General features: G+C 39.6%; 8 protein-coding genes across 13 annotated transcripts; 4 read left to right on the top strand and 4 right to left on the bottom strand.

Moving 5' to 3' along the window:
* Positions 1-1,705: 1,705 nt before the first annotated feature.
* LOC141808661 (olfactory receptor 51L1-like) lies at positions 1,706-2,638 on the bottom strand. The gene has a single exon (XM_074695334.1). The coding sequence runs from the start codon at positions 2,636-2,638 to the stop codon at positions 1,706-1,708; it is 933 nt and encodes a 310-aa protein (XP_074551435.1).
* A 6,479-nt stretch (positions 2,639-9,117) lies between these two features.
* On the bottom strand, positions 9,118-10,059 carry LOC141808685 (olfactory receptor 6N2-like). Its single transcript, XM_074695360.1, has one exon. The coding sequence runs from the start codon at positions 10,057-10,059 to the stop codon at positions 9,118-9,120; it is 942 nt and encodes a 313-aa protein (XP_074551461.1).
* Positions 10,060-17,397: 7,338 nt separating this feature from the next.
* On the top strand, positions 17,398-18,336 carry LOC141807962 (olfactory receptor 2K2-like). The gene has a single exon (XM_074694173.1). The coding sequence runs from the start codon at positions 17,398-17,400 to the stop codon at positions 18,334-18,336; it is 939 nt and encodes a 312-aa protein (XP_074550274.1).
* Positions 18,337-25,971: 7,635 nt separating this feature from the next.
* Positions 25,972-26,916, top strand: LOC141808684 (olfactory receptor 6M1-like). Its single transcript, XM_074695359.1, has one exon. The coding sequence runs from the start codon at positions 25,972-25,974 to the stop codon at positions 26,914-26,916; it is 945 nt and encodes a 314-aa protein (XP_074551460.1).
* Positions 26,917-29,604: 2,688 nt separating this feature from the next.
* On the bottom strand, positions 29,605-33,765 carry LOC141808484 (frizzled-7-like). The gene has a single exon (XM_074695110.1). The coding sequence runs from the start codon at positions 33,297-33,299 to the stop codon at positions 31,593-31,595; it is 1,707 nt and encodes a 568-aa protein (XP_074551211.1). The 5' UTR covers positions 33,300-33,765; the 3' UTR covers positions 29,605-31,592.
* Positions 33,766-47,056: 13,291 nt separating this feature from the next.
* LOC141808158 (alsin-like) lies at positions 47,057-82,080 on the top strand. Of its 5 annotated transcripts, none has more exons than XM_074694559.1 (40): positions 47,057-47,247; positions 47,880-48,053; positions 48,541-48,692; positions 48,995-49,219; positions 49,436-49,626; positions 49,711-49,743; positions 49,821-50,018; positions 51,540-51,789; positions 51,930-52,017; positions 52,261-52,439; positions 53,967-54,126; positions 54,238-54,334; positions 54,407-54,484; positions 55,536-55,763; positions 56,433-56,604; positions 56,830-57,025; positions 59,177-59,242; positions 59,515-59,674; positions 62,170-62,301; positions 62,558-62,686; positions 63,241-63,264; positions 64,730-64,800; positions 65,395-65,461; positions 65,923-66,101; positions 66,701-66,766; positions 66,907-67,005; positions 69,415-69,579; positions 70,004-70,115; positions 70,785-70,862; positions 70,980-71,116; positions 71,349-71,504; positions 71,602-71,716; positions 71,877-72,034; positions 74,560-74,658; positions 74,758-74,937; positions 75,049-75,094; positions 75,234-75,295; positions 77,445-77,594; positions 77,822-77,918; positions 79,598-82,080. In XM_074694559.1, the coding sequence occupies exons 2-40, from the start codon at positions 48,034-48,036 to the stop codon at positions 79,634-79,636; spliced, it is 4,854 nt and encodes a 1,617-aa protein (XP_074550660.1). In that variant the 5' UTR covers positions 47,057-47,247; positions 47,880-48,033; the 3' UTR covers positions 79,637-82,080. The 5 variants fall into 5 exon arrangements, with proteins under 5 accessions (XP_074550660.1, XP_074550661.1, XP_074550664.1 ...); XM_074694560.1 differs by having other exon boundaries at positions 47,869-48,053; XM_074694561.1 differs by lacking the exon at positions 47,057-47,247 and adding an exon at positions 47,248-47,366.
* A 16,170-nt stretch (positions 82,081-98,250) lies between these two features.
* Positions 98,251-103,326, top strand: serp2 (stress-associated endoplasmic reticulum protein family member 2). The gene is made up of 3 exons (XM_074695168.1): positions 98,251-98,459; positions 101,613-101,685; positions 101,807-103,326. The coding sequence occupies exons 1-3, from the start codon at positions 98,376-98,378 to the stop codon at positions 101,845-101,847; spliced, it is 198 nt and encodes a 65-aa protein (XP_074551269.1). The 5' UTR covers positions 98,251-98,375; the 3' UTR covers positions 101,848-103,326.
* Positions 103,327-104,766: 1,440 nt separating this feature from the next.
* Positions 104,767-141,283, bottom strand: tsc22d1 (TSC22 domain family, member 1). 2 transcript variants are annotated; one of them, XM_074695611.1, is made up of 3 exons: positions 137,871-141,283; positions 108,068-108,119; positions 104,767-106,433 (listed from the first exon to the last, which is right to left on the bottom strand). In XM_074695611.1, exons 1-3 carry the CDS (start codon positions 140,537-140,539, stop codon positions 106,164-106,166), a joined length of 2,991 nt encoding a protein of 996 aa, XP_074551712.1. In that variant the 5' UTR covers positions 140,540-141,283; the 3' UTR covers positions 104,767-106,163. The 2 variants fall into 2 exon arrangements, with proteins under 2 accessions (XP_074551712.1, XP_074551713.1); XM_074695612.1 differs by lacking the exon at positions 137,871-141,283 and adding an exon at positions 108,507-108,838.
* Between the last annotated feature and the right edge of the window lie 544 nt (positions 141,284-141,827).

Raw genomic sequence — 141,827 nt, 5'->3', positions numbered from 1 at the left:
ATATTTTCTTAATACAAAATTAAATGGCATTAACGCTCCACCCTCATACAAATTATCAAAAGTTCTTATTCCACAATTGTGCCAGCTCTTCCAATGAATTGGTCTTTTACCAACACAAATCACAGGAGTTTGCCACAGGGAACAATATGACTGCTTAAAGTGAGACAATTAAAGCATTTTGTGTATCTTTATCCAAACTTCTCTAGAATGAAGCATAATTGGGTTAGTAGTCTTACATGAGCCATTCCTTTTATTTTTGCAGACATGGCTTAGTGATGCACGTTTTCCCAACATCACATCTTTCCCTTGGTGTTACAGTCTTCAGAAAGCTGACTTCATTTCTGTGATTTTTTTCATGAAAGCTTTAAGACCCTTTGGTACATATTGAACTTGCTTCATAATGTCAGTGTCTGAGCAGGTTAGATTTCACTACCATTTTGGTGTTGCCTAGGTTATTTTGCCAATGCTTGTGTTACAGACACAGCAAATGTTGGGGGTTAAGCAAAAAAAGAGTGAAAGAGTTAAATATCTGGAGTTTATATAAACACTCCATCTCTAGCTTGTGTAGGGGTTAGATTTTGTGGGTGTTAAAAAAAAAAGTTTATTCACAAAGTACTGAGGGCAGTCATTCAACACTTCTCTGAAGTTCACTCATAACGATCTGAAATGTCACATGACCTGCAGTGGGGAAGAGTAAAGGCCCAGACCATGTGCTGCAGAGAGTAGAATCCAACACCATCAGTTTATCATTCTTTGCCCTGGAGAGCACTGTGGGTACGTTAAGTTAAGAAATCATCTTTCTTTATAAACACTTATTTTCTGGGGAAATGTTTTTATTGGAAAATAGATGAAAGTGATTACTGTTTGAAGAAAGCACACAGTGGAAAGTATGGATTTGATCATTAACTAAATGCACTGAGGTTTATTTGGTGTTTTTAGTCTTCATTTTTTATTAGACTCATTTTTGTTTTGAATACATCATAAGAGAGTAAAGTTACACAAAAGTTACAGAATTTAAGTGTTGATTTTTAAGATTGAGAAAAAGTTGAGATGAGCTTTGACTAAAGACAAGAGTTAATTTATATATAATAAATAAACAAATAAAGTAATCAATAAAGTATATCAATAAAGTATATCTTATCTTATCTTATCTTATCTTAATTTTACAGTAAAGGGAGAAGCATTTTAACACCAAAAAGACTAACTACTGTTAATAGTTGAAAGATCAACTCCTGGGAAAGAGAATCTTTAACCAAAGCTTAGAGTTCATTCAATGGTCTCACATGTGCACTCAAACTGAGCTGAATTTGACTCTCAGGGAGTTTATTCACAAGGCCTGAATTTGCTGTGAATGTACTGTGTACTCCAACTCCAACTTATGACCAGAACACAATCTTAAATTTGCAATTTAGAAATTTATTTCATTCAACACATATCCCTTAAAAAAAAGTAGAAAGGAAAGGAAGAAAAAAATCAGAAAAAAAAAAGTTTTCAACAAGAATCCACAGTTTGTTTTTTACAGCACATTGCACTTTTGTTTTAATGACTTACTGTACTTGAAATTTTGCATGATCTATTCAAATGTTGTGGGAGCCTGTTGCAAGACACAATATCTGTAGACTTCAGTGTTCCAGTAGTTTCTGTTTAGACAATCATGGTAAAAGCACATCCTGTGATGCAGCTATGTGGAAATGATCCTCATCTTTCAAAGTCTTTTCTGGAGTGATACCATCTGTACAATGTGCTTCCTAATTCCAGGTAATTTAAGACCATATATGAGGGGGTTCAGTACTGGTGGAATTACAACAAACTCAAGTGAAAGAATAATAGCCACAAATGGATTTATCTCTTTAATGTCATATCTACTAATGGCAATATCACAAAATCCAGTGATGGCATAAATCACAAATGAGACTATGTGTGGCAGACAGCTGTGCAATACTTTCACTTTGAATTCATCAGAGCTTTTCACGCAAACTGCTAGGATATTGGCGTAGGTAAACAGAACAAAAGAAAGGGGAAGGAAAACTGTTGCTGAAGTCCACATAAATCCATAAGCATTGTTGACATCAGTGTTAACACATGACAATTTTACAACATTCCAGTTGGCACAAAACACTTTATGTATCTTGTTACCACACAGAGGAAGCCTGGTTGATAATAAAAGTAATACTATGATACCAGAGGCTGGATAAAGCCAAGCAAACAGTGCTAACTTCAAAACAGTTTTAGGGGTCATCCATCTGTGGTAATGTAGAGGTTTGCACACAGCAACATACCTGTCATAGGCCATGACGCCGAGAGTAGTCATTTCATTACAAGCATATGAGTAAATCATATAGATCTGAGTGAAACAAGCAGCACGGGAGATTAGATGACTAACAGACAGGAGGTCTATTAGGAGTCTTGGAAACAAACCAGTGGAGCCGTACAAGGAATTCACTGATAATAAAGCAACAAACATAAACATGGGCTCATGTAGTGTTCTTTCACGATATATCACAATTATTATAACAAGATTAGCATAGACAATGAAGACATACAGGAAAAAACAAAAAGCAAAAGCTAGGTAGCGATACTGTCCAATGTCTGTGAACATGGTGAGGTTAAAGTAAAAGACATCAGTGCTGTTCTCCATCCCAACATTAAACAAGCCAGTGCCAAGAAAATCTTTTCCTTTGGTCTAACCGTGAGGCAAACTGCTAACATTAACACTATCTGATATAACAAAGCTTTCAGTGTCATAGAGAAAAAACATAAAGTGGTCTAGGATACTTACCAAACTTGACTGAAATGATTCTAAGGTGTGTTCTTATTTTACTCTCAGCTAAAAACACTAGGAGAGCTGAAACAGGGAGGAGTTAAAGCCTCATGATGCCTGACTCTAAGCATGTCATCACACTGTTTTTACTCTGGAGATTTACGACACCTCTGTCATTACCACAACAGGAAACTTAGCTAATCTAAAAAGCTAACACTGGAAATCTTCAACGACTCCATTTGTTAAAACTGTTGTTAAATAAAAATATTGTGTTGGAAAGTCAATGTACTGTTTTCATATAGTGGCTTGGCACTTCCTGATCATTCACAGCTGGGGCATGTACAGACTTGTTGAAGGGCAGAGGTGTACAGAGATAAAGGCATATACAGCACGTTGTTTCCACTGAAGCAGGTGCTGAGCTGTGTTAACCGGCCAAGAGGGCCCTATAGTTTATGTTTTGGCTCCCAAGCAGGCACCTCAGAATTTGTTTAACAATTTGGTCACAGGTCTCCAACCCTCGCACCACTGAAATGGAAATAAAAATATTGGGTGAAATTTTCAGACTGTTACTTTCCCACAAAAAGAATCTTAATAATACCCATTCAAATGTACTCAAATATTTTTTTTATTACTGATATAACTGCAAGGTAAATGTAATCTTTGATTTGTGTTTGTTTAAAAGACAGATTCAGCCACAGTACAATAACATATTTATAGCTTAGACAAATGACAATTGCATGAATTGGTAAAGGAACAGGCACCTGCAAAAGTATAATACTCATTTAAACTGAGCCTTCCTTTTACCAAAACAAATTAAATCAAGCTGCCAGCTTCAATAATGTAAGGGAGCAGAAAAATCATCTTTTAAAAAAGCTTTGAGAACAAATGTTTGAAAAACAAAAGGCTATTTGTATCATAAGCAAAAAACCTTATCTAGAGCCCACTAACTCACTATCTATTAAACATAACATTCTTAAATTTAATAACTTAGTAGATAATAAAATAAAGATAAAAAATACTTTATTAATCCCAGAAAGGAAATTCATTTGGTTTGTAGCTCATCTTCCAAATATTAAAGAATTGAAGACTCTGGTGGCTGCAGGGAGGAACGATCTTATGTATCTCTCCGTCCTGCAGCGCACAGACGTGTTTCGTCCACTAGATTATATGTTCAAATGATGTATAAAGTTAGAAATGGGGATCTACCGTATAGGGCTCTAATTTCGTGGCACACAGGGGGGCGCAAGCCTGGCGCACCCTGCGCAGTGCTAATTTCGTGCTGCGCACCACCGTACACTGCCAATTTGACAATTTGGAAGACCGTCTGCACAGAGATGGGTGTGACTGCGCACCAGGGGGAGGTGTCAGCAGATTCATGTTGGCGCAGTGACAATTTCATGCCAAAAAAGTGCGCTGAAAGCTCGCCAGCTCCAACCTGGTCTATCCTCAGCGCAAAGCGGAGCGCACCCTCCACAGCTGTAATTTGGTGACAGGCGCACATGTGCGCACATGTCAACAAAGCCTCAGAGGCAGGTTTCCAGAGTGTCAGGCACATTTTAATGCAGTAAACAATCACAGCAATCACTATTTAATGTAACTGTCTGAACCAGCATATACATTTATATCTATATTAACTGTCCCGTCACATCTGATGTCAGATTAAAGCCGTTTGTCATAATGGAAAGTTAACCTGACGGCAGCTGGAAGTTTGATGCACATCTTACAATTAAACAATAAACAGCCTTAACATCTGATATACTGAGTATATCTGGTTCTCTCATTTCATTTAATTCAAAGAAAAGAGGGAGAGAAAAGACGAAGAAAAAAGAGACAAAATAAATGTATGTCACTCAGGATTTACCCGTGATTTTCCATATTTCTCTGTTTTAGTCTTTATTTTTAACGTGATCTAAAAAGATGGAGTACATTATTATAAGGAGGATGAGGTGGAGACACTGGGAGAGTATACAGTATATCACCAAAGGTTCTGCGATTTGGCGATGACAAACCAGGAGTGCAGGTGGATCAAAAGTATTCTGAATGGATAAGCCAGCTGTGTAACTGTCTCTTCATTTTGTTCTCCTATTAATGACAAAGGAACAGATTAAATCTGTCCCGGGAGCTGGCCCACACGATGATGCGCGTCGTGTCCTCCGATGCGCCCCGCTGTCCATTGTCCTGCTGCAGGCACAGAGGCTCTGACCGTCTCCGCTACCAGCACTCTCCGTGGTGCTGTAGATCAGTCAGACCAATCAGTCGCTGCGCCTCAGCCGCAGGGCATTTAAAGGCGAGGAGAGGCTCTCAATTGATTGGTGAAAACAGCGCTCGGCTGTGTTAAACCCACTCATGGCTTTTCTCCTCCCTCTCTGCCATTTGCGCGGAGGGAGGCGTGGACGCACAGCTCTGCGCTCCTCTGCGCCTTGACTGCGCCTCTCACGGCACTGCAGGAATCTTGCAAAGTGCGACGGTCACGCCCTGTCCGCACAGCGAAGGCCTGGTCTATGAAATCAGAGCCCATAGTGTTCAGAGGCAGTTTAAAATGAGGGACAGCTGCTATAACCTAAGGGGAACAATTTTTTTCAAGTTAGAAAAACTAGCAAAAGTCACTGTCCATCTGTCAAGGGAGTGAATTTGTGGAATAGTCGTGCTGCAAATATAAAAACCTCTACAACATTAGCCAGTGTAAAAAAACTTTATAAAAATACCTTGATGATGCAATACTCCCTTATGAATTAGATTTGAAGGGTGCATATGTATTAATACTGTTTAGCCCATAGTGAGTGTATATAAAAAGATAAAAGTACACAGTGATACATTTAATTATTTATTATATACATATATGCTTACATGTCTACCTGTATATATAACGTGAATGTATTTTCATAGAAATGTATGTATTTATTCATATATATATATATATATATATATATATATATATATATATATATATATATATATATATATATATGTAAGAACTGAACTATGAACACTATACTGATATATTAATATATTTAATCTATATACTTAATCTATACAGTAATATGTTTCATAATTACAAAAATATTCCACTATTCATCTAAATCATATAAATAGCACTAAAGTGGTTGTAACTTTGTCTAGCTCATATTAAGCGTATATATCTATTTATTCCTAATATCTAATTGCCTTCAAATAATTATACTTATCTCATACTGATTGTCTGAGTATAGAGTATATATCTGGGAATACAAGAGTGTATATGTATAGATTCATATGTATGTTTGTATATATGTTTGTTTATATGTTTGTATAGATGTATATATGTGTATATAGATGTTATCGATGTAATCGAAAATTATATATTTATAGCATGTCCAGCTCACACTGAATGTATTACATTGACCTTGTGTACATATTTATGCATAAGTCTAATTTTAATATTTTTATATATAAATATGTATATTATATAGATGTATGTATGTGTATATAGATGTAAACTAAACTAATCTATTTAGGTACTCATATTGAACGTATTATATTGTTTCTGTGTACAAATGAAAAAGATAGTATATATATATATATATATATATATATATATATATATATATATATATATATATATATATATATATATATATATAATTTTTTTTTTTTTTTTTTTTTTTTTTTTTTTTTTTACTTTTACGAGATAAGGGTAGGCGACATAAGCTCTGCTTCAGCTTAGTCAGTCCCTGTTTTGATGATTCGATTATTTCTGTTTGCTTTGCTTTTGTGTTTTTCTTTCTTCCGTATTTATTTTAATTTCTCTATTGTCAAATTGACCGAAATAAATAAGTTAATTAATTAATTAAAAAAATAATAACAATTCACATATATACTAAAGCTTGAACTCAAGCTTTTTCCTCCTCAATGAGTTCCCTACACTTTTCCATGTTGAACAGGACTAAGGAATAAATCCAGAGTATCAGCTGAAGTGGTGCCTGAATATGATCAAAATGGTGCAGGAACCCTTATAATGCAGTTTTGGGGCACAAGTACAGCTTAAGACTTACTGTCATTTTTATAATGTGGCTCAGTGGTAGAGTAGTAGCCTCTCAATCACAAGGTTGAGGGTTCAATTCCAGCTCCTGTAGTCACATGCCTAAATGTCCTTGAGAAACACACTGAATTTCTCAAACAGTTGGTCAGTGATGTGTGGATTGGTGATATATATATAAACACTGAAAATTGTTATTGTTTGGCAATCATTTCCAAACACTTCAGCCACATAAATGTTCACTAGTTGACAGTAATTAGAATAAATTTGTATGTCGTTCATGATACAATTCATAAACATTTTACAATATATGCAAACAATAGAACCAGTTGCAAAACTGTTAACCTAAGGCTTAACTTAATATATTTTTTTTAAAAGAAACACAAATCAAGTGCATAATTTTTGGAGAAGTTTGCATTTATTTAGCTTAATTGAGTCCATTTTTACACACATTAGACCAAGTCTTATCAGTCATAAATATTCCCTGAAATAACCCTCATGCAAATGAATGCTCAAAGCAAATGAGACATCTGCCCTGTATGTACTCATTACATAAATATTAAACTTCAAAAATAGTAAAGTGGAAAATCTTCTATTGGAATTCACTTTTAACAGCTTTAAAAGCTTGGTTATAAAACTATTAAATAATAATATGTGTTGGTGAGGAGAAGTTTTGAGACAAACAAATGAGTAAATACAAATCAATAATAATAATAACAATGTTAAAATGTAAGTATAAGTGTGATTAAACAAGACTTTTGAGCCAAGAACCGTTTTGCTCATAAGGAAGTGTCCATCGTGGAGTTTCAGCCAATTAGTGGGTTTTCTGACAGACAGGGCAGTGTCGGATCCTCAGATTCAGAACCTCAAAGCACAGTGAAAAGCATCCAGTGAACATAAACATGTGAGTAGTGCATGCATCTACAGCACATCACCATAATCACATAATGGAAGACAGGTTGCTGGCACAAGGTGTTTCCTGGCTCCATGAGAGGAGCACAATAATTTGAAAGCACAGTAGCCCTGGAAAACAGCCTGACCCTCGTTTTACTTGTGTTCAAAACCAGCTTCAGCCTTTGCAGTCAGGCCTGAACAAAGAAGGTTGAATGTAAAAGATTTAAGCTTGCACAGTAGGTAATGCAAAACAATAAATTCCTGTGTTAGCTGCATAAAAATGATAGAAAGCATCTAACAAATTATTGCAAAGATCATTCATATTAAGGTCAAAATGGGCTCCAACACCCATTCTATTATCTTTATGTGTGAATGATCTTAGCAATTTTTTTTTATTTAACTTTCCCTTGATATAAAAAAAATGATATCATAAATTGCTGACATTATTATTATTTTTAGTGATTATAAATGTGTAAATGTTATTTGAGTAAATTTCCAATAGTAACAGGAATTACAGTTTTACTATTAACCTCATTAGTGAAAATGAGGAATTAACATTGAAATACCTCTTAACTGCTGAGCTGCACTACTTATTCATGCTTTTTTAGCTCTACCAAACACAAATGCACAGACGTGCTGATGAACACTGAAGAGCATACACTGTAAAAAATAAAATAAAATAAAATAAAATAAAAAAATAGATCGAAAAAAAAAAGTTCTATAATTGTAGTTTAGAACTAAGATGAATAGATCTGTCCTATGGATCCGCTATTATCACCAATCTGATCTTACTGTTTGAGTTGGTATCAGAAACAATGCCAGATATAAGAATCAGATTTATATCTATAAACTGCACCATTTCTGTACACGCATGTCTCACTGAAGAAAGCCCTTAAACTGCTTCTGGTCTCTTACAAATGAAGACAACAACACCATACGCCTATTATCATTATCTTAAATACAAGAAAGTGCCTTGAAACAAAGTAAAGAGTATTGGCAAGAAAAGGTATTAAAACTAACATCTTTGGCAGTAAGGTATTTACAATTTGCAATGAACATAAAAAGAATCAAGACTTCAGTGGAACAGATTTAAAGCTTGTTTGGAAGCAGAATCAGTTCTGTTGAAACATTTTTTTTTCCTTTAAGGAAAAAAAAAATCAACAGTGCTAGTTTGGCTTGTGTACCTTTCTGCATTTCTCTGTTTGTTACCCCCCCCAGGCATCTCACTGAATCAATCCATTAAACTTACATGCATCAAAGCTCTCAGAAGAGGATGAAATCATGTTTTGCCTTATGCATTTAACTGTATGACTTCAGTAATCACTGTAAACCCTAATGTTTCATATTGAAATTTTCAGGTTTGATCACAGAAACTGTTGTATCACACTTAATAATGTCAGTAAAGTATTTCTTGATTAGAAAACACACTGATGATATCAACCACACATTAAGCCCGTAACTTAAGATTCTTTCCTGCCATCACACACAAGGTTGCCATTCTGTGTCGAATTTTTGTAAGGATTAGTCCATAAATAATGGGGTTCAGAACAGGGGGCATCATGATGAACTGTACAGCCATGAAGTTTTTCACACTCTGAGGGACAGAAGCTGATCCGTACCTGGAGTACATCACGTCAAAAAGTAAAGCAGCTGCGACATTGAGCAAACACAGTAAATGTGGTACACATGTTTGTGAAAACTTCTTCCTGCTCTCTTTAGATTTCAGAGCTGATTTTACCACCGGAACATACGAACACACAATGAATACAACATGACCACAGTAAAATGCAATGATAATTAATCCCACTATGCTGTTTCCTGTTGTTGAACCACAAGCAAGTTTAACAACTGACCAGTTCTCACAGTAGACTTTCTGTATGTGGGAGCCACATAATTTCAGCTGGGCTGTTAAACCCAGCACCATGATCTCACAGAGCAGAGGAACAAACCAGGCCACACCTACCAGCATCGCAGTCCGTCTCACAGACATTACCAAGTGATACTCCAGTGGTCGACATATGGCCACATATCTGTCATAGGACATCAGAGCTAAAACAGAGAAATCAATTGTTGCATACGTGTATATTACATATATTTGCAAAAAGCATCCAACATATGAAATCACCTGAGTATCAGACAGGAGATCAAAACTGAATTTAGGATAAAAAGCTGCAGTACCATATAGTGCATTGATGCACAAATTACACACTAAAATGTACATGGGCTCATGAAGGTTTGGATCTAAAACTATGGTTAAAATAAGACACACATTTACCACTAAAATGGTTCCATAACACAGTATAGAGAAAAAGAAAAGTATGCCTCTGTAGTTGGCAGTGGCACTGAAGGCAGACAGTGTAAACAGAACTACATTGGATTCATTAGTCATTTTTGCTCAGCTTTTCAAACATGAATATCAAAAGTCCAAACAGTGCTGAAAAGACAGAATGTAAAAGAAAAGTGTGCGTGGAAAGTCAAAAACATGTCCTGTTTGTTTCCCACTGATGATCAGAGGCTGTTTGCAATGCACATAAGATTTATAGCACATCCCCTCCCCATGACAATTGCATCACTCAGAGGCAGACCAAAGAAGAGGATGCATTGGTGTGTCCTATCTTTATCATAATACATGGCATATTGCTGATCACAAAAGAGTCAACAGGTGTGACAGATGCCTTTAATTCACTGTAGAAAAAACTTTACATTGAGTAAAAGAATCAAGACTACTTGAACTGTTCCAGTGTGAAAGATTCTCTCTAACTGAGGAGGGTCTATACCAAGGGTCTCAAATCCAGGTTATCTGAGAGTTGCTGAGCTTCCAATCTTATCATAAAGGAGCCACTTCTGGTGGTCCCCAATAAAAAAGAAGGAAATGAAGGAACAACTGCTCCTCTCATCATGAACTCTTTTACAGACATATCTGTCTTTTCTTTTCTAATGCTTGCAAGGCTGCCAGACATCTGAGAGCACTCCTTTCAAAAATAGCTGGGCCATATTTGTTCTGTAGGGGGGGGGCAATTGAAACCCTCAGTATAACCTGAAGATCTGACTGTTCAGCGGGGGACCATACTCCACTGTTGATACACAGTCAGGAAATCAAGCAGGTTACGTCCTGTAGGTTTTGGGGTATTTACCTGAATGTTTTTGCACTGTAAACTTTCTTACTCTCCTTTTCTTAAAAGCTGCTGTGACTCCTGAATTTCCCTTTGGGATAATAAAGTATTTTCTGTTCTTTTCCATAACCTTTTGGTTGGAATGTGTATGTGTGTTCTCATTTACAGCAAAGACTAACGCTGACCAAGACTGTTTGGTGTGAGCTAAAAAATGTTTGTACTTTATCAGGCGGTTCTTGGAGACCCTTATCTGGTATGGGATGTTGGCATGGTTTAGTACTCTCTCTGCACAGTCAAAATTCAAAGCCCTGTGTCCACCAAGTGGTTCAGTTCTGTTCACACATTTTGTGGAGTTTCCACTGACTAGTCCCGGGACATATCCCCAAATTACAGAGACCCACTTTTTGGGACCCTTCTGTTGGGGTGCCAGACTAAACGGATCTGATCCCAGAAGGAACACTGCAGACCATTGATTGGTAGAAAGAATGGTCACTTACCATGTGACTGTGGCTGCTGCACACAGCCTTCTTTGGAACAAAGCTTGATTGTTCTTTGCAACAAAGACCCACATGCCAATCACAAATAAGATGAGTTGCTAGATGTCTTCCATTGTTGTTCTTTGTTTACTACGTCGCATTTTCTTCTTTGTTGAATTCATTAGTGAGGTACACTGTGTCGCGCTGCTATGACGTCACTCTGTTACAGTACTGACGCAGCTATCAGCATATGGCCAAACGTCGCCCACCATGAAATAAACTGGACTGCTTTGGGAAATGGGGCCTAAGCTCCAGCTAACGCCTGTACCAGACGTACAGTCTGCCATGAAGGTGATGATGGGGAGGACTGGTAAACTCTCCCTCCAGACCATCTATGAGCAGACTGTACTCAGACAGGTAGAGAGGGTCTCCTGGACCCATCACACATCCTGTACGCTGAGTACCACTTCCTGCTTTCTGCCAGGAGGTCCAGAGTCCCCAAATGTAAATTCAAAAACTCTTCTTATACCCACTTCAATGAAATTACCAAATATTTCTCAGTGTTAACCAGGAAAGGGACACTTCATCTGGGGCAGGAGGCTGTAGGGAGTGTGCAGTGGTATCCTTGTGTGTGGACTTGTTTTACCTTTTTCTTCTTTTACGCCAGCGGGTTCGTGCAATATGGGAATCATGCAATGTGTGGAAGTGTAATTGTGCAGGGGCCATTGTGTGGATATATTGATGTGTTCTTTATTTATTACTATCTACAAAGGCAGTATGGTGCCAACACTGAGTCCGCAACAAATTTTCCCAAGGGGACAAGATGGATAAAGTCCGGACCTGTCCTTTCATTTGTGTCCTCTCCTGAAACACTCTGGGGTTGATGAAACGACATTTTGAGGACTTTGGCCAAATGTCTATTTTTTGCTTCGTTTCAGATGCTGGTTATGAAGTTTGAGACCCTTGATATAAGGTGTAACTGCTGTTTCTCGTGTTGCTTCAGGTGGGGCTCTTGGACTTCATGGGTATGGATGGGCAAAAACAGTGGATGAAGAAAAGATGAATCAAGTAGAAAAGTCTTCACATCAGAGGTTTCTCCAATGCAAGTTCAAAGGTATATTACCACAAGTCAAATGTCAGGCTGTTGCCCTTCATCAGACATTCAGAGAGTTGTAGAGGGGAGTTTGTTTTGCAAGGATGTGTACTCAACAAGTAAGTTTTACCAGTGTTATGTTTGTTATTTTCTTGGACCTCTCAGTTCCTCTTGGTGAAGTGACCACCAGACAGAAGGGCCAGTCAGCAAAACTTACAATTTTCACAACTTTAGAAATAACAGGATATATAAATAATCACGCCTGGCACTGTGTGTGCAGACAGAAATGATCTTTTTCTTTTTTATTATTTTCTTCTTTTTTTATTGAACCAGGCTGTTTCACAATTGATATCATCTGTGTCCCTGATTTTCTTTGATTTCCAGTCTTTCTGCAGCCAACCACATGCAGAATTTGGAAGAACTGCAACTTTTCACTTTTTTTACATTTCTTAATGACCAGTCATTTTGAAGTAAAGCAAAATTGAGAAATCCAAAGTAGATTATTTGATCCTCAAAGGTCTGTATTCTGTTTTTCCTTGGCCTGTACTTTAGTGGCTCCTTAATGAAGTGAGAGTTGCCATGAGTCCCAGAGCGTTACATCACCGAATGATTTTTGTCCTGGGGATACAGACCAACTGGACCAAGGACCCAGAGGCTTAATCATCATGTTTACTTTCTACTTTAGTAACTCTGTGACATTGCATCATGGAAGGGACTTACATCAGTGAATGTTTTCTTCTTCAACAACAAGGTGATCATTTCTGTACCAACGGGATACATTAGATAGCCTCCTAAACCCCCAGATAAATACACACTTTGCCTATGGTTGCACAACAACATTAATGTACCCCCAAAAATACCAAGTTTAATTTCCTCTATAAGTATGCTTTATATTTTCTAAAACTTTTTACAACAGTGATGTATACAAAGAGACAATGGTTTGATTTTACAAATCCAGTTCAGTCTGCTTACGAGAATTACTCATACTTTTTCCAGTTGTTTAAGACTTTTTTAGGCTCTGGGGGTTGGAGATTTGCAAGTCTAAAAAAAGCCCTAAAGAGTTCGTTTTGAAAAGAGAAATGAAAGGTACTGTCATGTTACATTAACCCCTTTCTTTAGACCAAATCTCGGCTCAATAGTGTGTGGAACTTTGATTCTGGTAATATTTCAAAGAGGCAGTGTTGTGCTTTACCCAAGGGGCAACATCTAGTTTAGAAAAATGAAGTCTTATGTAGAAGCACTAAAAGTTGCTGTTCATCGAGGATCAGCTTGAGGCTGGCTGCAGAAAGACCAGAAACCACATACACACCCAGCCAAGGAACAGACTTTTACTGTTTTAGAACATATTTACTTCCTGGTTCATAAAAACAGCTTCAGTCTGAAACTAGTCGGCTGATCTAATTTTGCGAATCAGCACAGAAAGTACAAAGTGGATTCTTTTTCAAGTTATCAGTTCAGAAATATATTAGGATCATGAGGTTGTCCAATCAGAGACACAGCTCAGCTCACGTGACTGGCGCTCTGTAGCTGTTGGAGAGGAAGCTCAAAGCCCACGTCATATCCAATATGGATGTATGTGACAATTGGCTTCATTTCACTGTAACAGGAACGGACATGTGATGTCACGGAGACTACCTCCATATTTTTGACAGTCTCTGAAAAAACTTAGATGTTAAGAGTTGACACTTAAATCAGGACAGAAAAGTTGGAAGGTGAGGGTTTGTCCAGAAGCAGGGGGATGTGAAGAGATGGTGTCACAATCATCTATTGCACTGCTGGATGAACAGGGAGAGTGAGGACAGAATTTACTAAGGACAGTAAAGGAAAGGTCAAACACAGCAGTTTAGGCAAGTCAGCTAACCTGCATACAAAAAAAATTCAGGTCCAGAACAAAAAAATATATAAAAGAAGACATAACATCTGTCTGCCTATTTGTTCCAGGATCAGTATTCTTCTTACTATTATGAGTTCTAGCCCAGACCGGCCTTTTGCTCTTGATCTGCCCCTTGTCTTCTTCTAGTACCCTACTACAGACTCTGCATCATTTTCTTTTACATCAGGAAGTGGCTGAGGGACATGTGGTAGGGTTGTTAGTACCAGTGCTGTCACATGGAATTTTACCATGTACAGTTTTTTAAACCATTTAGAGACTAACAGAGCCTGGAGGAATCTCTAAACAACAGGGACAAGGCACAAAACTGGTGGGCTGGAGGGTCCTCGGGGAGCCCTGCTCTGAAAACAGACAAGACTCCGTGGTGTAAATCACAGTATGGGCTCAGAATCACTTAAAAAGCATTGCCTGTGAATCCATTTGCAGTATCCCCATTTGATGTCAAATCTGTCTTATGCAAAGAGGACGCACTGCAACATGATGCAGAAATAACTTCACTGGGCCTGAGCCATTTGAGGTGGACAAGTTCAAAGCACAAAAACTTTTGTGTGCTCTGTCAAAAGGAAATTTGACATACTTTTTGGAAACCATAGAAGCACAGTCCTGTTTATAATCAGCATACAGTTCTGACTCTACAATGCACTGACTTGGAGCTTGTCTTGTGAATGGGTCTGTAGCTCATTGGCAGAACATATGATAGCCCACTTGGCTAAGGACACTGCCCCAAAGTGCATTATAAATAAAATTCATTATTATTATTATTATTATTATTATTATCATTATTGTTATTATTATAATGAACAGCAACTTTCAGTGTGCAATCTTGTGCCCTCTAATGCCAGTGTGTCCCACTAACCCCTTGGGGCTCTAATTTCGTAGACCAGGCGCAAGCGCAGGCGCACCTGCCCTGCGCCGGCCTTCGCCGTGCGGACAGGGCGTGACCAGCGCACTTTGCAAGTTTCCTGCAGTGCCAAGAGAGGCGCAGTCCAGGTGCAGAGGAGCGCAGAGCTGTGTGTCCATGCCTCCCTCCGCACAAATGGCAGAGAGGGAGGAGAAAAGCCGTGAGTGGGTTTAACACAGCCGAGCGCTGTTTTCACCAATCAAATGAGCGCCTCTTCTCTCCTTTAAATGCCCTGCGGCATGCAGCGTCTGGTTGGTCTGAGTGATCCCCAGCACCGCGGGAACAGTGTCTGGAAAGACCTGATAGCGGAGACGGTGAGAGCCGCTGTCCCTGCAGCAAGAGAATGGACAGGGGGGCGCATCAGAGGACACAAAGCGCCGTGTGGGCCAGCTCCCGGGACAGATTTAATCTGTTCCTTTGTCATTAATAGGAGCCAAATAGCAGAACCTTTGGTGATATACTGTATATCCTCCCGGTGTCTCCGTCTCATCCTCCTTACAATAATGTACTCCATCTTTTTAGATCACGTTAAAAATAAAGACTAAAACAGAGAAATATGGGAAATCACGGGTAAATCCTGAGTGACACACATTTATTTTGTCTCTTTTTTCTTTGTCTTTTCTCTCCCTCTTTTCTTTGAATTAAATGAAATGAGAGAACCAGATATATACTCAGTATCAGATGTTAAGGCTGTTAATTGTTTAATTGTAAGATGTGCATCAAACTTCCAGCTGCCGTCAGGTTAACTTTCCATTATGACAAACGGCTTTAATCTGACATCAGATGTGACGGGACAGTTAATATAGATACAAATGTATATGCTGGTTCAGACGGTTACATTAAATAGTGATTACTGTGATTGTTTATTGCATTAAAATGTGCCTGACACTCTGGAAACCTGCCTCTGAGGCTTTGGTGACATGTGCGCACATGTGCGCCTGTCACCAAATTACAGCTGTGGAGGGTGCGCTCTGCTTTGCGCCGAGGATAGACCAGGTTGGAGCCGGCGAGCTTTCAGCGCACTTTTTTGGCACGAAATTGTCACTGCGCCAACATGAATCTGCTGACACCTCCCCCTGGCGTGCAGTCACACCCATCTCTGCGCAGACGGTCTACCAAATTGTCAAATTGGCAGCGTACGGCAGTGCGCAGCACGAAATTAACACTGCGCAGGGTGCGCCAGGCTTGCACCCCCTGTGCTGCACCACAAAATTAGAGCCCTTAGTGTTACGACTTTGTTATTGTAGTGACCTTCACACCCAGCAAACTTGAGAGGGGCCTCAGGACCACCTGTCTTCTTACCAACAGGTTTTTAGATTTAATATTGATTATTTTATTTATAGATAAACTAAATAATCCTTTGAAAATGTATAATTGGGGTCAAGTTGAATCACTTGAGCGCAGACTAAATTGACGTCACTATCACAGTTCACATGAACATTAATAAAGCAGTAAGTGTTGTTAAGTAACACACTTCCTATCCATTCTCCTCCCTAATGTAATTTTTACTCAGAAGGAGTAACAGAAACCAAAATGTAAAGATATAAGATAATAATCTTTAAGGTTTCAAGAGGGCCTTCGCCCTGATTCTTGGGCTCAGGCTCTAATTATGTATGCAACCTTAACTCATAGTTGTGAGCATAAAATAAAATAAAAAAAAAAAAAAAAAAAACATTAAAACTGAAACACTGAACAGCTGAAGTGCCATGAGACAACTTTGGTAACCTAGCAACAGGAAATGCTAGTGAGATGTACTCTATAATTAAGGTCTTGGGTGCCTTAATGGACATGACCACTTAGTAACAGCAGCCTTCTACGGACTTTCATATTGGTCCTGTCAGGTTCAATCTATGATACATTAATTTTGATTCTTGATTATGTATTGTTCGTGATTGTTGGTCTTTACATTTGAGCATTTGAAACTGAATTCAGTGGGGTAGGGTGAAATGTGTGTACTGTTCCACTCTTAATTGTAGGATCTAATGATGGCTGCAAAGTTGCTTGAATTCATCAAATTCATCACATTTTTGAAAATAGATTGAAAACAAATGTGTTGCCTTTGTCCTTTATATGTTGTGTCCCCAGCTCTTTCTTTATTTTTAACCAGCCAAGACAGAAGAAGTAGTTTGTCTGCTAAAGATTCAGACATTATCAAACTGTAGGTAAGGAATCAGTCTGAGGGAAGACAACGCTTACAGTGAGTATGTGTGCTAACTAACCGCTTTGCTTGACATCAAATCACACAGGGAAGAAATGGAGAACACAACTAAGGACTTTTCATTTGTGCTGACTGCTTATGGCAACATTGGCGAGATAAAATATCTGTACTTCAGCATAACATTGCTGTGGTACCTTTCAATATGTGCAGCCAACACAGTTCTTATTATTGTTATCTACGTTGACAGAAAGTTGCATGAACCAATGTATATATTATTATGTAATTTATCTGTGAATGAGATAGTTGGAAGCACATCACTGTATCCTCTGCTGCTCTCACAAATGTTGTTAGATACCCATGAAGTGAGCCTGTCGTGGTGTTTCCTTCAGATGTGTTGTATCTACACATCTGCATCTGTTGAGTTTTGCAGTTTAGCAGCCATGGCCTACGACAGGCATGTTTCAATCTGTTATCCTTTGTGCTACAATGTTATAATGAACACAGGCAGATTGATAATGATCATTCTGGTCATATGGATGTATTCAGTTATTTGTTTTATGATCTCATTTTCATTCATTATTGATTTGAAATTTTGTGGCAATGCCATCAACAAAGTGTTTTGTGACCACCACTTAGTGATAAAACTTGCATGTTCATTTTCAGTTCTTCATAACTTATCTGACCTGTTTTTTGCTTTCGTGACTATCTTTATTCCATTTTGTCTCATTTCGGTGTCTTACATGAAGATTCTGTCAGTTTGTCTAAACACCTCTAAGGAAAACAAGAAGAAGGCGATAAACACCTGTACTCCTCAAATCGTCTCTGTGTCAAACCTGTTCGTTGGCTGTATGTTCCATTTCACTGATTCCAGGCTCCAAATTGCTCAGGTACCAGATAAAGTGCGTATTATCTTATCCGTGTATATCCTTGTTTGCCAGCCAATCATGACCCCCTTCATGTATGGATTTAAGCTTCCAAAAATAAGGCAATCTTGCAAGAAAATTCTTTTTCATAGAAAACATTTACTTTTTTAGTTTTGCAAGTGTTCAGGGTAAGATGGGTTAGCTCAACTTAATGAAGACAACATTTATGGTTTCAGTTACTCCGAACTAACACTTTTAATTGATCCTTAGATTCACCAAGAGAAGAAACAGTCATATGTGTAAATGGTGGCACAAAATAATGCTGAAGGCTTCTAATAAGTTTGGCACAATGTTCAGAGACAGTGACCATGCCGTGTCTTTTATTTTCATTGATATGATACAGAGTATTAATACCCAAAATCTCAGAAACACTCCATGTGATATTGACATGAAGTTAACAGTTATATTATTTATCATTTTCAAGAAAGCACCCACCTGTTTCCTTCTACCTTACTGTGTTCAGCACTCTGCCAGGGCCTGCAACATCTGCCCTGACAACAGATTCAACGCTTGGAAGAATGTGGTTCTACTGGGTTTTTCAATAAACTTTATAACTGAACTTGTTCTGGAGTCAATGAGTTGTATGTTTGACTGTATAGTTGTATGGTTATGTTGAAACTAATGGTGCATAGAGAGAAGGATCCTGAGTTCCTGAGAAGTTAATAAAAAGAGAAGAGATAAACATATCTAAGTTTAATACCCCAGAACATAAATGTGTATGTAAAGCACGGTGCTGTCTCTAGTTTTCTGACCACTGAATTTGCTCTTATATGACACATCACATTCACTCCAGATCAATCCACTGATGACAGAGGTTGCAACCATCTGTAAAAAGTATATATCATGTAAAGCAGTGGTCCTCAAACTATGGCCCTCCACATTTTGCCTGGCCCCCTGAACAATACCAGAGGCAAATTATGATTTTTTTTCAGCCTGGTCACGTGATCGAGACTTACACATTCATAGAACGTAACTTTCTTTCCCACCCTTCTGCAGTTTGTGGCCTATCTGAAACCCCTCCCTTTAAAAAAAAAAATCCTGTTATACAACCATACTGTTAGTCAAATGTATTGTGTATTTCTTAGCCTGCTGCTTTCTGGTTTTCACAGTGAAGTTAATGAGAGAGAGCTGCAAACAGTGGTGTCTATAAGAAAGTTCATATTTCATTTGCTTTGTTTCTGTGAAAAACCTGAAAAGAGTTATTTAGTTATTATTTATTTCACAAATAGTGTCATATATTTCATTAACAGTGTTATTATTTATTTTCTGATTTTTTTTCCTGTCAAGATCCCAGAAAGGGTTATTAATATTTGGTTATGTGTGGCTTTCTGGGAAACAATAAATATTTACGTTTGGACGCCTCTGTGATCGTCACACCTTTTTTTTTACAAACTGACCCTGGCCCCCCATCAGAGAAGGGAAAAGTTGTTTGGCCCTGACAGGAAAAAGTTTGGGGACCCCTTATGTAAAGCATCCATCTGTAAAAATTAATTCCATTATTGAATTATTCAGATGAGGCGTCTTGCCTAAGAACATTTTAATGTGTGAACTGTGGGACCTTGGTCAGCCAAGTGACGAGCCACACATAAAAACAGTGTAGGTGCAGGGGTCTTCCCGGTGACAGCCAGGTGAGGAGTAGGTGTTAGCCTGGTAGCTGAGCAAGGAGCTTGGGAACAGCCTGAAAGACGTGGTAGTAAAAAAAAAAAAAAAAAAAAACTCTTACAAAATTAAAAACTCTGATATGTGATGGAAACCAAGATAGGATGAAACACGAGGAAATAGCAACACAAGAAGGGCAACAACAAATAATGAACTCTATCTATGTGGGCAATTGTACAATTTTTAGGCCTGTCGTCCACACAAAACTGCAGTTTGACATCACTATAAAACTATAAGAGTTTTTCTGAAGACTGCGGACAAAGTGATGATTTTAGAAAACTCCAGTTCTTGGTCTTGTGCAAACCTCGGGAAACTGACTTTTGGGTTCTCAAACAACACAGCTGAATGATGGGCGTTCATTCTGATTGGCTTGCACGAGTTTCACGTCGGCAAAACACTGCCAAAAATAGATTTGCCATGCTCTAAGACATACTTAATTGCGGATTTCCCCAATGTGTGTGGACAAAAGTATTTTTAAAAACGAATGAGAGGGAATATTCTTTTAAAAAATGCCGGGCTATCTGTGTACAAGGCCTAACAACATCACAGGGAGTACCAAAGGAAACAGTAAAAAGGAAAAACATACAACAAGAACAACTAAGATTAACTCAAGAAACACAAAACAAGAAACCAAGAATGACCAAGAAACTTGAGATACACAAGACAAAACCTAAACCCAAACCATGACTTCCTCTCCAAACTGATCTCTGCCACTCACCTCACGAGAACTGCCACCTGCAGTAGCCAGGGTGGCAGTTACTGCAAGGTTAGTGCTGACAGCAGGAACAAACCATAGCTGTCAAGTCTCCCGTTTTGGAAACTACCATATTTTACCCCTTTTTTGTGGAAACACAAACAGGATAAGGCTTATTCGAACCGACCCGTACCAAACCGACTGATCCACGCTGGAAATGGGGCTTATAGTCAAGGCCACTAAGTTCAGCCAGATGAGTTTGTAGGATGACGACAGAGATTTGTTAAACTATACATTTTTGGAAACCTTATAACGTAACAAATCAGAAAACCAATGTTGCCATTTTTTCCGAGGTCGTTATAGCAGCCATCTTGGAGCTTTAAAAATGGCTTCCTTCAAAAAAGAGTTTCTCTATATCTTACCTCCTAGATGACCTAAATTCATAATTTCATTGGTTGAATCTACATTTTTGGGGGCAAGGAGTTCAATGAAGCTGACTACACTGTAAATAAGACATATGGGTTCTCCAATATTCAGTCTCTGTTGGCACCTGTATTGCTCATAATTCTTCCTTGCTTCAGCCGTTTCCTTGAAACGTTTTTCGTTTTCTTCCCTTCCCTGTGAAGGGTAACAGTAACAGCTTCCTGGTTTTAGTCTTCTCTGGCTCCATGATGCTTCGGTAGCTGAGCAGCTAACTGACGTGAGAGGGGTAGTGGGAAAGGATGAGGTGGGACCATGAGAATGACCGTGCGGAGCAAGGGAGACGGATTGGATGGACTCACGGACCAATCCGAACCACGCATGCCATGTGCGGTTCAGATTGGTCAACTAGTATGCAGCATTGCAGCGGATATACTGAATGGATTTTTTTCATTCTTTTTGGTCTTTATATTGTGTAGATTGGACCACAGGACCATAACAGCCCTAAGAACACTATTATTAAGATGTACAAAGCTTCCAAATCGTACACCATAGCTTTAAGGGACCCTCAAAGTTGATGAATGGGTAGGTTGTCTTTTAAGAGTTGTCCTTTGTGAGATGTGATAAAGAGTGTTAATGAAATATCACATTGTTTCGACAACATACATATCCAAATGACCATAAAATACCATTTTATCATGTTAAGATGCAAAATACACAACCATACATGCCTCAATTAGAAGGAAGGTCAACTCCATTGGATTCCTTGACCCCAAAAATGTAGATTTAACCATTGAAACCATGAATTTAGGTCATATAGGACACGAGATATGGAGAAATTTGTTTTTGAAAGAGGCCATATTTAAAGATCCAAGAAGGCTGCCATAACAATCTCAGAAAAAATGGCAACATTGGTTTTCTGATTTGTTACGTTATAAGGTTTCCAAAAATGTATAGTTTTACAAATCTCCGTCTTCATCCTACATATTGACCAGAGCAACCTGACTATTAAGTCTGTGTGCAAATGGGCTTGAAAATCCACTGACAAAAGAATGGTCATTAAAAAAGGAATTTCCTTCTTGTGTGACATTAAACACTGTTGTTCTGACTTAATCATTTCTGTCAGACTTTTGTTTAATCAAAAATTGTTGTGCAACACATTATCCTTAGCCAAACGTACTTCTTAAGATACTTAGGGACTCCTCTTGGTCTCTGCAGATTTGTGTTGTCCTAAGTCTTCCCTTTTTTTTTTATTAGTTCCCACAGCTACATCCAGAAACCAACAACAGCAGCTACTCATAAATGCACCAGGGGTTATGCTAGTCCCATAGCATTTAACAGAGTCCAGGGGGTGTGGGGATGAAGTGGTCTAATGATTGTCCTGAGGCTTTTCGTTGTGTTTACTTTGTATCCCTGAGTCTCCAGGAGCAACCTAATGCATAGAAGTTGCATCAGTGAGTTTGCTTTATCTGTAAAAGTTGATACAGTTCTGTTGTTGTTTTTTTTCTCATGAGCTCTGTGCTGACCTTGGCCAAAATTAAAAAAAGATACGTTAAGGGCTGTATTGACTTTTTATAAGTTAACTTTATATCACAAGCCTAAAGAATATAGTATGGTTACACTTCTGTATGAGTATGAGTGTACATGCATATGTGTATGCACAGCTACCATAACTAAATGTTTGCAGATTAAGGGGGGGGGGGGGGGGGGGGGGTCATTTTTCAACATACTTGAGGTTGTTTTCTATAAACCGGGCCTCTATAATCATTCCTATACCCAGTTCACAACACTGAAAAGAGATGCTTTGAGGACTTTGTAAGTGATACTGAAATAAACTCGCTTTTATATATTTGACTGATCATAATCCATGATTTTTAAAAAGACTACAGGCCAGGGCCATCACTAGGTTTTATGGACAGGGGCTTAGTCCCTTTGCACAAGATGTAAGCAAACAAAAACTTTGAAGTTTCACAGATTACATTTTGGGCCCATATGTGACTTAGATTGTTAAAGAAAATTACTATTCAATTACTTTTGAATTAAATAATTGAGTAATATTAACCATATATTGGATAATGAAACATATCATGTTTGATAAATGAGCTTTAAGGAGTTTTATCTCATCAAGGTGGGGATTTCAACCCGTGACCTTCTTACTGTGTCGCTGTAACACTAACCATTGCACCACCATGCAGCACATTTGGAAAACTCAAAAAAGTTAAAAAGATTTCTCTCCCTCTGCAGATTATACTTGTACTACTGGCAGCTTAAATTGTATTCTGAGCCTTTTCAGAATGGCTGCTCTGATAAAATTTTGAAACACTTTTTTTCCAGGAAAATCATTGATCATTTTCAAGAAGTTGCAGCAAGAATAACATCAAAATACTCACTTTTTAACACAAGTTTCTCCTGCACTGAAAGAATGCATATTTAAAAAAAAAAAACTTTATCAAAAGAAAGTTGCTAGAACTGCCCAATGAGTCAAAATGATACAAAAAAATGTCATTTACATAATGAGATAGCATTATTTCGTATTTTGTCAAAAGGGTTAAAAAAACTAGGGCTGGGCAACGATAAAAACTTTTAATTGTAATTAATCACATGATTTCCTTGATTAATCATAATTAATCGCATTGTGAAAGTGCCATAACATCTGTCATGCAAACACTAAATGAGTACTTGTTATACAGTAATAGTTAAATCACATATTTAGTGCAAATCAAATTTAGAAAATGTAAATACAAAATTAAAGCTTATTGCCACTGTCAGGGCATTAAAGTGATACTCTGGGATGGAACAAGTTGGGTCCTATCACAAGGTTTAGGGCAGAAATTACCCCTACAGCAGTGTTTTTGTGCAGCAGAAGCCCAGGGCGCTCGCACCAAACACCCCCTCCCTGCTCCTCTGCCGGTTTCCTCTGCACTCAGACAGGGCCATATTTTACTTGACCAAAAACACAAATAAACGGACTCCCACCAAAAAACTCTGATATCAGTCTGCATTCACGCTTTATTTAGAGAATTTTCAGCGCGTTACTTTCACACAAAAACACAGATAAACAAGGCTCTAGTTGTCATCGTGTCTCTTCGTCCTGGCAGACTACCTGCGTTTGTTTATATCTGGCACGCCGTGTGCGCGGACTTATACACTAAGCGGCGAGCGCCTTTAAGTTTCGTGGCGTTGCCCCTCTTCTCCATGCTTGTTTTGGTTGCTCATCATGTTTTTCCGCCAATTTCTCTTCCGGTTCCACCGCGGTCAGCAACAGACATTTACAAAATAAAAGCATGTGAGCAACATGCACTAATGTGCGATAAAATATTCAACGACGTTAATAGATTGACGGGTTAACGCGAAAATAACGCGTTAACTTTCCCAGCACTAAAAAAAACATCTCAGTTCAAAAAGTAGAATTTTCTGGAAGTTTTTGATGGGTTTGGCTTTTAAGGATTAAAACACTCTTGAAAATATTTGTCAGGCCAATTTGGCTCATGTCTTGACCTGACTTAGTACTCATTGCTCTTCTCTTCTTAATAAAAGCTCAAGTCAAACATTCTGTGAGGTGGATCTGTTTAGATTGGACCACCTTTTGGCCTGGAGTCTCACACACACTGTTGTGAAGATGTCACTTTTAAAAAGGCGTATTTTTTTCGCAAGACGTCGCGCTCCACTTTGCGCATTATACTTTCTTTGTGTCAACTTAAATTGCCTTGCACGAACTGGACAACAACAGTGACAATGGCGGACTACAGTTATGTGTTTGTGCTGATTCCACTAATAAACAGAACAGAAGAAGTGTATCTGTTGCACCTCTTCTGCCCTTCTCCTGCTTTATCAGCATCCAGATAGACTTCTTCTGGCCTGAGGAAGGGTGTGTCTCTAAAGTTATATCCCCAACCTCAGGCATGACATGCATACTACAGCGTTTTCTGTCCCTCAGCATTTACGTATAATTGCAGATATTTTTCACTCAGCATTCTTGGGTGAAACATTGTTGTGTACACGGGCCTCACTAACATCTCCATATCACTACAACCCTCCAGGTGACCTGACTCTGGCCTTTTCTACAACCTGCCTGTTCCCCATTTCCTGACAAGTTGAATTTCAGCGCTCTTTCCCTGATAACATCCTGAATTCATCTGTCATCTCCTACTTTTGATCCCTGTCACTGAGCTTTTCAGCACCTGGTCATGTTTCCAAATTGTCTCCTTTGTCAAAAGACAAGACTATGAATGGCTTTGTTGTTTTGTTTTGTTTTTTTCGACTGTGATTCTGTTTCAAAGCAACCCTTGGAGCATCCGTGGGGTTTCACGTTCCACTTTTTTCTATATAAGGCCTTCACTCCAGCACAGCATGCATAATGTAGGGAAGGTGCACAATGATTATGGATTAACCTAAGGGTTAATAAGGGTGGAGACTGATACCTAAGGGTGGACTCAGATATTAAGTTGAGTGAAGGCTTTTGCTTTTTGTTTTTAGTTAGGGGACAGAAGAGGCCACCTGGAGGCTTGCATATCTGTAGGTACCAGCACTAATGGGTCACGCATACAAATGAGATTTTCAACTTGTATTCAGGCCCACTGATATTTACATCTTAACTAAAAGCTAATCAGATTTGATAGTCTTGCTACTGCAGTGAATCAAACTATTCGTTGTCATGTTACAGTGGTTTGCAGTGACCAGTATCTCTGATGCTTTGCTTGTTTTGATAATACCAGAGACAACTTTATACAACTTGTGAAGTTAAAATCACAGAAATCCTGTTTTTATTCAGATTGTTTTCTACAATCTGGATTTTTTTTTTTTTTTTTTTTTTGATAAAAAATAAGAAATAACTTCCCAATAGTTCTGCTGATCTGTTGTCAATATTTAAAAACTCTTGGTTCAGGGCTCAAAAAGGATCATGTTCTAACTGAACTGTTTCAATAACTAATCTGTTTGTCCCACCTTGTGGCAGCTGGATGGCAGAGGAAGAAATGGAAAACTCCTCTGAGATATGGTCTTTCGTGCTGGCTGCCTATGGTAACATTGGGGAGTCAAAATATGTGTATTTTATCATTATGCTGTTTTGGTACCTCTTCATATGCATAGCCAACATAGTTCTTATTGTGGTTATTTATGCAGACAGAAAGTTGCATGAGCCTATGTATATACTGTTGTGTAATTTGTTTGTGAATGAAATTGCTGGCAGCACATCACTCTACCCTCTCATGCTTTCACAGATGTTTTCAGACACACATGAAGTGGCGTTGCCTTGGTGTTTTCTGCAGATGTCTTACATCTACATATGTGCATCTGTTGAGTTTTGCAATTTGGCAGCAATGGCCTACGACAGATATGTTGCTATCTGTCATCCTTTGCACTACCACGTCATTCTGAACACTGAGAGAGTCTTTGTGATTATTCTGGTCATATGGATCTATTCATTCCTGAATCTAGTTCTCTCATTTTCATTCACCTTCCGTATGAAATTTTGTGGAAATGTCATCAACAAGGTGTATTGTGACTTCCATTTGGTAATCAAACATGCTTGTTCAGTTTCATTGTTTAACAGCTTGTCTGACATGCTCTTTGCCTTTATGACCATTGTCATACCGTCTGCTTTCATTACAGTCTCATACATGAAGATTTTGGCTGTTTGTCTGCACACCTCCAAAGAAAACAAGCAGAAAGCTGTAACCACCTGCACACCACAGATTGTCTCACTGTCAAACATGTTTGTTGGAAGCTTATTTACCTTTGCTGAGTCCCGCTTTCCTGTGATACCTATACCAGATAAAGTGCGCATCATTTTATCGATATATCTGCTTATTTGCCAACCAATAATCACCCCTTTTATATATGGGTTTAAGTTAACCAAGATAAAAGACTCATGCAAAGAATTTGTGTTTGACAGAAATTATAAATGTATGAACATATAAAAGATACCACTAATATTGTGAATGCTGTGTCTTTTTTTAACCTTTCAGGTCTCTTGTCGAATTACTAATTAATTAATTTCCATGAATTAGTAGTAATTGTATGGGATTGTTCACTTCTTCAAACTCCTCAACTGGCAGTCTTAATATACACTGTAACAAATTTCACTGTAAAACAACAGTAAAGTACTTGCAGCAAAAAATGGCCAGCAATTTCCAGTTATTGTACAGTGCATGTACTGTTATTTATTTTTACAGTATAATACTGGATATAAGATATTGGATAACAGTTTATGAATGTAAAATAATGGTAAAATGTTAGCAACCCTGCTGCCAGTATTTTACTGTTATTTAACAGAACATTAAGTTTTGTTGTGATGGTGTTTGGTAACTGTGAGTGGGGAGGGAACACAGTGGGTATGAGACCCTGCTATACATTCAGATGTTGTGTGGATGTTTTTTTTTTTTTTTTTTAACTTGATTAAGATGTCTGAACCTGTCTCTGTTGTCTGTACATCCATGCGTTTAAGCAGTGTGCTCACTGATTGGGGATGCAAGACATAATTAAAGTGTGCCTTTGGTGCTTATCACACTGTACTGTAATGAGTGTTAGTTTTCATTTATACAGTCATAAAAAAAAAAAATCAATATAAAGATAGTTAAAAAAAATCTCATGAATGAAGAGTAGCAGAAGGAAGAAAACATCTTATATTTGCTCCTTCTCTCACAAAAAATTAAATAAACGCATAAAACAAAATCAGAAGAACACTAGTGGCCAGCATGCCTTTTGACATTCCAAAATCACTTTTCCTACAGGAAGAAAACAAAACAAATGCCACAAACATGAGTCTGTTAACTTGTGTTAACTTTCATTTTGCGAGATTCAGATTATACTGTTTCCCTGTAATTGTTTAATATACTTTTTTTTATGATTTCTACTGTTTTTTTTTTTTGTTTTTTTTACTATTTCATCCCTCTTATGTAAATTAGCATGTTTGCCAACTCTAACACATTTTCTGGACAGTTGATTAAGGTGCACCATTCTTTAAAAAAATGAATCAAAATAGATAAGAGTTAGTAAGTTCTAAATTTTATTTTCTGAAGATGCTGACATCAAAGGCTAAAGTTAAATATTCAGGAATTATGACCAAAAGTTTGTTTTAATGTGTTGTTTTGGTTTATCATTCTCAGTGCTTATCTATGCAGTGTGATCTTTTGACCTGACAAATATCCCCAGAGATGTTGCTCATTAAAATATTCTGTTAACCTGCTTGATAATAGTATTTATTTCCAAAAACCATAACAACCTATCAATCATTCATGTGAGCCATTATGATCAGTACATGCTTTAGCCAGGAAACAGTGTGCTTATTGCAAGCTTTCACCACAAGAGGTCAGTATCAGACTTCAGGATGTGGTGTTTTCATCCACTCACTCTTGCTCCTCAGTCAAATCTGCTCTGAAACTGAACAATAAAATAGTGAACCAGAGGATTGGCAAAGTCACATCAACTTAAATGTTATTAATAATACAATATTATTCTGAGATCATTTAAACAAATTACTTCCTAGAATTTGAGTAACTGACTGAATAACTGTTTGATAATTAAAGGTGGAGATTACCACAGTAAGAATACAAGTGTTTAAGAGAGTAAAATCAATTACAAACTTCCAACTTTTTCAACATTTTTTTTTCATGAGTTGCAAATTAGTGCCAGTAGCAGGTGGAGACTGTGCACTCCCATTAAAAATGTGACAAGGACAAAAACTGGTGCAAGCAAGGTATTTCAAGATGATCTAGGTGCAATCTGATCATATGTTCTTTTTTCTTGAATAATGCGGTTGTTGGAGAAAATGATTTAACTACTTCAAAAATTATCACTGGTGTCTGTAAAATGTATAATTCTACATTCACCTTTACCACTATACATTTAACCCTGTAGCCCATAGAGGATGAAGGAGTCAGGCGGGTCCACTGCTTCATTTCATGTTAACATTAGCAGGGACATCTCAATACCCCGGGATAAACAATCTGTGTACTTTTATATCCCTATCTGCAGAGGGCAGTGCAATCTAAATAAACTGTTACAACTTATTCTCAAGTTAACTTTGGTATAACAATATGTTGATTTATGTCACCTTCTCTATGTTCACAAACAATTGAGGCCTGAAAACAGCATTAACTCAGTTTTAACTTGTAAGACAGTGATGTTGCACTTTTCAGAACAAACATGTGCCTGATGAGCTTTTCTAAATCTGATAAACACAGAATTAAAAAAGGCAATAAGGGGTTTCAAATGACTTATTAACATTTGATGCTGATAAGACTCATGTTGGTCAGTTATTTCATATCCTGTTGTCTGTGCCCCACAGCATTCCCAACATCATGTGTCAGAAATGACGCAGAGCAGCAGCATTAGGCAGGAAGTGAAAGCGTTGATCAAATTTGTATGAGGGAGTTTTGCAAACACCTCTATGAAGAATGTAATGCACAACAAACCCTGCTTAGCTAATGCTATTTTACAATAAACATTGAACATATGTTGCCAAAACAGTCTAACTTCTTGGCTCATGTAGAGTTCGCATCATTTTGTCAACTACTGGATCTTAAGTCAACAGTTTACTGTGAAACTCAACAAGACATCACAGAAACAAACCACAGAGCCCAACTGTAACAAATTGTATTGCTTTTATTCAAACTGTACACATAAAACAGACTTATCTTATTCATGATAAAAGTAAAACAAGAAGAGACAGACATAAATGAGAATACTCTTAAATACAATATGTCTTAAAACAGAGATTGTGTATACTTGGTGGGTTGCATATGTTCTGTCATAAAAACACGCTCAAATTACTTCTAAAACCTTAATACAAGTCAGACATGTCAGTCCGGGACCTTTGGGACTAGCAGGTCTTAGCTCCTGAAAATCCATTTACAGAACTTTTCTGCCTTGTATTTATGTCATGAACAAAAGACAACACACGGGGAATCTTGTATCAGGAAAAAGCCAAGGTTTGAGGTATTCAGGACATCTACCACTGAAAATGTCACTCCTTGGTAATACACTTTCAAGATTACAGAACTTCACTGTCAGGTTTGAAATGGTCAGTTTGTTATCAGCCTTCCATTTTAGGTTGTGTGAAGAGTAAATGGGACACATCAAATCATGTGGTGCTTTGCAGCTATTTAAAGACGTCTTCTGCTTGGTTCTCTTGTTCTTAAATATATGCGTGCAATGCAGAAGAGAATTTACAAAATAAATCACTTTCTTAAATAGTGATTTTTACTTGAAATGATTGGTTTACAGTCCTGTGATACCCAGTACTACTCCATGCTACTAGTGTCAAATAATAACAAGCAAAAGTGTTGATGAAAACTTCAGATAGTGTAACAACAGAATCTTTAAGAGATTTTTTTTACTTGTGTAACATTTTGTTGTATGAATAAAATTGTGTAAAAGGTTGATTTAACCAAAGTAAAAGGGGTGTTCAATTTTACAAACATAGCAATGGGAAAACTAACTGCACAACGATGCAGAACATTAAACTTCAACCTCCTTCTTATATTCTATAATTTTAGAACATAGAACAAAATTATTTTCCCAGTCACACAAAAAACCCTCTTTTTTAGTCTTAGAAAAGTTTGACAGATTGACAGAGAAAATTTAAGTAAGGCAGATTGGGTTATGAACAGAATACATGCATCAATGTGTACAGTCTTCTTTCTACCAAAGGAATGAACATGAAACGCTTCCATCCCATAAGGATTAAATCAAGACCCTTCAAACAGTGCACTGGATATCTTTAAGCTTTGAGTCTGTAATAGGGGGCCGATCTTCTCTCACAGCCTGTGTGTGGGACCACACACAGAGACAAACAATGAGCTGTTGTGTTTTCCTGGTGAGAGGACCTGTGTGCGCACGTGTGTGCGTGTTCTTACTAATTCTAAAAAGACACTTAAAGGTGAATCTGATTTTTTACTTTTTTAACTTTTGGTTTAGCCATGCAAATCAACACTTGTATGTGGATCACCTTTGAAGTGTAAATTGATCCGACAGAAAGTATCCAAAGGTCTGAAAGCTTAGAAAAGGCAATATAGAAACAAGAAAAGATTCAATTTCTGGTTGTCATCTTGACAAGGTTGGCAGAAGCACAAAGAGTCCTTGTATTAAGATACAGCACATTTACTGACGACAGTGATATCTAAGCTGGGAGTTAGGTAAAATTAAAAATGTAGGCTCACACACTGTCAGACTGTGGCTGGTGTATGGATTGACCTTTGACCTTTTGTGCTGCAGCTTTTACCCGAACACTGCATAATCATCCCACCCACAAAAGTTTTTAAAAGAAAAGACAAGAAGTACATTCAAAGTGTAACATTTAAGATTACATGTAGGCAGTTTCATATCAAAAGTAACAAATTAACTTCACCAGCCTGGCATTAGTCCAAAGACCAGCATGGCTATTCACACCATGTCATAACTCAAAGATGGAAAAGAGGCAGTCCAAAGATTTAAAAAAAAAAAACTTAAAAAAAAAGAAAAGAAATAAAATTAAGTGTTAGTCCAATGTCTGAATTGCGGTCACAACCGGAAAAAAATGATGTCCGTTTTAAAAAAAAAAAAAGGCTGGACTCAGAGGTTCTCCACGTCTTCGTACCTTTCTATCCCTGGAACATTAGACAGTTGTCTCTCCGTGATTACCATTGCTGAGACGTTTGTAGAACCTCCGCCACGACTGAAGAGTTTTCCCTGACCAGACCCAGAAACCCGACGTGATTCCGACTATCATGGTCATTAGGTATTTGATCATAAAAACCGTGAAGTCCGGGGTCATGGGGGCGAAGTTGTGAACCGGACAGGGTACTGCAAACCTCTTGCAGGTCTGCATGTGCCAGGTCCGCTCCCAGTGCTCCCTGAAAGCCTGCTCGTAGAAGTAGCAGGCGATCACGATGGTGGCTGGTACCGTGTAGAGCACACTGAACACGCCGATCCGCACCATCAGCTTCTCCAGCTTCTCTGTTTTGGTGCCGTCGTGTTTCATGATGGTTCGGATACGGAAGAGAGAGACAAAGCCAGCGAGGAGAAAGGACGTGCCGATGAACAGGTAGACAAACAGCGGTGCGAGGACAAACCCACGCAGAGAGTCCACGTTGAATATCCCAACAAAACATACCCCGGTCAGCACGTCACCATCAACTTGGCCCATGGCAAGGATAGTGATGGTTTTAATGGCCGGGACAGCCCACGCAGCCAGGTGGAAGTACTGGGAGTTTGCTTCAATTGCCTCATGCCCCCACTTCATCCCAGCTGAGAGGAACCAAGTCAGAGACAGAATCACCCACCAGATGGAGCTAGCCATACCAAAAAAGTACAGAACCATGAAGAGAATCGTGCAGCCCTCCTTCTTGGTACCCTGTGCCACGGTTCTGTAGCCCTCATCCTTGAATTTATCTACGCAAACAACTTTATCTTCCAGGAAAAAGCCTGCGGCATACGCTACAGCAACCATAAAGTAACACCCTGACAAGAATATGATGGGTCTCTCTGGGTACCTGAACCGCCTCATGTCCACTAAATATGTAAGAACTGTGAATAATGTGCTCACACAGCACAGGATGGACCAGATCCCAACCCACAGCCGGCCGAACTTAACCTCATCCTCCCTGAAATACATAATCCCGGTGGGTTTGGTGGGCTCGCACGGGGCACCGCAGTCCTTGACCCCCATGAAGCGGTAACCTAAATAAGAAGGGACCTCCAGCTGTAAGGGGCAAGAGAACTGGTGGTACTGGTTGTGTTGGGGCGGGCGTTGGTTGGGTCGTCCTATGTTTGGGGGAAGGGTCATCGGCTCCGGTACATACGGGGAAGACGAGGAGACTGGACTGCTGGGTTCGGATGTGTTCTGACCGACGCAGATCTCTCCAGCACCATGAACAGGGAAAGCCTCGCAGCGGAGCCGCTCCGGCCACTGGAAGCCGAATTTATTCATCAGGGCTTCGCATCCCTGCCTGGCACGCTCACACAACGACCTACAGGGGGGTATGGCCTGCTCCAGGACCGTACAGACCGGCGCATACATTGAGCAGAGGAAGAACTTTAGATCAGCAGAGCATTGGACTTTTACCAGAGGGTAGAACTGATGCACCTCAAGTCCGGCGTCCTCCTGGTTCGTGTGGCCCAAAAGGTTCGGCATGATGGTCTGGTTGTAGGCGATGTCGGTACATAGCGGGATGGAGATGGGTTGGCAGAATCCATGTTCCGGAACGGATATCCCACTCTCACTGTTGTAATGCTGAGCATAAGTGGGTGACGAAATCAACCCGCACACCAGCCACATGATCCGTAGTAACACTGAGCCAGCGTTGGACCTGGCCGACGCCATAGTTGAGGAGGAGGGGGAGGGAGAGGAAAAAACTTTGATCCAAGTAGGGCGAGTAGAAAAAAGTCGAAAAAACAACAAAGAAACACACACGGACTGGAGCAACTTAACTTTTTTAACTAAATGTCGAAGGTACTGAACTCTACTTTCGTCTCTTACGAGGAGAGTTTAAAGTCAAACGTTCGCTGTGTCATGACTTCTTCATGGTCTTTGTAAGTGACTCCGCCAGCAGTCCACTCTCAGTCCCAATCCAGTGAAAACACTTTGATTCCCATTTTGTCCTCAGAATAAAACTCCGATTGTCCTGTGCGCCGAGGTTCAACGTGTCGCTACTTTGGAGCGAGGCTGCGCATTTTCCAAACGTGCAGATTCTCACAGTTTCATCGCTTTTTTTGCTTAAATTCTCGTGGAGCGTCGATTCACATGCTGAGCAGCTGGAAGTCCAGAGGCTCGCTCTTCTTACTCAGTGCAGATTCCACCGGTTTCCAGGCACCCCCTCCATTCACAAGACCCTTCGACGGAACGCAGGGCGCCTTGAAACCGGGCTGCGTCTCAGCCAATCCTAGCATTTGTTTTCCTAAAGGGATCGTTCTTGATTGGTCTTAACTTCCAATGGAAGAAAACTGTCCGTTCTTAAACCAAAAAGAGGAAAAACTTCATTATTGGGGTCATATTTTACATTAAACACACATGATCAGAGTTCATCAAATGAACTTTGAATCTCATCTTCGTTTTCTATTACAGTAAAAGGATAAATCGCATTGTTCCTTTTTTACTACCGTGCTTTGTCCTCCATATGAGCACACCACCCCCTTTATGTTTTACCTCACAACAGAAAGTTTAATTGAAGCCACACTATTTTATTTCATGTGTAAGCTCTGTCTGCCTCTTTCACTGGAAGTCCCTTACTGTGTAAAACATGTTTTACCACTTTGCTGGAGTCTGAACAGCCATAAAACCTAAACACACTCCATCATCCTGGCCACTCAACTACAGAAGGTAGGCTACCTGTTCCTCACTTATGAGGGTTCTGTTTAATTTAAAAAAAAAAAAAAAAAAAAAATACATTTTTCGGACAGCCTCTGAACTCATTACAGTATGCAATAAATGCATTGAAAGACAAGGCAGAGGTAACATGTATTGACCACATGATCAATCTGCCTCGACATCCTCTTGTGGGGGTGTAGGAGGTTTCTTTGGTGGCCCTGCTGCTGCATTTGGTGTGTTTCCACCCTGGGTGGGATAAAAGAAGGGTGGGGGAAGGGACATGCTGAACAGAGAAGTTGAAGAGGGCAGGGGGGAAGAGAGGTAGAGAGAGCAGGAAGAGGAGGCGAACCAAAAGGGAAAAGTCAGAAGAGTCCCTAGCTGTGAACAGCCCTGCAAAGGGAGGAACAAGGAAGATCCAAATGGGCTGGTGGGCACCGACGCAGTGGTTAAGAAAGTACAAGTTAGAAGTCTTTTCTGTTTCTAAAGAGTCAGTTGGCTTTAGTTCTAATAGATAGACTAAAAGTTTGGGCGTAACTATTTCTCTGAGACAGTGAACACCATTTCCTCATTTTGTCATTAGGCAAACTTGTATATCAGTGTGACTTTCTCAAATGCCTCAGATTAAGACTTAGTTTCATGTGATCTGTGTTATGTCAGATTTAGCAAAATAACATTATCTTTTTGTGCACTTCTCTCAAGAAGTGTTGTCCCTCCCCAGATCACAACAGGCTGATACAAAAGAACTGTTAAAAATCTGAAAAGGAGGTATTTTTTGAATCAGTTGTAGGTTTTATTCACACCATCTCCAAGTACAAGAAGAAGTTATAAAAAAAACAACAACAACAACAAAATCACAATTCAAACCATGCAGAACTTGTCATGTTTTATTTCTGGTACACTATAAAAACTTTTTTTCCCTTTTTTTTTCTTTTTCTGACAGAGATAAAGATAAAGAAACTGAAACTTTGTAGTAAAACATTTTGCTTCTACCTTGCCTGTTCAGTCACCAGTCAATGTATGACTGTTAGCTTGTGTGAAATATCTGTTTTGTGAAAATGATTTTATTGTGTAAGATTGTTTCCCCTTTGTTTAACTAGGTAGTCCCATTTAGATTAAAAATCTCTACAAGAGAGGCCCGGCCAAGGTAGCAGCCAATCACAATACACTGTTATTTTAAGACGGAACCATTGCCTTCAGAACAAGGACGTAGACGTGCCCTTCTTAGGTATTTCGCATTATGCCCTTGTAATTTTGGGTTTACTTGTCAATGTATCTATTTTTTCTCATTCTGTCATTGGTTTTGTTCAGGTTTTTTTTTTTTGTTTGTTTGTTTTGTTTTGTTTTTGCTTCATGACTGAATTGCATTGCAGATATCATGCATTTTGGTTGGTATAAAAGATAATTCGTTTGAGAGATAATAAAAAATTAAGAGTACAAGTTATATTCTATGTGACTTTATCTTTTGTAGTCCTTGGTGGACTGCATGCTAGATATTTGGAATGTCTGCATGGTCTTCAGTTTGAATCTTGTACATGGTAAAATGTTATCCTCTCAAGTACCTATGCTTCGAATGCATAGTTTTTGTAGGTATTGTGCTCACCCAGAAAAAAAGGGAAAACTAAAAAGAGATGAAACTCCCAGATGACAGTCAATCAAATAGAGATACAGGGAGTTTTAACAGAGAGCTTGAAAAAAGTACTGAATCTGTCTAAACTCTTACTGAATCTGTGCTCACTGTTAGATCACTCATGTTTTCCACACAGGCAGTCTTAAAGTTTATTTAGAAAAATACAAATTATCGCCAACAACACAATGGCCTCTAAAAATGGACTAAAGGGATTCGAAAGACATTGAGGTTGGACGACTCTGTGCTTCAGATACAAAAATAGAATAAAGATGAGAGATGATGATACGATATAAAGAGATGATAAGATTATACACACACACACACACACACACACACACACACACACACACACACACACACACACACACAGAGTTTAAAAGTGGTTTTAAATGATTTGGATCTCCCTCCGCCTTGTTTTCCCCTGTGGTTTATTGCACAGCAGTTAGTGACCAGACAAGGCCAAATGGTTGCACTTTGTTATGTTAACGATCGCTGTTTGTTTGTGTCTCTGTTTGTATTTATGTAAATAAAGTCCACAGTGGTCAGGCAGATGTGGGCAGTCCAGCTGGTTTTCAGACAGACAGTCAGTCACTGTTTTGACAAGAGGCTGTTGCATCTGGACATTTACTGTACAAAATGAAATCTACCAGAAAGTTTATTTACAGAGGACCAAGGTTAAGAAACAAAAAAACATTGGTTTGGGCAGTGCTTACTCAGTTCAAGTACAGCCAGAGGTGTTACCACCAAGTATTTGAGCTATCATGTGAAAAAACAGTTCTGAACAAAAGTGCTGTAGAGGTTAAAAACACATGCCTTTTGGGTCGGCCTGGGACTGGGGATCTGAGGACTGCTTATAGGGGATGCTGGCGTCATTAACTACTTTTAGCGCGTAAGCTAAATGACTATATGAACCATGTAAGAAAGGGGGTCATGCGCATGTTCGGTAAACATAAGATATTTATTTCTGGCAGCTTTTTTATTTCTTGTTAATTTAATGGAACTATTTGAATGTATTTTTTTAATATGTATCACTACACCCAAACCCTGAATCAGAGCAATGTGGTACCCAGGTATAAAGTTGCATCTGGACATTGACTCTTCTTATCGTACCATTGCATTTAGAAATTACTGTTGCTGTTCCAAATTGCAGAGATCAGCTAAGCTTCCATCTGAGTCAAGGATTATTTCCAGTTCTTAATACCAAATACATGAGTGAATATGTCCAACAAAAATACACCACCAATTGTTTAACATTGTTTCTGTACTAGTTAAAGAGGCTGTTTGAGTGACAATTGTTTTGATGCGTTTTGGCCTCTCATTTACATGGTGTTTTAGCTGACTTCAATCAGAAAGTTTTGAAAACGGCCTCCAGAGTCAGACTTTTCTGAAACTCTGCCGCCACCTTTGTCATGTAATCAGCAAGCCAGAGTTTTCAGTGTAAAAGCTGACCTCACGCTCTGCTCTGCGCATACAAAAGTACAGTAATACTGCTGTTTATGATCTTCGCTTCACATCTGTTACATCACCTCTGCAATTGGCATTCACCAGTACACTGGGTGATCAGCCCAACTCTGCTTTGGTGGAGATCTACCAAAAGCCGCTTCTGGACAAGTTAGACAGACAGTTATAGCCCCAACAGACCTGGCCTTTTCCGTGTAAACGCAGATGTTTTTTCTCTGCTTTTTTGCATGTAAGGGTGAAACGTAGTAAAAACAGGGCCTTTCTGTTCCTTTTTTTCTTATTTTCTTTTTTTTTCTTGTTTGTTTATTTTCTTTTAGATTTGTTTTTATTTTCTAATTTATTTTCCTCTGCATAAATTTATAAAAACATGAAATCAAGAATCACTCTGTAGTAAAATTACAACTTAATAATATGTATAAATGATTGTTAATATGTGATTCTAAATAAATAAATTTTTTAAAAAAAGAAAGAAAATGGGGCCTAAAAGTTGTGAATTGTCAGCGCTTCAGTTTGTCCGAGACAAAACTCTGTTATTGCAAGTGTGAACCCAATTTATAGTTAAACCCAATCTGAAATTCGTAGATATTAAGGAGAGATAGGGAGCAGAAGTGGTCTTAGCTACAAAAAGAAGGAAAACAGAAAAATACTGACTGGAGCTTGAAGCAGTAGAGAGCTGTGATTTACAGTATTTTACAAAAAAGAAAGATATCATCCCATACTCAGGGTGTAGAACATTGGACCAGAACTTGTGATCATCGTAGCGTCCTGTCGGGCATATACACTTTAAAATCTGCTCCAAAAGATTCACCTAAAACTACACATGGAAACAAAACTTCCTCTGCCCTGTTTATGTAGCGTGTTGTCGTAAGGCATCTCCCTGTTCTCTTCTTACATCTTTCAAACTCTGCCTTGGTTTTTATATACAGCACTGCAAACAGTATGTGTGGGATACGTAAGAGAAGGGGGAGGGGGGATCAATCTGATCAATCTGTGTGTGTGTGTGTGTGTGTGTGTGTGTGTGTGTGTGTGTGTGTGTGTGTGTGTGTGTGTGTGTGTGTGTGTGTGTGTGTGTGTGTGTGTGTGTGTGTGTGTGTGTTTGAGAGAGAGGAATGCTGGCAGCTGGTTTGTGTCTGTCAGTGCAGCACAGAGGGCCCACAGTTCTGGACAACTCTGGAGCTCACACAGACACACAACCATACATACATACAGCAATGAAAGAACGGTTTTATGGACCCACAAAGTTTAGTCCTCAGGCAGGCAAGAGGAAGCTCGCTTGCAGACATCTCAACTGCAAAGACAAAAACTATATCCATGAGTGTCAGGCCTGAAGAATTCAGTGCTTTAAACTTTGGGTAAGATTTGGGACAACATACAAAATCCAAACAGTCAGCGTTAGCATGATGAGAGTTAGGAGCGTTTTACTGCAGGCCTACTCCAGATGGGTGGCCCATCAGTCAAAGTGTGTATATAGTCTATGCTTTATCCATCTGAGCTGATGTGTGAACTGAGAAGTAAGTTGTTCACACAAAGCAAAAAGAAGTCGCTAAAAATGCTGATCATTCAGCCATGAATGAGTTCAACTTGAAACCCTGTTCTGCTGACACAAGTTATTGTCATTTTCACTTTTTGTGGACACACCCTTGTGTTGTACAGATAGCAACAAGAAAGGGACCCATGGACTGAAGAGTTCTTCTTGTCAACTTCAAGTCATACCCTCAAGATAATCCTAACAGACCCTTTCCTCTCAAATTGATCAAAATGTATTTCACACAAGTCCTGGTTATTGGATCTAATTGTTGGGTTATCAATTCCTCACCGTGACGACAACAGTAGTCGTGCATATGTAAATTTGTGGATTGCATAAATTTGTGTTTCTGCAGTTCTGCCATGTGTAACAAGTATTACTAACCTCATTATTTTAGATGACCCAGATGTGTTACATCTGAATCATTAAGCTTAATCTGTTTACAAAAGAAGCACAGTCGATCTGATGAAAATCTGTATCTTTGGTGCTGGATGTCTAACTTACATTTCTGTGTGCTTACAGAAACAGACAGATGGATGGATGTATTGCTGGAGGCAAATTTGAACAGTAGGTCTAGGTCCTGATTTCCGTGCTCTGTAAAACACAGTTTAAGTTTTTATTCTCAGTCACTAAAAAAAATAAATGATAAATTTATTGTCTCAGGCACTTAAAATGGTATCTGAGTCTAGGATTCCTCTGTGACATCATCGTGATGCTTGATGTGTCCACACGTCTCCTCTGATCAACTTTGTTTAACAGCAGTTCAGCAAACTCCTCCGTTTTCTTACAGCATAATAAACCTGTGCTGCCCATCCCCCACACTAGTCCCTCTCTCTGTGTCTCACAGACAAAAACACACCCCCACCCATTCCCCATTCACACACACACACACACACACACACACACACACACACACACACACACACACACACACACACACACACACACACACACACCCACACAGTGCTCTTTGAGGAGACTTGCTAATTGATGCAAAGTAATGGAGAAGGTTAGGCAACAATGGCTGCTCGGCATGTTTCTCCCAAAGTTTGGCCTGAATGGCCCGGCCAATCCCAGGTGGAGAAACAAGGAGCTGTAGAGGAGGAGGAGGAACAGGCACAGAGAGGGATAAAGATTCGGAGGGGAAAAGTCTCCTGCAGTGTGTAGGTCAGACTTACAGCTGTGGTCATCCTTTCCCAGTGGGGGCTCATACACGCACGCACAACTGCTATTGTGAGAGTTTGACCTGATCCAGATGGTCACTGCTGTCTCTGTCATGTCCACATCAAGTCAACGTTTTTTCGCACCAAAAATCCCTTCAGACATGGAGCTCTTAGAAAAAGAATCATGGAGAAAAAATCAAGGGCTGGCTTTATATGAGGCACACAGTTCTGTATCCTCTAACTCCTGGTGGCTCACTTCACAGTTTTTATAGATCAAACACATTTTCCTGAAATAATGCCTCACACTCTTATGACTCTACACACAGATCAAAAAACAAACACAATTGATAAAACCCCCTAATTCTCCTGCAAAATGAAACTTTACATTCAAAACAAACTTAGTTCTTCTCAAAAAGGTGTTTTGTTTTCAACTGACAAATGACATATGAAGACACATTTAAAAGAACCAGTTTAACACTGATGTGCTCAGTGTTAAACACTATGATGGATGGAAAACACCTCTTCATTCGTCATAAGATCTGAGGCCTTTTATGTTCAGTGTTACACTGACTACAGACAGTATAGACAGTAGTGTGAAGTTCAACGTTGGGACCGTTGTTGCTCACCATTCATGTTAATGATCTGTGTCAGGATATACCAAGTTGTATGTATCACCTGTACGCTGATGACACAATTCTCTATTGTGCATCTCGTTCCCTGACGCAAACCTTTGACTTTCTACAGTCTGCTTTTGATAGGTTTCAGTCACATTTAACTGACTTGAAAATGATGTTTAATGCAGGTAAATCCAAACTGATGGTCTTTTCAGCATTTACCTGCCAACCTTCCCAAAACCACTACAGCTCAAGGGTCAGAAATCAAAATTGTGACCTCATACAAGTATTTTGGTTTCACCATTGATAATAACCTGTCATTTCATGAGCACATTGACAGTCTTGTGCCTAAGTGCAAACTTAAAATGGGATTCTTCTTGAAAAAAAAATGGCTTCTGTGCATCACTGTGCTCTACGTTGAGGATATGGTGTCCATCACTGTCTACTGTATGCTGCTGCAAACCGTCCCTCCCTGTCTGTCCGTAGACACTCTCACATGCTACTATTTATCTACAAATCTGTTATTGGGCTGCTTTTGAATTACTTGACCGCATATTAGATCAGATCTAGTAACCATCATGGACTGCGCTCACAGGATTTTATAAAAATGTTTGTTCCTTGAGTCAGAACAGAACTGGGTAAGACAGCCTTTAAATATGCCACCCCCTCTACAAGGAATACTTTCTCGGTGGATGTTAGCCTAACAAAACTGGTCACTGTGGGTGAATTTAAGACTTTCTTAAGGGACCAGGAGAGAGCTAGCCTTGGACAGTGTGACTGTTTTAATTCTTGACTGCTTCTCATTTCGTTTTGAATTGATGTTTCCAGAACGGCTTGGTTTCCATGTGCTGATGTGTGAATGTATTTGTTATTCTTATTGTGTAACTGTCTGATGCTGCCATGCCAGGTCCCTCTTGAAAAAGAGATCTCAAATCTCAATGAGGCTTTTATCTGGTTAAATAAAAGATATAATAATAATAATAATAATAATAATAATAATAATAATAATAATAATAATAATAATAATAATAATAATAATAATAATAAATGTTGAATATTTCATTTTTTAATAATCAGAACACACAAATACACAGAGACAAATATATATTATTTTTCCAACAAAAAACAAAAAAAAACAAAAACATGTATGCCACATACTCCCTTCATCCTCTCTTTATCCTCTCATGATTTCAGTTTCCTGTTCAAGACACTGAAAACGTTACTGACCAACTTGTGTTGGTAAAGTTTCAGTTCTGCAATACAAATAGTAAAATACTGTAAATAATACGAATACATCTCCAAAATAAACTGACTACATTTTTACAGCCCTACAGAACAGTCCTTATCTCTCCGACTGTACTTACTGAGTGCTGTATTAATGTGCTGTACTGCAGTTTTTGAGGGCAAATATCTTACCTGTTCTCAGTTCAGAAAGTCCAGATTAAGGATGTTACAGTGGACCTGCTCACGACTTGCTGTATACCCTTTGCCCAGCCTCCCTCATCATTAGACCATGGTGGACCACATGGTCTACCAAAGTGGTTTGGATCTCTTTGAGATTACAGTCTATAGCTTTCCTCATCCTTCTCCTCTCACTCCTCTGGCTCTGCCTGTTTCCGGTGTTGTCATCCATTGCTCCATTGCAAATTTTTCTTTATGCAAATTGAGCCAAATGCAGAGAATTGTGGGCAATATTTTGAAAAAAAAAAGTGTTTTAGACCCTGCAGTTTGAGTGTATGTCAGGAATGCTTGTAGTAGTTTATGGAGTTGGTGCATGGGTTACACTTTGCAGTCATTGTGTCACAACTACCGGATTAGTGTGTAAACAATTGAAAAAACTATATGTTAACTGAGGCTTTGTATCTTCTAAAATCGACCTTCAGCTTCATTCCCTTCGTGCAGCTGCATAACTTTGACACAGTCTGTACTTCAGACACATAATGACCGCACAATCATTTCTAAGTCTTCCAGCTTGTTTGGTACAGTTTTTTTTTGTCTGCAGGTTTAACTTTGGCTTTGCATGGTTGCTCATGTGGGTGTAAGTTTCTAAAGATCCTGCCAAATCACACTGTGCATCAAGTGTTTTTATCAGACCTTAGACATGTGTTTTCAATGTTCTCAAAACACACACACACACACACACACAAGCACACGCACAAATACATGCACTCACGTACACAAACAGATGCAAGAGCACATTTCTTCAGAGCCAGAGTTAAAAAAAAAAAAACACACCTTTGTTTTTTGTGAAAAGAGAATGAAAAACTAACTGCAAATGTGTATCAATCCAACAAATTTGGTTCTTTTTAAATTCAGGTTAAAAAGTAAACTTTGGAAAATTCACCTGAGGAGTGCACACTAATGCTCCAGTGTTGTTTGGCATCAAATGCACTTTACTGACGTAGTTTCTCCTCTGGGTTGGAAATTTCCCTGGGGCAGCAGGAAGGTTAACTCTTCAGATGTTGGAGTTATATAAGAATTTAAAGATTTAACAATATTGTTTCACAAGATAAAATGAGCTGGTAGAATATTTTATTCAACTACCTCTACTGTCCTTGATAGTGAAACATCTTACAAAATTTTTTAAGATGCTTTATTTAAATACTAAAGCTGCAAGACAGAACTGCTAGAAATAAGTATTTTCTTTCAGCTAACTATTTCAGAAAAAAACAGCATCAACAATGTTTGTAAAGTATAAAATTGAGCTTAAAAGTTGCTTTCTGTACACACACTGTGAGCTCTGAGGCTCTGAGGGCTCGTGTCTGTGTGAGTTCCTCCTCACGACACTGTGGTCAAGCAAACCACTCCCAGAACCTCGCTGTTTTGCTGTGGCCTGGCTCAGACCCTGTGCAGTTTCGTCTCTCTTTCAAACACACACACACATACACACACATACACACACACACACACACACATACATACAGACACACACACACATACAGACACACACACACACACACACACACACACTGTCTCTCAGTCTTGTAAATCTGGGTTGTGTTGTCTTCAGCAGCAGTTGAATTTAACAAGGGTTTGAGAGGGCGGGAAGTGGCGACTCAGGTCACGGCATAGAGCTGTTTTCTTTCTGTGCATGTGGGAGTTCAACTACTTGTCGATTTGAAGGACCAAACAAAGCCATTTAGGTAGTTTGGTTCCTCAGATCAGCAAGTTCATGCACTCACACATGCACATTTGGCTCATTCCAAAAGCCTGCAACACTTTTTCTCATACTGTGTCGTGTAATTTCACAGAATCACCATCGGGTAGTGTTTTCAGATGAAACAGGTTCATCTTGTGGTGAGCAGCCTGACTTCATTTATGTGAATCATATTTGCAACAAATAAGCTTTCCATGCAAAAACGGGGATTAACAAATTTACCTTTTAATTTCTTTCCATGTTAAATTGATGCTGGTCTATTAACTTGATTTACCCAAACGCTGCAACCAAAGTCTAAGCAAATGTTTGCCTTTTTTTTTTTTTTTTTTTTACCACGAATTGTCACGTTGGACTTAATACAAGCTAAATTGATTTGTTTTCTTTTTTTAAAAATCAAGATAATATCATAAAACAAAAAAAAGGATTTATTGTATAAGCCAGTTGTTGGTTTCTTGTGTTCAGACCTTTTTCATAACTCAGGAAACAAAAAGCAATTGGCAGATGTTTTACCCCTTACAAGCAATTTATATGTCAGGTTTGTCTTTGATATCTTGAAAGGGTCACCTACTCAAGTCCATAGACTGTATAAAACATGGACGTAGTCTCGCCGACATCACCCGTTTGTTTCTGAAACGGAAAATGAAGCGCATCAGCTATAGCGGCCATATTGGTAGTGGCAAGTGCTTCGCCTACAGCCATAGGGCGCAAGCCATCAGGTGACCCTCAGCTGTGCTTCTGATTGGGGGAACTTGCGATCGTAATATCCTCTGAATGGCCATGTTAGAAAAAAATTCACCCCCCGTACAGTGGGAGCCGGTAGTAAAATTAACAACTCAGACAGGAGACATTTTTTGAACCGCGCCGTAAAAAGTTTAAGTTCTGCTTTGAAAATGGCTTCTTTTGGCTTGGTGTGTATGTGACTTCCGCTACTTCCGGAACCAGCCTCAAGTGAAACACTCCAGAAACAGCAGATTTTAGCACTTCTGCATTGTCTGATATTCTCAGACCGGAGGTTGCCGCTTGCTCAAGTCTCAGGTTTTGAATTTGGGCTTGTAGCTAAAGAGGTGCTAGTATATATCCGGAGTACTACCAAGGTGTCCTTGAGCAATGCACCAAGCCCCCAGTTTCTCAGGAGCAGTTCTCCTACTCCCCATCAGTGCATGTTCATGTGTGTGTAGCATGATCTAAAAATCGGAGTAAAAAAGTGGATTCCCCCCTCTCAGGATTACTAAAGTCTTGGTTGGGATGTCTTTCAGTCCACATGAAGTCCAAAGGGCATATCTTTAGACCAAAGGAATATAGTTGGTCTGTTAAAACAATAGCTGATACTGCAATGGCTGTAAATACCATTATTTCATGGCTATGTAATGAATGTGTATTAAACCTGATAGTTCACTTCACACCCCAAGGTTTGAATTTTTAAGCTGAACTGCTTCAATGTGGAAAACCATTCAGCCACGTCTCTTCCTGTCAGTGGCTTTCTTTGTCATCAACAGGTGTTTCTATTTTATTTTATTTAGGTTAAATGAAATCTTTAAGTCCAGATACTGAGTTCCTTTTTTTTTCTTTTTTTCTTTTTCCTTTCCTTCCTTTCACCCATGTTCGTGTTGAGCTCTCATTTGCAGTGCTTGTATTTAGTGGGCTTTGGCTCCACTTTTTACTGCATGCAGTAAAAGGAAGAAAATAACAAAAAAGGAGTGAGGGCAGGGAAACTAGAAGAATATGATCTTGTATGTGTGCCTTAGTGGAGCTAAAAAAAAAAAAAAGAGGGAGAGAGAGACTGAAGATTACAACATCTGACAGTTCTGCAGTCTCACTGTGTGTCGTTAGGAAGCATGTGGTCCATTTTCTGAAATTACACGGAATCTCAGTTTTGTTAACCCTGACATTCTGCCTCCATTATCTAAAGAGCCACACAGTTTGTTATTTAATGCTGTGCAGAACAATGAACCCAAATATAATCTGTATTGTGTTTTTCCCTGTATTGGTCATTTAACCTTTTGTTTCGAATGTTTTAAAATATCCATAATGTCAATGTGTTTCTGGTTTTTATGTGTTGTGGCTCAGATGTATGAGCTGCCATTGAGGAAATGGAAGTGGATGTTTATTTCATTTTTGTGTTTTATCTCAAAATCAAAACTCTTAAAATGAGCCTTGGCTCTTCTACCTGTTGTTCTTTCCAGAGCTGGTAGCCCAAAATTGTGATACATTGTCCCATAGAGCACGCGTAATCTAGATTTGGAAATCTTGAAAACTAGATCAGGGTGATCCAATCCAATGCTGCTTTGAAAAACCGACTTAAAACTAAAACTGATTACCTGATCCTGGGTTGCAGAAAATGTCATTTCCAAATCTGGATAATTTTGATCTTGATACAACAATATTGTTAAATATATATATATATATATATATATATATATATATATATATATATATATATGAATAGATAGATAGATAGATAGATAGATAGATAGATAGATAGATAGATAGATAGATACATAGATACATAGATAGTATAGTATAGTATAGTATAGTAGAGTATAGTTTAGTATTGGTTAGTATTGACTTATTGCATTAACCTTTCCACAGGTGTTCTGTTTTTTTCGAACTTTTTTTAAAAGTTGTGCGTTAGATATAAAGGGGAGCTAAATCATTGCTTTTTCTATGTTTCAAAAATTAAAGTTGTCATTTTCCAAAAATTGGGAAAATTTCAAATTTATACTCCTAAATTGGCAACGTATTCCCAGGGATACAGAGAGTAAAATTGAAAATAAAGATCATATTTGGGAAAAAAAAAATCATGGAAGTGTGTTTTTATTGCCTACTTACATTAGAAAATAGCAATTAAATAATTTTCATTAATATCTATATGTGCTTGCCCATTTTAGGATTAAAAGACACAACACAGGTACATGTAGAACTACATGTTATACTGCATGCCCATAGCCTATGATGTGCTGTTTTGCTCAAAAGCAACGTTTTTTTTTTCTTACTTATTTCTGTTTTCTTATTATAAATTTAGACTTAAATTCTAGGTAATTGCAGACAAAGACAATTGAGGAAAAACTCTTTCTTTGGCCTCATTTTGCCTGAGCAAGGAAAATAAAATCAAAATTCAATTTTGACAATCTCTCCACTCCAAGAGAGACGCGTCGACACCGTTTCCTGTACCAGGAGCCACAGATGCGTGAAATTCGTAACGTTTGTCCCTGCTCGGCTGCCATCGGGCAGCTGGTGCCTGTAGACAAACCAGAACTGTCAGAGTTAACTTCTGCTTTTACTGCGCGGCACTGATTGCAATATCAAAAACATGCCATAGCGAAGGATATCTGCTTTGACATTCACTCAGAGTAGACGAGTGTAGAGTCTCCGCTTCACCATGTCAGTAAAGCTTTTTGGGGCTCAGTCGTGCAATAGGTAAGTTTAGTTAGCTTATTTAGCAGTTTAGCTCTGAGCTTTCCATCGTTATGGCATTAGTTAAGCTTTAGACGTATTAAGATATTGACAGCAGACGGTATTCCTGTCGTATTTTAGTGGTAAGTTCTATTTACCGACTTTTAACACCTAAAGTTACTGGACATGTTTTTAATTTCTAAGTTACAAGAGTTCTGTTTTCTCATTCGCAAAGCACGTCCTCCACCTAGCCCGCGGTATACAAGCTAATCTGATGTGTGTGTGAGGGGAGGGGAGGCATAATGGTTTTAATGTTAAGGGATTGTGTTGATCCAGTGCACTGTGCCTCCACAGGCACCGACTCAAGTGAATGGTGGAGTTTTTGATGCGATGCACCCGAGGGTGACAGACACAGAAAGGTTAAACAGATGCAGCAGTGGAATCCAGCGGCGTTGCAGATCAAGAGGGAACATGTCCACAGCCACCAAACAATTACAAAAGCATTGGCAAAATCATAAACGAAAATCTTACAGGATGATGAATAGTACAATATACCCGCGATCCATATAACACAAATAACGCCAGTCCTGTTGCATATCCCGCATAGTGTTCAGTGAAACAAGACTTGTCTTTTCTAACACACAGCTGTTTTACAGTAAGAAAGCTCCTGCATCCAGGTGGACAAAATATGTGTCAAACAAGACCGTGGACTTCACTTTCCCCAGCGCACTGTCTAATTGTTTGTAGCGAACAGAATACCTATACTTTAAAGATGACGTCAGTATCCTGCGCAATGGAAAGCCTGAAGTGATGGAGATCAAAGAGGAAAGGTAAACATTGTCAAACTCCTGAGTGTCTTTGGGGGAAATACTGGTGTTAATTTAGATGGGTTTTATGAGTTTATCAAAAACCAACTCCAACTTCTGAATATTTATATTCACTGTCTGTGGTAACTGGAATTCCTACAAGTTGTCTGAATGTATCATGATACGCAGTTGCATTGACTCCAGAAACATTGGACTGACAGTAGTCAAGAGGAACAGCCCTGCTGTACATGTTGAGCTCAGTCTGAGCCTTTTGTTGACAGATGCTGCCGTGCTCTTTGGAAACAAAACAGCATGTCAGGGCCTGCTGGTGCTGTGCAAACATTTATTGATGTACGGATAAATGAGTGAATGTAACCCTCATAGGACTCGTCACACTGAAATCAAACCTTAACCAACAAGAGGGTTTTACAAGGCTTATAACATTTTACTCAAATGTATTTACATCTCAAACTGGGTATAATATGGAGATCATTTTGTTTGTTGGTCACAGTCCTGTAAGGGAACAAACCCCAAAACCTCCAGAGCGAGGACTGCTCCACATCTGGAGCCCCAGTGTTCAGCCTTGTCCAGAGAGAGTGCTTCTTTCCAGGCCAGTCCTGCAGGCTGCCCTTGGTGAACACCATGGACTCCTTCTTACACAGGGTGAGTTGCTTAAACAAATTTGCTTCTCTGTGAAACAATATTGCTCTTTCTTATTATTTTATTATAAAAAGTTTCATCAGTTTATCAGTTGTGGTGTTAAAAAAAATCAATTATTTTTTAAACAGTTCATCAATGCAAGCTCTGTGTAGTTCTTTTTTCCTCTAATTATTGGTTATGTGTTGTTTTTTATAGGTAGTATCCTTATCTCAAACACATAGTGTTGGTGTGTATCTTTTTAGATGAATCAGGCATCAAAACATTGAATTTCTATTGGCTTTAACTTGGTTGTTGCTGTCTGATAGGTGGTCTGGTGTATTCTTTTGGTGAGCTGTTGTGGAGGGATCTGAGCGTCCCAGTGTCTGCTCCAGTGCTTGAAGGCTCGTTGCTGGGAAAGACAATAGTCCTTGTGGCTGCTGGTGGCTTTCACTGCGGAGCCCTCAGTGACCAGGGCAACATCTACATGTGGGGGGAGAACACTGCAGGGCAGTGTGGACAAACTGAGAGTGATGGCGTTTCAAACATCACAGGTTGGTTGGGCCCTAAATCCCTTTTTAAGTGTTTTATTTATTCACACAGTCATCCTGTCTGTTTGGCCAGCCAAATTATGTCACTTCTTATTTTTTTCCCATAGAGCATAAAACAGTTGAACCCTAAGCCCAGTTTAACCTGTAGGATTCTGGCTTGAGAACATAGAGGACCAGTAGTTAATACACCCAAAAGGAATGTATGACATCTTGTGTCAGTTTCAGAGCCTTGTCCAGTCACTGTGGTGGACAGGGATGTTATTCCTCCAGCTGTGGTCAAGGTGGTGCATCTGACCTTTGGACGGGAGCACAGCCTGGCTCTTTCAGCCCAGAATGAGCTCTGGGCGTGGGGAAGTGGGTGTCAGCTTGGCTTGGTCACCAGTACCTTCCCCGTTTGGAAACCACAGAAGGTTTGTTTACATCTATGCACTCAAATAATAAAACCACTTGATTTACTTATTGTTTTATTTAATTTTACTTATACTGTTAAACAGGTGGAGCACTTGGCAGGCAGACGTGTACTCCAGGTAGTTTCCTTCTCCGATACCTTCACTGCCACTTTAGAATTACAAAACATACAGATATACTGTCTTATTCTCCACAGATTGCTTGTGGTGCCTACCATAGCCTGGCCCTGGTTCAGAGATTGCCTCCAAAACACTACAGTACCCAGAATCCTGAGAAAAGGGAGCAGAGTCAGTCACCTCAGCCCTTTGCATCACTACGGGACGACTCATTGGGAGCTGACTCTGGTCACTACTGTCCCCTCGGAGTGGAGCTGACTAAAGTCATGTCAAGTGAGGTAAAGATGGTTTAATAATGACAGACCAAAGAAAGAGGTGTATGGCAAGCCCTTTTAACATTTAATAGCTAGTCTGGATATGTAATACAGATATCAACAATTCAATTCTTCCTAGTCAAATTGAACATTTCAGATATCCACAATGACTTTATTCCTATCCACAATTGTAATTTCAGATATCTACAACTTAACTCCTCCTAGGACAAATCACGCCCCTTTCCCCATTCATGTGTGTGGGGTTTCTCATTACAGATATCTCAAATTCAGTTATGGATAGCCACAATGCGAGATGTGGATATCTGCAACTAAATTATGACTATCCATAAATCTAGTTGCAGATATCTACAATTTCATTCTGGCTAGTCACAATTCCAAATCAAGATATCCTCAACCCCCTTCTATTAAAGATATCTATAATAGAATTTATAGATATCTTTAATTACATTGTGACTAGTCAAAATGCCGTTATAGATATCTTGAACTGGAATTACGCCTAGTCAGAATGAAATTGTAGATATCTGCAACTAGATTTATGGATAGCCACAATTTAGTTTAAGATATCTATAATCAAGTTACAGATATCTTTAAATTAATTGTGGTTAGAGATATCTCAAATTTGAGATATCTTAAACTTTTATTTTGACTAGTCAAAATGTAATTACAGATATCTTGAAACAGAGTTTCGACTAGGTGAATTGATGCTGCAGATATCTGTTATGATGACAAAAGTTGTGACAGGTATAGGAGGAGGGACTTGCTGCAGTGAACATAGCTCTTGTTCCCCACAAAGTCCTTGATTAAAGATTTGTTCTATTTCATAGCATTTTCTAAATATCTTGTCGATGACCGCAATCACCATTTCCTCTGCTAAGAAAACTGTCAAAATGTTTTTTTTCTCTTCTCTCCTCCAGTTTATTTGGTTCAGTATCGAATGGAAAGCCTCGCATGTCCAGCATCATGAACACATTTCTGACAGCCAAAATCACATTTAAGATATCTTTAACTGTAATTCTGGATGGTCAAAACTGAGTTAGAGATATCTGCAAGTGACATTTAGGATGCGTGACGAGGCTAAGTGCAGCCTTCGGGGAGTCATTGCAGATATCTGTAACTGAGTTTTGACTAGTGGAAACTGAGTAACAGATATCTCTAACTGTTATTGAGACTAGTCAAAACTGAATTATAGATATCTCCAACTGTATTTTTGACTTGTCAAAGTTTGAATTTTGACTAGACACAATTATGTTGTTGATATCTGTAATGTTAATTCCGGAGAGTCAAATGTAGCTATTAAATGTTTAAAGGGCTTGCCATAGAGGTGTGTGTTTGGACTTCCTCAGTGCCTTGTTGCTGTCAGAGGGTACAGAATTGTGGAGTCAAGAGGCAGTGGAGTACATGAGAGTGATTCCTAAATGATCACAGTTTTTGGAGCCCAGTAATCCAAGTGGATGTTGAACAGTTTGTAATTATTCCGATATAGAAGGTTCAACCTTTGACATCCCTTTCTGTTTTTATTCCCAGACCCATCGAAGGAGAAGAAGCCCCAGACCAAGACCAGGTGGTGGTCGAGCTAGCACCCATCTTGAGCCCCATGAGCACAAAGAACAAGTCACTGATGTAGATGGAAGTTACCTGTCCCACTCACTGCCCGAGTGGAGAGCTAACAAAGACTCTGCTTGCCTTGATGAAATGGAGCTTCACAGTGTTGTCCAGAGAAACTTATGGGACCAAACGACAGAGGACACTGACTCACTGAGCAGCTGCACTTCAGGTTAGAAACGTAGCTCAGTTTGTTGTTTGACTTGTTCATTGATTTTCTGATCATTTGTTAGTTCACAGATTTTTGTGGCTTTGGCTGTTTGTTTGTTTTTTTTCTTATATTTGTCTTTTTTTTGCCATATTTTAATTCAGAAGACAGCTGTGTTTCTTCAACTCCAATAACTGATCTTTTGACTGCAAGTCTTAAAGAAGACCTAACAGTTCAAAGCCAGCCGAACAGGTAGGAAATCAGTTGTAGACTTTCAGTTTGTCTGTGAATTTAGCTGTAGCAAACAGCTAGTGTATGAGTAAACTTGTGATCAATTCATGATGCTTGTTCATCCTTAATTGATGCATATAGCTCACCTCAGTGTATGTTTCATTATGGTGATAGTAAATAATATAAACAAAGATCTCAGAGACACACGCCAGGATGATTCGTACTCACATTCTGCTGCTTGGCTTTTTATCTTCAATCCTACAGTAACAGAGGAGTGGACACGCCATACTCCTCTTCTCCCGCGTTTTTGGAAGACGTTCAGCTTTTTCTTGCAGCAGAGAAACAGGCAATGAAAGGACAGAAGAGCTCAAGTCTCACAAATATAAATCAGAGGGGTAAAGATGCAAACAGGAGACACTCTCTGCCTGGGACACCCACCCGCGGTAGGAACTGTGGACTAACATTTTCAATCATCAATCCTTCTTTAATTAAATATCGCAAAATCATAACAAACAATATTTCAAGGGGCCAGTTGTTCAAAGGTAATCTGATCGAATCTTGGTAATTGGATTGGAATTCAATTTTTGAAAAAAGAGTTGTTCATAAGGTAAAGAAGGATCTTGAAATCAGATTAGATCTCATAATCTAATCCTGGTTTTAATCTGGATTAAACTTTCACAGTTTGTGTTGTTCAAAACTTTTCAGGAGGATTTGGATCACTTTAATCCAAAAACACAGCATTATCCTGATCCCAACAGGGGAGAGGATTTCAAAGTGAATTTCAGGAAGAAAATGTAGTGAAACTACATGGTCAAATAATACAACATCTTAACCATTTTCTGTTTATACTTCTGTTTACATTGTGCACTCGACTTGTTTAACTGCAACAGTGATACAGTAGATAAATAAGCACAGGCTACCAATGAATCATTTCAGTAAAGTGAAGTAAGAATAAAATAACTGATCTTGTCCCCATGAAATAACCCACCAGACAGGCTCGGAAGAGAGGTCATAAAAGAAATGATAAATGAAAGTAAATGTTTATGTTCTTATTGTGTTTTGTCTCAAAATCAAACCCTCTTAAAGTGAGTCTTGGCTCCTCTACCTGTTGTTCTTTACAGAGCTGGTATTCCACATCATGATATGTTGTCCCATTGAGAGTACTGGTAATCCAGATTTGGAAATGTTGAAAACTGTGCATCAGGATCAGGGTGATCCAATCCAATGCTGCTTTGAAAAACAATAATAAAACTAAGACACTTTACCTGATCCTGGATAGCAGAAAATGGTATTTCCAAATCTGGATTATTTTGATCTAGATTAAAAAATTTAAGAAACTGGCCAAAGATGCTTTTCAAAAACATTAACAGGTCCACATATTCTATTAGTATTGTATTTGACAAAACTATAAAAACTTGCTTTTTTACTCACTTTCCAATGGTGAGACGTAAAGAGTTTTTAGGAGGCTTTAGGCCTGGTTTGATACTTTAAAGAATTCTTTCTCTTTAAGGAGTAGAAACTGTTTGATGTGGTTTTTCATGCACCCCCATTTCTGTTTGTATTTTTTATGAAGACACATTAACAAAATATCTATTAACCACCAACAAATGAAATTTTATGCTGGCCTTTTGAACTTTGGACAGAGCTAGGTTTGCAGTTAATAGATGTATTACTGAGCTCCACCCCTATTGTAATGCGAATGGGTATAAAAGGTATATACGTGGACATTTACCTAATCTAGCTCAATTGTTAATGTTAAAGCTTGTTTCTTAAAATGTCTTTGAGCCTTAAAAGCTGAAGTTTAACCAAACAGTGAAAAAAAAATCACAGCACCAACAGGCCAACACCTTTTGTTACAGTTGTAATAAGTGAACACTGCATTTTTTACAGTAGCTCAAATGTAACTGATAGTTAATTGAGACAACCCTGTTACAGTTGGTTTACTTTGAGATGATGTGTATTTCTTTCAGGGTCTCCAAGGCGACAAAGGACCTGCCCATTTTCTGTTGGTCGGAAACATGCAACAGCCCCAGAGGAGGCTGGAGAAGGGCTGCCTTCTCTGGAGACAGAGGTGTGGAGCTGGGGCCGTGGATCAGAAGGGCAACTGGGCCATGGAGATCAGCTAGCCAGGTCTGACGCAATACATGTAAAACACAAATACTTGTAGTTAAGAATGTAAATTTTTCATTTTAAGGTAAATTAGAATAACTTTTGTGTGTTTCTGTCTATGTTTGTCTCCAGACTGCAGCCTCTATGTATCAAGTCCTTGACGGGTGAGGAGGTGATCAAAGTTGCGGCTGGCTCACATCATTCTTTGGCTCTCACTGCTCAATGTCAGGTAACAGAAACGGACAGTACATACACCAACACTCTCTGGCATTATTTTTAACCTTAACCTTATTTTTTGCAGGTATACTCATGGGGCAGTAACATGTGTGGACAGCTTGGTCATGTCAACAGTCCTGTCACAGTTCCTCAGCTAGCTAAGGTACAAAACATGTTTGTGTGACCATTTGTGCTCAAATATTCACACCATTTCAGTGTGGTATGACTGATTTCTTTTTGGCTTATTTCCTACATTTTCATTTACTGACAACATTAAAGGTCCTATATTGTGCAAAAATCACTTCAAGTATTTTAGTGAAATTTGTGGGTCGTCGACTTTCCTCCCAGCCCACAAAATGTGACATTTAATGACAAAATCTGTACTTAGTAGTGCTTGTGAACGAAAATCCTGAAGAAAATCCTCTAGCTGTTTGGATTTTGGGGATTTGCTGACGTCAGCAATTCCCTTTTTTGACCAATCAGGAGGAAGTCTTACCTGATTGGTCCACCAGAGCAGATACCCCCTCCCCGCTGCTGCTCCAGCAGCCATCACTGCCATTACTGCTTTATTTTTGGCTGTAAACAGCCAAATAGTTGTGGAAGAAGACAAGACTAAGTGGCTAGAGTCCATTTATCAAGGAAATGTGCCAGCTACACTCAGTAAAACTGTGCATGTGCGTGCTAGTCACTTTTTTCTCACTGTCCCCCCTGTCTCTGTGTTAGCTTCAGGATGCTAACTGTAGCTGCAGTTAGCCTGTTGTTTTAGCCTGTAATGCTACGATAAACGAGCGTCGCTGCTTTCTAAACATTTTGCACGCGGAGCTTGTGGCGCTGTTCTCAGTGATGCAGAAGAGCGGTGCAGTATCAGCGGTGGCTCATTTACATATGAAGGCCACGCCCACTAAATCAGAGCGTTCTAAACAGAGGGGCTATGAGAGCCTGGAAACAATGCTGCTGTGCTTGATTTATTGGCTTTTTAGACCAAAACATGTTACTACCATTTCATCAATGATCCATATTAACCTGCAGAAAAGGAGCAGAATATGGGACCTTAAAATCATTTATCAAACATTCAGTGGGTCAGGATCATATCCTCATGGTGTAAATGCTCACAATAAAAACACCTAAATTTACAGCTTATGATACAAAGTTACTGCAGAGCTTGTAAGTCTCCTAATGATGTACTGTGTTTTGTCCCTAATGGGCCACTGTAGCTGTCTGATGGTCTCCGTGTTTGGGACATCTCAGCGGGTCAGAGCCAATCCCTCCTCCTGGCAGATGGAGACTGTATCCAACCCATCCTGTTGTACTGTGGTCAGCAGCTTGAGGCCATGTCAGTGCAGAGTGAGAGGTTAAACCAAGGTCAAAGGTCATCCCAGAGGTCACCAAACAGAGCAGAGAGTTATACAGTCCGACCCAGTCTGCTTCCCTTCTGCATGGAGGTTTGTACACAGAGAAAACTTTTTTGTGGTTTGCTCATATTGACAATAACAGGGTGGGTGTTTTTTTCTAACTTTAACAATGGAGTATTTTAGGGCATATTTGCACACAGTTTTCACCCCAAAATAGTTTTTTTTCATTGAAAATAATGTGAAAAAGTGGGATCTAACCATTGACACATGCTGATAGTTGTCTAAGGTTGTTACACGAACACAACAGCAGAGAGTGCCAGTTTTTTGTAAGGCCAGTGATCCCTCGGTGGCTAAGGTATAATGCATATCAGGGGTCTTAAACTCGTGCCATGGAGGGCCAAGAGGCTGCAGGTTTTCTTTCCAACCTAAAGCTCCACCAGCTGATTTCACTGATTAGTCCCAGCTCTCTGCTTGAAGGTGAAGTAATCAGTGAAATCAGCTGTCGGAGTTTTTGGTTGGAAAGAAAACCTGCAGCCTCTTGGCCCTCCATGGCACGAGTTTGAGATCCCTGATTTATATAGTCTGTGGGTAAAAGACAAAGTTTTATTGTGCAAAATAAATAAATCAGAAATCAACTGAAAAAACTACAAGATTTAATCCCAGAAAGAGGAGTCTGTGTCTTACTCTGGAGAAATAAAACAAAATCCTTACGTATTATTGTTTGTCTTTCTCTGTGTGTCTGTGTGTGTGTGTCAATAGCTGGGCTACATTAGCAGTGTTTTTTGTGGTGGTTCAAACTGTGGAGTGTTGGCAGACCAGAATGTGATGGGCTTTATCTCAGCGGTCCATGAGCTTGCCTCCAGGGAGAGACAGTTTTTCTGCTGGTTAAGCAGCACCAGGAAGCTCCTACTGACACCACTACGCAACAGAGGTCTGAGATTTTCTGATTGGTTCCTTTTCTTTTGATGTGCACACGTCACATACAGTATCAACTCTTTCTGTCCAGTTATATTTTAACTGTGATTTGAAAAGTTAGATTTTTTTCCTGTTAAGTGTAAATAAACAGAATTTTGTTAAGGAAATGATACAGGAACATTTTTTGCTTATGTGAATGTATGAACTTAGTGCATGTGTGTATCTGTAATCCCTTTTTCAGAGAGTGTCTGCCCATCATTAGGGGAGCCATGCACTCATCTCTTCTTCTCTCTTTGTGAGACTTTCACTCGTCTAACCTCCCTCATTGGTCGGCATTCAGCATCACTCAGCTTCTTCCTACACAATGTGCAAGGACAGGATGTCACCTCTCTCCTCCTGTTGACTTACACTGAGCACTTTGTGGATATTTACAGGAAGTAAGTGTTCCTTCTGGTCCTTCCAAGAAATCCATACTCTGTTATTATTATGTGCAGTCTGTTGTTTACTTATTGCAGCCCTCGCCTGCTTTTTGCAGTTTTTTAATACTTTAAATTGTTTACTGTATCTGGTGTCTCTTGTTACTTGTTTTCCATTGTCTCGTTTAAGTGTGCTGCGTTCACCTAAAGTGATACTCTGGGATGGAACAAGTTGGGTCCTATCACAAGGTTTAGGGCAGAAATTACCCCTACAGCAGTGATTTTGTGCAGCAGAAGCCCAGAGCGCTCACACCAAACACCCCCTCCCTGCTCCTCTGCTGGTTTCCTCTGCACTCAGACGGGGACATATTTTACTTGACCAAAAACACAAATAAACGGACTCCCACTGAAAAAATCTGATATTGGTCTGCATCCACGCTTTATTTAGAGAATTTTCAGCACGTTACTTTCACACAAAAACACCGCTAAATAAGGCTCTAGTTCTCATTGTGTCTCTTCATCCTGGCAGACTACCTGCGTTTGTTTATATCTGGCACGCCGCGCGCTGACTGTTACACTAAGCGGCGAGCGCCTCGTAGCCAGCTGTGGCTCTGCAGCGGAGGTAGCGCCGTTTTATGACACGATGAGAACTAGAGCCTTATTTAGCGGCGTTTTTGTGTGAAAGTAACGCGCTGAAAATTCTCTAATGCGTGAATGCAGACCGATTTTTTCAGTGGGAGTTCGTTTATTTGTGTTTTTGGTCAAGTGAAATATGGCCCCGTCTGAGTGCAGAGGAAACCAGCAGAGGAGCAGGGAGGGGGTGTTTGGTGTGTGTGCTCTGGGCTTCTGCTGCACAAAAACACTGCTGTAGGGGTAATTTCTGCCCTAAACCTTGTGATAGGACCCAACTTGTTCCATCCCAGAGTATCACTTTAAAGGAGCTTTGAGAAGTTTCTTAGCGATCTTGTCTCGTGAGAATCAGCGGTAGCAGGAAACAAGAGGCAGAGGATTCAGCCTAATGATATTTATTTTAACTAAAACTCTAACTCCAAAGTAAAGAAATCCAAAAACCAAAACTCTTTAAAAATAAACAAAACTCTTGGAAAAAAAACAGAACTAAAACAAAAAAAAGTTCAGGAGGCTGGCCTAGTGGTGGACCCCACAAAAAACCCAATGACAGCCGAGTGATCCAGAGACTGGGTGCTGCTTCTGCCCTTTGGCTGAGCTTGGAGACACTACTGGATGAGCCGTCCACCTGGTAGCTGAGCATGGACTTGGGAGGTCCTCTGGGCGAAGAGCTGTGCATGGCAGGAGCTATGGTCATAGAGCTGTGCATGGCAGGGAGAGCAGGGCTGGACCCAACAGTTTGCTTGTTGTCACATTTTAAACAACAGCACTACGTTTTTGTTGACTTATCTTGGAGTGTTTTAACCAGTAAAAGGTTGTCATGAACAAAGAAAATTTGTTTTGGGGCGGCTGTGGCTCAGTGGAAGATCATGGGTTTGATTCCAGCTCCTATAGTCGCATGCTGCAGTTTCCTTGAGCAAGACACTGAACCCTGAATTGCTGATGGTTTCCAATAGAAACCTGTACAGTCAGCGTGTGGATGTGGTGTGGAATTGGTGTGGATGGGTGAATGAGGCTAACAGTGTTAAGCACTTTGAGTGGTCAGAGAGACTAGAAAAGCGCTTTATCAGTACTGGTCCATTTACCATGTTTTGACCCAATCTCCGTTCATTTCCGAAACAAACACACTTTGTTTAGAGTTACGTCTTCATGACCGTGTGTGAGGCTACAGGCCAAAAGGTGTCACTACAGTCCATTTAAGACAGATCCTCTGCACAGCATCTTTGAAGAAACTGTAAAAAATTCATACTACAGATATAAATAGACTTTAGGAGTTTATCATCTCAAAGGGAGTCTATTGTATGTCTTTCCTAACAATATTAAAACCCACTGACTCTCAGTAGCTTTCTGTATTTACACTGCATACATGACTTCATGAAAAAATTTCTGTGTACACATTGTTTTTAGTGAACCATACCATACCATTACCATAAAAGTCTTTACTACAGATTTTTGAAAATAAATGAAAAATATATTAATATGACATAAAAAGTTGATGTATCTCAGAATATTAACCAAAGAAATCTCTTCCTCTTGTGTCTTCAGGTATTGCTCTTCAGTTGATGACTTCCAGGTGATGGGTGGCTTCCAGGCTTTACATAAACTCTCACTGTAAGATTATTCATTTTTCTTTACATTGTTCTTTAGGTAATCTGGCTTCGCTTACATATTTTTTGTCTTTTTTTTCTCACAAAAATGCACATGAATGAGACGTGAATGAATTACTTTTCATTTGCACAGCCTTACTGTTTAAAATATTCTTTACTTTTGCTCCTGTGATAACGATCGTGATGAAAAAGTTGTACTTTTTGATTATAATCTGTGGACACATTGGCTCTAGATTTGGTTTCATCCCTCTGGACTTTGTGTTTGTCTCTGTTCAGGGAGTGTTTAGGCTCTCAGCAGACCGTGCTTGCTCACCTGTCTGTATCTGGCCCATCTGTCAGTGGGGAAGTTGATCTGGGTTCCCTGTTATACTGGCCACTGCAGCAGCTTCACCAGTACAGCAGAGTCCTGCTCAAACTGGCAACCTGTTATGATGTGGTAAGGCCAAATTTCCCCCTCTGTCACTGTGGTTTTTGTTTCTAATAAATTGGGATTGGTGGTATCGGCTATAGGTGGCAGACTTAGGAGCTGGATGGTGCCTAGATGGGCACCATCCAGCTCTTAAGTCTGGCTCTTCCCTTGCACCGTGATCCCAGGACCTAGTTTCCCTCTTTATACTCTTTTATTCTCCTCCATGAGCTGAGCCAACAGCAGTTTTTTAAAGATCTATTTTGTTCATTGTTTTGGTTGTTCTGACAAATCAAACCACTTTTTAGAACAACACCAGCAATCACGAGAAGTGCTGACAGCTGAGTCTAGTTTAGTTTTTTAAAATTTAGTTTGGTTTATTCACGCACATATTATTACAATACAAGTGCATTACAGATATACCTGTACATATATATACGTATATATATCTGTACAGTTCATACTTTTTAGGGATGTCATTGATATTACATTTTCACTTCCGATATGATACCGGTGCTACAGCATTGAGTATTGGCCAATACCGATATTAATCTGATACGATATCAGCATTAAGCATGCATACTTTTATTACTTATTTTGTAGTATGTCTGTCATGTTAGAAAAGGCTTGATTGAGTGATATTATTCAAACAAAGAACAGTAGTCAGCAACAGTAGGTATGAGGAAAAACGGACCCATTTATTATTAACCAATGGGCAACAGAAACTGCTTATATCGGAGATTTTAGATGCTTTCCGATACGATACAGATACTTGTTTTTTTGCTGATATCGGACCGATATTCTGATATCAATATCGGACTGGGACACCTCTAATACTTTTCAGAAACTGGATGCATGAAAGGGTAACCCCAAAGAGACTATTTGAAGCTTGTAGCAGAAGGCCCAGTTTTCTACAGTCAAGATACAGCAAAACATCAACATCAATCAATCAATCAATCAATCAATCAATCAATCAATCAATCAATCAATCTTTATTTGTATTGCGCCAAATCTTAACAAATGTTATTTCAAGACATTTTACTAATACTAAACTTTACTAGAACATTTACAGGTCAAGACCTGTAAATGTTAATAAAAAATACAGACGGACATAACAAACACACAGCAGACGATCCGAGATTAGTGAATACATCCGGTTGGAAGATATAATGGTACAATTAGTAAATGGACCATCAATATTTTAGGGCGTTTTCAGAACAAACACTGGTGAAATCACCTTTCCTCTATTCTGTTCCATGTCTGCCAACCTGAGAATTAGAGCAGTCTGCTGTGTGCTGGCTGCTTAAGAGTTGCAGATTAGAAAGAACAAATATAGCAAACAGGATGAAGAGAGGCTTTGGCTGCTTTCCAAGAAAATCAGGAACTGTCTCACAGTGTTTCTATCATACACATTTATTCACACAGAAATTATACATTTAACTGTAATTTATTTTTTTTGTAAGCCTTTATCTTTCAGAACCATATATAAAATGATTGAATTAATTTCTTTCATTAATGTTGTATTGAGATATTTCTTTTTTTATTTTGTGTTTATTTGGAATCGACAGAAATTAATACAAATCCATAAACATATGTGGATGTACAAACCAAAGTCCTTCCATTTTTTTTTAGGAACAGGAACTAAAAATAAAAAAAAAATGAACCAGAGGGGCTAGAGTGCCACTGTCTTCAAAAAAGATATTGCCATTTAGCAAGCAGAAGGTAATAAATTTCAGGTTTCCAAAGGATTGTACCAGTAAGATTAAATCAGATCTGCTCTTTTAGGGGTAATAAATAGAATTCATTTATTCCACATCTGGTAAAATTTGTGAATTTGAATTTTTAGTTGGTAAGTCAATTTTTCCATTCTAAATATCTCAAGAAATATTCCTTTCCAGTCATCTAAGGATGGTGGAGTAGGGTTTAACCATCTCTTTTTAAAGCATTTGAATTAACTTAATCTCACATCTCTGTTCTAAAAAGGATATACGACCCAAATACAAAGCATCAAAGTACAGAGGAACTTGAGTGTTAAAGACTTTGCAAAGGGAAACCTGGACACCATTCCAGAAAGTGTTCAACTTGGGACATTCCCAGAATATATGATAATTGTTGGCAATAATCGAACCACATTGTCTTCAGCAGGGCATATGTGCATCCTTGTAACGTTCTTGATATGGTGACTTGAAAAACCTAATAACATTCTTCCAGCAGTGTTCTCTCCAGCTCATAGAGCTGAAAGTTGACAACTGGAAGGACCAGATACTACTCCATGCCTCCTCTGAAATCTCAATCCCAGACTCTTGTTCCTATTTCCCTTTCACATATAAAGTGTTGTCACTATCAGCATGAGAAAGGGCTGTGTAAAACTTTGAGATAGATTTAGATAGAGTCATGGTTAGAGCAGTATTGAGATATTTCAATGTCTTTTTTAAATTGGAACGGATTGAAGTAAATACACATGTGTCTTGGTATTAAGATGAAAAAGTAATACTGAACCCTTATTTTTTTTTTCTCCTCTGCAGTTAACTACAGAGTACCAGTCTCTCCATCAGGGCTGTAGTCGGTATGAATCTCTATCTTTGTCGCTGAACAGAAGGAAAAAAGAGGCTGAAGTCACCCTGCTCTTCTGGAAGACCCATCCAGGAAAATCCACTGTAAGGACAACTCTGCTTTTTGTTATTAAAACTGTGTACCATTCTGCTGCTCAGATGGTAAACTTTCATTTCCAGGAAAACATGCCTCAGAGTAACACACTGAACATACCACTGAACATCCATTTTTGTACGGCTACCTGTATCTCTGTGTCCCTTTGTTAACAGAGGCAGGAACTCTGATGATGGTTGTAGCAGAAAAAAAACAGTTGTTTTTATTTATTTAAATGTTAAGGAAACGTTTATGTTTTGTCAACAGGAGGTTCTACGTCTCCCTAAACGTCGTGTGGTGTGTGAGAGCAGCAACAGAACCCTGACTCTGCAGAATGCCGGGCGTTTTTCTAACCACTGGTTCATACTGTTCAATGATGCACTAGTGCACACACAGGTACCTGAATTTAAACTCACTGTGGACTGTGATCACCATGCAAATCAGCTGTTTTAAAGTGCTTTTGTTTGATGAGTATAGTAAACTACCATTCAAGTTCTTAGTGGCTGTGACAGGGAGCTTTAATCACAGATATTATTAATGTATTAGATATTGTGTGAAGATTTGCCTCTGTGTGGCCTTTCATTGTAGGTCACAGTCAGATCTTTCATCTGCTACATGAAGTCTCAACTGTTATCCCCTCCCATTTGATCTCTGTTAGGTTTTAGTCTTAAATATTCATTACATGCATTCACAGTAAGTCAGGAAAGTTGACATATGTGCATAGTAAAACAGTGACCCAGTATAAAAGATCTTACTGCAACCATGTGTGCTTCAGATCTGTTTTCAACCATAACATGTCCTGTCATCTCACAAACCAAGAGCTCCATCGTTCAAATCTCTATTAACAAGTTAATCCACTGAAGTTCATGCATGTCTGTCTTTCTGTTGCTTCTGGAAATCTTCCATGTCTCACAAACTAAGTTAATATTTTTGTATCTTCACTCACTCAGGGCGCCATTCCCTCACAGAGCCTTGTGAGTATACCTGACATTAGTTTGCTCTGCTTACCCTCAAACTAGCCAACGCCTCAGCTACGCTAAGCTTTGTTCTGCAGCAGCATGAGGGTCTGGACTCTTTTACAATGACAGGTGCAAGAATTCTAACTTGACTTCATACACATTTGGAGTGAAATACTACCACGATAGGAGGATATGGCTTAACCCTCATGAGAAGCTTTAATTTACAACCCTTTGAGGACATCAAGGACGAAAATGTCCTCTACCAAAAACTGATATAAACATAACAGATTTTTTTTTCTACAGTTAACTTCAGTCCTAGCCAAAAATACCACATATTCATTTTTTTTATAATTATTTTGACCCTCTAGGTGCCCATTTGATGACATACTGTCACTGTTTTTTTTTGTGAAAAATATACATAAACTGATTTGTTTTTGAAATAATAAATGTTTAATAATTCAGCTATTCTCTCCGAAATGAAGCCTTGAAATTAAAAAATGCCTGATCATACTGTAATGTATGACTGTGCTTTTAAAAAAATTGTGGTTATAATGGGGCTAGATGGGACACTTTGGTCCTGTTGACCTGAGGGGGTTGCAAATTAAGAATCTGACACTGCAACAAAAATAACTTTGCATCAAAATCAATTTTATTACTAATCTTATGTTTGTTTAAGCTTGATATTTGTAAACAACCCCAGCCCTCCAACATTAATTATATGAAAAATAACTCATTTATGTTGTTTTTTTCCCCATAAAAACAGTAACACCGTGTGATGAAATGTGAATATAAAGGAAAAAAATAATAATAAAAACAAGGGTTAAGTCTTAAATTCTAAAATATCTTACCTCAGTGGAAGTTTTTATATAAGGTTTGAAGTTTTAATATTGTGTTATTGAGAGAGAAGAAAGTATTTTGAGTAGTCAGGACTTTTTTCCTACATTGTCCTGATGACTGTTTTTAGACTCTAACTGCCACCATCAGGCTGCTGTGTCTTTAAAGCATGTAAACAACAGTTACACGTAAATAAGTTTTAGAATGTTAGACGTCATGGTGACTGTACATTGGAAGAGGTGCATGTGAAGAGCTGCAACTTGCTACTGCATTCTGACTTTCTAAGGCATCTGATCTGAAAGGAACTCATCACCAGCTCTGCCAGTTTGTTAACATGTAGGGAAAACATCAGACCTCATTTATTCTCTCAGTTTTCTCCTTCTGTTTGTTGTGATGTGATGGTAGTACGTTATTGTGATAGAAATAATACCACATGTATCCACCATTATCAATGGAACTGAATATAGATATGTAAAAGTAAACAAAAATGAGAAACTAAAATATGGCGACCTTCTTATTGTTTTTTCTCCTGCACTCTGGGGTAAGTATAGGAAAAGTTTGATTTGAGTCCATGTGATGAGTTTGACCTGTCTGTCCGTACATAAAGCTCTTCACACAATAAATGACTGTTTTTCTTCACCTGCAGTTCTCCACACACAACGTCTACCCTCTGACCTCTCTGTGGGTGAAACCAGTCACAGACGACAGCAGTGGACTGTGAGTTGTTTTTATTTTTATTTTTTTCTGTTTCATGTTATTTTGCTTTACTACCTAAAAATAGCTAAACATAATCCTCAGTCTTTCTAACAAGAATGTATGACTTCTTTTGTTGACTCTATTGCACCATCTTGAGGCTGGTGTAGAGTATTTCAAGGCACACTTTTAAAAAAAGAAAATCTTGCTGATGTTCTTTATTTCTATTTATTGTCCGCATGTCTTTGAGTTGTTGTGTTGTTCAATGAAATATTCTGCTGCCTCTTGACCAGGTCACTTTTGCAAAAGAGATTTTGTTAAATAAAAAAAAATAAAAAAATAAAAACTGGTGAACAGTTGGCCTGGGTGCTTTGCTGCTCATCTGACTTCAGTGTACTTTGAAAATTTAATTAATGGCATCTCTGTCAGAGATGAAAAAGACACTTACATTATGGGACAGGACCAGATCCTAAGCTGAGAGCCGCCTCACTCTGAATAAATGTGTAAAACTTGATATCAGCTTACTGTGGTGTTGATTATCATTCAGGCAGGCGTCTTTAACAGTGACATAGATTACATGTGAATAAATTCTACTTTGTGTCTCCTGTGTGTCTACAGCTATGCCATTAAAATTACATGCCCAGAGGAGAGTTTCACCATCGTAGCATCAACACCTCAAGAGAAGGTACCTTTACTACTGAAACACACTTAGCCACTTACTTCCACTTCAGTCAAAACTACAACTGAAAAGAGGAAATTGGTTCCAAAGTTTCAGAATTATTTAATTGATTATATTTTTGATTCATTATTAACAATATGAAAAGGCAAAAGAATGGGGCAAATAACCCCTATTTATTTTGGTTTTCTCCTTCAGCCACATACATAAAAACAGTGCCTTGAGGTGGCGCTGAAAGTAATTTTGCAATATGCCTGAGAATATACACAGGCCAACTGACAGTATGAACAGGAATTGCTTGTTTAAGGTGAACTGAATCTGCAAAATGAGATAAAGCAGATTATTTTTACACAAAATAATCCTCTTTTTTCAGTTCAGGGTGAAATATGTGAGGAACATCCGTCTGTAACTGTCTGTTCTCTGCTCTGTTTATAAAAAAATCCTGTGGTTTTCTCTCTTCCACTCCTCAGAACAAGTGGCTGAGATCTTTAAACGAGGCAGTGGATCAGGTGTTGGGTGGTGGAGGTCAAGGGTCATCACCAGGTTTGACTGCAATGTCTCGCACAGCCTCCTACAAGTTCACTGGTGAGGGACGGTTTAAAGACGCCCAGTACAGCGGGGCCTGGCTGGCAGGGCAAGTTCATGGCAGGTTAGAGAGCATCTTCATGTATCTCTTAATGTATCTTTTATGTACAAAGCTGGGCTAGTGAAATATAATTTGATAATAGATGTGACATGTTAAAATTCTGGTTTTAACAAGCTATTTCTACCAAACTTTTCTTATTCTGCAGAAGTTCCTCATGGAACTTTTTGGTGCTGTAGATATCTCAGTTATTTTCTCCAGTTGTAATCTCAAAGTGCTGCATCAGTTTTTCCAGCAACTGGCTCTTACTCTTTCTCATGTTATTTGGAATTTTTGCATTTTTTTGTGTTATTTAATGCCAATAAGTAAACAGCTTTCAGATCCCTTCAAACTACCATCAAGCAGTTTTATTGCATTGTAACCAGACCCTGATTAAAACAATTGATCAGAAAAAAGTCACATGAACTATTTTATTTTTGATTATGAAATTATCATTCAAACCTTACAAAACCCACAACTCACTTTGAGCGACGTGTAGCTTAGGTACAGTTCAGACTGTGCTGAGTTGATTCTTCGTGTTGTATGTTGTGAATGTGCCTCTTGGAGAAGAACTTGTTGAATTCAAACAGCAGGATTACTGGATTATAACACATTTGCCTTTACAGTGGCACCATGAGGTGGCCGGATGGACGGGTCTATTGTGGAAACTTTAAGCATGGACAGGAGGATGGGTGAGTACTTAAGTCACATGACAAATCTCTGTATCTTTTAGGTAGACCAGTGATTAGAGAATGAAACGTTTTTGTAAAGAGCAGTGGTGATGCGAACTAATGAAAATATTTCTGTTGTTTGCTTTTTTTGTGTTCTACAGCTTTGGACAGTGTGTAATACCTAACAAAGTCCTAAATAAAGCAGACATCTACCAAGGCCACTGGAAAGATGGGAAGATCCATGGATTTGGCAAGTACAAGTTAGTATACTGAGATTAATTACCTTTTATTTGAAGCCAAGACTGACATTGCACACCAGAAACACTGAGCTACAATACTTTACCCTAAAGTGATACTCCGGTATGGAACAAGTTGGGTCCTTTCACAAGGTTTGGGGCAGAAATTACCCCTACAGCAGTGTTTTTGTGCAGCAGAAGCCCAGAGCGCTCGTACCAAACACCCCCTCCCTGCTCCTCTGCAGGTTTCCTCTGCACTCAGACGGGGCCATACTTTACTTGACCAAAAACACAAATAAACGGACTCCCACCAGAAAAATCTGATATCGGTCTGCATTCACGCTTTATTTAGAGAATTTTCAGTGCGTTACTTTCACACAAAAACACCGCTAAATGGCTCTAGTTCTCATCGTGGCGGGTTAGGACTACCTGCGTTTGTTTATATCTGGCACACCGTGCACGCGGACTGATACACTAAGCGGCGAGTGCCTCGTAGCCAACTGTGGCTCTACAGCTGAGGTAGCACCGTTTTACGACACGATGAGAACTAGAGCCTCATTAGCGGTGTTTTTGTGTGAAAGTAACGCGCTGAAAATTCTCTAAATAAAGCGTGAATGCAGACCGATATCAGATTTTTTTTTGGTGGGAGTCCGTTTATTTGTGTTTTTGGTCAAGTTAAATATGGCCCGGGCTGCACGGTGGCGCAACGGTTAGCGCTGCAGCCTCACAGCAAGAAGGTCACCGGTTCAAATCCCCACCTCTGCTGGTGGGCCTTTCTGTGTGGAGTTTGCATGCGTGGGTTCTCTCCGGGTACTCCGGGTGCTCCCACAGTCCAAAAACATGCTCATCAGGTTAATTGGTCACACCAAATTGTCCCTAAGTGTGAGTGTGTGCATGCATGGTTGTCTGTCTATATGTCAGCCCTGCGATTGACTGGCGACCAGTCCAGGGTGTACCCTGCCTCTCGCCCAATGATTGCTGGGATAGGCTCCAGCGACCTGCGACCCTTAACAGGAGAAGCGGTATAGAAAATGGATGGATGGAAAATATGGCCCCGTCTGAGTGCAGAGGAAATCGGCAGAGGAGCAGGGAGGGGGTGTTTGGTGCGAGCGCTCTGGGCTTCTGCTGCACAAAAACACTGCTGTAGGGGTAATTTCTGCCCTAAACCTTGTGATAGGACCCAACTTGTTCCATCCCAGAGTATCACTTTAAGTTATGTAAAGGGTATGTTACAACTGTGTCCCACTTCACCAGTTATGGAGACTTTAATGATAAAACACACCATGATGTAAAGTTTAGCTGTAGAGTTTAGAGCAGTATTTGTTGAATGAAACCCAGTACTTTGCAAGTGTTTTCTCTGCTCAAACCCAAATCCTTTTGATTTGAAAAATAAAAATGGTTTCAGTCGTAATAAAGACAGCAGAGAATCATATCAATAAGGATGTATGGGACACTTTTACGTGATTTTAGAAAGTGGATCTAGAAAGTTCTCTCAGCATTTTACCTTTTCCACATTTTATCTTACAGCCTCATTTCACAGATGGATCAATTCATTTTTTTCCTTAAAATTCAACACACAACACAGTGTAATGACAAGGTGTAAAACATTTTTTGGAATTTTTTAAAGATTTTTTATTTAGAAATTGGGAAAAAAAATCTCATGTACATATGTTTTACAGCTTTTGTGATCTCTTGCTGTGAGCTGCTGTAACAGAAGACTTCCCCAAAAGTATATCTGTCTTTTCAAGCTGAGCTTCATTCTAAAGCAAAACGTTAATATGAGCCACATAACCAGGAAAGTCTGGAAAATTTCTCATTTAAAGATATTAAAGAGAACAATGATGCCTGAAGTGTTTGTAAATTGTAAAAAGTATGCTAATAGTGTGTGATAAACTTGCTTGTCAGGTTTCTTGAACAGCAAAAACCTTCGTTCATCTATTTCTTGGGAAAGTGCGTCTGACAGGGACAGTAAAGTCCAAAATTAGTTGTTGTTTTAAAAAGAATTTCAATTAATTTGTCAGGTTTCTTGAAATAAGAATAAAGCCTTAATGCCTGAAACTAATTGAGTAAGTTTTTTACTGACAACTTGCAATCAAAAAAATAATTTATAAGCAATTCAGGCATCATTTTTCATCATTTTTGTCTTTTGATATCTTGAATAAGACATTTTTTCTGGATCTTGTCTAGTGAAATTAGTCAAGACTAAGTCAATAGAACAATTCTTACTGAAAATAAGTCCTCAACATTGCTTGGATTCCAGTTGGATTGGATTCCAACAAATACACACCATTCATCACTAAAAGTTTGGATACTTTGTGAGCCAGGTGTGATTTGAGGATCAAATTCTATTTCCCTAAAGCCCTAAAACTTTACCAAGACATTTTAAGATTCTTTTTGTTCCTGTGTGTTTGTGTCTCTTTGGGATCCACCCAGGTACGCCACCAGTGAAGTGTATGAGGGCTGCTTCTGTGATGGGAAACGACACGGTTACGGCATGCTGAGTTCTGGCAAGCTGGACAAGAAGTCTTCAGGTGTTTTCATTGGCCAGTGGGTACACCACAAGAAGACGGGATACGGAGTTTACGATGATATCACAAGGTCTAGTTATTGGTTTTCTGTTTTTTCTAAAATCACAAGGAGGATTTCTGTCCTCGCACTATTTTAGAAATTTATTGCTAGCTTCCCTGAGAGCTTCATTCTTTGCCGTAAAACTGGGATGCACCTGATCTCCCTTTTTCTGTTGTGACTCAAAAATTCAGCTCATTTGAATTGTTGTTCATCAAAATAAAGCAGAAAATATTTGTGTAAATATTGTAAAAAAAAAAATATTTTATATAGATATTATATAAATTTCTTTACTTATTTTTACAAATTCACAACAGACAGTCAGCTTTTTTTTATCATGTAGCAGTTAAAGGTAACTGAAATAGGTTTTTGTAATCTTGACCATACTGACTGTATCCTGATGAAGAATTGATGAAACCAGATGATCATCATTCACTTCTCCCATGTGCTGTCTCAGAGGTGAGAAATACATGGGACTGTGGTCAGATGAACAGCGGAATGGTAACGCCATGGTGGTCACCCAGAACGGTCTTTACTTTGAAGGGACCTTCAGAGACAACAAGATGAGCGTAAGTTCAACCTAAAGTATGTTTATTTGTTCATATGTTTATATGTTTGAATGTATACAGATGTGTTTACATGAAGTCACTTTATATATCCACAGCAGGTCAAAGTAGTATGCTGAAACAGAGTGAACAACTGCACCTTTCAGTCTGTTTGATGTGTCATACCACTTTTAGACAGTAGGTGGTGCCATCTACTCACTTGAGTTCATACATCAGCTTAACCCTTTAAACCCTGGCCTCTTTTTGGGGTGTCCACAAGAAAAACAAGAAGAGAATATCTCTGCATCTAGAGGGTGTGTTTGAATCATTCTGGTGTAATAAAACTCTGAAGTTTGTTCAGCGGTGTCAGTATCAGTATTTGGGTCACTGGCTCAGAGAAATAATTTAAGTATTACCTGAACAAACAAAAAATTTGTTTGGGGTATGACTTGTAGCTGAGTTTCTCCTGTTTGATCTGATGTGTCATCTGATGATATTCGTATTGATAAGTGATAAGTGACCTCAAAGTCCCTCAATTGGGGGATTTTAGGGTTCAAGGTGAAAAATAGTTTTCAGGAAATTGTGTTTATTTACGGTGTCTTGTGTTCACCTCTGTGGTCCTAAAGTGTTTTTTAATGGCCTCATAAAGCTTTGCTTGTTTGTCAGTTTTATGTTTATTATGTTTACTCTCAGGGTCCAGGTCTGTTGGTGTCAGACGACGACACGGTTTTCCACGGGGAGTTCTCCGATGACTGGACTGTCAATGGGAAGGTTGAGTGAAACTCAGCTTCATCCTCTGTCTTTCTTTCATGTCTCTGAGCGTCCTCTGTATGTACACAATACATTTAATATTAATGTAGTAATACTTCCCTAATGCTCCTTTTAAAGGGTGTTTTATCTTTTGCTAACGGTGACCGGCTGGAGGGCCTGTTCAGTGGGGAATGGACCTCAGGTTTTAAGGTGGTGGGAACATACACCAAACCAGCCGTTGGAGAACCTGAATATAAAGAGAAGAAACACATGTTGTGAGTAATATTTAGCCAGATTAGAAGCCAGGTTCGTATCGTTCCATCCATATCCATTTCTATTCCTCTAATGTTGTTTTTGATCAGATTCTTCAGGTGTTTGTTTGTTGATGTAAGTGTAATTTTAGCGGTAATGCCCTTTGAAGGAACAGGGAGGAAAATGTTTCTGTGGTATTTAATGCACAAGTTTGGTTCAGAACTTGAACAAAAGTCTCTTTATGTTCTCGTGAAGCCGGCAGGGTCAGTACGTGGTGCCTGCAGGGCAGCGATGGGTCTGTGTGTTCGATGAATGCTGGAGTCGGCTGGGCTGTGATGCTCCGGGGAAAGGAGAGAGGACGACAGCCTGGGAGAACATTGCTGTTACAATCACTACTGCACGGAGACAGAGGTACACAGAGCCCCACACAAAACAGGCAAACATGTGTCACATCCTCCTGACAGATACAGCCGTGGAGAACATCAGAGGCTTGTGTTTGTGTTTGTAGCCCAGACCTCAGCCGGTCCCAGAGCAAAGTGTTGGAGTCTTTGGAGTTCATCCCTCATTACGAAGATCAAGTGACTACAGCCAGCTATGACAACATCAGGAGATACCTCATGAAGGTAGGAGTGGCTGTGAGGGAAACCACAATCTGAGCTTCTTCGTGATCTCTGCACTGATTTTTGTTTGAAAGCATTGCCTATGCATTTTTGTTCCTAGCATTAGCATATTTTTCTCCTTCCTGTGCATATCTGTAAGCATGTGTGTCTTCACCTTTGACAGGCATGTGAAACTCCTCACCACCCCTTGGGCTGGCTGGTGGAGACGTTAGTTACTGTTTACAGGATGACTTATGTTGGTGTGGGATCCAACCGCAGGCTGCTCAGACAGGCTGTCAACGAAATCCAGGCCTTCCTCACACACTTCTACAGCATTGTTCGGTACAGTCAGTTCTGAGTTCTTTTTTTTTTCCTCCCTGTTCTCTTTTCAGATACCTTCAAGTCTTTTACTTTTAGCAGGGTCTGCTGTGTCAATGTATAGCTCCATAAACATTACTTTGGGCAGTGGAAGGTCAAAAGCTTTGTTCCTTTGTTTTAGTGTAGTTTAACTCATTGGCTGCCAGCCATTTTCAGAGCATCTTCAACAATCTTTAAAGACCCAAATAATATTATTTTCCATGACTTTATTAACACCAAAACTACCTGAGAAGAGTGGACTTTCTTCTTTTATACCTCTCTTATGTTTTTTTCTAGTGGTGGGACTTGATTAAAAAAATTAATCGAATTAATGATGCCATTTGTAATTAATTAATTGTAATTAATCACATTTTAATCACATGAATATTCAACATCAGAAGCAACACTTTTCAATTCAACAGATTTTGTAGAAGACTAAATCATTGAATATTCTCATACACAAATTTAAACAACAAAATCCTGTTTATTTTGTTCAGAAGATGTTTTTTTTTTTTTTGTGGACACCACTTTCAAGTACATTCATCAGCCATTATGTGGTAAATAGCGCTGTCAGGAGGTTTAAAAAATCTAGTTATTTACAGGATTTGTAATTAATTGATCTAATTAATCACATTTTAATCTTATATCTGCTTTAAGTCCCCACATAAAGAATTTGAACTGTAGGGCATTACAAAATTATAGTGCACGACTAATCGAATGAATACACGAAAAAGAGAAGATTTGTAAATCCTTTTTTTTTTCAACTGGACAATATTAATTCAAATGTCCGTGTTCCCTGCCATTGACATTTGATTACTGTTTACTGCGTCTATAGAAGTAAATTATATTTTTCAGCGGAGGGAGGCGGGGTCTGGCTGAGCTTGTCAATCAAAATCCTGCTCGTTAACTACTGTGGGTGACAGCGGTGCGCTCTTTGGACGAGAGCTCAGAATGGATATGGGGAGAAATGTGAGATGACAGAGACACAGAGAGACGCTGCAAGTCAGAAAAGTTCAGGCAGCTCACGCTCCAACTGAGGATGTGTCGCTGTAGTTCAGAGAGAAAGAGCGGCGCCATCGTGAGAAAAGACGATGGAGATCATGGAGAGGATCAAAGGATGGAGTGCCCGAGAGGAACACGATCAAAAAAGTTTGATGTTTCTATTTTTTGGACCAAAAACAGGAAGAGAGACATAAAAGAAGAGAGTCCACTCTTCTTAAGTAACTTTGGTGTTCACATGGTCAGAGAAAACATTATTATTTGGATCTTAAAAGATCGTTCAAGATGCTCTGAAATAGCTGGCAGCCCATGAGTTAATCTTGCGTTGATTTTTATAATACGTTAATGTGCGGTGTAATTAATTAATCTAATTAATGCGTCAAAGTCACAGCCCTATTTTTTTCATAAAACAGAACAAACATACTTTTATAGATCATGCTTGTCTCAGGCCTTACTTTGATCCTCTCCATGATCTTTGTCGTCTTTTCTCACTATCACACCGCTCTTTCTCTCTGAACTACACGACACATCCTCAGTTGGAGCGTGAGCTGCCTGAACTTTCCTGACTTGCAGCGTCTCACTATGTCTCTGTCATCTCACATCCTCTCCTCGTATCCATGTTGATCTCTCATTCAAAGAGCGCACCGCTCTCACTCACAGTAGTTTACAAGCAGGATTTTGATTGAGAAGCTCCACCAGACCCCGCCTCCCCCTCTGAAAAACATAATTTACTTCTTTAGATACAGTAAACGGTTGATGTGGGAGTTATGAAGCAACATCTTTAAGTAGAGCTGAGTAACCAGAAAAAAAAGACCTTTTAGTCCTGTTTCCACCAAGCTGTTCAGTTCGGTTCTTCTCAATACAGCACGCATTTTGTGGCGTTTCCATTGACTAATCCCGGGACCCGTCCGTACCATCCCACTTTTTGGGACCCTTCTGTAAGGGGGTCCCATACAAAACCTATCCAACCCCAGAGGGTGGAGCTAAAATGCTGCAGTCTGTTGACTGGTTGAAAGAATCATCACTTCCTGTGTGACAGTGGCTGCTGTATTTCTCCTGCTGGCACAGTCTTCTCAGAAACAAAGCTTGGTTGTTCTTTGTAACAAAGAGCCACATGCCAATCACAGAGAAGATGAATTGCTGGATGTTGCTCTTTCTTTACTGTGTTGGGTTTTCTTCTTCATTGGATTTATCAGCGGGGTACAATGTGTTACGCTGCTATGGCGTCACGCCATTACATAACTGATGAAAGTATCAGCATCTGGCTTACACACTGCCCACCAAGAGGGCACAGTTGGTTGTGGAAACACAAACAAGATCAGGTTTAACTGATCTAACCTGTACCAAACTGTACTGATCCAAACCAGACTGCTTGTTTGGTGGAAACAGGGCTTTATAGACCCCAATCTGTTCCTCAACTGGCTAGACAACAAGTGTTTTACTGAAACGTTTATGTGGGCTGTTTTATCCAAAGTCATATATTTTGTTATTGAATAAAAAAATGCCTGTAGGTTTCTTTTTCCCGGGTTACCTGATGATGGTAGCGTCATCCCAGAACCTCCTGCCTCTCAGTCTGAAAGCAGACACAGCTCAGCCGTCGCAGAGCAAGGGTAAGTGTGATCATACACACACACACACACACACACACTCTCAGTAAACCTACACACAGGTGACATTTTTTAAACCTCATTGCTTCCTCTCTCCTCTAGCGTCCTGGTGTTGAGCTGCTCCTCTCTGCTTTTCCCGGTGCTGCTCCCTCGCCTCTACCCCCCTCTCTTTACCCTTTACTGCCTGCAGGAGGAGCAGGAGGAGGCCCAGTACTGGGAGCGTGTCCTTCGACTCGGCAAACAGCCGGACCAGTCCCTGCTCAGCTTCTTGGGAGTGCAGGAGTAAGTTGTTCAAACTTGGAGTCTGATAAGTCTAGAAAACGTAGATCTGGTTAGTACCAACCAGAATTCTGATTTCTTTGTGTTTTCTGTCGCCTGTATTTACTCTGGCAGGAAGTTCTGGCCTGTCTGGATGTCAATCCTTGGAGAGAAAAAGCAGGTTAGTCAGTCAGTGTGCTAAACTGTACAGCAGTTTCTTCCTCCTGTCATTCGTCCCTGAAACGTTTCTATCTAGTCACCATCAGTGTGCTGCTGCATCTTTAGTTTTTTCTGTCTAACAGGTTTCTGTTGTGTCATAGATTGTGTCCAGCAGTAGAGATGCCTGCTTTGTTTCTGCTGTGGAGACTCTCCAGCAGATCAGGTAGCCTCAGTGCTTCCTCATACGTCATAATAAATGGTCACGCTGATGTCAGATGGATCCACTTTTGGTTCCAGTAGGATTTTAAAGTTACCATAATTCAAACTTGTCATGGAGTACAGTTCTTTAAAAAAATATATATATATTTTATTGGAGACGCAATCAAATGAAATACAATGATATAAATTCAAAATGTACAATGTTCTCTTTTTTTTCTGTTTTTTTTTTTTTCCCCTATATAGATATTTTTTGAAATAATATAAAATATTTTTTTGATACATATATATATTTGAACATACACACATACATCGTTCTACATTAAAATGAATAAATAAATAATAAAACATATAATTATATATATATATATATATATATATATATATATATATATATATATATATATATATATATATATACACACACATACATACACATACATACACACATATGTATACAACATACATATACATATACCTACATAAAATAAAATATATTTTTAATTATATATTGAATAATATGATAAATAAATTAAAAGGAGGTTACCAAATAAGCATGTGCTGAGAAGACAAAAAAAAAGGGGGGGTGTCTACGTTGGAAAGACTGGCAATGATTGAAAATAGTCAAGAAAACAATTTAATTTTTTTTTAAATGCTAGAATTGCCCTTCACTGTTAGTTTTATCTTTTCCATTTTGAAGAAATACATAACATCATTCAGCCATGTTGACAAAGAAGGGGGGTTTGAGGACTTCCAGAGAGGGATTTGACGTCTCGCTAAAAGGGAAGTAAATTCTAATACCTGGGATTTCAGAGGAGGAAGTTGAGCTTTGTTTAGTGAGATCCCAAATATTGCAATGAAGGGGTCCATTTTTAACCGGAATCCCCAAAACTTTTGACAGTGTGGTGAAAAATTCATTCCAAAATTGATTCAGTCTCGGACAGAAAAAGAACATGTGACTCAAATTGCATGGGGAACCGTGACATCTTTCACATTCGTCTACAACCTTAAGGAAATATTTTAGATATGGAGTACAGTTCTAACTCTATGACAGAGGATCAGAGCCACAAGAATAAAGTCATACATTTATGAGAAAGAAAGATGGTAATTTATGACTTTACTAACTTTTTTCTTGTAAATTTACCCTTTTTTGTCTTTAAAGAGGCTTAGAGGAGTTTCTAAGTGAACTTGAAAAAGTCTACCTTCTAGATATATGCCTGATTGTAATCCACACTTTAAAATGAGATTATCAGTGCTAATATTCTAGGTTACAGGTTGTTTTAAATTACTGCTCCTTAGCTTCCCGATCAGGTCGAACAGGACCAGATTGATTTACAGCATGTCTAGGTCTCCATGACAACACCACGCTGGCTGACGAAGTATAGTAATGAGAAGAGAGATCTTTGTATTTCTCTGCTGACAACGATTTCTGTGATTAATTTTGTAGTGATGGTGGACACTGGAGCCTAACTGTCAGACAGAAAAAGGACAGAAGAGCAGAAGAAAGATAAACAGGAGAGAGATAGAGCACAAGCTAAATGCTAACACAGGAGCTAAACTGTTTGTGCTAATGTTGATTCCAACCCACAGTCAGCAGTTATTCTGCAGTGGTCTGTTCAAACTTGAGAGTCTATCAATAAAATGAAGAGTGAGGTTACATTAGCTCTGATTGGTAGATGACAACAGGACATAACCAGGATTCACTAACGTTACACATTACTGACATGTCTTAGAGCACCGGGCTGTCAGCTGTGCTAAATATAGACAGCTACTAAACTACATATAGGGCCACGTAAATGTACTGATAAATACCTTACCTCGCACGTTGTATCCAGAAAATTTGTTTTGATCTGATCTCCATTTAACTCCAAAACAAACACCCCCTTCACTAAAAGTAATTTACCACAGTGTGTGGAGACTCCAGGCCAGAAGGTGGCGAGGGAGTCCAATTAAAACAGATCCTCCTCATAGCATCTTTTACGTGAACCTAATGCTGCCATACTGACTCTAATCAGGTTTTGATACCACTGTTAAATTGATTTATTTCTAAACTATGATGAAGTTCAGGGCTAAGCCATACACACACAAACTGCATTTTTACATTTGACAGCAGAGCATTAAAATGTGTTTTTTATTTCTAACTCCTTTTCATGCAGCACCACATTCACTCCATCAGACAAACTCCTCGTCATCCAAAAGACGTTTGAAGAGTTGAACCAAGAAGTTAAACCAATGCTGAAAGGGGATTTCCTGTGGTGCATGGATGACCTGCTCCCTCTCTTCCTCTATGTGTCAGTCAGGGCTAGGTGTGTTAGAACACACACACACACACACACACACACACACACACACACACACACACACACACACACACACACACACACACACACACACTCACACACACACACACACACACACACACACACACACACTTGATTAATGAATGATGATGTGTTATGACAATGTATTTATGATACAGTCTTAAAGGTGCAGAGCTGTGGACGCTGACTGATCACCTGTGATTCTGTTACAGGATCAGGAACCTTGGGGCTGAGGTCAGCTTCATAGAGGACTTGATGGACCCCAATGTTCAGCATGGAGAGCTGGGACTGATGTTCACCACGCTTAAGGTGAGACCTTCAAAAATGCTCTCAAGAATGCACACACACGCACACACACACACACACACACACACAAACACACACAGGTTAGTCTCCAACACTCTGCTCACGTTTCTTTACACAAGACTTCTACCAAATGTTTATTCAACATCTCCAAGGACGTATTTCAGTTTGAAATTGTGTGGGTTTATACCAGAGGGGAACCCTCTGGGCCTTCCAGGTATTCAGTGAAGGCCGAATAAAAAATACTGACAAAATTTTTGTACTCCTAAATAATTATTTTATTTATTTATTTTGTTTTTATTTATTTATTTGACTCACTGAAATCATAGCAATGAGTTTTATATTATTTTTATAAACTTGTCCTGGCAAACAATGGGTTAATATAACTAAATGGAAAATGGACCAATCACAATTTTCCTTTTGATGGTATCTGGGTAAATCAGCAACACCTTCTGGCAGGCAGGGCCTTCAGTAACTGTAACCAATGCCTGTGTAACTCAAGCGAATGTGGACACAATTTGACAATGACAGCTGTCTTAGCCAATCATATTTTGTTAAGTTGTAGGCGGGATCATTTCCTGTCATCTTCTGGGGATTCGTGAAGCGCCTAACTGTGGCTATTAATGAGTGAGGAGAAAAGAGAAAGTCTAGTCGGCAGAACATGAAGAGAAATGGCAGAAAGTAACACAGAAGACTGTGTGGTTGCTGGATTACTTGAAACTCCTTTTTCAAGGCTGTCTTTTCAAGAAAGGCTTGAAATTGCGCTGAAGCTCGCCAGCTCCAACCTGGTCTAACCTCAGCGCAGGGCAGAGCGCACCCTCCGCATCTGTAATTTGGTGACAGGCGCACATGTGCGCACATGTCAACAAAGCCTCAGAGGCAGGTTTCCAGAGTGTCAGGCACATTTTAATGCAATAAACAATCACAGCAATCACTATTTAATGTAACTGTCTGAACCAGCATATACATTTATATCTATATTAACTGTCCCATCACATCTGATGTCAGATTAAAGCCGTTTGTCATAATGGAAAGTTAACCTGACGGCAGCTGGAAGTTTGATGCACATCTTACAATTAAACAATAAACAGCCTTAACATCTGATACTGAGTATATATCTGGTTCTCTCATTTCATTTAATTCAAAGAAAAGAAGGAGAGAAAAGACGAAGAAAAAAGAGACAAAATAAATGTGTGTCACTCAGGATTTACCCGTGATTTCCCATATTTCCCTGTTTTAGTCTTTATTTTTAACGTGATCTAAAAAGATGGAGTATATTATTGTAAGGAGGATGAGGAGGAGACACCGGGAGAGTATACAGTATATCACTAAAGGTACGTACGATTTAAGCACAAATTTGTGCGCACGCACTGTTCGTGAATGAGGCCCATATTGAGCATAATGATTGATTTTAAGTTGATTTTTTTCAATTTTATATCTTGATTTTTTTAATTGTTTGAAGTTGTGTTAGGTATTGCAGTGTTCAGGCACATGATAAATTTGTAATCCCTCAAAACTATCAATATACTGAACTTCCATGTCACATGATTCTGGCTATTGTTTTTATTTCTTTGTTTGATTGTTTATTGCCATGTGTGGTCCCATGGTCCTACTGAAGGCCCAGTGGCTCGGGCCACGGTTCGCTACTGGTTTATACTAACGTATCATTGATTCATTTGCTGCAGGCCTGCTATATCCAGATTCAGCAGGAGTCCACTACATAGGAGTGTACGGGGACACCAAATACAGTCGACCAGAAGAAGAAGCTGGGGCAGAGCTTCACACGTGGATTAAAGCACCAAAATCTGCTGAAGGTCACTCAGAGGCTACAATGGGGACACACAGGAAAACAGCAAAACACCATATCCACTAGAAACTCATTTGGCTTGTTAGAATTTGCCAAAGTTGTTTTTTGTCTATGAAAACAGTCAAACAATGAAACATCGGCCTCCTCTGGACATGGATGAAAATCTGTACGTCATCTTTCCAGAAGAGACCTTGGTACAATGATTTTGTGAGCTTCAGTGGGACCTGTACTCAGGTACAACACATCAACTCAAGTTCAGTTTCTCAGTTCACTCATTACCAAAGTACATCAGTGGATTCTAAGGTTAGGTTTATTACTGCATGTGGGAACAGTAAGAACACTGAGTGAGGTGTGCTTTTCTCTGCTTTCTAAAGGGGTCGGCATTTGCTCCTGGCAATAAAACTAACTATGCACTTCCACGGTGGAGACAAAGGGTCAGGGTCTACAGTAAATAGAGGGACGGTAACTCATGGTTAAAGGGAATGATAATGTGTGTATTTTCATGATCAGGTGCTCCAGCTATGAAACCTCAGGCTTTCAAAGTCTTTATTTGACTCGCTATGGTTCCATAAAATGGAAATCCTTTAAGACCAACCTGTAAGATAGACTCTGCTGTTTTCTACTGAACAGATTTTAAATGAAACTTCTATCCTCAGGAAATGCAACTATGAAAACATTAATGCATAATATAGCTTCAATTACAGGCACTTGTAAAAGTTCAGGAAATGAAAAGGGAAAAACTTTTTCAAAAGCCAAACAACGCTTCAAACAAATCCCACTTCACAGTCCTGAGATGGTTTGATTCTTTTATTTATTAAATTGTGAGTTTGTCAACACTCGACTGAGACCAGTCTACCAACCCACCACCAAACGCTGCTGTGGTCATAACAGAGTGGATCTGTCTCAGGTGTCAGAACCTCCAACAATGATAAGTCATATTTTTGGGAAAAGCCTTTAACTGAGCACTAAACAAGGTTTCATTTTCATTTGACATTTCATGGTTTGTGTCTCTGTAGCAAATGTTTTTCTGTAAATACACTCGTATGAACAAGTCTGAGGGAGGATGTTGCACTGACATGTTTTTAATTTGTCTATGGGAGAGAGCATTTTTAAATACTTGAACTGTTTTCTTATGAACTACTGCACTTACATTGGAAAGACGAGATGCTTATGCAACATTTTCACATTATTTTCTAAATCTGATCAAATAACAAATGGTTTTTAACCAACCATGGGCTACCCAACAACAAATGGTTCTCTGATCACATTTCTTTTCACTCTTTGATAGTTGGGTTAAAGAACTCTCATGTTTTCTGTCTTTATCCTCTTAGAGAGGTGCGGTTTTAAGGGAATAGTTACTTAATTTATAATTACTCATTGTTTGTATTGAGAGGATACTTCTGTGATTTCTTTTCCTGTGCTAGAAGATTTTTTCAACTCCTCTTATATCTAAAGCAGTCACACTGAGTTACATTATTTAATGACAAAATGGGTGCTGAATCCTCTGTTTTGATTATTAAAAGCACAAATTTTAGAGATTCATGGAACAAATATTAGGAAATTCAGAGCACTGGATGTGTAACGGTAATGTTACTGACTGTTGGTAACCTGAGTCTTTTCTCAGGACTTCAGCAAACTGACAAACTGAAAGTTGGAAACTTAACTGATACGTTTTCTCCTCATTATAGGAAAATTGAATTTGCACTGTCTTTTTTACTCCGGTTTCACTTAGAATGTATGATCTGAATCCGTGTGTGGTCAGAGGAAATGTTTTTACTTTTGCTTTTTATAACTACTGCGGTGTAATGTAACACACAAAAGTAGAAAACAAGTTAGTGTTTCCGGGATGCCCTGCCTCCATTAATAGATTTGTATTTTTTTTTTTTTTAGTACCAAACGTTGGTACCTTTTTTCAAGTCTACCTTTAGTGGAGGTTCAAAAGGCAATAACCTGACTGAATAAATGTTTCATTTTTCTAACTTAGTCTTTATTTTTGTAATATTTTCTAAACCTGTACATAATGAGAGGATGAGGAAAACTGATGTCAAAGTATTCATAGCTTTTGGATTTATATTGATGAGGGAAATTAATTGTGTTGATTGAAAAAGAGGGAAATAAATCCTGAATTCTGGAAACATTTGCTCATTGTTTGTTATTGATATCACTGTACTGACCCAAATATATGACGACCCCGATTTTAAGACGGCCCCCTTCTTTTCAAGACCAAATACTCTGATAACCAAAGGTTACTGTGTTTAAAGAAACTGTTTTTATTGAAATTCACGGAAAATCAATTGAATAATAATTAGAGACTGCTTTGATTTTTGGCTTTAAATCCAATCACTAAGATCTATGTTTCAAATGTAAGTCCCACCACAGCTCTGGTAATGATCATACCTTCGCTATGTTTCTCAATAAACTCACACATCCTCCTGTCAGTCTCTTGGTAACAGTCACTTTGAGGAGCATGATAAGCTTTTCTTTTACTGTTTGAATTTTTCAGACAGTCTTTTTTGGATGCACCACATTTGGATCTTAGACCCCATAACTCTGAAGAAACCAACGCAGGCAGAGCAGCAGCAAAGATTTTCAAAGACTCATACATTGGGTGATAAACATCAGCATATGTTACAAGAGTTGACATGATTGAACAGCTTTTCACTGACTATTAAAAGCAACATGAATGAGACAGGCTGTGTTTATCAATAAAATTAAACCTGCTGAGGGTTTTTTTTTTTTTTTTCCACATTTGAGGTTTATGCAAATCAAAGAGATGTGATTTACCCACAGGAACATCTGTTTGTGTTGTGGTTGAGTCTTAAAATGAGAGCCTGCATTCAGCTCCCCTGCAGGGATGAAACTGAAGGCCTGTCAGAGCTGCAGGTCAGCAGGTTCATGTTGGCACGGCTTCCTCCTCAAACCTTCACATCCTCACACCCGTGATGTGTCGTCCACTCCTCAGCTGTAAGCCCCCGGAGCGGATGAGAGAGATTAAGGCAAAAAGGAGACAGACAAGGCGAGTATGGGGAAGAATACAGAGTAGGGGAGAGTTAAAAAGACAGATAGAGATTTCAAGTCTGAATATTAAAGCATTTCCTCAGGAAGTGATTAAAAAAAAACCTGAGTGAGGAAAAAATTCAGTAGAACTGCTGCATGCATTTAATGCTCCTAATGACAAAAGTTAGTAAGCTAGAAAACTTTCATCTAGATTTCTATCAAGACAGAAGAGTTAGAAAAAACTTGAGAATAGAATTCAGCAGAGACCAAAAAAAAGAAGAAAAAAAATGAAGTGAACACTGTTGTTTCACCTTTACACAATGAAAGAGACTTTTATTTTACTGCTTTACTTTTCAGATTCTTTTCTTAAATGAATGAAAGTGAAAGAAGGTGTTGGAAGAGGACAGTTAAGAGGGAGAAAACATAAAGACTATTTCTTTATTTCAAACTTACTCATGAGATTATTCTAAATGTTTTGTAAGGGGGATTTGTTTCAACTGGACTGCAGCGCCCCCTTTTGGCCTGTAGTCTCACACACACTGTAGTGAAGAAATAATTATTCACAAGGTGTGTGTTTTGGAAATGAACGGAGATCACATCCAAACAAATTATCATTGTTCAAGACAACTTCTTTCAAAGATGTTTGGGGGGACTTTTCCCGCCTTTAATTAGAAGAGGACAGTGGATAGAGCAGGAAATAGAGTGTGAGTGGGTAAAGAGGCCAAAGGCTGGATTCCAATCCAGGCCACCTCATGGAGCGCAACCTAAACCAAGAGATCATTTGCGCTCCATTCAAGACCACTTTTTACCGGATGCAAAGCGACAAGGTAAAGTTACATAGTGCTTTTGTTTAAAACTAATTTTGTCTGTTTTTACCGTAGTTTAGTAGCCAGCCATATTTAGCTCTACTCACTGCCCTTTGCTCTGAGATGCGTCTGTAACGTGATGATAGTGAATCCTAGTTATATCCTACCAGAGCTCATCTACCAACTCCAACCTCACCAATCAGAGCTAATGTAACCTCACTCTTCATTTTATTGATAGACTCTCAAGTTTGAACAGACCACGGCAGAATAACTGCTGACTGTGGGTTGGAATCAACATTATCATAAAAAGACTAACCCATGTTTTAGCCTTAAGCTCGTGTTTTGGCCTTCAGCTTGTGTTTAGTCTTTAGCCCATGTTTGCGCCTTTGGCTCTTGATTTAACCTTTAGCTTGTGTTTTAGCCTTTAGCTGTGTTGTAGCTCTTGTTTTAACCTCCAGCTTGTGTTTTAACCTTAAGCTCCTGTTTTAGCTTTTAGCTTGTGTTTTAAACTTTAGCTCATGCCTGTCTTAAGCATAAATGTAAGTTTCTAACAAAGGCTTTAGTTTCTTTCATGTATTATTTTTATTCACAATGTATTTAGGGTTGTTTCAGAAGAATAAGGTCTACTGTTACACGTTTAAGGCCGGGGTGTCAAACAGCCAAAACTTTTATGTTTAAATTCTTTACATTTACAAGGCAGGGAAATAACCAAGCCTTCTTTCCTTTCCTTCTGCCTTAAATCTTTCTACTTTGTATTTGTGATGTGCCAGCTCAGATTCTCAGGATAGCAATGACAAAAAAATTTGAACTGATTTATTATCTATTGATTGATTATCATTTTTATTTATTTATTTATTTATGCATTCATTTCTAGATACATGTAACTAAATGTTTTGTGCCTTTGTAGATCTGGATGTGATGTGTTTGTTGTCACATGTGGAAATGATTCTCTGAGGTAAACAAGCCGACAAAATTGATGGTACCCTCCAGTTAAAGAGTGAAAAATCCACAATGGTTTCTAAAATAACTTGAAACTGACAAAAGTAATAAATAAATAGATTAAGAACTTTAACTTTAACAGAATATGTTTGTTTTTTGTTTTTTTTCCCCTTGTCCTGTTCAGCGTCACGACAACAGAATTATGGTCTGGCTGCCGTATTGTGCAGAACACATTTGCTTTTCCAAAGGGAGCCATTAGTGTATAAGGCTCCCCTTGAGTGTTAAAATTGTACTCTTTATTAGTGTTTTTTGATATATATTTTATACATAAATACACATACATACATATACATACACACACACATACGTATATATGCACATATATGTACATACGCATACATGTATCCATACAGTTTCCCTCCCGTATATTGCCAAGTTTGAAGATTACTGCTTAACCAGAACAAGGTGATATCAGGAAAGAAACAGTGAAAAAGGAAAAGATTGTAGAGAAGAGACTAGACAGGGGGGGAGAGAGAGACAACAAAACAACAGTAGAGAACAACCACAACAACTGAACAGATGACTACAGACAGGAGAAATAAACAACCAGCTGCTGAGCCTGAAAAGAGGCAGTATCCTGAGGTCTTTGAAGTCATAATCACAAGAAGAACCTGGAGAGATGAACTGGAGAAATCATGAGTAGCAGTGAGCACATCAATGACAATTGTAAAAAGGTATAGATACGTATATAGATCTATACACAGAAGCATATACTCACCTACACATATAGGGGTACAGGTGGCAGTACAGAATATTGGGTTTGATTTAGGTCAGGTGATCATGCCAAGGAGTGATCATGCAGATGTGGCCCCGCTGCTCCCAGACATGCACTAAGATAGCCCTCATCCCCGCGCATCCTGCAGCCACAACAGAGCACAGGGCCCAGACAGACCACCATGGGGACAGCAGCACGCCAACCCAGGAGGAGGCAAGGAGGGGGCATCCCGGGAAGGCTAGAGGCAGGCCCCGACACTGCGGAGGGAGGACCCCGGGGGGCCAGGGGCTGAGGCCTACAGGCCCCACTAGATGCAGGGCCCCCGATCGAGTGCAGGGGGTAGGACCCGGGGTCACCTGTGCCCAAGGGCCACTCACCCCCGAGGAGGGAGGGTTCGGCCAGGTACCCAGGAGGACGGACCCAGCCCAGGCCGCCACCTATCATGAGTCGGTGCCGGCCCCCAGCGCACCCGGCCAGACACCACAGAAGTCCTCTCCCCAAAAACCCAGTGTCCCCCGTACACAACCCCCCATCCCAACTCACCCCTATCCCCCTCTCATCTGTACCTCAGCTCACCAGCCCTCCACCGTGGACCGACACCCGCACATAAACATTCTGTCCATCCATACCCATACGTTGACACAACAGCACAATGACACCACAGCACCACAAGACGACCACACAACAATATCACAACACGGCAGCACCATATCACAACACACTCGGAGCCTCCAGCCACTCAGGTGGTGAAATACCCCTCCTTTTTCTCCTCACTCACCAAAAATAAAAAATAAATAAAAAAATAAAAAAAATTAAATAAAGGATTAAATAAATAAATAAATAAATAAGTAAATAAGAAAATATAAAGCCATGGGCATCCTCCGGGGCGCTGCAGGACCCCCGCTGTGCCACTCGCCCAGAACCCAAGGCAGTGGATCCCTTTTTACCCCATGCCCTAGGGGGCATGGTAGAAACAGGGGTGTGAGAAGAGCCCCCTACCCTACCTCCCCCGCTCTGTAGTGTGTGGATGTTTGTGATCCTAATGCAGTTAAAAGGGAAAGTTAAAATTGGGGAGTGGACGGCCGCGTAGCTCATGGGGCAGTGCCCTTCAGGTGGTTAGCTCAAAGTGCCCTGCCTACCATATACCACTTGGCCCACCCCAAGGGTCTCTGTGTGTGTTGTGTAGAGTAGTTGGCATCATGTAGGGATGTCTAAGTGTAAGTAAAACTGAGGCGCAAGTCTTATCAGGGTGTAGCAGAAGTGGTCCCTAAGGACCTCCCCCACCGCACCTGACGATCGTGCACCTCAAGGTCCTAAGTGTGTGGATGTTCTAGACGAGCGGGGGAGTGAGGGCTGTGGGGCAAAGTAAGACCAGAGAGGAGAAAGCTCCCCTCTGGAGGGTGAGCCGCCCTATTGGCAGCAAACAGAATATGTTTAAAAATCAAAGTAATCAAACTGGCTCATGGAACCCCTTAACTCTCTACAACCTTATTTGACAATCACTGCAGTCAAACGTTTTCTGTAATTCCCACTGAGACTTCTACACCTGTCAACGGGTGTGATGGTCCACCCTTTGTAAGCAGACTGATCCAGCTGTCTCTTTAGTTTGTGTTGGTAAAGTGAGAGGACAGACTGCTGTCAGCAGGGTTTTTAATTTGCTGTCTTCTCCATGCCATGAGCTCATTACTCCTCCTTTCATTTCACACTCAGGGTGTTGTGTATCTCTGCTAATGAACACATTCACACGCTAACACATGCAAACACATACACCCCGGCTACATGAGCATCTCAATCATCTAGGTGACAGCCTGGAGTCACAATAGCTCTTTGTCTGACCTTTGAAACCAAATCAACCAAAACGTCAGAAAGACAGGCCTGGCCTGGGATGACCCCTGTAGAGATCTGTGTGTGTGTTTCTGTGTGTGTGTTTCTGTGTGTGTGTGAAGATGAGCTGGTGAATGTGACTGTAGCAACAAGCAAACTGCTTTACTGAAGGTTAATTATCATCTGGGTGTTTTATATACATGCTTTATATTATCATTTGGTTCAGATGTAAATATCTCAATAAAAGCTGCAGCTTGTTTGCAAACATACAAAGAGCTTGAAAAGGAAAAGATCCTTTTTAGAGTGAACTTCAAATTTCAGTCTCAGTCTCAGTCTCAGTGAGAGGATTCATGAAGTTTTGATCCTTGAAAACATTCTCTGTTGATTAATGTCTTTCATGCTTTTGTGTCTGTTACGCACACTGCTGCCAGGACATATAAGAACTAAATAATAACAGGACACAGCTGGGGTGACCAGGTTACGCCTGGAAGCTGTCGTTGCAAACAAAGGCTTCTCAATCAAGTATTAGATGAGTCTCAGTTAGTGTGTTCAATTTTTCCTGTGTTATCGTACTTAATTCCACATAATCATTATTTATGGACCTGAACGTTGTGATTTCTTGTCATGTGTGGATTATTTGAGTTAATACCAATGTCTGGTAGAAATTTTGTTTGAATTGAATTGAATTGCAGCTGTGGACGTGTTCAATACTTAATTTCTTACTGTATTAGTATTAGATGAAAGTCATGTATGTTTCTGTTTGAGCCAGACATTACAGATATATACGAACACCTGAAACATATACAGTGTGTTTAGTTTTCTATTTGGTTTTAATCATCTGCATTTCTGATGACACTGCAAATATCACATCAGAGTGTCTCTGAATGGTAAATGGTAAACAGACCAGTACTTAATTAGTGCTTTGTGGTCTGTCTGACCACTCAAAGAACTTTACACTGCCATCCCATCCACACCACATCCACATGCTGAAGGTAGAGGGTTTTATGTTTAGGAACCATCAGTATAACTCTGAAGATCTCTGACCCAAAAAGAAGTTTCTTTGTGCACATAAGCACTGATTTCTTCTTTTTTGCTTGTCAGAGCCCCTGTCGTGAGAGTTTATTAGACTCTGATCCAAACCACAGCCAAGAGCCAAGTACCTCATCGGGTCAGAGGGGACAGGCCCGAGGTCGAGTGAGAGGGGCAGTAGTTAGAGGCAGAGGAACAGAAAAAGATAGAAAGCCTCTGTCTTTCTGTTCTCGCTCTGTTTAGCTGGAGGAGTGGTTAGCAGTTGTCGGGGTATGGGTAGTTTCTCTGCCATTCTTCTGCTGAGTGTGAAACTGTACACTGCTAAACTCGAGAACACGCAGTGAGTCAGGAGCAGTGTGGGCTGGTGAAATGTACGCCCAGGAGGAGGGCAAAACAGCAGGACGGGATTTGATTGGTTTAACAGATTGGATCCTAATCGATGTGATTGGCTGATGTTTTCCTGGGTTTTCTCCTGCTTTAGATAGCGGATGTTATTCGCTCTCTTTTAAGAACACATTATGTATTGCTTGCCATCGGCACGTATAGATCATTTGAGCCAGTAAAACAAAAAGTGTATCCAAATCAAACTACCAATTATACCTTTAATTATGATCTGACTGTGTAAACAAAATCAACACTTCTTTAATTAACTCCTGATATTTGAATTTCCATAACATTTATTCCAGTGAACTAGAGTGAGACTTGAGTTTTTTATATATATATATATATATATATATATATATATATATATATATAAACAGTCCCAAATAAAAACAGTTTGTTTTTTGTTTTTGTTTTTTTAGTTCAACTGTTTTCACTGCACAGTGTCCTGACCATGCTATATATATACAAATGTTTTCACATCAGGCATACTATTTTTTTTTTCTTTCCTTTTTGTGTGTGTGTGAGTGCGTGAGGTGTGTGAGGTGTGTGTGTGCTCCACTCTAGTGATGGCTGACCTAGTTTCTGTGCTGTGGCTTGGCATCACCTGAATACACCTGAGGTGGACAGAGAGCTATTCACACACCTGCAGACACACACACACACACACACACAGCACAAGGTTCCAATGTTATTGTGTTTAGATTCATACATGAGCAAAAGTGTGTGCGTGTGTGTGTGTGTGTGTGTGCGTGCGTGCGTGCGTGCGTGCGTGCGTGCGTGCGTGCGTGCGTGCGTGCTTGTGTGTGTGTGTGTGTTGACATCTAAAATTGATTCAGCTGGCATGTGGGGCAGTTCTGTGGCAGACCTGTGTATCCAGGAAGTGGCCATTTTCCAGCATGTTTATCCAAAACACACACACACCGAATACACATAAACACATCCTGCTGACTCCATTTCTTTTGATAGAATGAGACAATAATTGGCTCCTTTAAGTCTTTGACAGTAACTGAGTTTGACTCCTAGGGTGTGGAAGTGTGTACAGTAACTTGCTGACGCTTCAAAAATGTTCTGTTTGATGGCAAAAAAAGAAGAGGCTGAAACACATATCTCATTCACACAGTCCAGTTAGAAAAAACCTGCAAAAACACCTTTTGTTTGTTTGTTTGTGTGTGTGTGTGTGTGTGTGTGTGTGTGTGTGTGTGTGTGTGTGTGTGTGTGTGTGTCTGTGTCTGTGTCTGTGTGTGTGTGTGTGTGTGTGTGTGTGTGTGTCTGTGTGTCTGTGTGTGTGTGTGTGTGTGTGTGTGTGTGTGTGTGTGTGTGTGTGTGTATTTCTTTTCCACATAAAAATCAAAGATGACAATTGTAAAAATTTCCAGACAGGGATCTCATTTGATCAGTTTTTAAGTGGAAATGGAAAGCCAGCCCTCTTCAAACCCTAAGGATTACTTTTCTTTTTCTGCACCTTTAACCCCAGACTGCGTGCCTTCATCATGCTCTCAAACTCACTCATTGTGGCACAAAATTCAGTCACAGGGAAGAATTTATGAATCCAATGTATTTGTGCCAATACGTGCGCCACACGACCCCTGATGGCTAAAAACTGCAACCCCTCCTGGACTACTTTGAGTTACAGTCTTAAAATTTTTTGTGCATAACCACAATGCCAAGACGTACAAAAGTCTCCAATCGACATGATGAAATCCAAACAACAAGTTCAGAAATTTAAATTAAATGTCAGATTTTGAAGATTTAGAGAGTAAGTTAATGAACAAACTACTTCGAAATATTTTTCCTCATCATCTTCAAGTTTATTTTGTGTATAGTAGAGATATTGATGAAACACAACCACCAAAGTGTAAAACTTGTTTAATTACGTGTAAAACAACTCTCATGTAACTGATGAGGTCATATTAAGGGTGTGCCTATGGCGCCGCATCAAACTCTGATGTCTCACCATGAACCAGGAAGTCTCTGCAGCTCCTTCATGTAAGGTCCAATCTGCTTCAAATTTCACACACACCATCAATGTCCACCTCTAAACATGTCTATATGCTAAATTCTCTACCTATGCAATCACACAACCAACTGGAAATGCATGGTAGATATTACAATTTTATTGTCCAATCTTTAACAAATTTAATACACATGATAACAGTCCCACTCTGGACTCATCGAGACATGCATTATGGTGATAGGAATAGCACCACCTGTTGCAGACAATTGGTATTTATTCCCAGTAACACCTTCAAACATGCTTATAATTATCCAATGTCATCAATCTGTCACCCACACCCACTGAAGATGATAAATCAAAGTCACAGCCTTACCTATTGGTCAAAAGTAGTCCTTCCACATACTCTGTTTTAGATTACCCATGCTCCCATGCTTTCTGTAGGAGCCAGACTTCATCTGCAAACTCTCTTTTTCTTTTTACTGAGGCAGATCTTGCTACTCTAAATTACACTTTTACTCTTTTCAGGGTCATTTAATTTTTTTAATGATTATTCTCCCTCAGGGCTGCCAACTGTGTAACCTCCCTATATCTGCTCTGCTTAATTCATATTTCAAACATTAATGGAGATTGTTATTGTTCTTAAATGTGTTTATTTGCACACACACACACACACACACACACACACACACACACACACACACACACACACACACACACACACACACACACACACACACACACACACACACACACACACACACACACACACCTCAAGGAAGTCTGACATACAAAGTAGGTCACAAGGTGTAAGAAGGAGGGGTTGGGGTGCCTGGGTGTTTCAGACTCAGGGGGATCAGTGAACTGGTTCTGGTGAATGACGACAAAACTGATTGGAAAAATCTTGCTTTTCATTGTCTTTGTGACCCCAATTGTGTCAAGTCTCAAGTTTCAATCTCCATGACCTGAGACTAGACCTGAGATTATTATTATTAGTAGTATTATTATTGGAGTAGATGTAGTTCCTCCAGGATGCTGTTTAAAGTGTGCTCATGTGGAAATGTGATGTTTCACTTCTGAGTCTGACAGTCTGAGAGTGATGATACTGAGCACCTATGAAAATAGACTGAACTTAGCAGAGCTGTTTGTGTGAGGGAGCGTGGAGATGGTAGGTTAGGGTGTGTGTGAGCTACTGTACATACAGTAACAGATGCCACTCTGTCTGCATGGCAGCATCACAGCCATGGTAGATTTGGACTGCTATGAAAATAAAGCAGGCAAATGAGCCTGTCAATCAAAAATAAGAGGGGACGCCTGTTTGTAAAGAATTAAATTTCAACCCAGCAACCTGCAAATATATGTTACAGGGCTTTTTTTGTTCATGTCACACCCTCGTATGCAGACTTCAAACATTTCCTTTCCTCCCCCAGCGCTCCACCCTCCTCTCTCTTTACCTGAATTCATCTCTCACGTGTCGGGTTTATTTTCCTAGCTTTAACTGCTGTTTACCCTCCCCCGTGCTCTTTTAGACTGCATGTTTCTGCTCTACATGGTGCAATTAAGGCAGCAGGTTTAGGGTAAACAAGCAAGAATTTAGGTCAGAAGTTCTCAGTGTTACTCTTTGAAAACAGATCCAAAGCAGGGCTGTGGAGAGGAGTTTCTAACAATAGACGGGTCGAGACGCCACATGCTTTGAAGTAACAATGGGAGATGGTGTAAGTTCCTCTGTTTGTGTATTCCTGCACTCGTCTTCTGGTGTTGTCCCAGAATCTTTCCCAGGAGCACGAATGCCATCCCAGATATTTCCTCTCTTAAAATCTGTCATGTATGTTAACACTTCACTTTTCTGTCCACCATCCTGCTCCTTTAGCATAATTATCCCCCAGAACGGTTGTAAACAGCCTCAAACACCACTGCCAAAGAGAGAATATGAGCTCTGTCTGTACTTACATCAGTGTTCCTCCTGGGACGTCTCTGTGTAACTTTAAAACACAGTGTTTGAACAGATGTGGGGTGTTCAGCACGTCTGCTCCATACGTGCACAGACTGAGATGAATGTGCTGCATGTTTGGCTTTGTCTGTGTATGTCCAGTAGAATTTCCCCTTACCGTCTTGCCACTGAAACTAACTACAGTTTCTGATTTTTTTATAAGTCTTTTGTCACCAGTGGTCCATTTTTTTATCAACTTGGCTTCTGTTTTTCAAAAAAATGTTTTTCATAAAGACGCTGTGAGAAATTTGAAAGTGATCTTAAAAAAGTCTCCTTTCTAAATATGCCGGGTCGTAATCCACACTTTAAAATGAGATCATCAGCACCAATGTAGTTTATTTCAAATTTATTAATGTTATTAATGAATGTAGTAGCTTCTGCAGGTCGAGCAAGACTGGATTGATTTAGGGCACGTCAAGGACTCTATGACAACACAACGCTAGCTGACGAGAGAAGAGAGATCCGTGTTTTTTTCTGCTGCAAACAATGTCTGTGATTAATTTTGTAGTGATGGTGGACACTGGAGCCTAACTGTTAGACAGCAAAAGGACAGAAGAGCAGAAGAAAGATAAACAGGAGAGAGATAGAGCACGAGCTAAAGGCTAACACAGGGGCAAAACTGTTTGCGCTAATGCGTTAGCTGCATTAGCTCTGATTGGTAGATGACTGGCAGGACATAACTAGGATTCACTAACATTACACATCACAGACACAGCATCAGACTGTCAGCGTCACATGTAGACGGCTACTAAACTACTATACAAACTGACAGTGTTTACTTGTTGTCAGGTTAGTCTATGAATACCAACGTATTCATAGACTAACCAGGCTGCTAGTAGCACTACATATGATGGCTGACGATAATGGCTGCTGCCGTAAGGTGCAAACCTACAAGATTTGCTTGTCACGTTCCAAATGATGGAGCTACTCAATTTAAAGGTGCAGTGTGCAGTGGTTGGAAATATTTGGCCAAACAGAAACAGTGAACATGAGATAAAATGTTTATGTTTTTGAAGTTTGTTAAAATAAGTTTACAATAATCCCCATATAAGTTTGGTTTTCTTTTTATTAAGTTAGAAAAAATCTTTTTATATTTACTTTACTGTGAGTCCTGTTCATGGAGGCCTTGCAGATTTTGGGGACAGAAAGAGCAAAACGCCATTTTTCAATACGAGCCTGGCTGCCAGTCCTGAAATCTACATGGAAGGCAGGTAGAGGAGAAGAGGGGGGCGGTTGTAGTTTTTACAGTAGAGAAAGACAGCAGTTGTTGTTGTTATTGTTGTTGAAGAAGAAAAAAAGAGTAAATTTTGTTGTTTTTCAGGAAAGAATTGGTATTGAGAATATTTTCTGATGGAGAATACAAACATGCATCATATGAGTGTAAATTGTCAGATTTTGGTCCAAAAAGATCAGGAGTAAATGAAGAGAAACTGAGACAGACAAAGACTAAAAGAAGAGTAAACATGGGGGTAGAGTTTCCAAGCTGTGAGTCATCAATAAAGAAGTTAGGTCTGAAGGACGCTGAAGTTTTCTGTTTCCCTGTTTGAGAGTTTTCTTTTCTCTTAGACAGTCAGAGGTGGATTGGTGCTTTAATGTTGAAGGCTAGCTCTGTCAAACAGAACATGAGCTAACAGAGGGTGGTGAGGCTGTCATGGAGCTTTCTGCCTGTTGTTTCTCCAGATATGAGACATGTCACTCAGCATCAACACCACCAACATGATGATCAGAATAAATGAGGCCATCTTCAGGATCCTGTTTGATCTGCAAAGGCTGAGAGTCACTCAGTGATTGGATGTTTTAAGGTGACCTTCGGTGACTTGAAAGGTGCCTCCAAATAAAATATATCATTATTGTTCATATTCAAATACATCTGACATTAGTAGTAAAATGATTGGATATCTGGTTAATGATAATCTTTAATCACTTTTTGAAATAATTAGTCAAATTTTCTGTTTAAGCTTTGATAACTAACATTAAGCTTGATAACTTTTAAAGCCTATAGCATTAAACATTTTGCAAAGGAAGTCAACATCTTGTTAGTAACAGCACTTTGTGGTTTTAGGAAGAGTTCATGCTGAGCCGGCTCAAGAAACAGAATTTGAAAACCTGTGCTGTGGACTCAGAACAAAGCTGTGAGTCGATCACCAGTTTTTAATGAAGTAGCTCAACATGTAAAACAGTACAGTGTTGTTAATTCATTCAAACATATCCATTGGTTAAATGAAGATGTAACACATGATTTAGACACTGTTGTTATTCAGCTGTCGCTCAGTGGATGAGTTGATCTCTCAGTCAGATGAGGATTTCAGCTCCTGCAGTCATATCAAAGGGTCCTTTACCATAATAACAAAACAATGAATCCTCCATGAAAAACTGTTTATGATCAGAAGCCAAACACAGTCATGGACCATGATGACACTGTGTTGTCACAGTGTGTGTTCTGAGCGTGCCCCGTGATACCCAGCTGTGCAGCTTGTCAGAGTAAATGTTTTAGCTGTCAACACACAGATCATTTACTGTCATGTCACACTGTGTAATGCTTGTCATCCACACTTCAGAAGTTGGCTGTTTGGCCTCAGTAGACCTCCCCTTGTTTGCATTACTGGTGGAGTGTGTGTCCCTTTTTATGAAACCTCTTCAATGCAGTTGCTAAGCAACTTCTGCCCCATCCTCTTTTCTCTCTGCCCTCATTTTTTCTCTTTGAGTAGCAGAGCAGGACTTGTCAGATGAAGCAAATGATGAAAGTCAGCCACAAATGACATCACACTTTGCTGGGAAAAAATGACGTTTATTCAGTTTGCACTTAAACCAACAGTCCAATACAAGATGACGATGCAACTTTGATATGGATATGTAAACAACTGTCATACTTCAAACAGGAGTGTTAAATGAACTTGCAGGCTGCTTGGTTTGTGCTCTGACATCACTGTAATAACATAACTGTCACCTGTGGGATCTTATACAGACAGGTGTGTGCCTTTCCACATCAGGTCCAATCAGTTCAATTTACCACAGGTGGACTCCATGAAGCTGTAGGAACATCTCAAGGAGGAGCGGTGGAAAAGAGAGGCAGCAGAGCTCAATTTGAGGCTTAATGACGAAGGCTGGGAACTCTTCTGTACATGTGATTACTTAGTTGTTGTTGCTGTTGTTTTTGTATATTTATATGTGTGCACATGTATATACGTATATTTGTGTGTGTGTGTGTGTGTGTGTGTGTGTGTGTGTGTGTGTGTGTGTGTGTGTGTGTGTGTGTGTGTGTGTGTGTGTGTTTGTGTGTGTGTGTTTGTGTGGGTGCATGTATATACATGTGTATATGTATGAGTAAATGTTTGTATGAATGTATATGTATATGTAAATATAAATGCAAAGTTTTGTGAAACGTGCACGGTAGATTGTCAGCCCATGAATATTTTTAGGAGTCAACAAAAAAACACAGAGAACACTTTACTCATCTTCCTTTGTTTATTAAGAACAAAGAACATTGTTTTTCTGATCAGCTAGCTATTGGTTATTTGTTGTCATCAGATGTTGGTGCAGCTCTCTCTTCATTGTTATTTTTTCTTCATGCTTTTATTCTTGTGCTTGTAGATTGTCTTTACTTTTTATGTCTTGTTTCTTTTATTTTTATTTAAAATTTTATTTTGATGAGCAACTGTTCAGTGAGATTATCAGATTTAAAATGTTTACATTCTCCTCCTGGCCTTCAGGCAAATCCTGATGACAGTAAAGCAGGTCCCAGTCAGTCAAAGAGGATCTGCCAGGCAGAGTCGAAAAAGACTGGATGAGGAAGGAGAGACAGAAGAAATACAGACAGAAGAAGCAGGGACAGAACAAGAAGCAGGGGCGTATTTAGTGGTTTGGGGGCCCAAGGCAAACCCAGTCCATGGGGCCCTCCATGTCCTTGTTACTCATCTTCCTCAGAGCTAGACTGGCCTTCCCTGGGTCCACTGTCTCTTTCCCAGAATCAAGGCATGAGACAGCGCTAATCTTGTACATGGTAACTTAACGCAACTAAATGCATTTCCTCAAGTTCTGTACTTTAGTTTGAATTTGAAAAAAGTGAATACGTCATTTAGACCACTTTGTCCTGGATTTGAAATCTTTTATGGTCAATTGACAGCTTATTTGTCCCACAGTGGGGAATTTACAGAGTAACAGTAACAAACAAGAAAGTATGAAGTGAAAAACATTACAACAGGTAAATATTGAAACAAATAATTTAGTAAAGAAAAAATATGTAAATATCAAGCACAACATAAAACTGGAAAAAAATCTACTGAAAGAGGTGATATTTACAGTTACCATACTTTTTGGTACTATTACTTTAAAGTTAATGTATTTTTATTTGACCCCCTGTCCAGTGAGTTATGTATCCAAAAAAAGAGATTTTGTACAATAATGTTTATCACCAACTCAAAAAGTTTGATTTTGAGAAAATGATCCTGTTTCCTGGGCTAGATAAAGTCCTTCAAATCCTAAAAGTCTGATATGTATATCTCAGATCTCAGAGCAACATTGTTTTTATTTCCACTTTGGTTGAAAATAAGAAAAAAATGGTAAAAAAAAAAAAAAGTGTTTTTTACCACTTTCTTCCTGAATCAAATTTTCAGATGTGTTGAAACATGGAATAGCCCATTGAATAAGAAGGGAGGGGGAGTACCCAAAACCATCATTAAAGATTAAGCCTTTTGATGTATTTTGAAGCAGGTGACATCAGATTTAGAAAAAAGAAATGCTTTCAATTGAAGAGAACTTCATAAAGCAGTTTTTAAGAGATGCTTTGGGGGCCCCTGGGAATCTTGAGGCCCCAGGCAACTGCCTGTGTCTGCCTAATTGCAGCTATGCCCCTGACAAGGAGGGGCAGACAGTAACTGTTCTGGCTGCTCTATTAGGAATACCTTATAGAGCTACTTCTGTGGTTTAAATGTGAATCTCATGTAGAGTATACAAACTTGTTTTCATCTATGTAGTTTGTTGTTGTTTACACTACAGTTTATAAACGAATGTTCAAATCAAACTTTTGTTGTAAATATTGTCCATTTATGATTAGACAATTGAGTGACCACTTTTTTCACATTTTTCTAAGTTTATACAGAAGAGAAGAGACACAAAAGAAAATGAATAAGTAATTAAACAAAAAAAAGAGAGAAAGAAAAACAGAAAAGAAGAAAAATAATATGAAACAGAAGAAATCACATAAAAAGAACAAATTGTGGGACTTAAGATGATGGGACAACAAATGCAAACTCAAGACATACATGGTTGTATAAGTCAGACAGAACCAGATTAAACAAAATAAAACATAATTTGATTAAGACATGAAGTGGAAAAATAACTCATTGAGTTGCAGAGTAAAGCTTTGTTGCCCCCAGTTCAAAAAATCCCATCTACGCCCCTGCCTTATAGTATAGGCTACATAGAGAAATGTCAATGATGTGCTTTGTCCCTTAGTTTAACACGGTGAAATGTATCCCAGAAATTAAAGACATTTTTGTTCTTAATTTGTGGTTGATTAGAAATTTTCAAAAAGTCCGTGGAGCGCGCCTCCTGCCACGCGCGTCCACCACGCGCTCTCCTCTGCACCTGACGCCGAGTTCCGTGGAGACGCAGAAGCAGACCTTTTTATTCCTGTGCTAACCTTCAAAATAAAGGCTTACATCATCATTGAGGAAAAAGTTCCCCCCAAGAGACTGAAATAAATGAAAGGTTTGCGTCAGCCACAATTTCCAAAGCAGCTGCAGTAAAATAAAACGCCACTCCCTTTTCTTTTTGAAATGCTGCGTTGTTTGGCGTAAGTTTCGTGCGCGTATTTTGAAAGACTCCCCCTTCCGACTTTCACCGTTTCGGGGGCTTTGAGCTTGATGCAGGGGTACTGTCGTAAGCCAGTACATGAAGAAAATATAAGCTAAACACTCACGCTGATCCTGGGTGGGTTTTTTATATCATCTTTTCTGGAAGATGGTGGCGAAGCAGAGGATCCGCATGGCTAACGAGAAACACAGCAAGAACATCACGCAGAGAGGAAACGTTGCCAAGACTCTGGTGAGCGGTGAACTGACAGCGAGATGCCAGCATGACATTAGCCCAGATGGGTGACGTTCAGTCGGGTCTGTACAGCAGCATGATGAGGCAGATGATGGTGATGCCAGCCGCCTACCACAGCAGGCTGCTCATCACTACCTCTGCGTCGATCACAAACACATCCACAGCTCCGTGATGCTCTCTGTGCTGTGTTCAATGTGACCCACAAAGAAGAGCTGCTTCATTAAAATGTCATTTATTCACTCTTTGTCTCTATGTCCGCTGAAACTTGCCGTGTCTGTTTGGAGAAACATTAAGAAACAATCTGAGCGGTGGCTCTGACAGACAAACTGACGAGACTGTCAAACTGAGCCATACAATTTTCAGATCTATCGTAAAAGTAGCCACTGCACTTTAGAGAGTGCACTCTCTGAGGTGCAGATAAGTACCATCGCAAAATGTACAGGGCAGATGAAAAGCTCCTCTGCTAAAACTGATCCACAGTTTACTCAACATTAGACTTTTCCCTGGGCAGTCATACATGCGTTTGTCACTTTGGCTTACCACAAATTGATTTACAATGCTTATTACAGTTCATATAGACCTATCATAGTTACCAAGTGATTCTGGGGGTCCAGTTTAAAAAATCTGTATGAAGAGTGACTTCAACAGGTGAACATGTCCTCTGATATTTTTCAGAGCTAAAGCTTAAGTTAAAGCTTTGGTGTCAGTCTCTGGGCCTTTAGAAAATAAATATATAAATATATAGGGATGGGCGAGTACTGGTATCAGTATCGGGCCGATACCAGCCTTTTTTAAGGTATCATTATTCATGAAGGCTGCCAATACCAGCAGCCAATTCTCAAAACCCCCCAAAATTTTGTCAAGTAAGTCCTCCTCTTCAGTAGCTGCTGCAACTAGATGCAAATATGGATCAGGACCTGTTCAGACAACATGCATGAACCAGGGAGCGTTAGCAGTTAAAGTGTTTTATTTTGCACTTCAGCTAATTTGGAAAAAATACATAAACTCTGACAGTTGTTAGTTTTGCACTTTTGTTAATTCATTAATAAATACTTGTAAACTCAGAGAGTATCAAAAGTAATGGTGGTATCAGTACTCAGTAGCATTGAGTTGTCAAGAGGGAGTAGTTGTACTGGTATCAGCCTGAAAAAAAGTGGAATCAAACATCCCTATATATACTTGTGTGTGCATGTATGTTACATATATATATATATATATATATATATATATATATATATATATATATATATATATATATATATATATATATATAGTCATTGCAGAGGTGTAGCTACAATTAGGCAAACACAGCAGTTGCCTGGGGCCCCAAGGTTCCCAGGGGCCCCCAAAGCATCTCTTAAAAACTGATTAATGAAGTTCTCTTCAATTGAAAGCATTTCTTTTTTCTAAATGTTACTTCACATGCTTCAAAATACATCAAAAGGCTTCATCTTTAATGATGGTTTTGGGTACTCCCCCTCCCTTCTTATTCAGTGCCCCCCCCCCCCCCCCCCCCCCCCTTCTTATTTTCAACCAAGTCGGAAATAAAAACAATGTTGTTCTGATATCTGAGATAAACATATAAGAATTTAAGGATTTTAAGGACTTTATCTAGCCCAGGAAACAGGATCATTTTCTCAAAATCAAACTTTTTGAGTTGGTGATAAACATTATTGTACAAAATCTCTTTTTTGGATACATAACTCACTGGACATGGGGTCAAATAAAAATACATTAACTTTAAAATAATAGTACCAAAAAGTATGGTTACTGTAAATATCACCTCTTTCAGTAGATTTTTTTCCAGTTTTTTGTTGTGCTTGATATTTACATATTTTTTCTTTACTAAATTATTTGTTTCAATATTTACCTATTGTAATGTTTTTCACTCTCTTTCTTCTTTGTTACTGTTACTCTGTAAATTCCCCACTGTGGGACAAATAAGCTGTCAATTGACCTTAAAAGATTTCAAATCCAGGACAAAGTGGACTAAATGATATATTCACTTTTTTCTAAATCAAACTAAAGTACAGAACTTGAGGAAATGCATTTAGTTGTGTTAAGTTACCATGTACAAGATTAGCACTGTCTCATGCCTTGATTCTGGGAAAGAGACAGTGGACCCAGAGAAGGCCAGTCTAGCTCTGAGGAAGATGAGTGACAAGGACATGGAGGGTCCCATTGACTGGGTTTGCCTTGGGCCCCCAAACGACTAAATACGCCCCTGGTCGTTTGTCATATTTTGTCATTGTAGGATGCCCTGTCTTTATAACATGAGATGAGTGTTGCAAACTTTTTGGCCTGCTGGAGGAATGAAAATACACACACACACACACACACACACACACACACACACACACACACACACACCCGCGCATACACACACACACAAAATTTAAGGGAGTAATGGCACATTCAGCTTCATGTCATACCAGTTGGGCTAGAGAATGACTTTGGGAAAGACTGTAGACTTTTGTCTTTATTTAACTTTAATTAACACTGCTGCCTTTACACCCTAATTAATGGAAAGTTGAGGTGGTACAGGCCTCTGGTGCGTAAGAGCGCCACTCTCTGGCCAATACCGTGGAGAGCAATTGTAGTGGCCCGTCTTATGCACTAAAACATAAAATGCAATCAAATATTAAAGTAGCACAAATCAACCAAATTCCCCTTAAAACATACATGGTAAAGGTACTATCTATATCTGAATAGTAATAGTAATAGTAATATCTACTCTCTTTTGTAATTAAGGCCCACCTGAAATTGGTTTGGCCCACCCAGAACCAAAATCCTGGCTCTGTCCCTGCTTCAGCCTACCTTGCAAAGGCAAAGATGCCAAAAATGATAATGGAAATAAATGAATGATTATAATCATACATAAACATAAATAACCTCTCGTAGCCAGACTGTGAGACCATTTGTTCAGATAGATCCTCATCTTAAAGATTATCTCTGAACCGCCCACACGGTTCAGTTTCAATCAGCTTTTGCATGGACCATAACTGAAATAGTATTTAGAAATCACCCCCCGCAGGATACATGAAGAAACAGTTTGTCTCATACAGTGTTTCTCTTGCTCTGCAGCATTGGTCACACACTCTTTAATGAGCACTGATGTACCCTGTTTTGTGTTTGTTTGTGTTTCTATAGCGACCACAGGAGGAGAAGTATCCTGTGGGACCCTGGCTGCTTGCCCTCTTTGTATTTGTTGTGTGTGGCTCAGGTATGCACCTTTTATAGCTGTTTCACATTTTTAATTTAAGTTCAATCCATTTAAAAAGTTTAACTCTGCAAATTGTTATTTTATCCGAAACACTGAAGCAGTTTTGGTCTCTTGCTCTCAGCCATATTTCAGATCATCCAGAGTATTCGAATGGGGATGTGATCCAAAGGGGCTTCTGCACTCCCCCTGTCCCCATCCCCATGCCCTCACTGAGCCCTGTAAGCCCACACCTGCACAGCCTTTGGACCCTTTCCAAAGGCCCAGAGACTGACACCAAAGCTTTAGATCGAGCAGACCTCGGAGAGGGAAGCTTCCCCAACCGCCGCCTCCACCAGACCCTCATCCAGACCCTCATCCAGACCCTCACTCAGATGTGTCCTGGCCCTGATCAGCATTTACAGTGTTGCAGTCTGTGGTACTGACAGCTTTTCTATAGACAGTCGAAAACCACACTGGCTGAGGAACATGTGTCACTCACTTGGCACTATGTGTGTGTTGTGCGTGTGATTATGAAGGTGTGATTGTTTTAATGAGAGTATGTTTGTCCAGTGGTTCCTGCTGACAATGTGCCATATCTCAGTTAACGTGTGTGTCTGTGTTTATGTGAAGAGAATCTTTTTTTTTTTTTTTCAAATAAATGTGGAGCATTTAGAAAGTGCCTAGCTTTACTTCTGGTTTGATGGTATTACATGTTTAGCTCTCACATTTTCAATTTGAGCGTCCTGCCTTCTAGGAGAACAACTAACCTACAATACAAACGTTAAACTGTAAGAGGAACAAAGAACCAAATACTATGGATACACTTCTGTTTTTTGGTTCTCCAGATCCAACAGACTCTTAAAAGCTTAGAAATAGACAATATCTTCAACACCTTCAACTCTGAAAAAATGTATCAGAGTATTTAGAAAGACAATTATTGCAACAGTGATAAAAAAGAACTTTTAAAAAACAAAATATTGCTGTACACTATATTAGAGCTTAATCGATATCTCTCGATTGCACCTGTTTGTTGAAAAAACTGAGTATCATCTGAGGTTTTCAACCAATGTTGGTTGCCAGAAACTAGTTTTAAATGTTTAGAAATGGAAGGAGTTTTACATTTTAAGTTGAACCTTTCCAAGTCTGAGAGTAATCAGAAAACCCCCGATAACAGGAGAGTTCAACAACAGTCAATAAAGGTGCAGTGTGTTTGCTAACCAGAAACAGTGGAAATGAGATATAATTTTTATGTATGTATGTGTAGTGTCTTAAAATAAGTGAACAATAATACAGATAAAACGTGTTTTTCTTTTTGTTAAGTTAGAAAAAAGCATTTTATATATGCATCACTGCAGGTCCTGTTCACAGAGGCAGACATAACTTACGACCATGTTTGTCTACAGAAAATTTAAGAGGGACAAAAAGACCAAAGCATGGTTTTCAATACAAGGCTGGTCATGACACTGAAATCTACCTGGACGTCAGGTGGGGGTGAGGTTCCAGAGGAAGAAGTGAGTTTTTGTTTTTTGTTTTTTTTCAGTAATGAATTGGTATTGAGCATATTTCTTGATAGAGAATCACAAACATACAGCACATGAGTGTAAATCAACACATTTTGGTCCAAAAGGATCAGAAAGAAATGAATGAAAAACTGAGACAAAAACTTAAAGGAGAGTAAACACACACACACACACACACACACACATATATATATATATATATATATTTATATGTGTGTGTGTATGTGTGTGTGTATATATATATATATATATATATATATATATATATATATATATATATATATATATATATATATATATATATATATATATATATATATATATATATATATATCAGGGTGTCCACAGGGTCTTAAAAAGTATTAAAAGTTGATAAATCAGTTGTGGGAAAATTAAGGCCCTTAAAAAGTATTAAAAAGTCTTAATCCCAATGTTATGAGGTAATACATTTTATTGGTATTTAAGCTTTGACTCCAAAAGAATCCATGAATATTCATTTTCTTCCTTGCATCTGTTACAAACTAACCTGACACGCCAGACAGACAGTTCCATATGTCCTCCACGGAAATAGTCCATCTGGTTTGAAAATGTTTTCAGGGTCTGAACCTTCAAAAATAACCACACCTGGTGATTGGACGATCATTTTGCTCATCACACTCATCACAGACCAGCGTGAGGATCTAGAAAAAGCTTTAGCATCTCAAAATATTTCTCTCTAGATCATAAGAGTTTCTCAAGCCTCCTGAGGAAATTTCTCAGACTTTTGATGACCTGGGATCTTAGATTCTTACCATTTAGAGAAAGCTTCCCCTGATCTCATTCGTTTTGGAACAAATTTTCATTGTTCAAATCACGTTCATACTAGATAAAAGTATATATTGAAACAATAACATGATTGAAAATTGTCCAATCAACCAAAAATGTCACAGACCCCTTGCTGTACTTCCACGGACCCTGCGGGGGATGCAGACCTCCTGTTGGAGACCTCTGGTGTAGAGTTTCCAAGCTGGGAGTCATCAATGAAAAATCTGGGTCTGAAGTACGACGCTGAAGTTGGTAAAGGAGCAGCATACAGTTGGAGAACATTTCAGTAGCAACACTTATTGATAGCAAACATCACTGTTTATTGTTTATGGAAAAGTATAACAAACGTCAGTGTTTCTCTGTCTGAAAGTTTTCTTTTCTCTGACAGTCAGAGGTGGATTTGTGCTTCATTGTTGAAGGCTAGCTCTGTCAAACAGAACATGAGCTAACAGAGGGTGATGAGGCTGTCATGGAGCTTTCTGCCTGTTGTTTCTCCAGCTATGAGACATGTCCCTCAGCATCAACACCATCAACATGATGATCAGAATAGATGAGGCCATCTTCAGGATCCTGTTTGATCTGCAAAGGCTGAGAGTCACTCAGTGATGGGATGCTTGAGTAACAGATGGGCTTATTCTAAAAACTGAATGCTTCATGTCACTAAAAATCTGATTTCTACATACTGCACCTTTAACCTTCAAAAAGCGAAGCCTATCCTGTCTCTGGTTGTATGACCGGCAGAAAAAGAATGACATGAATAAGAACAAGATGACACAGGGGGTGTTTATTCTCCTTTAAGCACGTTTATTGAAAGTTGTGAAGTGCAGCTGTCAAGTGCAATTGTTGTAAGTATGTTACAATATCTTATCCGGTCATTGCGGAAACATGCACAGAAAATGAGCATACAACTAATACACAGAGTGAAAAGAAAAACATCTCAGGATTTGTTTTTTTTTTAAGTGTTGAGTTTTAAGATATTGTTCATCCAGAAGTACATCACTGTCAAAAAAAACATAAAGGTGCAATACTTAAAAAGAGAAAGAGCCAAGTGAAACTGGTTTTACAGTAAGAGTTAATGTTGCAGTGTAATGACAACATTGTTGGCTGTGCGTTGTCAGTTAAATAACCTACGCCCCCTGTTGATCCACAATCTTGAAAATACAGCATTAAAAATAGATGACACAGACTGGGCAAGTCCAGCACGTTCATCGCTCTCGCGCTTCAATCTGTGTGACTCAAGATAGCATCTGTTGGTTTTTTCTTTTCCTCTCGCCTCACTATTTTACATGATACTTACACTATACAGAAATATACATCATCTTTTGCCCATCAAACTTTTAGGAAAAGAGAAAATGCAGCTTAGCCCAATGTCTCAACCCTGTCACATAAGGTTTTGATTACATGCCACTGCAGGGTTGAGAAAACAGCACGATGAGCTTTGTCAAGGGCAAAAATGAGGAGCCTGAAAGTGAAATACTGAAATAGAATATCATCATCTCCATAAGAAACCATGTGTTTTGTTCATCCCACAGTTGAAGAAACAATGCTGCCAAATGTTCAAAATACCCTTCTGCTCACTTTTCTGACTCCCCCATTCCAGATGGGGAATGTGTCGTGATAATAATTGCTCACATTCTTCATTTGTCACTCTAAAAAGGCCTCTCTCTCTCTCTCGTGCATCTTACAGTCTGTTAATTTAGGATCTAGCCTTGAGAGAGAACAACTTTTATGTACATTATTCAGCGAAAAAAAAAGTAACAGCCAATACAATACTCCACCTCCTCCTCATCCCCAGCATCAGTAAATCGACATCACTTAAAATCCAGACACAGGCACAGTGATTTTTTTAATCTATAGTAAAGTATATCGTTGCCACTGATGAGCTGTTTGTTTCTTCTTGGTAAGACATTCTAGTTGATATGTCCAAGGGTTATTTGGCAAATATACGATAATTCAGTCCCCCTACAAAACAAACCACCCATACAGCATTGCCAGATTGTCACCCTCCACAATCCTGTGGACCACTACTTGTCCGCTAGCTGCAACCTTCTGAGATAAATATGTGCAAAATTCTTGTCTTAACAGCGTAGCATCCTGCTGTAGAAGGCAAGTTGAACTCTGCTGCTGTAGCAGAACAAAAAAACAGTCAGCCAAAGTCTGTAAGCACAGGCCATGCTACGCCGAGGGGCCAGAGCTGTGGAGGGTGGCCTGGGCGAGGGGGGCGGAGCTTGTTGGTCCCGGTGTAGCTGCTGTTGAAGGGGCAGGAGGGGAGCCAGTCTGAACCTGTGCCTGGAACTGGGCCATCTGCTCTGGACTGGCAAGTGTCTTCAGCAAAGTGTTCTCCTGCTCTAACTGGGAGTTACGCTCAATCAGCTCCTTGATCTGCTCCTTAAGGACCTCCACCTCCTCACGCACAGCGTACATCAGGTGACTCTTCACCAGGTCCTGAGAGACACAGAGACACAATTTAGTGAATTAGACTAAAATAAAATGGCCTATCTAACCTTTGGTCAAAATTCTAAACACAGAAGCGCTAAATTCAAATAAAAATTCAACATTTAGACAAAAAACTATGATTGCTTGAGACCCATTTCACTGAACCCTTTTAAAATACATTAGGTTATGAGCAATGTTGATTTATAAACTCTCAGCATAACATGGGTGAATCATTTATTTGCAGCTGGAAATATATCATAAAACAATGCTGGTCAGACAGTTCAGGGAATTATTTTTACAATATTGCGTGGGACTACCTTAACCTAAATCAAATACAAAACCATAGCCATAATCCAACCATGACTTTTCAAGCTCAAAACAAGTTTTGTTAGCATGACGTTTTTTTAAAAAAACATGTTGCCAAAGCCACCGTTCATGAAAAAGGATTAAAAAACACATCAACAATAAAACACATATATAGAGCAAAAAGAGTAATAACATTAATAAAGAATACATCAAAAAAAATAATAAAGTAAAAAAACAAAAAACAAACAAAAAAATGACCTATATTTACATGGACATATTTGGTTTCCCTTCCCATAGAATCTTCTGGATTTGTTCTTTTTCAGGCAAATTAAGAAATTCAGGGCATAAATCTGTAAACTTAGGGAAAATAATGTCTAATATTTTCATAATTTGGACAGGTGATGAGGAATATACTGAGGTAGGGACTGGACTGCGTTATTTTATTCTAACACTTGTTTTATCTTCAGGTAAGATTAACACTTTTACACTGTTGTTAACTTGAGCTGAGTGGAAAAAAACTGTAGCTCTGTTCTCATTTCATGTGTTACATGAGTTATTGTTACAGAGCATTTCCAACATCTTCATAAATCAAACAAAAAAAACCCACACTTGAAAAAAGCTGATGATGCACTTGTTTGGATGACTGGAGTCTAAAAATTCTACACACTGACTGCATTATAAAATAAACAAATGCAACAATCAATAATCAACCATTGTATAGAATCTGTGATAGTCATAAGAAAACGTGAGTGTTTTCCCAGGGTGCCACGTCATAAACCCTACCCACATTTGTGTCTTGGCCAATCAGAGCCTGAGGTATTTATAACTGAGTGTGTGAGTCTTTCAGTTTGCCTAGCAACAGAGCTGACAACAGCTACAAAAACAAAGAGTGAAACAGAAAGAGAATGGACGTTTTATTTTATATCCTGCAATCATTTCTTAAAAAAACGCTTTCAGAACTACAGCGTGTTGAGCGTACTGAATAAAACAACTTTTGTTCCTGACCAAGGGAAAACGCTTCATACTTAACTGGAGTTGAACTCCGAAATAGTAGGCCTGTGAAATACTCATTTATCATAGACTTCACAATTGATCATGGTTTGAAATGATTCTGGGGCAGTTTTTAAAGAGAAGAGCCCTGTATAGCATTAGTAAAACGGCCTTGATGATTGACGATAAGTTAATGAAGCATTTCGTTAACAGTTCTCCCTTTCCACCCCCTGAAGTTCTCCCTTCATACAAACCTACACTGATTTATTTTTTAATAATCTGATTATTAAACCACCATTGCACCATAACTAAACATTTTCAAAAGGAGAAACAAGTTGAAAACTCACCATTGCTTGCTCAATCTTATTGTCTATGGCCACAACGCTGGCTCCTGATGAACTGTAAGAGAAGAAGCGAAACATTAACGACACATTGTCAGAGCAGATCTGTGCCGAACACAAAGACAGACCGATCCGCAGCCTGCGGGGAACACGTCCTTCACCCCACACAGAAACACTGCCTGTGACGGGGATCCTGTGACAATCCGGTCCAGCCGGGGGCCCGGTTTCATTGTTCAACCGTTCCCCATGTCGCATTACTACCAAGTGTTTTCTCATTTAATGCTGACACTGTAGCTTCGGCCGGGCTGCTGAGCACTAGCGTTGTCTCCATCACACAGTATTTGCTGAAGGTGAGGAGACCGAAACACATACACATACACATACACACACACAGCTGTGTGAGGAAAAAAGGCTTTCTCCGAGCCTCATTTGACATCACATTTACCTATTGTCGAGCTTGACTTGTGAGCTCTCTGCGCTCAGCAGCGACGACAAAAACGAGATGGAGAAATTTCTCAGCTGGCAGACGCCTAGATCCATAGCCACCGTGTAGCACGGTGTATTCATACTGGCCATGTTTCACACTCCGCGCACAAACAGCCCCGATGTTCCACTCAATCTCTGCTCGAGCAGCCCCGCGAGACACATCCACTCGCGCTTTTTGAACGTTCTATCCTTTGAATCTCGTGCACCAGCGGCAGTGGAACGAATACATCCAAGGTCGGTTCATCTTGGCACTACACAGCAGTCTGCGGCTCGACCAGAAACAAACCCGCATAACTTATCCAGTGACGAAACTAGAGGCCGGCCCCTGATTGGTCGAGACAGAGGCTGTTTGAATAATTTATTCAGGAACGCCCCTACCTGCCGCTCAGCTGACACGGTTTAGCATAAAATATTCCAGGAACAGAGAGGAGATGGCTAGAACCGGGGAAAACCGGATAAGGGGGAAGGAAAAAAGAGCTGTAGTAGCAGGGCACAGTGAAAGACTGTTGACTTAAAACAACAGCAGACCACTGTAAGCTCCAGTTCTTAAATATGACTGGGAGTAAAATACATCAAATTATTCTTTTTATCTTACTTTATGAGTGTTTTCTATCAGTTCCTCAAAACAATCCTAGATCATCCATGGATCATCAGCTGGGAGCAAGAGAATCCTGTAATCCATTTTGGAAGCAGCCTGTTTGTTGTTGGACAGGCAAAGTTGGAGTGCAATAAAAAAATCTAGGTGAGCAAACTGGACAGTCAGTGTAGAGCGGGTAGTAGTTAGCTCCCAAAATTAAACATAATTTACAAACATGTTTACCAAAAGAAATGAAAAGAAAGAATTGCAACTCCAGGGAATTTAACTTGACTTTTTATCAACAGGAAGAGCATCCAAGGGATATTTTGTCACAGTTTTCACACTGGTACACCACGTCTTTTTTTTTTTTTTTGACTTTATAATGATTTGTCAACTACAGCACAGAGTCTACCTTCACTACAGGCACCACCTAAGGATGACTGCCTCTCCTGGGCAGAGTTTTCCTCGGGACCTTAATGGTTGTAGACAGTTGCCAAGAGACGCTTTATCTTAATACTTTAACTTAATGCTATCAATGAGGTGGTTTCAAATGTAAAAAAAAACTGCTCTTCACAGCAGTTTCAGAGTAATCCTTTTCACATTGCAGTCTGTTTAGGGCCATAAATCACTTAGAATTCTTAGCAATGTTATTACATGTCACCAACACTGATACTAAGTTCAAAGACAAATTTTAATCCACCCAAGTGTGGTCAGAGGCCTGGGAAGACATAGTTAACTGCCATCATATCCATGGTTCCGTCGCCCCCATGTGGCCCTGGACAGAATTTCAACACTCTGAGGGAGAAGAAGCAAAATGAGCTTTAAACAATTAACATTTTTTTTTAAATACCAGTACTTATTTCCTCAAAAGAAAAGGTCAGAAACAGGCTTAATCAACCAGAAGTAAATTGTGGGATTTACTATAAAGTCAATAAATGGTACAAAAAAACAACAAAAAAAACATTTGAGATCTATCATTACGTCAAACATCAATTACATATTCTATCACTCACAAGGGATTGATTGTTCAACTTCCCGATTAGTGTTTACAACCACTGAAAGAAAGAACGCAACTAAATTCCCATGACAGTCAGAGTTCACAGTCTGAGTCAGATTGGCCAAACTTATCTTTCCATAACTCCTTCATTTTGGAGGTATTGACATTCTCACACTTATCCTTTGCGCAAGACTTTTTGGGAAGGAGAGTAACTGACTGACAGACATACACATCTACACAAAACATAACAGCTCTTTCAGCTGTGTGCAGGAAACTCCCACATCAGACATCAACACCCATAAGAGAAATCTTCCTTCTTACACAAAGGGAGTACTCAACACATTCCATCTGAAACCCTCAAACTCATTTCAACTCTGACATCATTCTCCAGGTCCTACAGACTGTGCAGGTCTGCATATTAAAGAAATACAGAAATACTGCATGTGTTGCTTTTACTGGGTCAGTCCAGCTATGGATCCATTAAATAAGCACAATCTGAAACATTATGTTAAAGCTAAACTGAAAAACAATGCACAAATTGAAATATCAAATTCAGAAATCTGAGAAGATGGTGTAGATCAGAACTCTTTCAGCCTTCATCCTGATACACCTGTGCCCACTGAAGAGATCTTAAAACCAGGACTCACTTGGAAACAAGTGCACAGGCTTATTTGGGAGCCGCTGCACACATCCAGACTTATTAAAGCACTGGTGCTATGAACATAGGCTTAGACATAGCTTCTGAGCAGCTTGTGTTTATCTGTGATCCTGAGGCAGACACTTTAACAAGGAGTCCAACAGCTTAAAAAGAAGCTCTAAGCCGCACTCATCTCTTCCGGTGTCTTCTTTGACTGGAATCGGGTTTAGCCAATTATCCAGACCCAAATAGCTAGTACAAACGCAGCCCTTACACACCCTCTAATAAAGCCTGTATGATCACATACACAAACATACGGTAGACGTTAAAGCGTAGGATGTAAGAAAAGCTAAATGACATTCCAATAACAACAACAAATGTCTGTCTGATGGGCAGCAAGATCAGCAGTGAAATAAGAAAGCCAGATTTAGAACAAAACACCATAAAACAAATTGTTGTAGAGCCTTGAAAAATTATTCATCAACAAAATCTGTTCTACAGCCCTCTATAATATCATATATAGTAACAGTACAATTTAAAAATTAATATAATTATTATGCACTAATATGCATTACTGTAAAAAACCTATCTGGTGATCAACAAATGAAGGTGGAAGCTAAGAAAAAAAAACTGTGTGCAGAAAAATGACCTAAGTATACTCTTTCTCTTGCAACTCAAAAGATCAGAGTTTTAAAAGTCACATGACATTAAAAAAAAAGAAAATCATAAAAGTGTCTTAACAGTTACACCACCTGAAGTCCAAGAAATTCTATTACTTAGTTGATGCTATCAAAAATATTCAAGGCTCATATGAAAGACACTGTACAGACTTCTTGGACTAATTACTGAGGAGAGTGTCATTTTAACTAATAAATTTTGAGTTTTTCATTGTTATGAAGAACAATGTTTTAGCTTTTAGTGCCACTTTACTGTTCCAGGGAGAAACTCTGTTCATCAGCCAGCTTCAAGAATCAGCACAGTATTATTAGCTGTGCAATGATTAAAAGAAGCCAAACATGTTCAGCTTCATCACCAATGGTCATCTGCAGATATTAGTGACTGGCACACATATTTGTGCCACCCAGATTTCCACATTACACATCATACCATATGTAGATGACTAAACATTAACAAACCCGACAATATTTTCAGTATAGTGACTGTGAAATTCTGCTGCCCCCGAAGCCGTGAACTGTTGAGAGGAAAGGGAAATATACTTGTGCAGCTACTTGTTTGCAGTGACTGGCCTATACTACACTCTACTGACTTCCTGTCTTTATTTTACCTTTTGAGATGCTGCTCCAGCTCCCAGAACAAAAGCTTCATCGCCATCTCGTCATGGCCCTGCACTCGAACTCCCCGCACTCTCATGGATCTGCCCGTCAGCAGGATCATATACCCTCCAAAGAAAAAGAGCAGTACGTTCCCAGCTTCTTGGTTTGGTGTATTCTGGTATTTTAAGTTTTCTTTGGCTTAAATTCAGTGAGCAGATTTAGGTCACACCCTACTGAAGCACCGGTAGGTGCAGCTGCACAGGGACAGAAGTGGCAGCATGCTGGGTTGTGATGACTCTCATAATGTGTGCTCCCAATTTCTCCTCTGTCTGTCTGTCATCTATTTGTGTTCGATGGCTGACCAGGGAGTGAATTACTGAGTGCAGACAGTTACGAGGCGGGTGGTGACGTGTGATCATGTGACACTTGTAGTTACATAAACCTTCAGCTGAGATCAGCATGCGAGTGTTGCCCCCGCTCCTACTCTTTAAGCCCTCTGCCCTCTTTAGCCTGAGACAGACAAACTGTACACGCTGGGCTTCAGTTTAATGTTGATTCACAACTGTTGTGAAAAGTGCAATCAATGGCAGTCTTACAAGTCTCTTTGGAATAACTTAATCTAACCACCTTGTGAGAAAGCAAGTATGAAGATGCATAACAAACAAAACATTTATTTCCCTCTTTTTTTTTAACCCTGTAGATCGTCTGCCAGTCCTGTGTGTGATGTAACACACCAGACCTTTTGCCTCAGGGTCTTATCTTGTCATTTCTCATTAAAGACTGCCTTAAGATGGCTTAGAGCCTGGACGAGCAGAAAACACAACGGGCATTGGAAGCGCCTCCACAGGCTTAGAGACAGCCAGCCAAGAAATAACAGGTAAAACACGAGGACAATGCTGAGGCTCTCACTTGTCCTAACAGACCCCATGTGCTGGGGTGAATCAGCGTCATGTGACTTCTAATTGTGTCCAACAGTCCTGCAGCAGCCTCCCCTCAAAATTCAGCATTATCCTACACCTCGATCAAAGTCAGACTTTCGGCCTGGTTTGTTTTTCAAATCAGAAAAGCGAGTAATCAAGATAAAGTAGTACATCAGTAAGTACATTACTGATTTCCAAGGCTCTCCATTGCCTCTGTGGCCCAAGGAGCAGCTGTGTCTCACACACTGAACAACTCACTGAACAAGACTGATAGATTTTAACCTTATAGCTGTGTTATTTGGTCTGTTTGTGATAGTCAGCTGTTAGCTGAGCAGCTAGCTGCTGTAACACAGAGGGAGCAATGTATTACTTACACGCCGTGACACATTTCAATCATCGGTAATAATTAAAAAAACATTTATTTACCACCTTTAAATTTATGTAATAGGAAAATCTTCCTTGCATCTCTTCTTACATGTTGACTTTTTTTTCACTTACATATTCTGTATCAGCAAGTTTAAGGGGGGGACTAGACTCTGCTATGAAAATCACTGCTTAGGCCCAAAATTCCAAAAACAGTCCTTGAATTTAGGTCATTGCCACAACCACAAATGTGAAAGACATTCGGACATATAAAATGAAAAAGAAAAAAAGGTTTATATATATATATATATATATATATATATATATATATATATATATATATATATATATATACATATATATATATTGTTCTGGCACACTACAGTTCTATGGTCTTTCAAATCAAAATTTTTCACAGCAGTTTTAGCTTGCTGCCAAATCAAAAAATGGGGCATTGTAAAATAAATATATCAAAGCAAAAAATGGGTTTAGGTCATTCTGGAGCCACAGAATCTACTCTATCTCATAATAATGACAAAGGCAAAAAAGAGTGTCAAATTCTATACATAGATAAAATCTAGTAAATAATTTCCTAAACAAGAATTTTTTCTAATTTATAAAATTGATTTTAATTGTTTTTAAATGAGCAAAAAAGAAGAACATTTTAGAAATTGGCAGAAAAATCAAAAAGTTTCCAAAAAATTATGAGGGTGAAATTTTTGAGTTAAAGTTATAATTTTGGTTAAAATAATTCAAAGCTGTAATTAAATTAATTGGCAAAATGTGCATTTTTAAAATCAAATAAGCAAAAAATAATAATAATTATAACATTTCAGAAATTGGCAAAAAAAAAAAAGAAAGTTTCAAAAAATTATGAGGGTGAAATTTTAAAATTTGCAAACATTTTATTTATTTATTTATTTTCAAAATTTGGTAAAAATAATTACGAGGGTGAAATTAAATTAATTGGCCAAATTGCATTTTTTAAATTAAATTTGCAACAAAAAAAACCTTAGTAAAAAATATGCAAAAATATCAAACAATTTTGAAATTTCAAATAACCGCCAAAACTTCAAATAAACTTGAAATCGGATACATTTTTAAAACTTTTTCAAAAGTATTAAGATACTACTTGAATTTGATAACGCATGATTTTATTTAGAGTCAGTGTATTTAATAATAATAATTTTTAAAGCTACAAGAAGCCGCTATAAAAGAGTCAAAGAGTGTATGAGGCTCCAGAGCTGCAGGTTGAAGACCTCTGATCTAAATGGTAGACACGCCTAAAGCTTTTGAAAGTTCTTTTTTTTTTTAAATAAAACAATAAACTGTTTCAGATTCAAGAATATTTGACTTTGCAATAATTTTTGATTTAATATTGACTTCAATTTATTGCAAACTATCAAGTTCTTTTTTTTCCACTTTACTGCATCCCATTTCTTTTTCAGTGGGGTTACACATTTACAAGGACTGCCTCAAATAGTTCTTTTGTGCATTTGGGAGTTTAAACAAACAACACTTTTACACGGAAACCCTTTAACCGTCCACCTTGTTTATGACTGAGTAGACTGAGGATTTTAATTTTCTGTAGATCTGCTTTAAGAAAACATAGTCTGCACTGTGAAGGTGCAGAAAAGGGAAAATTATGACAAAGTATGCACACAAACACAAAGAAATGAATACATCTAACCACCTCTGAGTCCATCCTATGCCACAGCTGTCTACATTAAAAAGCCACCAAAAATACATGATAGCAAATCATTTGCCTTCACATTTGCTGTGTTCAGAGAGAGATGCAATCTGGCATATCCCAGTGACAGAAAAAGAGGCCCATTGAATTTTTGAATTGTAAAGACTTTTGGCTGAGCTGTTGCTTGATAGTGGAAAGCACACACAGACTTTACCAGTAAGCCCTGGCTGTGGTTTTCCATAGTCACACCCTGACTATGGAGAATGACAGAGAGCGACTGAGTGAGTCAGGCTGAGAGGCGGGGACCAATGATGAGTGGCCATTTTGGCCTCCATACGTAAGAGAGAGAGGTGCTGTTGGAGAAATAGGGCTGACAGCAGCAAGTCCTTAGTCCTCGCTTCAAACAGAGCCCTACCCCACTCACACACTCATGATAGGTGTGGGTGAGAAGGAAGGAGAGAGTTAGACAGAGGCACAGGAGCTAGAACGGCCTGGATCCACTGCCTCAGCATTTGTTCTGTCCTAAAAAGACAGAAAAAGGGAAGCAAGGGAATATTTTTTCCCAAATAGTGTGACTGATAAAGATTATTCCTCTCCTCTTCCTCTTAGGAACATTTCATCCTCAAACCTGAAACTAAGACTGACCTTAAGACTTGCTTTAGCAAGGTATCAAAAACCATCATTCTTACCACCATACCATCAGACAGTCTGGGACTGTATCCTCCAACACTCCAGACCATGGATGATCTGCTGGAGTGTCTGACGAAGCAGGAAATGAAAACTCATCAACACAGAGAAGCTACAGTGAAGATCAGTCTAATCTGAATGAGTACATGCAGGTGTTGTACTTTAGCACCCAAGGAAATGAATAAAGACAACCAGAATCAAACTGGTAAAGGGAGAGAGCTTTGCTAACAAACAGTATCTGCAGTTGCCGGTTTGTTGGGAAACTTAAAAACGAAGCATATGACCATTCAATACACACACATAAAAGATCCAAGTTACATAAGTGTGTTTGATTTGTGTATGTGTGCAGCAGGTTGGAGTAATGTGGAGTGAAACCTGGTGTTAAAAGGATTAGCAGTCTAAGAAAACACTCTGCTCTGAGGGCAGACAATAGAGGAGGGAGATAACGCCAACAGCAGCAGTATGGACGGGGAGGGAAACCACCTTCTGGGGTTTGAAGAGAAACGAAGGTTGCAAACATCCATCACTACTGGACTACTAGTTTGATGTGCTTCAGTCACTTTTCAGACATTTCTCTAAGGAACAAAATATCATGCCTCCATATGATCCTCAAGGGTTTTGAGTGGAGAAAAGACGATGTACTGTAGATCCTTTCCATTTCCTGACATGAGCTCAGGGTTACCAATTGTTTTATATAACCATGAATATATCAAGGATGCAATCAGTAAACTTCTTTATTAAAACATGTCAGAGTTAAGAGATAAGAATGCTCTGAGACAAGGGCAAAAGCTGTTGTGCTCCTGCATTGTGAGACTGAATCCAACTCCTTGTGAGCTCGTGTATTCATATGGATAAGAAATGTAAATCAGAATTGTTGAGAAAATGGACATTCAGTTTAGAGTTGAACAAATTTATTACACCTCCACCAAGTGTAAGGTCTTTGCCACTGCTGCTCTAAGTTAACAGGATATTTCTGATTACTCAAATATTTATTCATGTTTCTGTAACAGGATGTGTAAGCTCTTTAATAAATTACATATCTAATACTAAAACGTATCACCCCTGTTATCAATGAAAAAGCAGAAAAAAATAGTGAAGCATTATCATTTTTTGATTGTGAAGCTACTGTTTTTTACTGGCAGTCCTGCACAGAAAGAAATGTTTTAGTGGCTGAGTATTATCAGGTTTAATTAATAACTTTTTAGTAGGGATGGGTACTGAATTAGGTACTTTTATAGGTACTGACCGAATTCTGTCAAAAGTATCGGGGACCGATTCGTGTTAAAATCAAAAGGTACCATGTTTAGGTACCTGAATGCATCTTTGTGACTGTAAGGGAGTGGAAGAGTAGACGACTTTCCATGCTGGACATGAACACAGCATTGCAAGGTTATATATGGAAGAATTAGCATGTTAAATTGAAAAAAATATATATTTTATTAATAAACAAATTTATATTTTTTACCACATAAACTCAAAAAAGTACCGAAAAGTGGTACTGTTGAGTACCGGTACCAATTGCCAGGTACCGGGTATCGGTACCGTATTGTTTCAAATGTGAAAGGTACCCATCCCTACTTTTTAGAGAATTCCAGTGTTTTGGCTTAAATTTGGGTCGTCATACATCCTCTGCTGCCTATCCTGTTCAGGGTCACAGGTGGCTGGAGCCTATTCAGTTGTCTTACAGTGAGAGGCTTTTTAACATGTTAAGCATTTTGTTTTTAATGTATTAAAATAAAGCTTTTGAATAAAGTTTCATTTGATTTGATATAAGCAATATTTCATACTTCAAAGTCACCCAGTTAAAAAGTTATTATCACTTTAAATAAACTTCATGGAAAGGCCTCACAAATCCATAACTGGAGCAATAAGGCTGTAAGCTATGATCCATTTCACTGACGTCTAATTAGTGTGTGTGTGTGTGTGTGTGTGTGTGTGTGTGTGTGTGTGTGTGTGTGTGTGTGTGTGTGTGTGTGTGTGTGTTTCAATACAAGATTAAAGGTGAGAAGAAGAGGGCAGTACACTGAGTGGATTATCCAATGATGACTCAGGCGTCAGGGCCTTAATCTCAGAGTACAGTGGAGCTATCATAAGCACAGCTTAGCTAAAAACAAGCTAACTGTTCTACTCTGTAAGACTTAGAACAGGCGTCTTGATTTAAAGGGAGATTTAGAGCGTAAAAATACATTTCAATGAGAAGCCAAATCACTTTCTATTCAGCAGAATTTATATCTGAGTTGCAATGAGAAAAAGTCTAATCCTGATGTCAAAGTGATCGAGTCAAGATGAAAGCCCCAACACTACGGTGGTGCCATCCAACATTTCGGTGCCTTTTGTACTACTTTAACAGCACTTATGGACTAAGATTTGTGCCTCTAGAAACTGATTAAATGATCATATTGAACATGAAAAGCATAGTCTAAAATAAATTTGCATTACTATTAATTTGACCTTCTTGAAAATTCAACTCTGTGTATGTCTTAAATTCTTACGTACAAAATACAGTCTCGAGTGCATTGGTTAGGTGCCTCACAGTAGGGAAACAGATGGAATCCTGGTCCAGGCAAAGTGAGTTTTGCTGTGTGGAGTTGACATGTTCTCCCTGTGCACGTGTTGGTTCTCTCCAGGTATTCTGACTTCCTCCTACAGTCCAAAAACATGCTCACTAGGTTAACTGGTGATTCTAAATTGTCCGTTGTCTGTCTCTGTGTGTCAGTCCTGTGACTGACTGATGACCAGTCCAGGGTGTACCCCGCCTCTCACCCTAAGACAGCTGGGAGACGCTCCAGCCACCCACAACCTTGACCAGGATGAGCGGCAGAGGATGAATGAATGAGTGAAAATACAATTTCAGTTTTCAAAATGCAGATTCAGATTAACACTCTAATCTCAGTGCAGCCTGGCTCAACCATCAAGTTAGAGTAAGTAAAGCTAAAAAAATTAAGTTTATAACATTAAGTTTGATTCAGATCAGGTCTTTGAAATTCAATACAGATAATTCAAATTCAGTATCTAGTGGCACAAATCTCAGCCCATAAGCCCAAGCCTGGGCTCAACAGCGAGAAGGAAAGGATATTTAAATGTTTTTTTTGCAGATGACACTTCGATCTATCAGTAATGCCCAAAGAAACCAATCTGTTAACTAAAATTCTTGAGATCCCAAAATGCAGACAACCAGAAGTACCACAACAAATGAGGGACCAGTTGGAAACTAAGGTGGACAGATCTATTATACAGTCAAAGGAAGGCCTTTGGCTTGAGTTGCAGAAAGCATGAGAAGACATTAGTGTTGAAGTTCTGATGCTATGCCAGAAATGTGCTACTGTAATAAAAAAGATGGACAAACCAAATTTTAATCAGGCTATATTTTTAACCAATCAAAGCTTTTATTGCTTACACTTGACATTATATCTAACCTGACCACACAGTTGGGTGGCTCCAAATGTAAAGTTTGAACTACATTGGGATATAATATATCAATGAAATAATACAACAGAATAAAAAAAATAACTCAGCCTGTCACTGGTGTAGTTTTGCAGTTAACTATCAAACAGCTGCTACAGAAGATGGATTTGGTTCAGTCAGGTAACTGGCAGAACTTCTAGAAATTTCCTAACGGTCATCTGCTCTTAAAGATTATGAAGACCCCAGTAGATGTATGAGGTTCTGCAAAACTGGCAAGTAAAAAAATTACAAGCTTTACACAGGTTCAGTGGCAAATGATTTAGAAATGAGAACAAGTATTAAAAAGTAAACAAACTTAGCAAAATGTGCCAGAGTGCTCAAGACCAAAGGTTGGGACACTGACTAAACTGTGTTATTTTTATTAATTACTCCACAGGGGGAAAGTTTTTTTAGTGGTGAAGAAAGAAAAAGAAGTGCCTGAATCAGTGTTTTTGCATTTGATAAAAGTCATGATCACAGGAAGGATCAATAAAAGCACCAAGATATCAGGGCAGAGATGTTCTATTGCTTTGTTGTCTAATGATTTCACAGATGAGAAGTTATTAGAAGTATAACTGCTTGAAGACAATATCAGCAGCCCTGCTAACACAGATACACATCCTTTTCTGCTATTTAACAGAAAACAAGAGACCTCACAGATCCAAGTTGGTAAACACTGCCATCTGGTGGTAAGCACTCGCACTGGCTCATTACTTAGTAAACCTCTACAGCAGGGATGTCAAACTCGTGCCATGGAGGGCCAAGAGGCTGCAGGTTTTCTTTCCAACCAGAAACTCCACCAGCTGATTTCACTGATTACCTCACCTTCAAGCAGAGAGCAGGCACTAATCAGTGAATTCAGCTGGTGGAGTTTCTGGTTGGAAAGAAAACCTGCAGCCTCTTGGCCCTCCATGGCACGAGTTTGAGACCCCTGCTCTACAGTCATGTCAAGGCAGGGGAAGTATGATTTGTTTTTCTTCCTTTTTGAAGTACAAAATATAAATGTTTGTAGAATTTTTAACCACGTGCACAATCGCCCTTTTACAGCAAACAAATGCCCTTACTAATGTATCACTAAAGCCAGTTATTCATCTTCTCTCACGACAGAGAACTTCTTTCAGAGCTTGAGGAATACACACCCTGTGATCAGGCTAATGGCAGTTATCAATGCCAAAGGGCCTCATTTATAAATAAAAATTTGCTAAACTTTTCATAGCACCAAGGATATCTTATTCCTAAGGTCTAAGATAAGCTGAACCACAATGATTAAATTTAGCAGCATGCTTGTTTTTTGTGTTTTTTTCTAGTCCTCTCTCTTTTTTGTACAGAAAACCACACAACTTAATATATACCTATGCACAAATTAAACATCAAGAATATTCCCTCATGTGTCCATTAAACTGATCAGCACATCATGATTTTAGCCAAATTCCTGACACCAAAAGTCCATCACTGATAATTTATCACAGATCAAATGATGAGGGCCAAAGGTGCAAGTCTCTGAATATTTAAACAAAATAGTTTTCATATTGCTGCTCTTATTTGCGCTGACATATTCTGTATTAGCCAGTTGCACTTTTTATGAGTTGTTAATTTACTGATTTTTTTTTTCCTCAAGAAGTCCCAAGGTCTAAAAATCATAATAATTGGAACAAATTGGAAAAAAATGCAACTCGCAAGGGTTATTATTATTATTATTTTTTAAGGGAAAGTTATTTTAACCCTGTACCTGTTGTGTTGTCATCGTTATCTGTGTGGCCAGTCGTTTATTCAGCATGGTCAGGTTACCTGAAGAAGTCTCCTTTAAGCCTGTCTTTAGCAGCCTTAGTGAAACTAAGCAAACCACAGACCTTCATCATATAAAGCCAGATTTATGTAGGCTGTTCCCACCCAACAGGGGGCAGTATGGCACTATTTACCAAGTAGACAATGGTGTAAAGGCATACCATATTTCTGGTTCAAAAGAGAATTAGCTTCAAAGAAACCTTTCAGCTAAGAAAAAAAACTATCATTTTTGCAGAGTGGTTGAAAACTGGATTCAAACACAAACTTGTACTTTTTCAACTCTCCTAAATAAATAAATCTAACAAAATGAATAATAAGGTAAAGGTAATAAATTATGCTAAGTATCAGATATGCACATGATGGAGTGCAGAGTTCTTCCTTTACTCATCCTAATGAGAAGAAAAGCAGCTGGCCGAACTACTGAGGGGAAAGGAGGAAAAACAAAACTTCCCCCTCCCTCCAGCAGCCTTCCTCATTCAGCCACAGAGCATAGAGAAGGGGATTAGCTTACACAAAGCAGGAATGAATATCAGGCCCTATGGGAAAAGACACTCGCTGGATGGAGCTCTCGCGGCATTACGGCCCAGTTGAAGGGCTGGAACTGTCGGACATTACTGACCTGAGCAAAGCGAATAAACAGTTGTCTGTGCGACAATTCGTGGAGATCATTTATGCAAAGACCGGTTCTTCTTTCTGAGCTGTAATCCTCAGCTACAGGCTGACACTTAGTGAACTTAAGCCTGATATCAATGAGCTAGATGTCAAGAACTGCTGGACTTTGAAATCTGCTAAGATGAAAATGAATCTATTGGTATGCGCCCCACTGAGCTTTAATGCACTTTGCAGCTTCCAAAACAGGGTTTAATTGGTGCCTTCATAGTGGCACCATGTTGTCTTGTTCCTGTCTAAAATGATCTTTCAGTCTCTGGATGATGTGTGTAATCAGGGTTTAAAGTGGTTGAGAAATACATACTAAAGAATATAAATAATATTTTTTTGGTTGTCAAGCTTTTTTCTTAACATTTGCTGTGCTAAATTCACAGACTATAAAAAAACTAACAATTATAAACAGGGAAATGCTGATAACTTAAGCAAAGTCATCCCCCTGCATTCCCTGCGTTTGTGTGTGTGTGTGTGTTTCCTGGAGCTGAGTGGACAGTGTTCTGGCCACAGGAATGCCGGCCATGATTCAGCACATTGCCTGCATGTTTAGGGGGAGGACAGCGATAGGCCCCTGAGCCCAAAATTATACAAGTTTGATTGTGAAAATTCAGTCAATACAACATTACAATTTTACATACCTGACGAGCATCATGTTAAAGTATTATTACCCAATCTTCTTACAAATCAACTATTTCATTGTACAGCAGTTTTGATTTGACATAACCCTAAAACAACAGCTATGACATAAAGAAATGACCGCGCTCTAATGTCGGCTGCTGAATCTGAGTTGATCTGGGAATATGTTAATCGATCGAGGATTGGAAGTTTGAGCCGATCATCTTATCCTGATCACTGAAATCAGCAGTCACTTTGCACAAACAAGCACCAGTGTGACCAAGCATTCTGAATTTGCCCAACTAGGAGAAAAATATACTTGACACAAGTGCTGAGCTCCAGCTGTGACTTACATGTGCTAGATTACAGCAACAACAACCACCTCACAGCACCCTACGGCAACTCTCCAGGGACAAATGATACTAGAAACATATATCAAACGCAGGTCTGTAACATAAGCATTTGCAATCATGTGGCCAAAATGCCAGCAGTGTGGAAATATTTGTAATAGGGATGCAATGCAATTGGTTGTTTCGGGATGTGTTACCAGTGTGCAAGTGACTTTGTGTGTTGATAACAGCGAGTGGAAGACGGTTTCCTGAGTGGCTATGATGGTGGACGTAGCATGGAGAAATAAAAACACAACCAAAGTGAAACAAAACAAAAAACAGATGAAGCTTTTCCTGACTTTCACTCACTTTTTCCCAAGAGTGATGTGAGTTGATATGTGTCAGATACCTGTGATTAGCTTGTGCTAGCACGCCAAGTCAGGTGCACGGCTCTCATGCAGTAGTATCTAGTAAGTGTGTTCATGTAGTCAGTCATAGGCTATGGGTGTGCGCTGACCCTGGCACTGATCCAAGGAGGAGGAGCCTAGTTTGAATGTTGTGTTTACTAACAGATAACGAAGATTCCTGCAGACCCTACCTTTCAGTATCAGATAAACTATATTTTCTATAGCAAAACGATACAGTAATGAAAACTTACAGAGAGATGCCAAAAGAACCAACAACTGTGGATTTGCGGCAACAATTGAGTTCAAAAGAAATATAGCCTGGAATGACAGTGTTCAATTTTCTACTTGTTCTTTTTGAGGTGCTCTAGCAGAGCACCTCTGCTTGGTGAAACACCTAAAGCAAGATAATTCAGATTGAATCAAGTTTTAAACCTAAAACACCTAGCTGATAGCTGAATTCCATATTACAACATGTTTGTTCCAGGTGATAGAAAACCAAAAACAAAAAAATGTGTGTGAGCATGTTCCTGTCAATCATTAATTGACAGTCGATGAGATGTCATCATCCCTTATTTCAAAATAGAAAGCAAAAACAGTCCAACGGCCAGTTGCCATAAAACACTTCTTTATAAACTATGTCAATGCCTTATTGCCCAGCTTGGAGTATTGCATGCACCCCAGTTTATGAATCCCATTCAACAGAGCATGTACAACAGATTACATGTAAATTTTTACAGCAATGCTATCTGGAATAAAGCAAAACTGTGAACAAATTATAGTAAACAAAACTGAGATCTCATTTAGGCAACCAAAGTAAGAGTTTGGGACTCCGTATTAGCAGACATTCAATATAAAAAGGATCGGAATCTGGTCCCAAAAAGATGATTGGGGTATCCCAAAATAAACAGTGAATAGAAAAGATGACATGAGGTAGAACTCAATAAAACTTTTAGTTTGAGAGTCAGCTTGATGTTATTCTGCTGTAGACTCAAACTGCTGCGGGAACCTGTCAGTAACCTTAAAACTTCAAGTATTAAAGTTACTAAGCTCAGAATTTTTCTTATAATTGAACATATTCAAGTTTTTTCTTCCATTTAGCCCCTTCACTCTACTTTTAAAAGCATTTCGAGACCAGCTCACTCAAGTCTCTGGAGGTAAATTCAAAGCGGCAGGGGCAGCGACCTAAAACTTTTTTTCCCCCATCTCTCAACAGAGCGCAAAAACAAGTTTTGTGACTGGGTCACAGAGCGCAGACTGAAGCTTCCAGTGTCCCTTGGCTCCCTGGTCTCATAGGTTTCTTTGGACCATACTCCAGCTGCTACAACTATGAATATCAGTCCAACCCTCATCATCACCAATCAGCTAATGTTACTTTTAGAACAGTCAAACTCCAACTGCAAAAACTGACACTTTTATTTCTACCCCAATTATCAGGATTGTTAACTGTGATTGCTAGTACTTGATTTAAGCACTAGGATCAGCATCAACATTAAGTTAAAGTTCCTGCAAATAGTACACATACTGCCAGCATTGTCTGTATTGTATTCCCAAGTCAGAGTTTACTGTTACTGTTGTCTGTCTTTGTACTGTACGCTCCCTCTTTCCCTTCACATTCTAACCTTCCAACACCAACACAGTCAGGTTAGCCAGCCCTTTGTTTAATGGAAGTTCTCGTTGCCGCCGAAACTTGCTGAATGCTGAAAAGTGCTCTGCTCATGGTAGGTCAAGATGAGAGAAGACAAGACTGAGCCTAGGGATGCACCAATTAGAGTCTTGGTATCTGGTACCTGTGTATTCGTGCCCCTTCAAGGCTCGATCAGTAATGGTGGGAAGGGACCGATCTATGGTGCCAATCCAGGCAACCAGCTCTGTGCCTTTTTTAAAAATTTTTACCACGATCTTGACTGCTTGATTTGAAATGTGACCTCTGGTGCACTTTCTTTGTTTTTTGCTGCATTACCAGTGTACAGGGTACAGAAGTCCAACGTTGAATAGAGTTTCTGTACTTTCTGAAGTCTTGTTTTGCTGGTAAAGATTTAAATATTTTATAGTTTAAATAAATATTAACTTAGGTGATTTCATCTACTCATTTTTTGCCTTTTGCCTAGAACATAAACAGTCTTATCCCACAGTAGGGCATGCAGGTTATGATTCTGACATGTCTTTCCTAGAGTGAGGTTCACTCCTGGTCCTCTTGATCTGACTGCGTAATAAATTTGTGGGCCACTTTCCGAATACTGGCATGAAGAAGAGATGGAGTTCAATGAAGAAGAGGAGATCCAATGGCAGCTTCAGTCTAACATCTTTATTTGAAGTTGACACAATAATGGCACATAGACAAAACCCTCCTCTCCTCTCTCTAAACCTGATGTCTTAGCCTCCTTTATACTACTGGGGCGTCCCTGAATGCATGCAAGCTACCCATGTATGGCCAACGGACTTTGTGTCTCTAGGTTGTTTTGTTTTGTTGCTGTAACGGAGCAGACCTTGGTCAAGAGAGCTGTGGGCACTAAATCTTTCAATCCTGGCAAAATGAAGAGTCATCTCAAGTACACGGCTAGGCTAAACTTGTCCAAGGATCAAAGGTTAGCTCCTGCAGGCCCCTGGACCTCTGCAGGCTGCTCTGCAGTTCACAAAATGAATCCACTCTGAATGAATCCTCAACAAGTTCACACTTGAATCGGATCAGTATCAGTATCAGTTGAGGCTAAAGCCCAGGTATAGCTATTGGCATTGGTATCAAAACTCGAAAAGTTGGATCAGTGCATCCCTAACTGAGCCTTGTCTGTAAGACAGGACTGGATCTCATTCTGTCATGATGTCGGGTCCCTTGACAATAATATAAATACGAATCAGTTCCATGTAAATAAAGATTGATTGAATAAAAACAAACCAAAGAAAGATGTTATAGCACCTATGGTACTCTGTGATTTCACCTCTTCCTGATGACAACAGGACAAAACTTCTAGTGTTTCATAGCATCAGTCGACAAAATGGGTGATATTTTTCATACTACTGAAGGAGAAAACAACATGCTCCTATGCCATATTGGATGGGGCAGACCGAGCGAGTTTGCTGTTTGCCAAAACTTCACCGTAAGGCATTGATAGCACTAATAAAATGGCAGAGTGTAGGATACGTCCTTTTGTATTGGACCCCGAGTCAGACCCAGACGGTTCTGCAGCTCAGGAGGAAGAAAATCCACCTGGACACAGATCATCTCAGGACGCTTCAGTGTGGTGAGTCAAAGCAGTACTGTAACATGTATAGTTTATACGTGGAAATATAGGCAGACTTCACCAATAAACTATTTCTATAACAGGGCTCCATCCTGCTCCTTCACTTTTCTCTGTCTGTTTTATCCATCATGCTGAAAGTGTAGTCTAAAGATCGCCTCTACCGTCAGTTCCTCACTATGTTATTACCGCATGCATTATTGTGGTCCAGGTTCACAGTGCATGTCAGAACAAGCATGCAAATATCACAGTCTCACAAGTATTATGACGTCTGCTAAAACTACAGTGTTTTAACTGCTCATTCACCATGTAAAGCTGAGCTGCTCAGCAGAGCAGAGTCCCTGCATCCAGCACACAGTCAAGTTAGCCAGAGCTGGTAGGGAGCTGTGTTTATACTCGGTTCTTGATGGGTGTATCCCTCGGTGGCGGTTGTGTGACTAACTGACATCACAGAGGAGGAGCTGCTTTATCAGATTACTCCAATAAAAAGAAAGGATCCTCGTGTCGTCACGATGTTTGAAATCTCGCGGCCAACTGGCAATGACCTATTTTCAGAGGCATCAAATCTCGTTCTAGGATATCAGGAAAAATACAATATCTCATTTTTTTAAAATTCAGGGAGTGAAAGGTCTTGTTTTCAAATTTATTATATTATATGTAAGTATTAAATCAGGCATCATCATGACGTGTCCTCTTTAAGCTCCCTGTTGCTCTAAGCGCACTCAGGACCTGTTACACATTTAGGTGGAGGGTCCCCTATCAGCTGTGTACCCTAAATCTGATAAGTCAATTTGTCAACTCACACTGGCTCCACCCACTTGAGTTCCAGCTGCGTCCCAGCTCCAGCAGGTCGGAGTCCTCTGAATTAGATACGCAGAGCTTCTACTTCTGTCGGATGCCACAGCAGAGACGTGTCAATTTGCCCAGAACAGATCGAATGAGACGGGAAGTCATGCCAAAACCACACAAAAACGCCTGTCAACTTTCAAAATAAACCAGACAAATTTGGCGCCACTTCAATGACACATTGACATAACAAGCAGAGCCAGGCCAGTAGTGAACATGTTTGAGGTTTTACAGCCGAACATGAACAAGGAGAGGATCATCGAGGGAACTACTCAGTCTTCTAAATCCAGCTGTCTGACAGTCCTGCAATGTGCCTGACCCAACATGCAGCTAGTGTGAGTTTCAGGATGAGAGTGCATGCATTTAACACATAACAGAGCAGAGTGGGAACAACCATGAATCTGGTGTATTCCTGGTATTAGGCTAGTCCTCGAGGCCTGGGTTTGAATCCAACCAGCAGCCTTTTTCCAGGATGCCACTCCATCCACTTTCCAGTCCTGTTTGACAGAAAATTAACTTTAAAAACAGTCTGTGCTACTACGGAGGTAAAAAGCAACTTCACTGTAACAGCACTAAAACATTTTTAGACCAGCTGTACAAGATATACAATTTCCTCTATTGTTTTCCCCAAGTACTGAAAACACTGGATAAACAGCAGTCAGGTTAGACTTGCCACATTATGTGTGTGAGTGTGTGTGGAAGGGGGAGTTGGGCAATATTCTCGTAGATAAAAGGCAGGCTGAAAACATCATCCATTATCATCCATTACAAGCCATTAGCTTTCCCACAGCACTCTTAAGTGAAACAATCCTGTTTATTGATGGAAAGCATCAGAAAGAAGGGGGCAGGGACTAATGAAATCAATGGCCTGTCTGCACAGAGCATAAAAATGAGCAAGAAACAAACACACTTGATGATACATAAAGCTACATGTCTATCCATGAGGGGTCTGTCAGGTGCTTACCGTCTCCTCACAGAGTTTCATTCATGCTTAACACTTGGATAAACAAGACAGGAAATATTCAGGAACATGTGGTGAGACCTCCCTCCCTCTCCCTCTCAGGCAACATGTTTGGTCTGCCATGTTCTGGTGTTCTCTGGCTTGGTCAATGTGATGGGAATGGGGGAGGTGTCAGCAGCACAACAAATGAGAAATGTTGTTTGCTTTTAGTGAACATTTTTGAGACAACAGTGATGTGCAACTGTCGACAAATCATTTTTTTTTTTTCAAAAAGGTGACAGCTCATTGCTGCAACAATATTGTTGCAGCAAGCAGAGAAACAATTTGTGAATGAGAGTGATGGTGTGCCGGGCAATACGCGGGAAATGATGCCTGCTAGCGAACAAAAACACCCAAAGGTGGGCTGGTCCTTCAGAGCAACAAACTTGACTCATCTCTGTGATATTTTTTTTAAGACCTTTTATTTTTATTTCCTAAAGGAAATTCAAACATCTTGCTAAAGTCAAAAGTTTGTTGCTTTAGTGAGGAAGCCTTTTGACAGAGTCTTCAGTGAACTACGTTTCACATTTATAGCACATCGAAGCGATAATATTGGACACAGCTATACTGCTATTACACTAAGTACAGAGAAATGGTTCCAAATTGGAACATGTAAATTACATTTATGAATATGATAAGCAGATGACTTTTGGTTTAATTTTTTGGCAAAGCTTATTTAGGACAACACTGGACATTTTCTTCAACTCGTCTCTATGAGGGGATACTGTCTCTGATTGTTGCAGTCCTCTGTTCATAAAAACGCCACTACTGTTGCTTAGGGATGGGTACCGAATTCGGTACTATTAAAGGTACCGACCAAATTCTGTCAAAAGTACTGGGTACCGATTCAGGTAAAATCAAAAGGTACCATGTTTAGGTACCTAAATGCATCCTTGTGACCATAAGGGAGTGGAAGAGTAGGTGATTTTCCACACTGTACATGAACATAGCGTTGCAAGTTTACATATTAAATAATTCATATGTTAAATTGAAAAAAATATATATTTTATTATTAAACAAGTTGATATTTTTTTACAGATTACACTGAAAACAGACAGCATTAGAGAAAGTCATTGAGCTGCCAACCAGCCCACATTCCCCTGAGCTTTCACACATTTGAATCCATACACACATATCCAGAAAAGACAGCAAAAATAGAGCGTGTTCATTCATTCAAATTCATCTTTGCAATTGGAAAAAGGGGCAAGAAGATGCTGTCTACTGTGGCACAAAAAACTACCTGCCTCAACTTTAAAACTGTGGATTTTCTGCATGTAGACATGGAGAGTTTTACGAAAGGTGATTTCAGTGACTGTGAACATGGCATGGTTGTTGGTACTATATGAGCTGGTCTATGTATTTCAGAAACTGCTCATTTAATAACTGCTGGAATTTTCATGTGCAACCATCTCTATCTATGGAGTAAATATCCAGCAGGCGGCAGTTCTCTGGGCCTTGCCTTGTTGATGTCAGAGGTCAGAGGAGAACGGCAACGCTGATTCAAGATGATAAAAAAGCAACAATAACTTCAAAACCACCGGTTACAACCAGAGAGCCAAAAACCATCTCTGAACAAACAACACATGGGATCTTGAAAAAGATAGGCTACAGCAGCAGAAGACCATCCAGGTGCCACTCCTGTAAAGTAAGGATAGGAAACTGAGGCTACAATCGCACAGGCTCGGTGAAGTCCGACGGTGGGAAAACTGTGCAAGGAAGCTAAGATCAGGTTTTAGAGTTCTTAAATTACAGCTAGTGTTTTTTCTATTGAAGAAAATAATAAGTGAAACCATCTTTAAATGCACCAGTTGAAATAACCAAACAGCTCACCAAAGATTTGTTTTTTAAGCGCCTGTCTAAGGCTGTATTCAGACCAGAAAAGTCCTTTGGTCCACTTGTTTGTTCCGGACCAAAAGTGGACTTTATTTTTTTCGTTTGGTGCGGTTCGTATTCAGATTGTACTTTTTGCAAGTGGACTATATTCTGTAAACACATCCGCGTGTGTAACGATCAGTGCTCTCATTGGACAGCTCTGACAAAGGGCTGCACACAGAATACAGACCCAGAAATGGAGGTGAATGTGTGTTTGTGCTCTTATTAGAGCTGCTAAATCATTTTCTGTTTCAAGAGCAGCTCCTTCAAAGAAAGCTTAACAACACTGTTTACAAGTTAGGAACAGTGAAGACGAATGCGCGCAGCAAGGAGACGCTATGCTCTGTGTGTCCTGACCCACAACATGCTAGCAACAGCGTGGCTAAACAGAAGACGGAGGATCAGGTATAAACCAAAGACGGTTAGGTTACGGTGGCTGTATAGGCCCAAAAGGCGCATGTATCCTGTAGTTAGTTCGAATGGACCTTGGTTTGTATTCAGACCTACACCGGAGAACCACGAACCGCACCAGAGTTTGTTTGGAAGCGGACCAAGACCACCTCAAAAAGTGGGTCTCGGTCCGGTTGTTTGGTCCGCACCAGGGTTCTTTTGTGTCTATTCACACCTGCATGAAAAGTCCGCACCAGCGTGGGAAACGAACCCTGGTCCGTTTAAAGTGGACCAAACAGTCCAGGTCTGAATACGCCCTAAGTCAGAACACCCAGGTACAACAAGACCCCCCTCTGGACAGAAATCATGAGAGGAACTGGCTACTTTGACAGCTGATAGGGGACCCTCCTATGGATGAACTGCCTCCAGTTGCTGCGCCATTGGTATGTGAATGGGATTAGTTTATACTGGTGGGTGCTCAACATAGCAGCCTCTGTCATCAGTGTGTGTGTGAAACATGGCTTTGGTTTTTCTCCCTCATGAGCTCTGGAGTACTACCTTAAAACTAAAGTCTACAGTATATTAAATATGGCTTTTTCTTCATGTGATTACCTATTAATTTAAAAAAACTGTTCTTGATATTTTCAGGTGTCACACAAACTGCAAAAAAGCAGGCATTTCTCACTGTAAGACTTACAGTGAGGCCAACACAATTGAAAGGACTGCAGATTTGCCTGATGTTATTGCTCAGAATTTTTTTGTATTACAGGTTCCATCAATTTCAACAATACACTATCTCTTGGTACCTAAATGGTCAACAGAGCTAATCATGCACCAACAACTGAAAAAATCGACGTATGAGTTTAAATGAGAGTCAAGAGCCAGTTCCTTTTTAAAACAGGTTCTGAATTGTAAGGCTGTCATAATGTCTACATGTGTTTAAAAAAAACACTACAAGTTCATATTAATATCATTCAACAAGTCATTGTGGTTTGAAGACACAAACCCAAAGCATGGGCCTATTTAAATGTAACATCTCTATGCTGATATACAAGAACAATTAAGAGTGTTGCAAAAGTTGAATTACAGTTAAATTACTGGCTTTATGTCGAGCAGCAGCAAAAGCTGCTTGACATAAAGCAGCTTTGTGCCAACAGGAAAAAAAGGCTTTCCCAAGTCGAGGTTGAGGTGGACCCAGCAAGGGGCTGTGCATTGAACATCAGGGCACTGGGCCTCCAGCTTGGTGACAGCGTACTACACTGAGCTGTTTGACAGCCATTTCAACCAGAGCTGAGATGTAAGAGAGGTGCAGGAGGAGGTTTTGCATCATTCAACACCAACCTCCAGAAGACTTAGCAGGGGTCACATTGGGGTCACATTGGGGTCAGAGTCCAAGGAGCCAAATCCCAAAACAAGAAATCCCCACTGGCATTCTAAAAATCCAGTGCTTTGAAATACTCATATCCACCCCTATGGGTCCTTAAAATATTGAATTAAATACGCAGCATTCAAAAATGAAGCAGTACATCAACAAATAAACAAATATTCAGTGAATCAAATCTAGGTCAAAGATCTAGGTCACAATTAGTTTGTGGTTGGGGCATTTTTCTTCATTCCAATAGATAATTTCAAATAAACACGTCACAGAAATCTTAACTCATCAAAGAACTGAAGAAATCTTTGTTTTATCACAAAGCAAGCATTTTCAATCTGTTAGAAAGAGGAGGCCTGCATTTTTGTGGCCACAGTTTTGACCCTATTTGTACCTTTTTCCATCGGTGGTGTCACTACTAACCCAAAGTGGTACACAGAATTCAAAACACTGTAATTCCTCAACAATTTGGGCTTGTGAGAAAATTCAAACAGCTCCTACACTTTCCATATTCATTACTGATTGGTGATAGATGTGAAGTTAGAAAAGATAGATCGATGACTCTTATTGCATACAAAATCTGGGGAGTAAGGCTGACATTTTACACATTCACCATGTTTCACATCGCACTAAACAAAATCTTTATGAGACCATAAATATGAATTAAAATTGAAATGAAATTTGCAGCGCTGATGACTTTGAATTAAACGTCATCATGTTGTCATTTGTTTTACTCTATACTTCAGTAATCGTGTTTTTCTTTTATCAAATTAACTTTTTATGAATGGTCGCAGTTTGTTCACAGAGTATGTGTGTTCAGTTCCTGGCACACTTAGAAATGTGATCACACTGTTGTAAATACTTTCTTTTGATGTGTGAGTTGTTCATATGTTTTTATGTACATGTTATTTTTACAGGTTACAAAATTGACTATAGGTCAAAAAGCCAGTTATGTAGTGAACCCACAGAAATTTTCCCTGGTGTTTAATGATACTTAGAAACTCTCTTTATATTTAAAGATTTATATTTATGCATTTTCTGTATTTTGACGTACATGTTAGGGCTGAACAATTAATCGTTTTTAAACCGGCATCGCAATGTAATAGAATGCAATTTTCAAATAGCAAAAGGCTGCAATTAAAAAAAAAAATGTAAATGTACACAGACCTGAAGGAAGTATAGTAACTTGTACTTGTCCTCCCTTAAAACCAGCAGAAAGTCAAAATGCTGTTTTTTTCTGACAAAAAAAACCCTGTGAGCTACAAAGCTCCATTCAGTAGAATGATCGTGGCTGGCAGAGCCATACCTCTTCATCACTTTGTTTTGTATGGTTTGTTACTCTTACTGACAACGGAGGTCAGTAAATTTTTCCAGTGTTCCTTTTTTTTTTCATTAAGAAATGCAAAAAAGACTTCTGTAAGTGTCAACAGTATCTTTTGTCGTGTTAGTCATACTATAAAATGACTTAAAACTTGTGTTAAGTGAAGAATGCAGAAAATAAATGCCGACCCCCCCAAAAAAATTAAAATCAAATCAAATAAATAAATAAATACAATATTAGTCTGTAAAAATCAAAATTAGATTATTTTCATAAATCGTTCAGCCCTAGTACATGTGTTAAAAAAAAAAAAAAAAGATTTTCATTGTTTTGAGTTCATTGTACTTTTGAGCAATTTATTGTAGTAGTTAAGACATATTCTAATACATATAAGGATTGTATTGATATAAAGAAAATAATAATACTCCCAAAAACTGCACCACAGTATGTAAAAATGTAAGAATATGTTCTGGCATAGTGGTAGGTCTTACAGGGCTAAAAGCCGTCATATGAACCTTTAACTAATTGTCAACTAACCTCAAATGAACAAGAAATAATTTAATCATGAAAAAAACTTTTTAAATGTGAGAAAGTAAGATTTAGATCCATTGATAAACAGCAGAATCAAAGGGGGTTAAAAACAGCTAAGTTTTTTTCTTTAACTGGAGTTAAAGACGCTTTGAGGAGGATCTGTTTTAACCACACTCCCTCGCCACCTCCTGGCCTGCAGTCTCACACACACACTGTTTTAATTGCTTTAAGCGACGTGTGTGTTTGTTTTGCAATTAAATGAAGATCAGACCAAAACAAATTTTCTTTGGTCAAGACAACTTTTTACTGGATACAACGTGCCAAGGTAAGGTATTTATCAGTACATTTACATAGCTCTATGGTTTGAACCGTGACATCACGCAAACATTGTAGTCGCCGGCTAAATGTAGCAGCCTGGTGCTCTGACGTACCTGTAGGCTAACGTGACAACAAGTGAACACTGTCAGTTTGTGTGTGCTTTAGTAGCTGTCTATATTTAGTGCAGCTGGCAGCCCAGTGCTCTAAGACAGTTGTTTTCAAATGGCAGTACTGTATTTTCCGCACTATAAGGCGCTTTGAAGTATAGGGCGCACCTTAAATGAATGGCCTATTTGGAAACTGTTTTCATATATAGGGCGCACCGCATTATAAGGCGCATAGAGTAGAAGCTACAGTAGTGGCTGGGGTTGCGTTATGCATCCACTAGGTGGAGCTGTGCTAAAGGGAATGTCAACAAAACAGTCAGATAAGTCAGTCAAACTCAGGCTACATCCACACGGAGCCGCACATTTTCCTATCCAACTATTTCCTGTGCTGTTTTCAAAAAAAGTGAGCTGTAAAGACGAAGCCGTGTCTGTCGTCCACAAAAGCCGTTTCCAGAGATCAGTTCACATGCCAGAGCTTTGGAGGGCGCTGTATTGCTCTAACAATAAACAAGAGAGGAAGCCTGGGCCAGCCTGTGAGCTAATGTTAGCACTTAGCAGAATTCCTCTTTACAGGTTCTTACTGCTTACCGCTGTTACTCCGGTGACGCCCCCTGACTATGGTAGCCATGATTAATCAATATTGATCCATATATAAGGCGCATCGGATTAAAAGGCACACTGTCAGCTTTTGACAAAACTGAAGGCTTTTAGGTGCGGCTTGTAGTGCGGAAAATACGGTGGGTGTACACCTGGGGGTATGCGTGGGCACCTCAGGGGTACACAAGATTCAAAAATGTATGTTCAACAAATAGCAACCAAGCAAAATTCCTTTAACACCATTTTTTGAATCAATGTTTCAAACCAATATAAGTTCAAGTTCATAAACTGTTTATATCCAATAGACACTAAAAGTACAGCACTGTGTTTTACTTTTTTTTTTTTTTTCAACCAAAACTGCTTTGAGCTTGTCAGGGGGTACTTGGCACAAAAAAACATTTCACACGGGCACATTACTGAAAAAAGCTTTGGAATCACTGTTCTAAGACATGTCTGTAATGTGTAACATTAGTGAATCCTGGTTATGTCCTGCCAGTCATCTACCAATCAGAGCTAACGTAACCTCACTCTTCATTTTAGTGATAGACTCTCAAGTTTGAACAGACCACTGCAGAATAACTGCTGACTGTGGGTTGGAATGAACATTAACACAAACAGTTTAGCTTTTTAAGCCGTTAGCTCAGGCTGTATCTTTCTCCTGTTTGTCTTTCTTTTACTCTTCTGTCCTTTTTTTTGCCTGAAAGTTAGGTTCCAGTGTCCACCATCACTACAAAAATAGATGGCGTGATGTTGTCATAGAGACCTAGACATGTCATAAATCAATCTGCTCGGCTCAATCAAGAAGCTAAGTAGTAGCATTTTAAAATAACCTGTAACATGTAATATTGGTGTTAATAATCTCATTTTAAAGTGTGGATTAGGATCAGGCATATATCTAGAAGGAAGACTTTTGCAAGATCACTTAGAAACTCCTCACAGCCTCTTTAAAGTCACCCATTATATGATATGGTATTATTCTTTTGAATCCTTTATATGTATATAATAAGCACACACCACAGACTTCAGTAGAGCCTTTCAACCAGCGAGATGACAGGTTAACTAGAGAGAAATGAACCATCAGTCTAATTCTCTGTGACAATCTCCTCATTTATAACAAGGTCTTTGGTTTCCCCTGAATGCTACTTATCATCAAAGACAATAATCCACCTTATCCCCACAGAATTCACATTCCTCAGAGTTACATGTCATGTGAGAAAGGTTGCCATCCTTTTCATCCATCTTACTGGAAACAAAACTAATATCATTACACCCACATAGCCCCTTTCAGTCACTGTGATAACAATCAATCCAGAAGTCAAATTACCATGTCTATCCACAAATGCAACATTTCTATCACTCAGGTATGCAAAACAATCTTAAGGAAGGGGTGGTGATAAAATGTTCAGGCCAGGAAAAGGTGTTTAAATGTGTAAGATTGACCAAATTTCAGCTACTGCCTGTAGTAGCAAGGTGATTAAAAATCCCCGCAAAATAAGTTTGTGAAACTCATTATTAGACATTCCAGAGGGACTTTTAGACGGTTTGAGGCATAATTCTTAAGCAGCCTGTTGTGACTGGAGTAAAGAGAGGTTCTAAAAAGAAAATAATAAGCCTTTATTGGCTAAAAAAGGAACAACATATTAATGCTCATCTTTAATGAACAGCAAAAAAATGTTTTTTGAGACTTTCTTCGAGACTTTAACTCAAACTACTCTTAGGCCTGTCACAATAATCAATAAATTGATTAACCGAACGATAAATAAAAACATCCTCAGTAAGTCTGCCAGCCTCGATAAACTGACACGTGCATGCATGTTTGTTTTCCTCCTCTCCTTTGACCAAAGAGGCTGAATGAGAAGATGGCTCACTACGTCTATCTTTCCTAACATCGGGGTGCATAGGTTCTATAGCGGATTTATAGCGGAGTGAGAATCTGTCAAAAATGCGATCTTTAGGGTGAAGACAGGGCTGCTCGCGCGTACACACGGAGAGAGCTGAAGCGAGCGTCCAGAGGGGTAATGAGGAAACACACGCTAATATGAGTGATGGCACGAAAGATACGGTTCTTAAGCCGCCTGCCACAGTCCCAGTGTGGGAATATTTTGTTTTCTATCAGAATGAACAAAGTGTGAGCTCATGAACACCAACGAGCTGATATGTCGCATTTGTTTGAAAATAGTGGCGACGAAGAAGAAGAAGGGGAGGTGCAGCGGAGCCTTTTTCCTTGACAATCCGCTCTTACTGAGGCTTTTGGTCTGCAAAGTAAATAGAAATAAAAGCGCCAAATGGTGGGCGCTCAAAGACAGGTACATTGCCAAAGAAATGCAGCCCTTCAATACGGTTGAAAGCCAGAAATGTTCAAAATGTTTGACAGACAGTACGGATTGACTGGGAAAAAGTACATGTTAAAAACAATTCAGGAACTGTATAAACTCCCTTTTATTTAGGCTATAGTTTTTATTGTTGCTGTTTTTTTTTTCTTTGATTATCTTCATTGACATGTATTTTTTTCTAAAAGAGAGTCCATTTCATTTTCATTGTATTTTTTTTCTCTTTCTTTTTGTTAAATTTATTATATTTTTTGTTTAATTTATTTCATTTAAAAGATCCTGACCTTTTAATTACAGTTAAATACTCTAAAGAAATTAAAGTTGTTTGCTTTTGATATGGTGTAGTCACTTTATTATCCCATTTATCATAATTATATCAATGAAAAAATGGAACAAAAAAAAATAATAATGACAATAATATTGTTTATCAGCGATAATATTTTGGAAAATTATCGTCAAGCAAAATTTGTTATCTAGAAGAAGACAGGCCTAACTACTCTTATGTTTTTGTTTCTTATCAATCAGTCGATGGAACGCCTCTGCTTTGCATTTCGACAACAAAGGTGCTGAGAGTGAATCCAGAAAACTGTGCTCCTGGCAGAAAATGTGGCCTGTAAGATAAACAGTCAGGATTCAGACAAGGAGTCTGGCTAGGTAAAGTGTTGATTCACTGCAGTCACTTGATAAAGACAAGAGACGTCACATCCAGCTGAGCCCTGCGCTGTGTCTCACTGACAGAGGGTAAACAGACGATGGCAGCCTGTCTGCTGTCAAACGGCTGTCTAGGAAAACAATAACACTTTCCCCCTTACAGCTTCCACACGGAGCAGAGAACCCCCTGCACACACAGACTGTGAACACTGAGTTTACCACAAAAAAAACTTATTTAATAGGAGTAATCAAATGAGGAGTTTCCCTGAGACTTGTGCTGAATGAAATGTAAAGTCAATACTGTTCCAACACATCAAATAATGTAAACAAATGGAGAAAAAGAAAATAAGCAAACAGAATTTCTTACCCATCATCCTCTCCGTCAACAGCCTTGAGACCAGCCGATGCAGTTAAGGCACTGACAGTGGCAGCACTGCCCTCCATCTCTTGACCCTGGCCAGTGTTCAATCCAGACCCACTTTCTCCTCCAGACAGCTTGGGCAGCCCCAACAAAGCCGACTGGTGCTGGAGAAGCAGTCGCTGAGCATCCTGCAGCTGAGTGGTAGTGAAGGTGGGCAGACTAGCATAAAGGGCACTAGCCTGTGCAGCATGAGCCAGGGCCTGGGCACTGCTGTGGTCCTGGGACAGGCTGACAAAAGATGGCTGGGTGTGAGGGACACCTTGTGGAGGCATCCTACTACCATTTCCAGTGCTGTGGGGATCATTCTGAGGGTTGGGAGGGAGGACGCTCTGTGCAGACACTTGGCTCTGGTGGACTGTCGTAGGCAGCTGGGTGCCCAGGCCCAGGGTTTGGTTTTGTGTTGAGAGTGACTGCAGCTTCTGCTGCTGGCAATCCAAGTGGCTGGGTTGGCTCTGAGGCTGTTGGGCGAGACCAGGAGCCCCAACCGGTGATGGTATGGTGGAGTTGGTGGCCTGATGAGAGGAGGGCTGCTGGGGCTGTGAGTGAATGAGTGCCTGTGGTTGCTGTGGGGGCCCGATCATGTGCCCTGCTCCATTGGCAGGGCCAGAGCTGGCTGAACCAGCCTGGTTGGACAAAGAATGAAGGCCGGCAGCCTGGGGGACACCTTGGTGAACCTGGGAGTACTCAGCTGGCCTCACTTGCACTGGGGCTGTTTGTGAGGACCCAGCGTAGCCAATCTTCTGCTGCTGAGCTCCTACTAAGCTGTGTGTGGATCCTGTGGATTGATTTGCAACAGCCTGGGCATAGGTGAGCTGTTGCTGGTGCACAACAGGTGCAGAGAGCCCAAGTGTGGTCTGGTGGCCTGGCACAGAGGAAGGATGGTTAACGTTTGAGGGAGCTGAGGGGGCTACAGTAGTCTTTACATGTGAATGGGTGATATCCTGGGGATGCATGTGAGGCTGGGTTTGAGACACTCCCATGTTTAAGCCACTGGGTAGGATTCCTTGAAAACCCTGGGGAGGGGAGCCAAAATCCTGGGTGTTTTGGGGTACCCCAGCTTCTCCACTGCACACACTCTCAGTATAATGACTCAATGTACTCATGGTGCTACTCACAGAACTACCACTTGTGCTTTCCCTCTCAGATGCCCCAGTGAAGCTCTCAGAGACAAACTGACGCATGCTGAGAGAGCCAGTATCAGATGTGGAGGAGCTGGGAGCAGAGGGTGGGGTCTCCTTGTCATAGAACTCAGTGCATGTCCACCTTCCCTTCTTAAAAGGCTCAGAACTAGAGTCCAGCTTCACCACCCTGAAGCGAGAACTGGTGGTCACCACTGCAGGGGTTGAAGGTGGGGCAGGCTGGGCAGGAGTGGATGCTGCAGCTGAGATGGGGGCATTCACAGCTTGCAGCACAGCAGATCCACCTCTACCTTGGATCCCACCAGAGGGCCCAAAGCCTCCAGAGGTACTGACAGCAGCAGCAGCAGCAGTTGTTGTGGTAGTCACGGAGATGTTGGTGTTAATGTTTTGCTGTTGCTGGATAACACTGACATTAGTGGTAACGAGGTTACCCCCGGCTGCAACAGCACCACCTCCACTTCCCCCACTGCTGCTTATCACATTGAGAGGAAAGCCACCAGAGCTACTGCTAGCACTCATGCTGATCCCCCCTTTCACAGGCACGTTGGCAGAGCTCACCATATTCACATTACTAACACTGCTGGTCTGGGGATTAACTATGCTAACTGTAGTGCCTGTAGCAGAGTTGTGCATTCCAGGGACAGATCCTGGGGCCACACTCCCCACAGACTGGGCAACAACACTTGGAGGCATAGCCTGTGAAACATTCTCTTTAGGGACCCCCATGTTTGAAGGCATTTTCTGGGTAACACAAGGTAAAGCTCCAGATGTGAGTGCAGATGTAGAGCTCCCAGGTCCAGATGACAGCGGGTAACCATGAGCATGGTTGGAATGATGAGGATGTTGATGGTGGTGATGCACAGTCCCATTGACCATGGCCCCACTTTGGTGTGGAGCCTGGCTCAGAGCGTGAGGTTGTGAAGGCTGGTTGGGGGAGACAGCCCCAGGGGTCTCCGCTTCATGGAAATTATTCAGTGTTTCTTCTGAAGAGCTTCTCTCTGCACCTACTACGTCATTAGCCCTAGACAGGGAAACATCCAGGATTTCAGAAGAAGAGAGATCCTCTGTGTGGGACTCATCCAGGTCATCATAGCTCTCTGTATCCTCTGCAATACTGTTGTTGGTACTCACAGATATCTGAGCTGGAGTCACACTTGTGATCTGGAAACCACTCTTCTTTTTGATTTGAGCTCCTGCTGACTGTGCTGCCTGGGGCTGGGCGAGCAGGTTCAGGCTGTGGGGTGGAATGTGATGGGGACCCGGGGAGGATGACCCAGCAGGAGGTTGGCACTGGATCAACAGGGAGTGTTGATAATCATCAGCAGGGACGTGGCTGTTATTGACCACCTGATCTGCCGGCGTGGACAACGTGGAGCCGCTCCCGCTGCTTGTGTTGCTACCCCTTCTGTGAAAGACAGCCGGGTGCGCCATCTTTCTAACACTGCCAGAGTCTGCTGCAGGGTCCGGATGATGCATTTTGCGAGAGTCCGGGGGGTAGTAGGTCTCTGACAGTATGCAATAAGCTTGCAGTTCGTTAACGGCGCCGTCTTGACAAAACTACAGCCAACAGACAACACAGTCAAAAATAAATATATCCTCCAAGTGCAGGATGCTAGGAGTGCTCAGGCTCAGGTATGCCAATATTTGCAGCCTCTCATAAACGCTTCAGTATTTCCCGGTGACAGCTGGCGAGGTAAAAGAAGCTAGCAGCCGCTCACTGTTGTTAGCGAGTTATCGTCAGCTGATGTAATTCAGCAGCTAACTTGTAGTGTTATTCGTCAATGTCTCAGTAAAATAAAATCTTTTTATGTTTCTCAGCTGTTCTGCTGATGGAATAGCTACTTGTTCTAAATGCAAGAAAAACTGCAGTGTAAGTTAGCGTTATATGACATGCTAGCTTAACAGAGGAGTAATGTCAGCTAGCTAGCTGCCAGTCTCCATCACCGGCTAACTAAACACAGACTATGATGAGTCGTTTTAGCTGCTAGATTGGCTCAGAGGAGGATAAATGAAAACAAGCAACCTTTCATCCAGTGTCCAGAGATGCAAAACCGAGTATGATTTTAAGGCTGCGCACAGAGGTTTAATCCATTGCACTGAATCCTCGCTTTGGTTCTGGTTTTGCTGTATCACTGGTCCTCCCCAGCGTTGTTCAGTCTGTAGTCTCCTGCACCGCCGCTGTGGCTCTGTGCTGTGACGGAGCTGAATGGGAGGGGTGCTCAGTAATAATATGGCGTCCGCGCATGGTCTCTGCTGCCAGACATAAAGCAGTCTGGGAGAGGCGGTGACGAGCCCTGGATCAACACGAACGGAAAGACCCGGAAAGTGCCGAGAGCAGGGCGCTCCCTGGGTTGGTGGGTTTGTCAGATAGGTAAGACAGAAATATGACTTGAACTTGCATGATCATAATTGTAGTTTTTGCTAATCAATACCACAGGGTATAAGCATCTTTCTGTCCTTTTGCCTCCCCCTTCTTTTCTTTTCTCTTAGTATCCACATTTCTCAGCAGCAGCACCTGGTCCTGCTCCGAGTTTCTGCCTTTTGAAAAGATCATTTTTCCTTGCCTGTATTCCAACATGCAGTGAAGGAGAAATGTCAGACCACTGTGAGAAAACCGAGAGAGTACTGTCTTCAGACCCACAATGTAGCCAGGGGCGTATTTAGTTGTTAGGGGGCCCAAGGCAAACCCAGTCAATGGGGCCCTCCATGTCCTTGTAATTCATCTTCCTCAGAGCTAGACTGGCCTTCCCTGGGTCCACTGTCT

This window comes from Halichoeres trimaculatus, unplaced genomic scaffold (genome assembly GCF_033239565.1).
Source record: "Halichoeres trimaculatus isolate MK-OKI-2021-1 unplaced genomic scaffold, fHalTri1.1 fHalTri1_scaffold_19, whole genome shotgun sequence".
Taxonomy (NCBI): Eukaryota; Metazoa; Chordata; class Actinopteri; order Labriformes; family Labridae; genus Halichoeres; species Halichoeres trimaculatus.
The sequence above is the reverse complement of the archived record's forward strand: the minus strand, read 5'-3'. Positions and strand labels throughout refer to the sequence as shown.

Coding starts and splice junctions, on each gene's coding strand:
- LOC141808661 (XM_074695334.1), bottom strand. CDS start 2,638: ATGGAGAACAGCACTGATGTCTTTTACTTTAACCTCACCATGTTCACA.
- LOC141808685 (XM_074695360.1), bottom strand. CDS start 10,059: ATGACTAATGAATCCAATGTAGTTCTGTTTACACTGTCTGCCTTCAGT.
- LOC141807962 (XM_074694173.1), top strand. CDS start 17,398: ATGGAGAACACAACTAAGGACTTTTCATTTGTGCTGACTGCTTATGGC.
- LOC141808684 (XM_074695359.1), top strand. CDS start 25,972: ATGGAAAACTCCTCTGAGATATGGTCTTTCGTGCTGGCTGCCTATGGT.
- LOC141808484 (XM_074695110.1), bottom strand. CDS start 33,299: ATGGCGTCGGCCAGGTCCAACGCTGGCTCAGTGTTACTACGGATCATG.
- LOC141808158 (XM_074694559.1), top strand. CDS start 48,034: ATGGAGATCAAAGAGGAAAG. Junction 50,019..51,539: donor CTAAAGTCATGTCAAGTGAG/GTAAAGATGGTT, acceptor TTTTATTCCCAG/ACCCATCGAAGGAGAAGAAG. Junction 69,580..70,003: donor GTTTACGATGATATCACAAG/GTCTAGTTATTG, acceptor GTGCTGTCTCAG/AGGTGAGAAATACATGGGAC.
- serp2 (XM_074695168.1), top strand. CDS start 98,376: ATGGTGGCGAAGCAGAGGATCCGCATGGCTAACGAGAAACACAGCAAG. Junction 98,460..101,612: donor GAAACGTTGCCAAGACTCTG/GTGAGCGGTGAA, acceptor GTGTTTCTATAG/CGACCACAGGAGGAGAAGTA. Junction 101,686..101,806: donor ATTTGTTGTGTGTGGCTCAG/GTATGCACCTTT, acceptor TCTTGCTCTCAG/CCATATTTCAGATCATCCAG.
- tsc22d1 (XM_074695611.1), bottom strand. CDS start 140,539: ATGCATCATCCGGACCCTGCAGCAGACTCTGGCAGTGTTAGAAAGATG. Junction 108,120..137,870: donor GTTGACGGAGAGGATGATGG/GTAAGAAATTCT, acceptor CTTCTCTTACAG/TTCATCAGGAGCCAGCGTTG. Junction 106,434..108,067: donor ATAAGATTGAGCAAGCAATG/GTGAGTTTTCAA, acceptor TGTGTCTCTCAG/GACCTGGTGAAGAGTCACCT.